At 41.5% G+C, this 144,179-nt stretch overlaps 3 protein-coding genes and 1 long non-coding RNA gene across 6 annotated transcripts in view; 3 read left to right on the top strand and 1 right to left on the bottom strand.

The window, feature by feature from the left end:
* Positions 1-2,031: 2,031 nt before the first annotated feature.
* On the top strand, positions 2,032-3,039 carry LOC147148375 (uncharacterized). The gene is made up of 3 exons (XR_015086586.1): positions 2,032-2,055; positions 2,694-2,855; positions 2,983-3,039. It is a non-coding gene; the product is annotated as an uncharacterized LOC147148375 (long non-coding RNA).
* A 42,818-nt stretch (positions 3,040-45,857) lies between these two features.
* Positions 45,858-91,138, top strand: znf469 (zinc finger protein 469). The gene is made up of 2 exons (XM_086029250.1): positions 45,858-46,030; positions 78,444-91,138. Exon 2 carries the CDS (start codon positions 78,633-78,635, stop codon positions 89,976-89,978), a length of 11,346 nt encoding a protein of 3,781 aa, XP_085885376.1. The 5' UTR covers positions 45,858-46,030; positions 78,444-78,632; the 3' UTR covers positions 89,979-91,138.
* A 24,245-nt stretch (positions 91,139-115,383) lies between these two features.
* kras (KRas proto-oncogene, GTPase) lies at positions 115,384-131,620 on the bottom strand. 2 transcript variants are annotated; one of them, XM_086027615.1, is made up of 6 exons: positions 131,030-131,620; positions 128,564-128,681; positions 125,187-125,365; positions 124,735-124,894; positions 123,124-123,248; positions 115,384-117,848 (listed from the first exon to the last, which is right to left on the bottom strand). In XM_086027615.1, the coding sequence occupies exons 2-5, from the start codon at positions 128,672-128,674 to the stop codon at positions 123,129-123,131; spliced, it is 570 nt and encodes a 189-aa protein (XP_085883741.1). In that variant the 5' UTR covers positions 128,675-128,681; positions 131,030-131,620; the 3' UTR covers positions 115,384-117,848; positions 123,124-123,128. The 2 variants fall into 2 exon arrangements, with proteins under 2 accessions (XP_085883741.1, XP_085883743.1); XM_086027617.1 differs by lacking the exon at positions 123,124-123,248.
* Positions 131,621-138,942: 7,322 nt separating this feature from the next.
* The window catches only part of rassf8a (Ras association domain family member 8a), a 23,635-nt gene continuing 18,398 nt past the window's right edge, over positions 138,943-144,179 (top strand). For both annotated transcript variants that reach the window (XM_086029400.1, XM_086029401.1), the window contains exon 1: positions 138,943-139,200. The gene's annotated coding sequence lies outside the window, so the exon portion shown is untranslated. The remainder of the gene's footprint in view (positions 139,201-144,179) is intronic.

Here is a 144,179-nt window from a genome sequence, read left to right as displayed (position 1 = left end):
CAAATGCGACTGAGTCGTTTTTAATAAAGTATGCTGCTTGTGTTCCATGTAATGGCAGCAAATATTTTTGGGAAAAATTGTCCTGTCTGGTTGTGGTGGGAAAGCGTCATGTTGGAATCATTAACGTGTGAAACATGAAATATAGATTTCTTATTGCTGCTGTAGATTTTAAGCCAAGACTGCCTGGCAGTGTATCCAAATCCAAATCGTTGCATTCAACTCACAGTGGAAAACACAAACATGTGTCGGAAAGCAGACTTTTCTTCTTGTTACTTCTTGTCCTGTGTGTTGAACCTGACCTTTTCGAGTCCTGTGGCCCACACATTGACTGATTGAGCAAAGCACTATTTGGCCTTCACAATGCGGCCGCACTCCAGCAGGGCTTTCCCCTGCCGAATCCATTAAGAAATGTTTATCCTCACACTCATGAGGTGGTCTCGGAGCACGAGGTTAATGGGCATATGATGCAAGAGCTCAGCTGCGCCGCTACTCACATGTAAACTCAAAACAATTATGACATCACATTCATATCCTGTACATTGTGCTCATGGGGGAAAAAACAAGGTTACTTACTGCAGCTGCATTTGACATTCTGGTCAGGCTATTGGTGTGCGCTGTTTACTTGCCACAGGTAAGATTAAAAAAGATGGAGCTGAAATAGCGGCATTTACAAGCATAGCTTGTGGAACCAAGACTATTTGGACTTTCATTCCATTTATTCATCCATCCATCCATGAGTCCATCTTCTGTACCTCACTAGGGTCTTAGGTGTGATGGAGCCTATCCCAGTTGACTGGGGTACACCCTGGACTTCGGCAGCCGGCGCGCATATAGACAACCATTCAAGTACAATTTAGAGTCAGCCCGACGACTGATGAGCCAACCACCTGTCCACTGTGCCACGGGCTTTTATTCCATAAAACACAATTGCTTCAATATTATTAACTCCTCCTTTTGTGTTTGAGATGAGTGCTTTGTTCCAACTTCATGATAAGTGATTGTTTGGAATTGAAGTGTTCTGCTTTACATTGAAGCCAGGATGTTTTTTCTTCAACGATTTAATAATGTAACTGTTAGTAGATAAGACATTCTAATTCTCACAGGGGGATGCTTGTCATTAGAACCAGCAGGGCGATGATATAGGTCTTATTTCACCTACATCTGCTCAGCACCGAAATGTGCATTATATTATCGTCACAAACATATGGAGTCACACATGGCTGGTAAAAAAATAAGCAGTCTTGGATGTTTGCAGACTCAACACACATCTTTAGATTAGTCATCTCCTCCACTGACTACTTTGTAATTCTCTTCAACTCTGGTCACATTGAGGCCACTTGTGCTCTGGTGGGCCTTCAAGTCTGTGTTAGATTAAGCATGTCTGACTGCTTGAATCCAACTAAAAATGAAATTTCACTTTGTTTACATTTGAATGATTTGTGTTGATGCAATTCCATTTTTAGTTCACTTGATTGGTCTTGGTACTTAGTTGGTTAATGGCAGAGAGCACTAGATTTGAGGTGTTTTCCAAATTCTGTCGCAAAAGCACATTGGTAATATTTAAAGTCACTGTCAATACACACTGCTTGATGATTCGCCTGAGTCAGTCATAATACTCATATATCTTAGAGTATGCTCATTCCATTTTACTGTTATTTGACCCTTTTGTAACATACAGACTCGGATATTACCTATAGCCACAAAACATGTCTTCAGCCATAGTTTGTGAAAGAAAACATAAAGCGACTCTCCACTTAGAGTTAGTTTTGAAGTGAACTCAAAGGGCAACAACTGCTTTCAAAAGCCATCTTTGACAGAAAGTGGAAAAGGATCTAACGCTGTCACAGTCCAATCAGAGGGAGGGCCTTACCCAAACAGGTGGTTAAACGAGGAACAAGAGCTAATCACTTGTATGCCATGTTACAATCTCCTTTGCGTTACTATCCGCACACTTGATTGACTGCAAACATTTTTTTATTTCATGTCATGTAATTATCTTAATCCGTCTTCTGTTTTGTTTCTAGGAGTAAAGGCTTACATGTGACTACATACTCGGTAAGTGCAAAATATACTTCATCTCAGTATGCATTTCAAGCCAAAATGACTCACACTGTCATACTGCACAATTTTTAAGTTAAAGTGTTTTCTTTTTGTTGAACGGGCATCCTTTGACTGGTAATAATGCAAGAAGGTGGCAAAATATTGTAAAATGTCAACACATTCTGATGAAAACGCTTTTTTTTTTCTTTAATAAAAATGACCTTGAGACAAAGACATTTTGGGAACCCTTCCGAAGGACGTTGAAATTTCCGTTACACCATCTCAATTGAGAGTATTATATTCAACTATACATTTAGAACAGATGAATACCTTTATATTTAACAAGTATGACAAAAAGTTTATTCAGCAAATAAAATCCACTTTTATGAATAGTTTAGGGATTAACTACACATGACAAGGGATGCCTCCGAATGAGAAAGCGTGTCTGACATTCATCCTTTTTTTTTATACTTCTTTTCTGGTCTTGACATTTTTGCATGTTTGACACAAATTGTCTCCCATGGGTACAAATCTGTCCCCATCTTGCGTCTACCTCTTTCATATGTAAACACCCATCCCTGGCCACAGCCAATGATGCTTTGCCCTATGAGATGTAACTTTTGTTTTTCTCTGCTGACCACCACACTCCCAAGAAAAGACAACAGTCTTCCAAATAACACGGTTGTAGGCTTCCAATTGCAGCCCTGTCACTAACTCCACCGACATGTAAACACATGATGGAGAGATGGACAAGGAGAAGGAGTTAAGACAGGAGTGCGTGGGCTTGTCTTTGCCACCAGACGTCAGGGCCGCTGGTTAGTATGGTCAATATAATACGGCGAAAATGACATCATGCTGTCGTTTGAGCTGTCTCATGAGGCTAATTGGACTTTACCTGTCAACACAATTCATCCTCGTGAGTTGATCAGTTTTGTTTTTCAGTTTAAATGCAGCAGTCAGAAGAACACAAGTGGATAGAATCTGTGAACTATTATGATTCCATGGTAAGCTCTGTCACATTTTCAATTTGTCAAATGATACGTTAGTCACATTTGGCCATGCAGATGACTATTACAATAGTTTGAGCCACTGCATCTCTGTGATCCTGTGGCCTGAGAGAAGACAGTCCAAGTGCTGGCTTCAACTTGGCCTCCTGACCAAAAGTGTGATAATTTTAGACTGAAGTCTCTCACATGGTCTGGAGCAAGGACAGACTTTGGAAATAAACTTGGAATTTAGCTTAATTGCAGTTTACAGATTTAGGAGGGGCACTGTTCTCTTCTTTATTTTCTTGCATAAATAGAGAGTGACTGGAGGCCAAAGATATGAGGTTTCGAAACCACAAAAGAGGTTCAAGAACGTCACAGGCAATAAGGCGACTTTCGAGCCCAGCTCTTTGCTCTGTCGCATGTCTGACCAAGCTCTTCCACTAATGGGAGATCCTTTTCTTCAATCACTAAATCCATCCATTTTACAATTCCACTAAAGCGTTCTGGTCTCCCCAATAAAATGTGAGTGTTGGTTTTTAACTGCTTTATGCGCAGCCAAGTTACAATGTTGGCCTTTTCAGATGCTAATTTCTGTAGGAGGTTGAATGAGTTGGTGAAGGATTGAGCTGGGAATTTTCCCTATTTCATTCAACTGGATCTCATGAATCTTCCTCAGAGGTCGCCAAACTTTGACAGCCTCTCTGCATACTCTGTTTGTTCCAGATACTTCCCATTACCTCATTGCCATTAATTGTAAATTGCTCCGAGTCCTTTCTTATTTTAAGGTATAATTTTATCTCATCCATTCCATTCCACCAAATTAATACAGTTCAGTCCCAGTACGAATGGTGTCAGAGTTTGGTCTGCTTGCCAAGCCAGATTTTTCCGCGAGGGTTGAACTCCACCAAGGCAGCCCATTGTCACAGATTCTTTTCAGAACCTTTATGGACAAAATCAGAAGGCGCCACTGATGCATTGACTGGGTCCAGTTTGGTGGCCTCAGTGAGATGATGTGGTTCTGTTGCCTTCATCAAGCCAGGATCTACAACTCTCGCTAGAGCGGTTAGGAATAGAGTGTGAAACAGTTGGGTTGAGAATCAACACCAACACCAAATCTGAGGCCATGATAGTCAGAAAAAGGTGGAGTGCCCTCTCGTGGATTGGGACAAAATCCGACCCCGAGTGAAGTAGATCAAGTATCTTCGAGTCTTGTTCACAAACGAGAGGAGAATGAGCAGGAGATCGACCGGCAGAACAGTGCAGCGTCTGCAGTGATTCAAACGCTGCATCTGTCTGCGGTGATGAAGAAGGAAGATTTACTCTTTGATCTGCTGTATCCATGATCTGACCCCAGATAAAAAGAAGAAGGATAGATAAACGAGAGTCTGTGAGACAAAAGCCATCCATTACCATACCATTTATTCCAGATTGTGTGAGAGTGCAGCGAGAGAATTGTTGTTGAGATTTATCAAAAAGGGAAGAAACATATTTCAGTTGAGGTATCAGGGGGACTGGACATAAAGTGTGTGTGCCCATCGCAAGTCTAACGCCAAGCATGGTCTAACTCTAGTCAAGGGTGGAGTTTGCTTTCTTTTGTTATTTTCGCAGTTACAAATGGGCAGTTTGCTCCGTTGTGGGCGTGCACACAACCGAATAGCTTCACAGCCAATGAAAGCAGCTCCTCTCATTCCCTTTAAAATTCAGAGTGCAAAAGGCACACTAGGTCCATGCAGAAGACAAAAGCAGGCACAGTAGGTTTATAAGGAACTGCAAGCAGACCTCCAAGGGCGGATGATGTCAGATTGGCCAGGGCGATCACAGATCACTGCTGTAAAGTGGACACTTGGAGACACCCCAATTGCCCGTGCCCGTGTAAGACAACCGCAATAGCTGTGCTGCGGCCCATTGAGTGAATTCAAAAATATAAGACAAGATATGAATATAAATATTAATAATGATTATTTCTACAATGACACACATTCACAGAGTTCTATGCACGCTGTTGTCAGAGAGAGTAGAGTGCAGAATCTGTCTGCCTGCACTTTCACCAAAATCGCGTTACACCACCTGCGCCACCACATACTGTAGACCTGATTCCAGCAGGCATAAAGTTTAGTCTATTTTCAGACACCAAATTGTCAGATGCGCCGTCTCGTGTAAAGAAAACACCGAGCATGGTGCATCGTGGTCTGCCAAACTCCCACACACACTAAGCGAGGCTTGCATCGGCATGAAAATCAAGATGCGCCAGTTTTTACGCCAATGCACATGTGGGCTATCTATGAATTTAGAGCCCTGAATGTGTTCCTCATCCTATTTGGTTGCCTAGTGCCAATCAATGATTATCAGAGCCTCCCTATTCTGGCTTCATGAAACTCATTCATCTTCTAAGATTAGATAAAGCAGTGACTTCACTCGACAGTATGAGAACATGCCAGCCAATGAATACAAACTTTTATACAGATAACAATCCACAGACATGCAACACTGGAGCAATGTCAGAGTAAAGGAGCAGCACAATTCCATTGTACCCTTGAGCAGGGGGCGTTTACTTTATTTGCCTGTTGCCTGGAGACCGATTTTTGAAAAGACCAAAACGTATGTGACGGGTCCTGCGCATTGACACATCGGCACGTGCGTCAAGTTAATAAGAATGAAGCCTCCGTGTCGGTGCACATATTGCTTGGAGAAAAAGTCACGTGACCGATACAGCCACTGTATTGCTTAATCGCTAGCTGTTCCTGAGGCACCGAACTTTATAAGGAAGCACATCTGTCACCCGGTCACATCGCACATCATTTGAAGCTCAATTCTTCCCTTCAAGTCAGTGTGATCGGGATCCTGAGAAAAGAAGAACGAAAGGATTACACCTTTTGGGGGGGTTAAGGACGATTACAGAGACGGACGAAAACACACATCTGTCCTTTTTAAACAAATTCTCGTCCTCCGAGCCCCAAAATGGACATCCGTCAGGGACGGACGGACGGACCTGGGATGGAATCTCTCACGCACCACTACGCTTAAAAAGACAACGTGAACGTGACAGCGACAACGATCCAAAAAAGACCAAAGGAAAACAGGGAACTAAATGCAAACAAACTGACAAGACAACGATAAGGAAACAATAATGAACCGGCAAAACATAACAAAAAATAACATGAAACAAAACCAAATACAGTCCAAACAAACACACGGATCTTGACACCTATTACATGTTTGGTTTACTGATGGCAATGTAGTGCTCTGAGCGCATGTGCTAGTGATTATGAAAATAAAACACAGTATGAAAGATCAGTGCAAGACTGTGTTTTATTGACAAATATTTATGTAATACCTACTGTGGGTCCAGCAACACAAACAATGAGCTTCAACATTTACAAATGAGGCACAGCAGGGTAGCATTGCTATATAAATCTAAAACATTTCAGGTTTGGTCAAGAGAGGCAGTTCAAGTGATTTTGTTTTTCTTGCCTTAAATTGTTTTGTATTACGGCCTCTATTAAATGTCAGATTAATGCGCATAACCATGCATGTGTGAGTGCATGCAGGGAAGAAGGCCTTTCGCAGCTATAAGATGAAAGACCAAATGTGTCTGAGTGATGAGGAAAAATATCGTCTAACAGTGTGCTCTGGTAGAGAGTATGTTGTCCAAATACTGTATGTCTACATTAGTACGAATCCATCCGTGCCTCAGACCTGGAAAAATAGTCACTTCAAAGACAGAGGTAGATCAAACACAAGCCTCCAAGACATTAAGATGGCATATAGTGTATATCATGCTGGAATTCCCTGCTCAGATTTGAGGCTATGGGGTAGATATTGTGGATGGAATGTGAGCAATGAAGGCCACGGTTTTCCAAGACTTTTGTCCACATAGTGTGTCATTAATTCGTATTGTGCCAGTGTTCGGTTCCACAATTTTTTGTCAAGGTGTCATATTAAGAATAACAGGGAAGTCACCGCCATTAAAGAGTGAACTTTAATCCAAGGGAGAGTGGCGCCGCCAGGGATTTGGGGCCATGTGAACAAATATCACTTTGCTGCAAATTGAAAATATTATTTTGGAGGGCCACTGACTTTGAAAGGCCCTTGGAATCATCATCACTTTCCCCCATTTTACGGCACCTACAAACAAATGCTCAGAAAAGCCTGGCACACAAATTCAACAGTATAACTGATTTTTTTTTTTATGTTAGAGAGCAGGAATATCAGCATGTGTGTTGTACACGCAAAATGACTGACGCAGCACACATCAGAAAAGCATAACTGTATCTTATTCGAAAATTAAGTCTCTTCCGTTACTCATCTATTTGTGAAGTCTGGTAGCAGCATGAGCCTCAGGTAGCTTCCTAATTGACTATCGTTCCGTTTCATGTCACTGTCGTGACGTGGCTTGGCTGACCTCTGCGTTGACCCCACACGTAAGGGTTTGAGAGCGGAAATATTGAGAATTTAACAGTTCCACTTGTTGGCTCTGTCTATTTTCCTCGTAAATCAGCTTGGAATAATCGCTCATATGCCCACCCCATACCACAGGATAATCTATAGCGTGTGTGCTGACTCCCATTTAACATAACTGACAGCCACGTCCCAATTTTAGAGAGTGTGCACACTTGTGCAACCACATTATTTCAGTCGTGTGTTTTTACTTCCTCTCTCAAAGAAAAACATTTTGATTTACCTTGGTCTCATTTCAATTATTTATTTCAGTGGCAGCGGAACAACACAAGGTTGGGGGGGTTGGAGTGATTGGGGGGGAGGGGGCAAAGTACTCAGGGGGCAGCACCAACAAAGATTTTTTTTTTTTAATCTACTGTATATCTTATTAACATGATGAATACCATTTACATGAGGAAAATACATTTTGACCACAAATAATAACATAAATATTTATGGGAGCTTAGTTGCATTATGTGGCCGCTGACCCCCGTTATTTCACACAGAATTCAAACCCTGATTAAAATTCCACAGAAGCAAGTTGCTGATGTAAAACTATTCCAAATGAGCAGAGCAGTGTAGGCTTAATGAAAGCAAGACAGCTACAGGATACTGCCATTGTAACCTCATTTGCTCATCCTTAACTGTTGTCTTTTTGACATACATAATGTGGTTGAAGCGTGACCTGTAGATCTAGTGTTTGTTTTGTTGAGGAGAATCATTGGTGTGGCATGTGTTTAACATGCCATGTGGAATGGATGATAACACCTCAAAGAAGGATTAGTATGAGTTTGGAGCTGTTTGTTCTTCCTTTACACTAACCCTCCCTTTCTTGAGAGCTTAGTGGGTGATTGACAGGCTGAAGTGATTCTGGGGGTCACAGGGCGTGCAGACCTGAGGGGTTGGACCTGCTTTCATGACCCAGCATGCAGGCTGACACTAGACTCCAGTTTTCTAGTGACAGACAAGTAGTTTATTAGTGGAAGAAGGGTGTGATTTTCTAACCTGGATCACATCATGGACACCATGAAAACTACTATCACAAATGTTCCTAACCGAGAAATGGAAATAAATTACTTCATCACCGTTCTTCAAAATATTGTATTATAAGTGTGTGCATCTGTTGGGGGATGATCAGTCTAGTATTAAATGAAGCTTACATTGCCCTCAGTCAGTCACTTCCAAAAATGTACTTCTCTCCTCGAAAGGAATCTGTTATCTACACAGTGTATCTTTACTTTGACCCTTCAGTTCCCTTTGCTGGAATCTTATGGCATTCAACCAGAGTGACAGTCTGCTGAGTAGTGTACTATAATTTTTGAGTGTTGTCGTTTATGTGTGTGTATATATATATGTGTGTGTGTTTTGGTATATCATACTCAAGCTCACCCTCAAGCTCACTATGACCACAACAATAGAGTGAATGTCGGATGACCCCTGAAAGCAATACAGTGAAAGGTGATGTGTTGAGGGGTCAAGGCCCCATTTTGATGCCCCCTATCCTACTTTGTAGCTGAATAATCAGTGGTCATCTGAACCAGTGTTTCCACACATTTATTGAGCCAAGGCGCATATTTCACATTGAAAAAACATCACGGCACACGACCAAACAAAAATGTGCCAAAAATATGAACACTAAAAGAATGACGGCCTGATGTAAATTTGCCTACAAATGTACTGTGAAATCTGATATATTCACAAAAAAATAAAAAAATAAAAAATACCGCAATCACAGTTTTTTGGTCCAATTAAGTGAAAATGGATGTGATAATCTGTTATGGCACATACGTGTGCTAAGGGTGACACAAGGGTTGGTAATAACTGATTGAAACTGATGCATTGTTTTTATTTTTAACATCAAATGCATATTCAGGCAAAAAAAATTAGTTCAAGTCATGTGAGCTCACCTGAATTTGTACGTAAATTGGAACACGCCATCGTCTCCCTATCCTCTGCTAGCAGGACAATTAAGTCATAATTATGGGTACGTTAATATGTTTGAAAAAATACAATCGTGGCCATAGATAGACAACAATCAAATGAAAAACATTAAATTGAGACATTGAACTTAGCATGCTTTTTTTTTTTGCTGCATGATGACACAAACTAGTGTTATGGCCTATGTTTTGAGTTTGGTTTTTGACTGTAGTTTCATGTTTTTCCTTGCGTTCCTTTCTCTGTCTCTCGTTAAGTTATTGAGTCCACCTGTGCTTGTTCACCTTGTGTTAGCCAACCAGCTTCCTCCTACCCTCTGTGTCTTGTCCAGGTGTTCCTCGTTGTATCGTCTACTTGTCTGTATTTAGTTGCCTGCTTTCTTTCCATCCTTGTTGGTTCGTTTTGGTTTGTCTTGTCAAAGTCAATTCAAAGTCAAGTCCCGTCTAGTCATAGTCATAGTGCTAATATTTGTTTAGTTTGTTTTGGTTTTCTTTGGTTTCGTCTTATCCCAGCACCTTGTTTGCCTTTTGTTTTAAATTAAATACTTTACATTGCACACCATTTTGCCTCCTGCGTTTGGGTCCTCCTCCACGAAAACCTGACAACTAGTTCATTCCCTGCTGTTCAGAACTTCAAAACCAAAGTGTGTTTGGAAAAATATTACGCTGTGTGTGTACGTGTGCGTGTTTGTGTGTGAGCTTGACGTCCCTGACTAAATGGTCTTCAGTAACACTGAGAATGTGCTCATGATGTAACACTCCAGTGTGTATTCTAACTACATCGTAAATCCACAAGTAATAGAGAGAGGTTTTAACTTTGGTTTTCTGTTTGTCTATAATCACAGTATGAATTACTGCATTTTGTAAGATGATATAATCTTCCCAGAAGTTCTGTCTGTCTCTTTCCTGTGTTTTAGAACGCTTCTATGTCCTGATAAATTACGCCACACTCTATCGATAGCGACCTAAATGACAGTAAACAATGCAAACATTGTTACTTTTTTGGAGTAATTACCCCTGGCCTCACACAACATTCATTTCGTGTTTTTCTAATGTGCAGAGCATCCACGTTCTGTAATGCAACAATTATAGCCCACCCAAATGATTGAATAAGCACTGCATATTGGGCAGTCTTGATCTGCGGCTGTTATGTAGCTCAAGCTAAATAAGCATACAATTTAAGACTTTTGTCAATCGTAAGTTGTTTTAAAAGCCACCAAGACAGCCATCCATTGCACCAACTTTGACAACATTCTTGTTCATACCAAATAGAAATTTGTCTACCCATGTTATTCAAGATGAGCAGATCTAATTCAACCATTTGTGACTGTAAATAATATAAGTATAACATTTAAATAGCTGGATAATGGCTTTATATGAAATATTATAAAACAGTGTAAAATCTCCTTCAAATCAGTGTAAAAGTCTCCTTTCCAATAGACTCGTTTTTCTTCATTTCTACCAGCCCTTTGCCAGGCATTTAATAATCCATCTAAGGCCAGGACAGCTTTGCAAATACAGTACTGTAAATCTAAAGTAATAACAAGGGTAATTTTAATTATACGTTTTTAAAAAGTAGAGGACATCTCCCATTTATTTGGTTTGAGAGTCCTATATTTAGTGTCATGGTTGAGAAGGTTAAAACATTAAGTTCCGTTGGCATCTTTGGAGCATGAACACATATAAAACAATTAAGATGAAGTGCTATTTTCTCTTTTTGTTTTACTCTTATGTCACCCAACAACGCTTCAAAAAATACACACAGACACACAATTTTGATGTCAAGCTTTGGCATTTGACTGAATAAATTCCATTATCGTTACCACAGGATGGGTTTATCTCCTGCATGCTGTAGTCTGCAAAATGCCAAATCTGTGGATCATGACAGACGGATGGATTTCTTGCTACAGCCGATGAAAAACTCCAAAGTTAACCAGTCAGCCCATTAAAACGGGCACAACCTAAGCGTATGGCCTCCTTGACTGAAAGGGCAATGCAATAAACTACGAGAATAATTATTGTGTACTGTTGAAAAATTATGAAAGTGAATAAATGCATATCTGATAAAATGCCACAAAGATTGTTGAGGCTCTTTGGAAGTTAGCAATTTGAATATGATTAAAAAAAAATGTTGGGGGGGCGGGGGTCACATCATTGCCACTATCAGCACTTTTGCAGTTGAATATATACAAAAAAATATGCTTTAGTTTTGTGTACAATTTATTGATCATCCAAACATTCTATGTAGGATGCGGATGTTGGAACATCCCCACTTGCTGAAGCACACGCTGATGAAAGGTTTCCACATATAACAAAAACATCCGATTACTTGATTATTCAATGGAATAATCGATAGCATATTGGATTCTCAAAAGATTTGATTGAGAAAGCGCTGCATGTAACAAATGAAATAAAGTGAACAATCTTGGACATGAATGAGTGGGTAGTAGTGAGTTCAGGCCAGAGGGGGATGGGAGATGCAGAGGCAAATCGTTAGGCAAGTCATTAATAAACATAACGTGTACAATAGTAAAGAAACACTGATCAACAACTGCAAGGATGCAAATTATGCCAGCTGACAGCTATAATGATGAAGACAGTTATAATGGCTGTAAAATAGATTAAATAGATACATCTATTATATAGATGTTATAGATTAGAACAGAAAAGCAACTCATGCTGAAAATGGTAGCAACATGACCCATTTAGCTTCAAACAATGCTTTAAAAAAACTGGTGTTTTTTTTACACATTTGCAACAGCATTTTTCATCTTAGCGATATGTTAAATATTCAAATTCAAATATTAAATATTACTCTTAAACATCCAATCTAAAATTCTAAATCATAAACCATTTCATCCGAGGAAGTGGAGTCTTCTACATAATGTAGTGTATAGCAATAATAACTCCCTAAAATAACAAACACGTTTGGAGAAACTTTGTTTGATAATTTCTTTGAGGTTTTAGTGTCGCATTTATGAAAGTCGTGAGATTTACGAGCACCACAGCAACCACAACACAACAGCCCACTACCACAACAGCCACATAGAGGCTCACTTGGGAGGATCTCTCATGATCGCTTGCTAACCCTAACCCTAGCCCTGAGCTTTTATTTTTGAATATGCATATGTAGTTTCACCCAAAATTTCACCCAAAACATTTAGATAGAACATTATGGAATCAGAAAGCAGAGATGGTCTATTTTTCAATAACAAGCTCAATTTCTGTATTTTTTTAAATCAGGAAAATGATATTAGCTTGCATTTGAACTTTTATCAATTTGTTTTGGAGAAATGAGTACAAAACTAATGTGTTCAGAAACGCCCACAAGAAATGTGAAATTTGACCACACCACTTCCCCTCCCTACATGCCTTGTGTGATGTTACGTCCGGAACTGATTCCATTTTGTCATTCAAAGTCATTGTAAATAAGGTCGCTAATATTTTCAAAATAACAGGGATCAATCGGCCCCAATACATGTGAACATCTCTACTTAAACCCAATTGAACCTCTGAAAACATGACAAAACGATTAGCCTTTCCATGCCTGACTAAAAAGAGCAAGAAGTGAGCAGCCTACATGCAGCTGAGGTGCACTTCATGTCTCGTACCTCGTTTCATGTCATAAGTCTCCAAGATACTCAAACACATTGCGTTTCAAGAAGCTTTTTCGTTAGCTGAATTGCTCATTGCTCAGGTTGTTATAGATTACATTGAAAGTGTTAGCTTGACTTCTCCGAGGTCCACCCCTGCGCCGCCTATCCGAAAATTAGGTGTATTAAATGGCCATACTCGGCTGAAGACATGGCCTCGCTGGAAGTCCAGTGCTCCTAATCTTTCCAAGTCCAACTTCGACATTTCGACAAGCCAACCTCCGGGACGCCCAAAATTGACGCACAAAGGCCAGCCCACTCGCACGGCGATGCCGCTGTATCTCTGGCTGGACAGAATTAAAAGCGCGCGCTGCAACGAAAGCTCCTCTGTCGCAAACATGGTGCTCCTGGCTGGCTGACCGGCCGTGGCAAGCACGCCTGAAGGTGCAGACGGAGCATCTTGACTGCCTAGAAGTCGGAGCTCTGTGAAACGCAGCCCCATGTATTTTCAAAGTTTATACCTCCATCCATTTTCTCGAATCAGCCACTTATTAGCGATCACACGCCGCAACGATGATGCCGAGCGGAATCTCGCAGAACATCGGCTACTGGCTGACCGGTGGCGGCGTGGAGCTAACTCTTACTCGAGCAGGCAGCTCGTGCAAGACACGAACCCTCATGTATAGATGGTAAGAAGAAGCTCTCCTTCTGCTAACTTTGACTGTTAGCAATTGAAGCTAATTCTGCCTCGACTAGCCGCGGGAGCTAGCGGGAGCCGACAGCCATGGCTGCTTGGCTGCCCATAGGAAAATAACAAAGCGTTTGAATCGGTAAATGTCCAAAAACTACTACTATTGTCCACTCTAACCGGTAATTAAAAAAAAAAAAAAAAGATAGAAAAAACGATCAGCACAATATGTTTGATTTTGCGGATGTGATAGTGTTTTTTCCTCATAGGAACTCACATTTGATGGAAATAAAAACTAAATATTGTGCCACCCACTTTTATATTTTTACAGTTTGAAATGGACAAGAGTAGGAATGTGCAAATGAATTTTAGTGGCAATTAATCACTCTCAGACACTAGGTGACAACAGAACATGACAAACCTAACCAAGGAACAATACGGATCAAGCCTCCCTGTGATAACGATGACAGCCTGAGATGGAAAAAAAAAAAATACCCCATAAGTGGGCGTGCCAATTTGTGGCTTTCGTCGACAAAAAAGCCCACAAATCACTACAGATTATTTTAGGGGGTGAATTGTGAGAACATTTTTTCATCCAGACCTATTATATAAGTGACAAATATGCACTAGAAAAGCTGTATAAAAATAGCATCTTATTGAGAAAATTAATAAGAATAAATCAATTATTAATTACAATCCAGTTTAATAAGCTTTAACTCTTATATGAATACAGGGAGTCCTCATTTTATGAACAAGTTCCGTTCCTACAATGGCGAATGTGGCGATGTCCCACGAATTTCCGCGTATGTCTGATTTTCACCATTAAAGTCTAAAGATTTATGTCATAATGCTTTGTATAAAAAAACAAAAATACATTAAATAAAAAGCATAAGATGCTGTACTTAGCATTACTGTTGAGAAGTGGATGGAGAAAGAAGACAGGAGGGTGAAAAGACAAAGATACTGCCGGCGCGCAAACAAACACGATCGAGACACTGCGTATGCTCATTGCTCAACCGCAAGGAATGCTGGTCTTTGTAGTACAGGAATTGCTTGTATGCGGAAGTGCCTTATTTGGGGCGAAACCGATTGCTTCATTCATGTGGTGAGTGACATGAATATCAAGTGTTTTATTGACAGTTAAAAGTAACAATCGGAAATGAAGTCCATTTGAGTCATGGGGCCGTGTGTCGCCGTACACAGTGGGTTATTCAAATGCTGGAGCAACTCTTTCCACTCAATCATGTAAACGGGATATTCAGAATGTTGCAGAAATCGAAATTTTGACTTTATCCCGAATATTGACACGCCCCGCGACCCTTGTGAGGATAAGCAGTATCGATAATGGATGGATGGATCCCGAATATTGATTGCATGTAAACGTAGTCATTATGGGGCTAGGGACAAACTGCAGGAGGAGGCACGGGCGTTGTAAAGTCGAAACGTCGTAGGTTGCGTACGTCATAATACGAGGACTGCTAGTATTTTAAATGTAGGTACATCAAAAAACAGTATTACTGTGGTATTTATTGACCATGATTTCTCAAAAATAATACTTTTTTTTTTTTTACTTTAACAAAAAAGCAAATTTTTGCTTTAACAAAAAAAAAAAAAATCATCCGAAATTGACCTTGACTATTATACACGATTATTCGGGAAATTGAGACACACACATTGTATTAATATTCACCAGTACCTAGGGGTGTGACAAAGGTGTGCTTTCATTCAATATTATATTTAATGTCTAGTGTTACAAATTCGTATAGAAAATGGTGCCAAAGAAAGGGATTTGGAATTACTGAAACTACACAAGGCTCAGAGGAACAACAACGAAGTCCCCAAAACACACATGTGGAACCCAATAATAGATCCTTCGTTCCATGGGGGAATTATGTCAAAAATACCCTCATTTTGGCTGCTCGCCAAGAATCATGACGGCGTCGCGAGTGTATTTGTGCCAAAACAGTTCGTGGAGAAGAACAAGGAAACGGCCGTCAATAAAAACAAACATGTCTGAGCCATGGTCGTGTTTAGTATAGAAGTGGGTTCCTTACATGTCAACACGTGTTTTCCAAAGCAAGTCTTTTTGCCCACAACGTTGACAGCCGAAACTATAAATAGGTAAGAGAACTTCTCTTTGTACAACGAAATACGTTTTCTGAATACCAGAAATCCTGATCCATCAAATTATCATGCCGATAATATAGCACATTTTTGAGCATGGATACCAGAAAATCGAGCGAGTGCACAATAGATGAGTAAACAGGAAAATCAGCTTCTGAAGGGTGTTTTTAGGAGGGGCCTAGAATTTATGAATGTGTGGTATTTTACAGAAATAACAGTATTTCATTAAACTTCTACTGTGTTTCTCTGCCCACCTGCTCAGGCTGTACCCCGCCTGCCGCGACCCTAGTGAGAATAACCCCATTTTGAAAATTCATGTGACTATCATGAGGCGCTTGCTGTTTTAGTTCAAATCTGACCTGGAGTGATGGCTGTGGATCTTAATTAGTTTATGGCGCTGAAACCCAATCATGATTTTACTGTATGTTATGTGATCTGTCTGCAGACATGCTAGTGAGTGATTCTCGAGACCTGAATATTGCTGGTCGATATTTGAGCCCAATTAAATGTTTATTTCTTCTTCCGTTCACCCACTGCGTTTTGCTAGTCTAATTGTCTTAAGTGTGTCTAACCTCTCCTTGAAGTGACTATAGGGAGACCATAAGCACTTATACAACTTACAGGCCCTTACACAATTTTTTTCCCCAACATACTAAAAAGAGGTTAACTTTGTCAGTGGTTGGGCAGGGCTTGATCATTTCGGTTGTGGTAGGTATCTGGAATTGTCCACTTTTATCCAGATCCTCACCAAAATTTTGTGGGGGTTTTCCTTTGACCCCTTTTGAAATTTGATTTCAGTTACGAAGCATATGCGCGTGAGAGTGGGATGTGTTGCTGACATTATGTTTACATAAACATCGTTTCCACCCCCTGCAACTATGTCCGTTACCATGGCACTACATAATGTCATCAACACCAAGCTCGGGCTTGTTGAAGCATCTCTGCAAAAAGCACATGGATATTAAACAAAGCTTTCCCTTGTCTCACTCTCACTAAAGCCTTTTTTGAATAGATACATAAACACTGAGGTGAGAAACCCAGAAGGAATATAATAAATGAAAGATGAAACGCACCACTGCGACCTCCCCTACTGAATCAATTCAAACTCCAATCCTTGATGCCATCACAAGAAGGCAAGACCAGATTCATTGAACCCAATAGTTTGCGCAGAGCCAGCATTGTGGTTGGTTACACCCAAGAATTGGTATCCGAGCGTAATCCTTTTTGTATAGTTTGCATTGTTCTGCTTCTGTAGACTCTCTGCAGGTTCATTGAAAACTCTAAATTCAATTGAATGATCTGTCTTGATATGTCAGCCTGTGATTGCCCGGTGATCAGTCCAGGGTGTACACTGCCTCGCTCCCTGAGTCAGCTGGCAAAGGCTCCAGCTTCCCGATGGCCCTGAACAAGGCAAGGAGGACATAAAACGGATGGGTGAATTCCTGCCATATACCGTGTAGCAAAATATTTGAGATTGTTGCAGTCTGGACTAACATGTTTCATGATCACTTAAAAAGCCAAACTGTTACTCGTCTTTGGCTCCTATTAAAACTCACTATACATGCATTTCGAAACAATGGAAAATGTTTTGTTCTTTTGTCGGTAGGCGAACATGAGGTTTTGAAATATTTTTTTTAACTCCTTTTTTTTAAACTCCTTCTCTGGAACCTCTGCTTATCTTTAACATGTTCATCGGCGCACATGCATGCGCGCGCACACACAAGCACACCAAAACTCCCCAGTGCACAGCGCCAAGATCTGAACTTTGATCTCTTTCCCTTTTGAACCCCTTAAATCAAGGTATCCAACTCAAGCAGCTTTGGTGAATCTTGCTGTATCTGCTGCATTTCCAATAAGTGCCGAAACAGCAATTATTCTCTGTGAATATACAAACTATGCACTGTATTATTACCCCAAGGGTGAAATGTTGCCTAGCATGCTGCTCATTCAAGTCATTTTCCCATCTGTCGACACCTCAAACTGAAGAATACCACAGGTGGAGACCTTTTCCTTGTCTGCTCCTAATTCACACTACAGATAAAGTCCACACAATGTCCCCAAAGTTGTGGAACGTGCAAGTTCAGATGTTTTCTAGCTGTTAAACTGAGGGAGGTCTCTATTACGGTTCATTTATGGAATGCATTTAGTTTTGATCATAAACGTGTACAACATGCGCTTGCCTCACATATGGAATGGATTATTGCTTGTAAATCTTTAATTTAAACGCAATATAATTCCACCCATAAACACAATCTTATTTTCATCCATAGAGCGCCATGCAAAAGCTCTCATGCAGTTTAAACTTGAATAGCGTTTTCTTTATCCTCTCATGTGATTATTTTTACCCAGTCAGCACCCATTGCGCCTCGCTCGCTTAAAATCCGGAAATGTATTTTTAGCGTGTGCGAAATTTTATGTGCATTTTGATTGGCTGTAATCTACAATGTTGCCACATTGTGCAACTGTGAGTCAAATTTGGAATATCCGCAAAACTAGTGGCCTAGTCTTGGCCGCTCATGACAAGTATTTGCCAAACACCACGCGAGAGGATTTAGCTGGGTTTGTCTGCATCGGTCAGTTGATGCTGGACCTTAGACAGTTGTGTTAGCCACTCATCCACCATGCTGCACTTAAAATAACATACAATGGGTATGAAATGTCTACACACCCCTTAATGTGAGCCTCTGATGAATCCGTCCATACCATCCATCCATTACCCGAACCACTTATCACAAATAAACGTGAGATGTATTTGTAGGCTTTTCCTCAATTACACTAACTTGCTTCTTCAAACTGTTCATAATTCCTATGCCACCGCCACACTTCGCTCAAGGTATCGTGTTCTTTTGATGATGAGTAGTGTTGTGCTAACCCAAAACATATCTTTCGGATCCACAGCCACGTACATTTTTCATAATATGTCATCTTTAAAAGAGGTTTTATGTTCAAAGTGAACAGCCAGGAAATCATAACATGATGTCATTTGCATCCACATCTTTATCCCGATCCTCTCTGTGGGTTTTCCTTTGGCCCATGTGCCACCCCTCCAAAAAGTTTTGTAGTAATTTGTGTGTGTGCGTGTGTCTATGTGTGTAATTCTGCTGTTATTCCAACTTAAAAAAAGTCACTTAAAACAAGAGCATTTTGCTCAATACTGCATCTCAGGTGCTTTCACCACTTTTCACATTAATGTTGGAAATGTTTTTACTTTGGCGGTCTTGCGCTTGGGTCCCTTCTTTTGAGCACCGTGATACCTCTTCTGTATAACTTTGTGTTAAGATTTTCTCAGATATCTGACTGTGATTCATGCGGAAAAAAGAATAGGAACATATTTAGTTGTTAGTTGTTGTGACATTCAGTGAGGAGGTTGGCTGACTCTCTTGTTTTGGATAATTGTATACTGCTGAGGATTGTGGTGCCTTTCTCTGTCTACCCGTGGCCTCGGCTGCAAGAACCATATTTAGTGTTATATGTCTTCCTCATCATAAACTGGATCATCTTCATGCTGTCTCACACCACCACAGTGTTGATGGTAGCAGAGAGTGCTACACCTAGGTTCCTTGAGACAATGTGCTACGCTTGACTCCTTAGTTACATTTTTATGGGAAAGGGTTTATCGTTTGATTAGTATTCGATTAGTATTTAAAAGAATTCATAAGGCCAGCAAACAAAACAAACAATGCAGTTTAGCTAGTCTTTAGCTCGTTGCAACGTAGGGTAGTCCTTTCCCATCCATCCATTCTCTTCTGCTTATCTGAGGTTGGGTCGCGCGAGCAGCAGTTCGAGCAGGGAATCCCTGACCTTCCTCTCCCTAGCCACTTCATCCAGCTCTTCCTGGGAATCCTAAGGCTTCGCAGGCCAGCCGGGAAGCATGAACTTTCCATGTCCTGGGTCGGCCTCCTGCCAGCGGGACGTGCCCGGAACACCTCACACCTTGGAGTCGTCCAGGAGACATCCTAATCAGATGCCCGAGCCACGTCGTCTGGCTCCTCTCAATGTGGAGCAACGTTGGTTTGACTCTGAGCCCATCCAGGATGACCGAGTTTCTCACCTTGTCACTAAGGGAGAGGCCGGACACCCTGCAGAGGAAACTCAGTTCAGCTGCTTCTGGATCTTGTCCTTTTGGTCAGGACCCACGGCTCGTGACCATAGGTGAGGTGCGGCACGTAGATAGTAAATCGAGAGTTCCACCTTTCGGCTCAGCTCCTTTCTTCCACCGCGACGGACCGATACAGAGTAGGGCTGGATGATATACATTATCTACTGAAATGAAGTTATGAATATTCCAAATATTAACATCAAAATGAGAACGATATCAGTCACATGACCTTGCCACGCCCACATTCCTCCTTTCAAGTTTGGCTTTGATCGACAGCTAAACCCAGACAATGGCAGTCATCTTCCGGATGATCTCTCCTCAACCGCTCTCTTCAAAAAAAAACAACCTCTCCTCAACATCTCTCTTCCCAACACGCTCTCTCTACTGAAAGACCCCTCAGTTCCTGACATTTTTTTATCTACTTTTTGATATTTTGCTTGGTTTTTGATTGCGCTCCCACAAGCGCCAATTTCTGCTGAAACACCCGGCGGTAGACTTTCACGACCTGGGTTCTCGATGCATCCACCATCACGCATGTGGCAGGTGAGCCGAGAAAATCCGTCTTTTGGTAGCAAAAGCTGAAGCAAGAAGCCAGCTTTGCTCCTTACTTGAAGGCCAGGAGAACCCCCGCAGGTGGTCCCGATGAAGCTCCGAGACCGCACAGGTCCGAGACCCACGAGAACCCAACCAAGCTTTTGGTTTTCTGTTTCCAGCTGCTTACTTTTTCTTTTAATTTTTTTCCTCTTTTTCTTCATCTGCAAACAAGTGAAGTTCCATCCACCCAGAGCTGGGCATTTTACTAAAATTTCAGAGGCCGTTTATCGCCTTCAGCCTGCAACCGGAGTACGCTTCTGCCGTCTGTCTATCCGCCTTTTTGTCCGGCTGGACCAAGTAGTAATCACCTATAGGCTTGTCTGCCTTTCATTTTAAATGGCCTTCCGTTAACGTTTCCATCTAGCAACTTCGACCAACTCCATATTTTTGATGTGGTGCCCCTCAAGGCGAGCAGGAGCAGGCATTTCTCCCGGTCACTATTAAATATTTACACTCTTACAGATGACTTTCACTACACAGCCTATTTAATTGGGAAATACCTAAATCAGCAGATGACATCAGCTGTAAATTTACATGGACAGTAATGTGGGCTTCCCATTTTAAGATTCATTTGGTGATTCAGGTAAATTACCACACTAGTCCCCAATAGTCAACATTGACTGCATGGTCAAAACAGGTCTGCGGCTGCCAAAAGCACACATTATTTAACAATCATGTTAGTAGATGTATGACATCATAAGGGGAAAAAAAAATCCTGATTGTATATAATCGTCGCTGTCCTGTGAAAAACATTTGTCAATTTGTTTTCAGTTTTCTTATTTTTACGCTAATGGTGTTTCCGCATTACAGACATCGCATTAACGTGAAAATAAATGTTTTTTCCAAAATTGGACATAAGCATTTTTCTCAGTACAGTGACGAATATAGAACGTGTGAAACATCAAAGGCCTTGAACAACCTTTAAATATTGATGATTGATTAATTGTTGCCCCAAACTTTTTTTAACTTATTCATACATGTACGTACATGAGGCGAAGGCATGAATTGTTAAGTTTAAAAATAAGGATCCGCCAATTGTGGAATTTTTTGATGGGGGCATTGGAATACTGTGATATTCACACAGTCTGGTGTTATTACAGCTCGTTCTGCTTTTGGTGATAAACCACCTAAAAAGTCACATTAGGCCTGTGTGTTTGTTAAAAACGCTCATCGTAAAGTATCATGAAATGTTAACTTGCAACTATTAGCATGGACTGCCGCTATTTACAGTGAAAATTTTAAATATTGGACCAGTTTATCATATCTCCTTCAATTTTAAGATCAACTGTTTTCCAAGTAGATCGGGAGGGAAAAAAAAAACACTCTTAACACAGCCCACAGCCCACACCGCAGGATAATTGCTTGCGACTTTGAACGGAAAGGAGGAAAAATCACATACTGAAAATTGGCCCAATTGCAGCAACCTGTAAATTGCTTTTATTTTCGACTCTTTTTTTTTTTTTTCATTTTAAGGGCGATTAATCTTTGTGACGGACTGTATTAAGTATAGTTTAAACTAGAACCCTTGTCTATAAGATCTATACATTCTTATGACATAGTGTGTTATCATTGCCTGCATCAACTTGTATGCTTGGCACCTGCGGCAAATGAATGAAGGATCAGGTGTTGGTGCAAATGTTAGACTGATGGGATAACTTGCGTTCCCTTCTCTCTCCTTTCTGTTCCATCCCCACTCCTTCACGCTTACATATTCACTTCGACATAAACCCTCCTTCGCCTTCAATTTTCTTTAGTCAAGCAGGAAAGAATCTGTCGCTGCTGGGTGTGGATTCCAATCATTATCTGATGAAATCACCCATACAATGCACATGCGTGTTTTACGCCTATAAGTTTATACTTAGTGTACTTGAAGAGGCCCACGACATGCACTATTTTGAAGCATTAGAACACAAGACATCAATGTTGCGCCTTCATTAAAACAAATTGCTGTGTGTCTTCTGTTGTGAGGTGCAGCATTATTACGTAATCATCATACTTTTCAATTATGAAAACACCTGCCAGTGAGCTGTGTTTTTTAGACTGCGAGAAATGACACGGGAGCTGTTCAACATTTGACAGGGAGGGATTATTTCTGGCAGGTATACATTTGCTTCTCTTTACGGTACAGCACACAATATAGACAGCCTCGCATATACGAAATGGCCACAGCGTGAAGCTCACTTGCACAATGTACTGCGATCCAGAAAGCAAAAGCTGTCTCATCAATTGCATCAATACAAAGATCATAATTCTTGATTTAATTCCATAAAATGGTGCCTCTCTCTCATGCAGCTATATTGAGCAACCAAAAACATTATGAAAACTTCAGTGGAAACCCAACCACAGCTATTAAGTGAATCTCTCACCATCAAAGCTACGATACTGTCTGTATAATTGTCATTGGGATGTAGAAATTTTAATGTCATCAGATCGATCAGCTGTAGCTTTTGTTGTGACTGGTCTATGAGGATCTACAGTATTCTGTGAGCTTGTAAGGATCTGTCTATGGGAAAACACCAAAAGTCCCTATCTGAGATGTGAAGCAGCTGGGGGCGATTTGGCTTCAATGCTACACGCGAATCCACTCGTTTTTTTGTTTTTTTCACAAATGTCGAGTGATTTTTTAGCTTTTGCAATGCGGTTAGCCACCAAGTATGACGTTCTCAAGGCACTTATATTTGTTGACGAATCAGTTTTGAAGGCTTCATTGACTCATTGGAGATGCGCTCGTCGCATATTGTGCAGAGCGGGCTTGGTGCATAGGAATCACCTGTCGCGATAAACAAATATTTCAAGTAAGTCACCGTGTATTAGTTGTGAAATGCACCTTTCTTTTTCTTCTTGGGCATAGGCTCTTGTGTTGAATCCTCAATGGGCCTTTTCCCCATTGCAAAGACACTTTCCACATACGTCTGCTTTTTAAGGCATTTTGCTAGCTTTTGGGTTTAATATTAGTGTGACGTGGCCGAGACAATTAGCGTCAACGGATGCAACGGAGAGAATCTGGCCACTTTTCAAAATCATATATTTTACAGCCTCGGATAATAAATAAACCAGAAGTGCTGTACATGTATTTCTTTCCTTTCATCTGTGCATCCCGGGGCTGGTTGGGGACCACTGCTTTACAAGTTTTAGATACATTTTACTGATGATGAATACCATTGCGAAAGTTTCTAACCCTCAAGTGGGTAATGAAAGCCGCAATTGTGTTGGTTTTCCAGCCGCCCCCAGCATCCTTCCTAACCCCTGTAGATGATGGTAATTCCTGCCCTTGACTGGAATTGGGATGAACACTTTCCAGTGACTGAGTGCGTTGCAACATTTCTCTATGCTTCGAGTCCTCTGCATCATCATAACCTATGCACTTGTAATTTGTATTTTGTTGTGGGTTTGCAAGTATGCTGCAAACACAAGCGGAGATCAAAATAAATAAATGAAGAAATAAAACACTCCAGGCATGCATGTGCGACTCAAACTGGAATCAGTCTTATCATCTTGAGCACATTAGTACTGTCTATGACAGAATTGCACCAAGGGTGTTTCAGACTACACAAAAAGGACTTGGGAAGATTCTGGGGGAGTGAGGCATGACCGCCCTTTTGAAAAAAGGAAGCTGTGCCAGATTCCCAAAGACTACATCATGACTCAGAGTTCAAGGCTCCATACTTGTAAACAGCATTGTTCACACGGCTTTTAGTCCAAAACATACATGTATGTTATTCATGAAGACCTTCTTATTCAACCAAATCTTAATTATTTTGATTCAAGAGGGTAATGGGGAAAATGTGGGCAGAAATAATACAGCGGGCTTATTTCATCAGAGTGCAAGATCCGATGAGCATGTTACTCCTCATCTTTGCACAATTCCACGGGTGTTGGTAAAGCTGCAGCCAATTCGTTGCTTCTTGATGGTAACTTGTATTTCCAGCATAAATCTGGGCTAATGGTGAGGGTTGGGGTTGTCAGCTCTGCATCAGGTCATTGCATCACCATAAATATGAACTGGATATAATCACTTCCTTATCACCCATCTCATCATCTTTCGATCCACAAGTGTTTTGCAATAATTGAAGTGCAACAGATCATACTCGGCGAAATTAATATACTTGTTGCACCGATATGATTTCCAGTGACTTGCCTCGGACTTCATATTCAGTGTTTTTTTTTTTGTTTTTTTTGGGATGTCACAACCTCATGGAGACTCGCAGCGAGTTAGCCTTCAAATGGACACATTTTCCTCTGACCTAACACTGTGCATTCCTGACATTCTGGACGCAAAGTGCCAGGTTCTTTTAAAGTTTAAGGTGTGGATTGTGTGTGAGAGCAAATTTCACCTGAGAGAACCATATTACAATGAAACGTTGATTGCAGACCGGTGCATTTCCGTGGATTGTCCATTATTCAGAGTCTAGTCCGGTCGACAGATTAAGGGAATGTTAGTGTGTTCAGTCAACCGCTATCTATATCTTTACAGTACATGCAGGACTGGGTTGTCCCTCTCTCCTTCGCAGACAGATCAGCACACATAGAGGCTCATACTGCAAGAATGCTATATGTTCATGTATGTGTGTGTGACTGCCCATTTAAATAAAACAGCTGCAGGGTGCCGAGCAGGAAAACATTTTTAAAGAGCGGAGGGGCAAGAAAACAGAACGTAGAATTTGAAAAATAAACCCAACAGAATTTGTGTAGCTATTTTTTTCAGAAGTAGTTTGAAGGACATTTTGGCAACAGAGTGAAAGCAACCAAAGAGGTAAGTGCCTATTAAAAATAAATGAATGTGCAGTGGCGAGAAGGTGAAGTTTTGTAGTTGTACTACTCTCTCTTTTTCTCCCGAGGGTGTTTTTGGATGCCTTTCTCATCAGTCTGGGCAGGACCTATTTGCACCCCCCCACCACCCCCTCCCTTTTCCCTGCCTCATTTCCCTGCAGTGGAACGTAACTAGAGCCACGCGTTGACTTCAGGTTGAGAAGTGAGTGAGGGAAAGAGAGGCAGAGATAAGGAGTGAAGAGACTCACAGGCACCTCACATGTTGGGAATTGGAGTCACTGTGAAGCCCACAGAGTTGAGGTGAGGGGTGAATATCGTAACACTTTATCAGCTTTCCTTGTGCATGAGGGGGTGCATCTGTGTGTTTGTTTGCAAACAAATCTTTTGCTGAGAGTCCAGCAAAGATTTTGTCCATATTGCTGCATTAACAAGGAAATGTCAGCCAGAGCAGAGCTTCCCTCGTACCCCAGGCGAAGTTATGTGTGTACTCCTCTTCAGGGCAGTGATCGGACTTTGGCGCACGTGTGACAAGTTTACCTTTCCAATATCCCAGTAGGGTGTGTGTGTGAATCACCCTGTGAAGTGGAGAAAAAGAGTCATTGTTAGTAGACTGCAGACACCATGCACCAATATTTACCAGCATGTGCATGTTGAGTCTCAGTGATTCATGGTTTGATTCAGCGTCTGCGATATTTGTAGAAAACAAGCTTTAGTTTCAGCTGTGGTCTGCAGTGGACACCAAATGAGGGGCAGACCTCGGAGAATCAAGACCTCATCTGGCCACAATATGGACTGCCTGCACATATTGCTGTCACGATAAAATGTTGGATTCTTTGAGTCCAAGATTTATGTTTGCAGCAGACCTCGAATGTTATAAAAGTGATGAGAAGCGGTAAGCAGATGTAGTGAGTTGCTCAGGATGCAAAAATGCAGGCAACTCGGAGGTGTGTGATAACATGTCTCCGCCGTTGCTGTTAAGATGAATCTTGCATCCAACTGCACTTATTAGCACATGAGGAAGGTTGCCATGTGCATGTGGTTATTCACCTTTGGTCCTTTCAGAGCTTGCAGGTGTTGTTTTGGGATGTCGGGGTGGGGCTAAGGTACAGAGCAGACCTCTGTGCCCCCACCACACCGCTGATGCCGGGTGAAACTTGCTCAGTCATGCCAGTCTGCCTCCGTGTGCCTGTCTAACCACCACACTTGTTTTAAAAGGTGGAAAATCTTCCTCAGCTTTGCCAGGGGTGGCATTCCCCATGTGAGTGTAATGTTGTAATTTGCAACATTATACACACGCACAGCTGGATGCCGTATGTCTGAGTTGATCAGATTAATTCCTCAACTTCTAGAGTGCTGTAACATTCACAAAACATAAGATTCGACCAAATATTGTCAGAAAATCACCAATTCTGTGACTACTCAATTCCTTACAAGCTAGTTTCTCATTTCAAATAATGGTTTGGTGATCATAGTCCACCTTGAGGCCAGCATACAACAAGATGGAAGTGACAAATGCTGTACTACAATACAATGAGCTGGTGACATTAGACAGACGTGACTGTTGACTGAAATTGCTGGAAAACAGAAAGCGCTGTCATCGAAAGCCAAGGAAGTACAACCTCTGCTTATAAGTAAAAGCGTTTGAACAGATGGAAAGCTGAGGGTGTGACAGAAAAGACGTACGGGAGAGGTAAGGGGGAGTGGATGACGACTGTCTCCTCCGTAAATGCTGCTGGAATGACACATTTTTACCTTATGTTAAACTCTCCTCCTCCTGATCCTCCCTCCTTTTTGGCCACTGGAGTCCCGTTTCATAATTCTGTAGTTCCCATTTGTCATTTACAACCTCTTCTGTTGAAACAGCTCATTGTGTGAGTGCTGAAATGAGTGGGGGAATTATGCTGTGTAAAGATATTTTTATTATTATTCATTTCATTCTAACACTCATTTAAACTGCCTTTAATTCATATGCACCGTATATACATGCATTCAGTTATTTACGACCATCGAGTCAGGAAATTTGATGTGATTTGCTGAAAGTCTGAGTTCATAGGTCAATGTTTCCGACTTCATTTCGGATCGTCACAAAAGGGTACATTTGCAAATGTTACTTTGTAGTGAGGAAGTCTCGGTCAGGAGCCTGTCAAGGGTGGGCAGGTCAGATAAACAGCAGACTTTGCCATGGGAGACCGCCGTTCAGTTCCTGTGTCCAACTGTGAGTCCCATATGTACAATTTAAGTCAAAAATAGCACATGTAGGCTGCACGGCAAAATCAAAAAAATGTAGGCAGAATGTTGGTAAGCAATGAAATATTATTTCATTTTGCACTGTGTTTATGGTTGGGAAAAAGTCATGAGTTACAAGGCCAGCAGTGTGCAACAGGCCAACTTTTGTATAGGCAGCTAAAGGCAGTTTGGTTGCTGGGTGGCAGTTTGCTGCTTCACTGGTGGCATCTCACGCTCAGACTGGGGTTTATACCGCCGTTTCACACTTCCTCCCCATTTTCCTATCAGATCACCAAGTTTAGTGGACTGAAGAGAGTGCAAGTTGAATACATTTCAGGAAGTCAACTCGCAGTTGAGCTCATAGCCCAAAACGCAGCTGCAGTGTTGCCAAATTGTCTGTAAACAGCACAGAATCGCACCCCAATCGCAGCTCATCATTTCCTATCAGAATAATGTTTGATAATGATTGATTTTGACAGCCTAAAACCATTATTTTTCTTTATGTCATTTAACGGCTGTTGATGCAAAGCTGCATTTGTCTATGGGGACACTATTGTTTGTGCAAGCTGCGTTTTATTGCACATCTATGTAGACGCTATTGTTTGTGTAATGTATCAATTTGAACCATTTTGAATCAAAACTGATTTTATTCTATAGATGACAGGTGAGAATTTTCCATCATATACCTAGTTTCATTATCTCCTTATTGCTCAAGTTACATTGGGTAGAATATAGAGTAATTTATAGCAGCATTAAAGTGGAAGTCAACTCAAACATATTTATTTCGAGAACATGTTCTATGCAAGGCCACTAGTTGAAACAAGGCATCCTGATAAATATTGCGTTTGTGGAATAAGAGTTAATCCACCAGTTTTTGTCGATCTCTGGGGGCGGCCATTTTGTCACTTCTGTCGACTGAAAATGACATCGCAACTGCTCTTTGCTCAGGTAACGGTCAATCACGGCTCACCTGTTTTCTGAAGCTGAGCCATGATTGGTTGTTACCTGAGCCCTGAGCAGTTGTTACCTGAGCCCTGAGCAGTTGTGATGTCATTTTCAGTCGAAAATTGTGACAAAATGGCCGCGCCCTGAGATGGCTAAAAAGGGGTTTGCTACTTAACTCATATTCCATAAACGCAATATTAATCAGAATGCCGTGTTTCAACTAGTGGGAACATAATCTTGAAAAAAATATGTGTGGGTTGATTCCCCCTTTGAGTCAACAAATGAAGTGCCGTATGTCCAGGTGAACACTGAGCACACCGTTGCGAGAATATGTACACATTTAGGCCATACAAATAATGTGTACGTGTAATTAAGACTTGTGAAAATATAGAACTATGTTATGACACATTTAGACACTTGAGATTTTAAGCAGCAGCCTGTAACCCGTCTCAGGATTTTCTCAGGGGTACGAGGAGAGAAGCAGGGATGGAGTGCGCGTTGACATAATTCGTTCCTAACAATTATCAAGACTTTGAACTCTGGTGTAGGAATGATAACTCGGTTAATGAACCAGAGTTTCCTGGCTGAAGCTTTGCGCCAATCCCCTTTGTAGTGTTTATTATTGTTGAATGTTCGAATATACAAAGTGGACCCAGTTTGGTGTGGTCTACGGACTCCACTACTGGCTACCCACCACCTCGACTGATTTCGATGCTGTCATTTTGAAGTCATGAAGTCTTCCCAGCTGGGACGGAGGGCAGAACGCCAGACTGGGATGGGGCCAGCGTAACCAAACACCAAAGTGTGGACACTATTTTACTGAGCACTCTATCTAGAACTTAACTAAAACTAATTTATCGCTCTGTGAAAAAAGCACCACTGTGAGTATTAACCACATAAGTCATGTTTTAAATTTTGGGCTGGGTGGCTTGTTACTTTGGCTGGGCTGCAGAGACTGCTAAGTCTCATGTTGAACTTTGAAGGATGCTGCAAAATGGCAAATCTGGTGAAAATATGTTGCGCCTGCATATGCCTAGTCAAAGGAAGTTAACAGCCCATCCATCCAAAATCCAATCGCGATTTTCATCAATGAGGTTGCGGGTGAACTGGATCTTACCCCAACTGACTTTGGGCGAGAGGCGGGTTACATCCTGGAGCGCCGTTCACAGGGAAGATCATTCTGTCGTTTTCAGAGTTTCACAACTTCACAATTTCGACGATTCATTCAACTCAGTATGCGTGACTTTGGAATGTGGGAGGAAGGCCGGAGTTGGATTCAAACGCAAACCTCAGAACTGTGAGGCAGGCAGGCTAACCACCATAACACGGTGCCGCAGAAGATAACAGCAATTAGAGAAATCTCTGTTGCCTTTTATGCTCAAGGACATTTTTGACCAGTATTGCCAGACTGATTAAGAATAGAGCAGATCAGTTAATAATACAAACATCCGATATGTTTTTTTCCCGCACTGAAATCAAATGGACTTTTCTGTTCTCATTTTCCAATAAAGGTGAGTGAGCAAACGGGCACACGTTAGCCTCCCCTGTGACTGATGTGACTGCAGTGACTGCACTTTCCTTCCGTGTGCATGTGTAAATGTGTGGGTGTTTGCATGTTTGGATTTGTGGTTGCAAGGCTCCGTCTGCGCGTCTGTGTATCAGTGCGTGCAGGCAAGTCTTTGACAAAAGAAGTGGTCGTTGCTCTGCGGTCGCGTGGACTAGATGAACTCAGAAGTCGCACACACACACACGCACGCACACCCCCCCACACACACACGCACACATACGCACCCCCCCCACACACACACACACAGACTTTCCTCAGAACACCTAGAGGTGACTCCCTGTGGCAGTGTTCCCAGTGTGTCGCTAAAACCACACGGCGATACATTCCCAGACTCTGAGAGTGAGACGAGATGAGCAAAGTGGAATAGACACATCAGTCGATGGTGGTTCCGTGTTTGTCTGATTGTGTTCGTGTGTTTATCTGTGTCTGTGCACAAACTTGATGGGAGAGAAGCAAGGTGGGGGTGGTGGGGATGGGGGGGCTCTCAGCTGTGGCTGCTTTTTATTAGATGGTGTGAGTGTTTGCTGGTGAGATCCCACGGGTTACCATTTTACGGCTGTGTAAATGACTCTGTGTGCCACATGGCCATAATTTGATGCCTTAACATTGACTGACTTTTTTGGGGGGGGGGATTGGCAGACAAGTCATACATGGCTCAAGGCTCCCCGCATTTGCCATGAAAATATGCCATTCAAATCTACAGGATTGAATCCATCACGGCATTGGTTTTAATTTCCTCTATTTTACACACTAGACAGACCTTTGGGCTCTGGCAACAGAATGGGGGCAAGGGGAAGTACAAAAAGTCAGGAGGTTTCCCTTTGTTCATCCTGCAACCTGCTGTTGATCAACGTGAGTCAAATGAGCTGATAGATGGTGTCAAAAGAAACCAAATCACAATGGCTGCCTTCCCATTTAAAGCCCTGTCAGCGGTATCTCCGCGCAGAATACGTTTTGACTGCAACTGACGATCCAATATCACGAAGCATGCAAAAAAGGGCACAACATGCGGTTAGGGTTTTGATGAGAATTAAAATTGTCGAGCACTTCCTCTTCATACACAGTTAAACAAAGGACTAGTCCGTTTAACTGTGCAGGCATTTTGGCAAGTTTCTACGAAGGTTTCACTACTTTATATCCATTGCAAAATTGCAACCGCAGCCTGCTTTGGTGTCTGCAGGAGGTGAGTTATGCTTTTCACATACTGTGGATTTTGGGCGAAGTATCAATTTAGGTTCACCATGGAAAACGAATAACAGGCTGCAATCTATTGCTCATTGTTTGAATAAATGTAGATCTCTGCATGTGTGCGCCAGTGAATATCAAACATTTTCGTTCAATGGTTTTCGTTGCCATAGCAGTGTGGTTATGAGCTATAAGATTATAGATAAGTCTGGAGTTGATAACCAAGTCAGCAATTGCAGCCGTACATAGCAGTGCTTCTCAAGCTTTATTGAGCCGAGGCACATATTTCACAACAGAAAAAATCTCACGGCACACCACTTAGCAAAACGATTCACAAAGAGCGGCTATACAGGGTCAGTATGTACTATGTACCTTCTGTCATCTAGTGGAAGAACATTTTATTGTTTTGCCTCTTACCATAAGTGGTTGGCAGAAATAAATGAACACAACTTTTTTTTTTAATTTGGAAAAAAAAAAAACTTGTCAAAATATCTGACTAGGCACACCAATGTGCCACGGCACACTGGATGAGGATCACTGTTATGCAGTGTATAATGTCGACTGGCGGCAAGTGGTTGAAGTTTTACTGAAAATGGTGCAGTAGATGGAGAATGGGTGCGGTGTTTGACTAAGAAGTGATGAGCCAAGTGAGAATAGACGAGCAGGATGCCACCATCTGTTAGCCACATGCATACCCCACAGCTGTCACATAAATCTCGGGCGAGCTCAGCACGGCTGCATTCCGCCAGGCAAAACATCCATTGGGTCTCTACCTCATCGGGCCCACCCCGTGAATTCAATCCATGTAAAAATTAATTGAGCTACAATCATATGCATCGGACTTATAAAGACCGGTTGATTTATGACATGTCACATGGTGAAGTGGAGACCATTTCGACAGTGGGGAATTGTGATATAGAAGAATGGTATTACCGGTGGTGTGGATGTTACATAATCACTGCTCTTTCACTTGAGCTCTGTGAATTACTGAGCCCAACTATTGGCAATAAATGATGTTAAAGTACTGCTGCTAGGCAACTGTGGATTTAAAAGTCTTGTTCTTCTGGTGTGGTCTTCTGGCTCTCCACTACATTAGGAACAGTGGATGTGAAAATAACCAACATGGACACAAACAAATACACACAGTTTCAGGTCAGTCGGGTCAAACTCCATCTCAAGGAGGCAAATGGGAGGCCTGTGGGTACAGATGTGCAAAGTCAATTTGTTTGTTCTTCGTTGCTGGTATGTGTTCCATTTGATGAGTGGGACATTTGCCTTGGCAATGTTAAATCCCATTGAATGACTTAATAGCAGTGCGATAAATATCTGAACTCACCAAGCACTTGAGTTCACTCAAATCAATCAGCTAAAATCAATTGAAGAATCGTTGATGCAGCTCTTGGTTGTCGGTAGATTGTGTAGGTGGAGCCAAAGAAGTGTCCACTATGTGTGTTCAATTGTGCCGTCCAACTTATTTGCTTTTACACATCAATCAAGGCCTTTTTCTCTTTGTCATTTCTTCTGTGTAAAAAAAATATCTGACAATCATATGAAATGTGTGTATTCTGTGAAAAATGGTGCAACTTTTCTGTGTCACAGCTATAAAGGTATTTTGGGATATCTTTGGTATGATTTTACTGGAACTTTCTATCGATTGAGATCATTGCTGTTCAAGACATAAAATACTAACATAGCGGTCATGGATGAGTCATCACTAATTTCAAGTTCTCTTTCAAACCATGTTCACGCACTGCGGGTGACCAGAGCAGCTCTGATGAGAAAGGCCAGTCATGAAATCACAGTCACGCAAGTGGGGCAGATGGATGGGGGTAAATGTTTTCCAGGCAAACCGTCAGAATAGGATTTAAACTAATGTAATGTTAAATTATTCTTACTGCACTGATCAGCAGAAATGGCTTGAGGAACGCATCGAGCCACAGGTCTGGCTTATGTGATGGGAACATTGGGACATTCTATGGTTGCTTTAGAACGTGGAAACCATAAAATGACTGCAAGTCTTAGACTGTCAAATAGTTGTGCTGTACATCCATCATCAATCCCTCATTCAGCATGCTTCCCCCATATGATGTTGCCTCATCAAACAATAAAAGGCGCTGTGAATGTTTAACCACAGAGTTCATACTATTGGTATGAATAAATGGCATGTTTGAGTGTTGACGGGCTGACTGCTCTCCTGGCTGCATCAGTTTCGTTGCATGACCACTTGTGTACGCCGCAGAGCTTTGCCTCATCTGGATGAACTGACTTGACTGCAGCCGGTCAAATCCTCGGTCCACAGCTGCACAGCAGGGACAGCTGTGACTCTGAATCCCATCTTCTGTAACTGTGGCCAAGTCCCACTAATCGCAACTGGATCGGTCGCTTTCCAATAAGATGCGTCTTAAATTATAAACACATTGTGTGATGACTGAAAAAGAAATGTGGTCAAGATTTTATTGAGTATGTTTGAACCAAATCTGCACAAATGCTTGCAACTTTTGGGGTATTTTTGAGGTTTATACGATATTACAAGTAGCATCATTGCTTTCCCAGGGAATTTTCTATCTCTAAAAGTATCTACCACATTATCACGGCCTCCCTCAAACTCACATATAGTCGAACCAAGCATAGAATCTGTGCATCTTGCTTCCTGTATTTTTCCTCTCCTTTTCTACATCTTCCTTTCATTCTCAGCCACATGTTTTGGACATGAAAAAAATGCAAGACAGAGAAGAAAAAAGAGAAAGAGACAGTTCCAAAGGAATATGGCTTGTATTAATCTGGAAACATTCATTTTCATCTGAATTAAATTATTGGTTTGAACTCAGTGTCCTGAGAAAGCAGGCAGTGCGTCACCAGCTTCCCAGATGGGCAAGGAGTGGTCATTAGGTCTGTCACTGTTACCGCTGTGAGCACATGAAGCCCAGTTTGGTTGAGCTTTCTTTTACTTTTTTCATACATCACATCAAAAGTACGCACTTGTTGTTGTTAGACCCTTAGTTTATACTTGCGCAGTAACATGAGATGGCAATCGAGATGTTTCTTTCAGTTGTTGTGGCTTTGTGCATCTGTATCGATAAAAGCGCAATACAGAAACACATTGGACAACGATGAGATATGCTCTGCACTGTAATAGCAGTAGGAAATTATATTGCGTTGGGCCTATTTTACAGAAGAAGAGAAACAGTCATCAATGCATGTTGCGGGCCTGTGTTTTCAAATGTTGACATAGAAAGACTTATTCCATAATGTATATGTGTAAGGGGTCCAACCGAGGACAAATCTACAAACATAATAATGGCTTTTCTATAAGAACATTAAGATTAAAGGCCCAATTTTGGTACAATAGCGCCTTTGCGCTCGGCATAGAAACCGGCGTTACTTCATTTCCAAGCCAGCCCAAATCTCATCTTGCATGTTTGGGTCCATGTTGCCGGCTCACAGAATTTCCTCGCCCCCGACTCATCTGACAATTTGGTAACAGAAAGTAGTCTGCATTCAAACGGATGCATCGTCATTTTTGTGCCAGGGCAACGGTCTAGTTCAGCGTGTTTGTGAATTTGGTAGACACGCTCCCCCTTCACAATAATGGTGAATGGTAAAATTGTAAAAATCATAATGGAAGTATTTCTGAATTGTTATGTAATGTGAAAGGTGAAGATTTGCTGTTATAAGAGTAAGTCAGTATCATATTTATTTTTCTCTCTCCTTTTCGTTCAAATTTTGCATTTTCATGTTAACATGTCTGCTTTTTCTTTTCATTTCTTGTAATGAAATCAATCTAACAAATAAAAACATATAGGCATTTCTGGTGGCTAATGGATGTGGTCTTATAAAACACAACTTTTTTAAAAATCATGTGGGTATACAGCAGGGGCGGAGCCAGAACGTGACTTGAACAGCTAATGGGTGGGCCTGGAAGAGTCAGGGTGGGCCTGGATATTTCACTCACTGAGCACAATCAAACTGTTTCGACGCATCGTATATTCAAATAAAATGACAAACTGAATATGAAGCTTAGATCTTCCTGAGACAACCACAATTATGCCATTATAAATATTCATCCATCCATCCATCCATTATCTATACCGCTTATCCTCACTAGGGTCGCGGGGCGTGCTGGAGCCTATCCCAGCTGTCTTCGGGCAGTGGGCGGGGGACACCGTGAATTGGTTGCCAGCCAATCGCAGGGCACACAAAGACAAACAACCGCACTTACAATCACACCTAGGAGCAATTTAGAGAGTCCAATCAACTTACCATGCATGTTTTTGGAATGTGGTACCCGGAGAAAACCCACGCAGGCACGGGGAGAACATGCAAACTCCACACAGGGAGGCCAGAGCCGGGATCGAACCCACAACCTCTGAACTATGAGGCGGACGTGCTAACCAGTCGACCATCGTGCCGCCCTCTGAATATTCAATAAAATTGAATTAAATTAAATAAAAAACACAACGAAACAAATTCAAACATAATTTAATAATAATAAATAATACAACAATTATAATAGTAACATTTTTGTAAATTTAGTAAATACAAATTTAAAAGTATATATTTTTTGATGAATCGCACTGGGTGGGCAGTCTGTCAATCTGGGTGGGCCTGTGCACATGGCTCCGCCCCTGGTTTTTGCTGGTCAATGACAGCATTTAGGATTGCATGTTTCTCTACATTGTCTGTTGTATTTTTAGATGAGAGATTTTTAGCGAAAAAGCCTTTGCTTGTGTTCTCCCCATTACCACTACCACTGTGTTTGGCACCCTACTGTAGGGTGCCAAAATGTGGTATACGCATGTGGAACATGTTTTTTTCGCCTTCCAATTTAAAAATGGAAACGCACAAAGAAATGTACCCTTCTGAAACAACTGTACTGAACGGTGGAAACAGGGGACAATTAACCTCCAAATTCTGCTCCAAAGACTTTAAAGGTGATGCCACAGACATTACATTCACGCTCATTTCAGTCCATCTGTGTTCACGCTCACTCATAACTGAGCATAACTGACATGCAAGCATTTTCTGGGAGTCCCTGAGACAAGACATATGACTATTGCATAATGTCAGTGGCCAGTGGCACAATGTCAGGCATATCTTGCTGCTTTAAGTGCTCCCAGTTCTACTCAGGAAAGGGGGCTCGCTCTTTTATTGGGTTTTTTTTTTTCACTGTGAAAAGGTGCTGATTAGATGAATAACTATACGGGCTTCCATATGCTTGCATATATATATGCTTTAATCACTAAATCCACAAGAGAGAGGAATACTATGATTTAGAATTTAACTTTGGTGAAAGAGAGATCATAAATTTCCTTTCAGATACCCTGTGGAAACCTTTTAACAAAAAAACAGCAGAGATGTTATAGACATGAGCAGCTTCAGTAGCTGCGACGCATCAGTCACGGTGATAACTACCAAACCAGCTCATAGCCTCTGAAATTTTCTGTACCTACAGGCGGCTTGAATAAATAAAGCTAAACATGCATGTATAAGCATTACTCTTAAAAAGTGCTGCGAAATTCATGAAGCGAGTTTTGAAGAGAGGATAAGCGTGTTTGTGTTTGATCTCATTGAAGAAGTCTATAAGATAACTGTTGAGGCCGTGATTGTCTAGTTTGTGGTGATAAATTGCTTTCAAAGCTTCTAAATGAGGGTACACAACTAGACACATATTGTCCTTTAACTGAGAGACCCCATACATGAAAAAAAAAATCACATTTATGTAATCAGAGAAAACAAAACAAAATGGCGTTTGCTTACTGGTCCTATAATGTGTGGCGTACTCGAGATGACCAACACCAGACACATAACAATATCTCCAACCACATGTCTGTTGTCATACCGAGGCAAATCTGTAAGCAGCAGCATGGTGCTAGAGGGCATCCGGACTATGGGGAAGTACATCCAAGAAGAGAAAGTAGTAGAAGAAGAAGAAGAAACAGAAGATGCTAGGATAACTGCCAACGTATTTGGTAAATACAATACATGGCGGTTGCAAAGTCTTCTCGTTGTCATTCTTATTGTGGTGAATGTCTTGGGAGACAAGGCACATTATGCAAGCGCTCAACCAGTTGCTCCTCAATTTTTGCCTGGCAACAGCATGAGCTTTACATGCATTCCCGATTGACTATCATTCCGTTTCACATTGATGAAGAGAAGTCCGTGGCTCGGACAAAATCGGTGGTGAGCGCACATATGCATTTACGATGGTATATGCTGAACAGGTTTAACAGCCCGACTGGTTGGATTGAGTCGGAAAAATCATTCCTAACACGCCATATACCAGAGGATAATTTGATAATTAGACCGTTGCTGACTTTGATCTAAGAGGGTGAATAGTCAAAATCAGCCTTATTTTCCATATGCGTGTACCCTGCTTAAATTCAAGCCAAAGACAGATGTATGCATTGACTCCGTTTCTGTATTAGACATTAGACGGCGTGAGGTAAATCATTATGGGTTCTTTTTCCACCTATTTCTGCTGGGTGGCACATGGACACCACATTACTGGAATACATCACTGTGATGCAATGTAAGCACCAGCAGACTGAAGTTTACCACATTATCCAAACTACGGTAATCATTGTGCAACAACAATAGGGGACACTCCTTGTTGACACATATACTTTTGCCAACATCATGCCACAACAAACCTGATTTATAATGCTAAAATGTGGCATGCCTCACCTTCACAGAGGAGAGTGACAGTGGTCGGTATCTCCCGTGGTTGTATATTTACCTGGCTTGCATCTGGATGACCTCTGACCACAAGGACTACATCCCCGTGGGAGAGGGAAATGTGCCTGTTAGAGGCCAACTCGTGGGCGGCAGAGCGGTTTTATACACAGACTGGCATTATCTGCAACTTTTGCTCCACTCAGGGCCACTAAATATACCCTCGGAGGCCTTCCCAGGCTCCTCCAGGCTGGGGAGAAGCGGCCACTGCTTGGGCCGTGGTCCAATGACATGGCTGCCGACCTCCACGGAAAGTATTTTTAAGGTCAATTACAGGGTATAGTCCTTTTTAAATGGCCGACTGGTGCTGAGGAGGCCTCACATTAAAGGTTTATGTGGCAAAGGACAGGGAGAAGTCTGCCGTCGCACACCCCAGTTCCTATTGTTACCATGGACCCGCTGAGACAGTGCGCTGTGTACATACGGATTAAAATCGAAATGCTAGCTCTGTGTAATATCAATCAAGACTGCACGGTAGAAGTACAGTATACATTTGGAATAGCAAGATGAATTGTAGATTATAGAGCAAAATAACGTCAAAATAGATCAAACAATTTATTAAGGACACCATGGTAGCCACGTGGTAAGCACATCTGCCACGCAGTTCTGATGTTTGGGGTTTCAATCTTGGCTTCATCCTTCCTGCGTCAAATTTGCATGTTCTCATCATGCATGCTCAGGTTTTCATTGGGTAGGCCGGCTTCCACCCACACTCCAAAAACGTGTTTGGTTAATTTAACACTAAACTGTCCATAGGTGTGATTGTGACTGAATAGTTGTTGTGCCCATCAATTGACTGGCAACCAGTACAGCGTGACCTGCACTTTGATCCATTTTTTTTTTTTTTTTTTTTAATGGATTTTTTAAAAATTACAATTATTGGTATTGCTGAAGGGGAACTTCAAGTCATACTCCGATGTGTACTTTTTTGTTGCACAGCACACACAGAGCAAGATCACACACATGCAGGCATGCAAGGAGAGATTCACAGTGAAAGAGTGAATGCACCACTTGAGCTGGGTTGGTAGGCGATGCCTTGCTCAAGGGCATCTCGACAGTAGCCAGCAAGCATATTAGCACCCCTCCAACAACTCGGTGCCATTTTGGGGAGATTTTTGTCCGTAGTTGGACTTGAACCCGTGACCGCCAACTCAAAAGCCTTTTTTGTCCTTAAAGACTGAAGGCCTAGATATACCAATCTTAGTCAGACGTCGGCAGCCAAAACATCACAAAATAGACAACTCATGTACACGGTGAGGTTTCTTCCCCCACACGTGGGAAGTTTTAATCATGCAAGGTGAAAGGGATCAACCATGCTGTAGCTGCGGCGGGGTTATCTTAGCGTTCGATGAATCCCCCGCCCTCCTCTGCTGTCAAAAATGTAATGACCATTTAAACCACAGCCTTCACTATTACAAAATCGCGTTTTCTCAAATCGCAATTATATTGCAAATGCAATGCATCGTTCAGCCCTAATGCTTATGTATCTTTACTGAGAAAATATGGATCAGTGCATTTCCTCGTGAGTGCCGGATGGGAATAGATTGTCGTTAAAAGGCAAATAATTGAAAACCCTGTCTTTGTAAGAAACTATGTGAGTGGGATAACAATACACCTAAGCTAGAATGTATTTCTTTTCTGTTAGAATGAATGCATGTGGATTGTGTGCACATCATACCCTTTGAAATCTCCCTGCGGTCATTCCATAGCAGACATGAATAAATGTCTAAATACATAATGAATATAGTTTAGCTGCTGTGGCAGACACATTTTGTCACCCCTTAAAGGGATTAGCAAAATTCCCAGCACTAATGCGGATGCTCGACATACACAACGGCCACACACGCAGATATTGGCACAGTTGCTCATTATAAAACATACAGCGAGATCATTCTGGTGTTTTTCATGATTCATTCCAACACGAATCCAGCTCACCATAAATACAGGCTTGTCAAACTGTTTCTACCCCACAGAGAGGGAGGTAGATGGTACAGTAGACACCATTCACCTCTGTGTATTTGGAGGGGGCAGAAGCAAGGTTGGATTTGGTGGCTTTGGTCTTGCTGAAGAGGGAGGTGTTGATGGGACAAAAGGGGTGGGGGGTCAGGAGGCTTGAAAGGCGTATTTGTGCAGATGAGGGCTGTGTTTGCTTTGCCGTGGTTTCACTGCAGTTCAATGGACGCTCTATCCATGCGTAGCTATTCCTTTCTTAACACTTTAGTAAAACAGGATTATTACAAAAGAAGATGGAATGTGGAGCGGTATGGCATTTTTGTTTGATTTTTTGGGGGGGAATCACCGTGTTTCGCACATGAACAACAAATGACTGAAATCTAGTGAGACAATGGGCATCTTTTTTTTTTCTACTATAGTACAAATGTGTCACCCATGTAGAATTTGAATTGATATATGTCTTATCAAGGTTTGTTGCATCTATGGCAGCCACCAACCAAGAGCACAATCAATTTTTTTTTGCTCAACAACTGTTCTGCGAAATGCAAAAAAAAGCAAAATGCCGTAAAATGCAAAGCAACAAAGTGAGTTAGTCACTGCCTCTGCATTCCTGCATTTATTGTACATTAGGAGCAGATGTTTTCTGCCAAAGGACTGACTGTCACAAGGATGAGTCCATTGGGTGCTTGTTTTTTTTTTGCATTACCCCCACCTATAGGACTGAAGTGGAACAGTGTTGCCTGGCAAATGTCTACATTTAAAGGAATCCAGCTAACTTTTTTTTTGTCCCCGGGGGAATATTCAATTAACTAAGTCAGGCGGACATTTTCACTGACATGTTTAAGAGCGAGTTCAGCCTTGAAGGATGTCTGTGCTCTAATGAGTGCCATTCTAGTGTCAAAGTCGGAAATGAAATGGTACGTGAGTGTGTTAGGTTCCTTTCAGAAGTGTGCTGAAACTGAACAAATTCATTTCACACATTCAAACAGCTTGATTTTCACTATAGGTGGTTAATTTCTTCAAATGACTGACTATCAACTGTGCAAATTATGAAATGTCTTCACAGTTCTATTTGATTGATCAGTTTTATTGATCAATTGAAACCTTGTGACAGCTCACTATTGATGTTTTAGTTTATCTCTGCTTACATAAATGGAATTTAACAATACTGCAACAGCAATGTGTTTCCAATTTCAACACTGAACGTAACGTTTTACTATGAACAGATATTCTTCATCCTTAAGAATGCTCTCCATTTTATTGATTGAAGTTGGCTCGACCTGTATTGGCATGAATGCTGAAGTTGCTGTGAATTAAGTAGTAATTCAGCATAACATTTAAAACTCAGTTGTTGTAAAACTTTTGAATTATTCTTTTTTTTTTAGGATTTCAATGAACTTTGCTTTTCACAGATGGATGCCATGTGTAGTACAACAGCAATCCCAAGTGTTTGAAATAGCATGAGAATTACCCCAATACATTCCAAGGGCTTTCCTGCATGCACCCATAGATTTAGTGGCATTCATACATTCGCAAGACTGTTCCACAAAGAAGTACATTTACTTTCCACCATTATAAGTGAACTCGCTTGTTACCCAGTGTTATTACCTGAGAGCTACTGGGATAACTTTGATGCTTGACATTGACAGGAACAACACTGCCCCTGGAAGTGGTATAAAAGGCCAACTTGGAATTCATCAATTAATCCTATGTTGGTATAGTTTTCACACCTATTTGCCAGTGTACATCAACATTTGATCTACCAAACCTTATCCCACCTTGTTTGTAATGTGTTTGACATTTTTGACAGCAACCATTTTTAGAACGACTACTGCCAGATCCCGGTGATAGAGACAGGGCCACCTCGCTTAACAGTCATTCTAAATTTTGTAACAAATATGTCAATTTTTAGTCTTCAAAGGACACAAAAAAGCTTGGTATGAATCTTTTGTTTTCTTCCGCCAAAACCTTTAATCCACACTACCTCCTCACCTAAAACCGCCAGACTCTGTCTTCCTGGGAACATCCTCACTCCTGGTCCACATGGTTGGGCGAGTACACATCGCCAGGCTGCTAAGTCCACACTGGCTGGGGTGCCCCGTGTTTGCCCAAGGAGGCAAGCATATGTTCGTGGCTGCTGGGCTCAGAAAGACACACCAGTGTGTGATTGGCCCATCACTGGTCAATTTGGGTGCGAAATTCCTAGATCTCAAGAGCAGTCATCTCGAATGGACAAACTGTTGAGTTTGAGTAAAGGAATTAATATGGTTGGCTGTATTGAACTTTAGCATTTCAATGCAAAAACAACATACAGTGACACAAAATCTAAAACATTCTCAGATCATTCAAGTGTAACAGCCAGTGAGTAGTAATGTGTTGTCACCGTATGTAGTTGCTCTCACCACTCCTAACTGGGAGTTCAACATGCTTTGGTGTTCGCAGCAAATGGGAAGCCTTTCATTTCATTGGTGCTTTGGGTTTGTCAGCAACTTGACCTGAAATGACCCCTGACACAGCTGTGCTCCTTACACAGAAAACTATTGCTAGTATTATTTTAAGATGCATCTCCTGGAAAAACACGCCACTGTATGTCAGACCGTTCTAATTGCTACATACGAGCCCCGCATTTGTCTTGATCTTTTCTTGAAAGTCGAAGATGCACTGTGAGGTCTCGTTAAAGTGGCGGCTCAGGTCACCACATATGAATAACTGTAAGCGTGCCAACTGTAATGGCACAGAGCCAAAGCACGTGATCCGGTTTTGAAAATACAGTTTATACCCTTCTTTTTTATCCGGCTGAAAAGAGTTATTACAGTGAACCTTGTTTATTGTGGGGGATACACTCCAGTCCCACTTGCAACAAGTGAAAATTTATGACACAGATCATATGAAAAGTAAACAAATTGTAGTACATTTTTTTATATAGTTTTACCCTTCCCGCATGCTTTGAAAAAGGATTGCTTGACAGTTGTTCTCACTCTCGTCAAGAAGGAGGAGACTATTTCCACTTTGAGCGTCAAACTATGCGCCCCCGCCTGTTCACTGGAAAACTGGTACGTACAGTAAAACAAAAGCCAATTAAATTATATATTATATATTTAAACAGCAAAATGTTTGCCAAGAGTTTACGGGTTTGAATCTTGACTCATTGCATTTGCATGTTCTTGCTGAAGCAAACTTAGTTGAATATCCATCAAGACTGCATCGTAAAAGTATGCATTTGGAATAGCAAGCTGCAATGTAGCTTACGCAGAAAAAAATAAAATACATGATAATTTACCATGGATAGCATGGTAGGCTAGTTGTAAGCACACCTGCTTCTTAGTTCTGAAGTTTGGGGTTTGAGTCTAGGCTCCTTACTGTGTAGAGTTTGCGTATTTTCCCCATTGCGTAGGGTTTCTCTAAGTACGCAAGCTTCCTCCCATGTAAAATAAAAAAAAAAAAAACATGTTAATTAAAATACTGAATTGTCCATAGGTGTGCATCCAAGTGTGACCGCTTGTTTGTCTTTGTATCTTATTGCCTGGCGACCATTCCAGGCTGCACCCCGCCTCTGACGCAAAGTCAACTATGGGATCGGCTCCAACATGCCTACGGCCCTAATGAGGTCGGGTGCTATAGAAAATGCATGGAGGATATATTTATTTTTCATTGTACACTCACTCTGTTTGGACTGAATTCAGTTGACTTTTTATGGATTTTTGAAATAGAGGCAGAATAACACAAATAATGAAAGCTGTCACCCTGAATACATGTTGCAGTAGTACAGTACAGTATGTGTTCTGCTCTAAACCAACTGCCTAAAATAAATTATGACTTGCTCTTTAAAAAGAAACTCTGCCACTCCTCCAATATAACTGAGTTACAGTAATCTTAGCTTAGAAAACAAAAGCACAAAGATTCATTATCCCCAAAACAGAACAGCCTCACCAAGCTGTTGCGTAAAAGGTTTGCTGCCAAACCTCTCCATCTGTATAAACCTACTGTATTGTGTACTGTACTTTACAGCTCATCCAAGCTCCTGGTGGCTGAGTGTGATATTACCCTCCTTCAACAAAGTCCACCTGAATCTAAAATGTCACTTAGAGATCTAAAAAAGAAAAGTGTAACTGACAGGTTGTCATTATTGCTCCAGTTTGTCTCATTATATGGCCCCGTTACAATTTGTATCTATTGACTACCGTTGCCGTAATGACCGTTACACGGTGGACTGTAAACATACAATGATTTAAAATGTTGGATTTGTCTTTTATGTGACTAAATCTCCAGATTGAACTAGTACAACATCACAGAGGACTCCCGACATGAGTATTTTTTCAAAATTGGTTTGTCAGCCCTTTTCTGTCATCCATACCGTGCACGTGTGTCAAACCCCTACCTCAGAACGGGCTTTTCACAACCGACAATGAAGGCAGCCCGTAACCTTAAGTACTGCTTTGTGGAACTGTGTAAATTTGACACCATTATGCCAGAGAGAGGGTCTGTGTAGGTGTTAATGTTTGAGTGGGAGAATGCCAAAGATCTGAAATCCTTCTATGCCTAATGTTTACCTAAGTTATAAGTTGTCTCTGGGGGATTTTGAATTGTTTTAAAATGTTACTGCAACCTTAATGGAGTGAGTATTATTGATATTATTCCTTATGCCAATATTTGAACAGTCATAAAAATATGTTATTTTTGAAGTAAGAATTCTCCAGAAAACCTACTTCAAGCAAGGACACTGGCATTACATCGGATGTAGTGATACACTGTGGTCTTGTTGCTTTCAAATTGTCTGTAAGATCAAGGCCTGTCCAGTCTCTGTTGTGCACTGGAGCGTGACCTAACTGCAAATGAGCGCCCATGGATTCTTTGGGCAATCTCTACTTAAGGCAAAAATGTTGTGTTTGTGGTCCAGATCCCGCTGAGCATTTCTCGGACTCACATCACTATGTTTTGGGTTTTTACTCTTTGAGGAGCCAACATCCTCTCATCTTTTCGGGCACCGTGGCCTGATTTCAACCCTCAGACATGATAGAGAATAGTTTGTGTGATGGGGGCAGGGTGCAGCGCTTGCCTCAGTTAAGTGTGCCCAACCCCTCATAATTATAGACAGTAAGCAGCTACAGTGTCTTTCAGGGAGAGAGAGTTCTCTTGGGTTTGAAGAAATGGGCAGAGGATGAGATGGAGGAGCAGTGCCTCGGTCCAAAGATGGACAAACACCAAATGTCACCCTCCATTTAAACATGAATGACACGATAACAGTTGAAGGGAAAGCAAGACGGGTTTATTGACATTAGCACACAGAAACAGACGTTGTCCCCGTTTGTGATCTTCCTTCGAGTCTTAATTGGCGAAGTCATAACAATCTTCGGTCCATAATGTGTCTTTGCTGGCCATGACTGTCAAACTGATCAACCATTTTGCTCCTTGTGTCCCAGTGAGCGTCTGTGCTTTTCTTTCCGTCTGCCCGTCTGTCTGTGTCGTTCGGCCGTCCTCCGCCCCCCCCCGCCCCCCGTGCTTAAGTGAATCCCCACTGCCTCGCAATCTTCACTTGATCCAAATTTAATTCTACTCCTTCTGTTTTTCTTCTTCGTACTCATTTAATAGCCCAACCGCACAGACACATGCACGCCATCCATGCTTATTTTCGAGCTCTTCAGCTACGAGCCTGCGACACTTCTGACGCAGTGCTCTCATGTAAACCTTCAAAACAAATAACAGTTTGTGGATTCTTGTAGTATGCCATCTTTCTGTCTTTCCGTCTCCCTCCTCATCTTTCTGTCCCCTCACTGTGCACGGCACAGTACTGGCTGGTGTCAGGCTGCGAGGTTTTCTTTGGCAGTCTGCTCCCCCCTTGGCTGGGACAGGCTGCTTGCTACTGGCTGCGAGTTGAGAAGGGAAGCGGGGAGGTAGCAGGGAGGGAGACTGGAGGGCTGGAGGCGTGGTCTCCAGCTGGTAATGAAGTCTTCTCTTTTCATCCTCAGAAGGCAGAGTGGTAGTGGACGGGCCTGGGATCTGCGCGGCTCCTCTGCTTTCTGCCGAGTGACATTCTGCTCAGCGCTGCCTGCGCGTCTCAGCGCCCGTCTCCACAGCTGAGAGGGATAAGCAGAGGCAGAGACTGCGCTAGTCATGAGGCTTTTCCTCATACTCACTCCACATCAGAACTCTTGAGGTAAGCATTGCGACCGCTCCTGCTCGCACCGCTCTCCCATACTGTCTGTCTGTGTTGATTGTTGTGGTGGGGGTTGGAGTATCAAGTGGGCTGTCCACGCAAGGTCCCTCCCACTTTTTTATGGGCATGCATGGGCGTGTGTTTATGATTCCACTCGGCGTGATAGAGCTTGATGCATCTTGCACGTGTTTACCTACGCACACCTTTTACCTGACAAGTAGGCCTGTTCATTGATATGCTAAGGACTCACATAATTGATACAAGGAAGCGCCCCATCTCGGGGTGTGGAATAGTTGAGGATTAATACTCACCGGACGTTGGTTGCTTTGTTTTCAGTAATGTATATCTTCAAATTTGGTGTTTGTGTTTGACAGTGCAGGTCAGGTCCATACAGTGATCACACAGTGCTGTGTCACAGCTTGTGTGTTAGTGTTTTATCTTAAGGCAGATAGATGCATCTGGCTTTGAGGCTCATCTCTATCAATAAAATATACAGGAGACAGTATGTACTCGTCTGCAGTTCTGCGACACCGGGCTTTGATGTGATTTCCGTGGATCTGTCCTCCTCCCCGCGGGCCAATTCAGATCCGGTCTGCGACAAACAGACTTTTATCCACAATCTCCAGGAAATCCGTCTGTATGCTTTCACTTGCCTCCTTTCTGCTCGTTTCGCACTGCGTGCCCCAACTCCCCAATCGCCCCTCGGTGAGGTATTGACCTTCCTATCAGCACCTCCTCTATTCTCACTGACAGTATTGCAGTTTCACCCTCCATGTGCACTGCTCTGAAACAACTTATAGGGAACGAGTCTTTCCGATACCTCTCCTGGAAAAAAGGAACTCTAAGTGACTTTCCATTAGTTTCTGCTGGGCCATGAGAATTATGGTTTCCCAAATGAATAGTGCACAGAAGCCCAGCTTAATTGAAAAAACACAAGCACGGTCTGCCATGGTGGAGACGGTCCTTGTGTCACTGCTGAACTGTGTGAATGTACTTTCCAGAACTGGCAAGGAGGAGTGAAAGAGAGAGGAAAGTACAGAGCATGAGATAAAGGCAAGGCAAAAGAGAAGGAAAATCAAAGTTAAAAGGGTTATTCATTCATTTTGCTACACTTCATTCCGGGTGTTGATATTGAACCCTGCGCTCTGACAGAGCGTGTAAAAGTTAGACTGAATGGCAGATAGAGACAATCATGGAACAGTTTCCTGATCATTAAGCCTCAAAGAACAACAGCATTACCCGGGGTAAAACCTACTTGATTACAGTCCAGTAAACAGCAGCTTTCTCTCTCATGCGCCTCCCAACAGGCAGTCATCATACTTAACCATCCTTGGAGTTGTAAGAAGTTATTTTAGTCGGACCACCAAGGAGTCTGCAGAAGAATCCTTTAGGTGTTACAGTATTAAACAAGACCAGGCTTTTTCCCATCAATCCTCAATCAATGCACATATGCGTCATTATCGCAGTTTTCTGTTTCGGCTCAGCCCCTGCGGGCTCTCTGCTCTGTATCTGTCCCAGCCTCATATGGTGATGATTGAGAGCCCGTCACTGGTTTCAAGTGGCACATTTGTCGCACACGTTTGCCAGCATCTTCTGTTGCCAGGGCTTTCTGGTCAGCAGGGGAAAGCATCTCTTGTTGACTTCCCAGCTGGGTGGCTCAGTTGTTTGTCAGTGCACCGTGACTTCTGACCCCGCTAGCACCTCTAGCTGTTTCACTGCCTGTTAATGTAACCTTAGACTCACTTACAGCCCCGCCATCTCCATTCTTCCACCGCTGCCAGTCTGCCAGACGTTTTGAGATCAACACTTGTGACTCTGAGATTTGGGGAAAGCCTATCGTCTATGATCTCTAGGAACATCCACAGGGGTTCTGGGATGGGAAGGCCTGTGGATCAAATGATTCACTGGATTCTAATACTATGTGTGGAGTCTGTAGTCAAAAGGAGACAGACAACCCCTGGAGGCTGTTCTGTTCTGTTTATTATTAATCCTCCTTCATATTTTAATTTCATGTATGCCGAAGTATATCAAATATAATACTTGAGCTGTGATTTTTTATTTTGTGTGTGTGTGTGTGTGGTGGTAGTGTGTGTGTGTGGGGAGGGGGGGGGGGGGTCATTGGCTTGTTTACTTTATCATCATCTCAACAGATAATGGCCAGACTGGTTGGTTACGCTACATAACAGCATGGGGGGTATTCCTCTCCTAATTTCCATGTGGAGTTACTAGGGTCAAGGGTTTCAACCTCTCTGACCCAATAACGACAGTGACAGTAGATTCCATATGTGACCTCATCCGAAGTTGTAACACCTAACCTAATATTTTTCACAGTAATAATCATTAGTCTCAAGTTGGATATAGAGAAATACTGTATTTGTGAGTATCACCATTAAAATGCTAATCTTGTTTATTGCATTGTGTCATGACTCGTGACTATGTTCTGCTTCTTTGCCCATTTTGATTGGTGACAACACAACAGTAGCAGTGTAGCCATCGATTTGCCTGTTTTAGTTTGTTATTGGGTGACTGAACTTGAAGAAAATGGTCTGCACTATTTTCATGAATATAGTAGACTTGACAGTAGACTTTTACAGATGCCTTGCACAGTTTTCCAAAAAGCAAAGCTGCTTTCAAAAGAGCTATCCACCTTGGGAAGCAGAATGCATTTATGAAATCTAAAGGGTTTGTGGGAACTTCTTCTGAGAAAACATTAATTAACCACATTAAATAATTTGATCCTCATGGTGTATGGGCATGTAATTATATATATATATATATATATATATATATATATATATATATATATATATATATATATATATATATATATATATATATATTAGGGATGGGACGAGACAAAAATCCCATGAGACAAGATGTCTCACGAGATTGAGTCCGCGAGGACGAGACGAGATTTTTGCTGAATTTCGAATATAAAATAATCCCTAATGTCATTTTTTCAGTTTTCCCAATGTATCGAACAGTGCAAATGCAAACAGGAGTCACTTTCGTTACATGCTCTCAAATATTGCTGCAATAACAGCTAAAGCTGAGATCTTTCCTCTTATTGAATACGTTGACAAAATAAAAATACTTTCTTTTTAAAGTGCTATTTTTCAAATGCTACTTCAATAACAGTTGCAGCTGAGATTGCCAGCAAACTGGCACCATCTAACAATTCTCTAAACTTTAAGGGTCATGCTCCTTTTCAGAAATACAAGCATGTTCAAATTGTCAGGGTCCAACTGTGCTCGTGGGGCAGCAACTATACTACCTGCTGTAGAAAAGACATGCTCGCTGGCCACTGATGTCGCACGGATGGAAAGGTACACTTTTGCAATAGCAAGTGAAGGATATTTGGATCGGTTTTGTCTCCACCATGTCAGTGGGCAGCAACTGATGGGAAGAGTGGTTTCGTCTGTAGAGTTCCACTTCTTTCTCAGTTGATTTTCAACAAGAGGAATGTCACTGCGTCTGTGTCAAGATTTCTGCAACTCGTCGCAGTTCTGGGCTCCTCAGAGCCGCAGATACGGCACCCCGTTGCTCTAGATCGCGAGCCATCATGTCCAAGGAGTTGTTCTAGCGTGTGATTACGTCCATAATTAGTTTGTGCGCGGGCAGTTCGAGCTGTCTTTTTTTAGACATCAAAAGTGCTGCTGCTGACCATCGGTGAAAAAAAAGAAACTATATACGCTTGACACGTTTAAACAAACATGATACGCGGCCAATTTTGGACCAGCCGCACTAGCGTTGCGTTCATTGCCTGCACGATAAGCACTTATTGTGTGGCTCAAAGCCAGCCTCACGTATCGCCACATCCATGTTGCGAGCGTTGTCGGTCACAACTGCGATTCCGTGATTTGTTCCCATTCGGTGACAGCGCCTTTTAGGACATCTGCTATATTCACCCAGACTCCAAAACACCGTCAAAAGAAAATAGATCTCGTGCTGTGCAGGGACGAGAAATCTTGAGGCGTTCTAATCCCGCAAGATCTCGTAGCACGAGATCTCGTCTCATCCCTAATATATGTACAGTATATATATATATATATATATATATATATATATAAGTATTGCATAGTGTATATATCCCAAACTTTATTACAGTTAGCATACATTTCCATATTAGACAGGTTGGAGGCACTATTATTGTTCTGACTCAAATCCAATTGCGAGTGTAGATCATCTGTTTTTAGTTACAAAAGCATTGGTCACCCTTTTCACAAATGTAATATTTTAGCTTGGTCTGTCTTTGACCTGCATTTTCTATTAATCTCCCAAAACTGGATTGTCACTTCTACTGATTACAGCACAGATAAAACATCTTTGTCTTTAGAAATATGATTTTTCAAAAACGTACCCGAAATGTCTCTTTACTCTACCTTTCCCTTTGGTGGTGGCCACCTGGTTGTCCTCACCTGGAATTGGGCCCACATACTATTGGAAGTTGATATTTTGTAAGCCGAGCACTGTGAACCTCATGCTGATATAAAACACATTACTTCGAGATGAGGAGAATCTATCAGCTTCCATCATTTTGTTCCCTTACCCAACCTCCTCCTACTCCTCCTCTTCTTCCCTATCTGTGTCTGTGTCTACCCTTTCAAACACATTCAGCATATTTTCCATCCGACCAAATATGACTCACACACCTCCAATCTAAATGGCCTCCTGAGACCTGCACACACATTCCGTCACTGAAGCAAACGGATGTGGAGGTGTACAAGTAGTATATGCTTGTATCTTTCTGTTTGTGGACCGCTTTGCATCCTTGACCGTAAATTCAATTATTGTATGCGTGTCCCAGCATGCGATAATCTGGCTGTCTGTTACAGCTGTCATGTGTTCATTAGATGCTTTACTCAAGGCAGAAAATTGGCCTGAATATTTGCCTTGCTCCTGTGCTCCTGCTGCTGCCTGACTGTAGACCGAGCAGCTCTGATTAATTCTGACAGTGACAACAAGAACAGGCTGCTTGCAAAGACTTTAGGAGGACCTCCCCCTGTAACCACACCGAAGTCAGACTTTAGCCAAATAAAACAATGGAACGCTTTACCCCCCCCTCAAAACTTCCTTGGAAATGTTCAAGCCTAGTGATACAGTGTTAGTGAAGCATTACCAGCACACACGCAGTCCCTTTTTTTTTAGTTTATTTTGCATTAAATTGTCTCGCTGGACTTGTGGACTAGACTAAATGGATTTGCCAAGCCACTGAAGCAGCCTCCGTGTATACACTGAGATGATCAGTCCTTTAGAGAGAGAGCGAGAGAGAGAGAGAGAGAGAGAGAGAGAGAGAGAGAGAGAGAGAGAGAGAGAGAGAGAGAGAGAGAGAGAGAGAGGCAGTGGGAGTCACCAGTACATTATAGGTCAGACTTGGCTTGGGTCCTGGAGCTAAAAGAGTTTAATCGCTGCTTTCCCTTTTTCAAGACTTCCGCATTCCTACTCTTCCCCTCTCACTCCTGCTGTTTCACTCCAGATGTGGCATTGTTAGGACACATTTGTTTTGGGCCCGTGGACCTGTGCAGAGTCTGACGTCATGCTTTATTTAAAGGGAAAGCCTTGAGAGTCGGCTGGGAAGGAGTGTGCTGTTGTCTCACTTCAAAGTTGGGTTCAGGGCTCCTGACGACTGTCATGCAGGCGGCAGCAATCGGTGTCATGGACACGTGATGACCAAAGGGTTGACAGACATGTCAAAGTTCAGTGTAGTCGCCCTGCTTTTCCTCATCCAAATTTACTATGCTTTAAGCATCAATGGAAAGAAACCTTGCACCAAAGTGAAGTCTATAGATTTATTTGCAAATGTATTTTGGGTGGGATAACTATAAGTGCCGGTATATACCTTGCATACCTGTTGCATTAAAAAAAAGACTTTGAAATGGCAGGTTCTTAAGGCCAGGTTGTACATGCCTCTGGTAATACTACTGCATGTATACACAATGCCATTTTATAAGTGGTTATAATTGATCTTTTCACATTATCAGGTATTCAGGTATACATCAAACCACATCAACACCTTATTGGGTGTGGGAGAGGATGGGAGGTCTCTGCAATGACTGCACTTATTGTCAGTATAGTGGATAGTCAGTAGCAGAAGACTATCAGGGTCTACTGTCAGATTCCCCATGGGAGCTCTGCCTTCAAGTCTGTTTGGCCTTTAAACACACATGTATTTGTCAGGTGGTCTTCAGCATCTTCGGTTCAAACAGCTCCGACACTGCGGAATATTTCCCGTTCAAATGGGCAAGTTTGTTTCAACACTCAATGCTCCCTCCATTTATTCAAGAAATTCAAATTGGCTTCTTGGACCTTTTTTGAGCTGACATTTGGAATGACAGCACTAGCAGATGACGGCCATATTTCCGTTAGTCATACATGCATTCATGCGCTGAGAAAGGGAAAGAACTATTGTGGATAATGCACTTATCAGACTGTCCGACTGTGTATATAACGTACAACCTCCTCGCACTGTTCTCCTCAGTATGACACCCTGACAAAAAACAACATGTCAAGCACCTTAAAAAAAAACAAAAAAAACATGCTGCAACAGCACTTTCAACAAGTGTTGTTTTTTCTTCTTTTTTTAGTTTTCTGTGTAAACTGGGTCTTGATTGTTTTTAAAGTGCTGCTTGCCTCACTTGTTCGGCATGACGGAGACTTGTTCATCTGTAATCTCAGGTGTGGTGCTTTCAATTCAACACAGATTACTACACATACTGAGAAAGCATATGTTTTGAATGTAGAAATGTGTGGTCTCTCTCACTAAACTGCAGTGTGTCAAACTGGTGTCCATATTGATGCACATACACTGTAAAAAATGGGGAGTGTATTTACATGGGAAAAAAACGTGTTTTTTCACTCGGAAATTCTTAGTAAATTTTACAATGAGTTTTGGTCCCCTTTTGGACAGATCAGCAATATACTAGCAAACAGTAGGAGTAGCATCGCTCAGGTGTAGAGCAGCTGTCTCTCAAATTGGCGGTTGTGGGTTCAATCCTTGACCACATTGAGTTTCCATGCGTATAAAATGTGCTATTTAAAAAAAGCTACCTTGACTGACTTTTATTTCCTATTTAATAAACTAGTCAAATTTACTCAAAAAACCTTCTTGTAAAACTTACTTAGAATTTCTGAGAGAAAAAAAACGTCCCTAGTTTTTTTTCCACGTAAATATCACTCACCATTTTTTACAGTGTACGCACAAAAATGCAAACAGAGCTCTGGATCATTTGGACTTGTTTTTTGCTTTCAAAGTCAGAAACTAAATCAAGAAAATGGTGTGGCATGTGCATCATTGCTCACACTCTGAGACACATGCGCACATACACAGTCTCTCTGGCTGTTGTCCTGAGTCTCACACAAAGTGAAAGTGCGAGAGTGCCAGAGGTAGAAGTCAAGCACATCTAGGTGATCTGTGCTTCCGGCCCATATTTTGTTTATGAGTATGTGTTTACACACCATGCACTCTTGTCCGACACTTGTATACACCCCACACCCAGCTTCAAGCACACACAGCTGGCACAACCAAACATACACAGTCTGTTTTAGGGGAGTTAGAGAGAGAGAGAGAGAGAGAGAGAGAGAGAGATAGAGAGAGATTGCGGGCGTGTGTGTGGCGGGGGAGGGGGGCATAATGGATCTTCACACGCTCTCAATACTTTGAAAAGGGAAGCATTCCAGAATCCTCAATCACAAACATGCAATGATTGGTGCACAATTGTGTGGAAATGTAAACGCAGTCCTAATTCTACAAACAAGTTTACCCTGCTGGAATTATTTGATGTGCACTTGGCAAAATCTTTGAGTGTGTTATGTTCCATCAGTTATTGCCTAAAGGTTTTAATAGAATTTTGCGGTCTCTTTCTCTTCAGCTCCAACAGCCTGCATCCCGTGTAATCTGCCAAAACCTTGACTCGTCCATTTCTATTCACGAGTCTGGTTAAATATGTATCCGTGCCGTTGCTGAAGGTTGCTCAAAACAAATGGAAGGCTTCATCTTGTACATGTGCAGGGTCAGTCCAAATGTTTGCGCACTAAACACTCACTTCACAGAGAATTTCTGTCACAGTTTTTCCGGCTAAAGCAGGTGGCTGTGCACTAGTAAAAATGGGATGTACAGGTCAGTCAAGTGGCGGGGAGGAGTAATGACAAACTTCAGTACAAAGTGAAATTCAAGCATTATAATTTGAGGGGAGTGTCAGTGTGGCTGTCAATTTTGCTTGTTTTTTTCCCTTTTTGTCCTGTTTCCCCAATCCTCGTTTTTCTTGTATGAACTTTGGAAAGTTGCACAACATAATGGATCAGGAAGGAAATCCCTGAATTGGATTATTCGTCTTAAATTTTCCAAATGTCAGTGGACGGCAACATTTGCCAAGCCATAAATAAATATTTCACTGATTGCAAAATCAGGATATCTATGTCTCTAAGAGGGGGAGAAAAAAGCCTCATTAAAACTTTGAATTAAAACTTAAAATGGCCCTGGGGCAAAGCTGGATTACACTGCTAAATTTTGTGAACTTTGTGTAAGAGTTTTTACTTACAGCAGAGCTTGAGTATTATGATCGTACAGCTATCAAACTGTATAGCTGTAGACTACAATACAAGTAAAGGTTGTTTATCTGTCAGTGTGTGCGGGGGCATGTTTTCACCTAAATCCACATGTGTTTTAGTTTGAAGGGCTCTTGTGTGTATGTGTGTGTGTGTTTGTGTGTCGGTGTGTGTGGGTGTGTGTGTGCGTGTGTGTGTGTGTGTTGTTTTTTTTGCATGGCTATGGTTGGTTATATCTCAGCAGTGCAAAGTTTGTGCTAACTACTCAAGTTTCAGCTTCAGCACAGTAGTGTAAGTCATTTCCGTGTTTGCCATAGAGAAGAAAGGGATTTGTTATGCGAACCATGTGTGACGGCTGACGCACGTAAGGTTGAATTAGTGGAGGCTGGGGGCTGCTGGGTGTCTTAAACGGTGGGGCTTCGTCTGCCAATCTGGTTCCTCTCCTATCTAATATCAGACATGAGATTGACAGTCTGTGAGTAGACATGACATAAGTTCCTTCACAACCACTGAGGCATAAAATGATCACTGATACTTGGATGGAAAGCCCTTGAGTCTCACCGTCAGCTCAAATTTGAATGTAGTCTTTAGGTTGTGTTATGAAAGTTGTACTCCCTGGTCTCCTCAAATGCAGTAGCTATTAGCAAAATTACACACAATAGGCAACAAACCAAAACAACTGTACAAATTGGTGAACAGTAGCATGGACCAAGGAGGAAGCGTGCTTTTTTTTTCCCGTGAGTTGAGAAAAGAAAGAAACTGCAAATTACTTTGTGGGCTTCCAGAACTGGAACTATGATTGTACTATAGTATATACGGGATACATATAAGCCCTCACCTTATTGAAAGTACAATAGAAAAAAAATAGAATAACAGTAAACATTTTATTCCTAGTTATTGTTGTCCTAATTCATTGCACACACATGCTGTTTTTAAGCTGTTTTCAAGATAGTTTATTCCTCTAAGATTAATTGTAATTGAAGTAATTTGTTACTAACTGGTCAGTCACTGTTTTCAACAACATTTTACTATAGAAATTAGCAAACCACTTTGGAATAAGACTAAAACTAAAATACAATAGAATTACTCACTGGAGTGAACACAAAGTGAGGAGGTGGAGGCTTACAAAAGGCAGATTCATGCATTGATTTTTATTCAACATTCTTAACTCTTAAAAATCACATAAGTTTCCAAATAAGTCACTTTACAAGCGGTAATGTGTGCAGCGAAGGATTGTGGAAAACATGCCGACTGAGCTGTAAATTCAATTCTTCTTTTACTATATTTGCTCCACCATACATTATTGTACTTAGGAACATAGAGGTGTGTATTGTTTTCTTACGTCGCAATAAGTTACATTTCTGGTCATTGTCATACCTTTCATCTTACTTTCACTAGTGCCCTTCTGTTCCAGGTTTGTGCTGTGTGATGTGGACATATTTTACATCCAGATATATGTCATTTTGTATCCTGACAACTTTATATATCTCAGTATAGTATTTTTCCTTGAAATTACATGGTATTAATGGGAATTTTGTCAGTTAATAATGCTTAATAAAGTAAATGCGTCATCTTTTCTCAGCTTTTAAGGAATATACTCTGTTGTTATGTACATTGTCATGTAGCGTAATGTACAATGTTGTTTACATCCATGCTCTTCTCGGAGTGCTGTAAAGAAGTATTATTGGGTGATCTTGCGTTGTTGCAGTTACATCGACCTTCATTCAGTTTTCATACAATGTTACCGTATCATCCAAGGAGTAGGGCAAGTCACTTTTTTTTCACACAAAAACCCACATAGTCTATATCATTCAATCTCGGAGTGCATGTTTGTCAGTAGTCTCCCAGTGCTTGCCCGAGCTTCAAACCTAAATGACTGCTAACCCACCGGCTGCCACTACTCTTAAGGCTCTCAAGGAGTGACATTTGCCTAACGTACTCTTGTACAGCGTGACCTGGCATCTGTTGATCATGCACACTGCACAGACTCCTTATTGAACTTCCATCCATCCATTATCGATACCGCTTATCCTCACAAGGGTCGCGGGGCGTGCTGGAGCCTATCCTAGCTGTCTTCGGGCTGTAGGCGGGTAACACCCTGAATTGGTTGCCAGCCAATCGCAGGGTACACAGAGACAAACATCCGCACTCACAATCACACCTAGGGGCAATTTAGAGAGTCCAATCAACTTACCATGCATGTTTTTGGAATGTGGGAGGAAACCGGAGTACCCGGAGAAAACCTACGCAGGCACGGGGAGAACATGCAAACTCCACACAGGGAGGTCGGAGCCGGGATCGAACCCACGACCTCTGAACTGTGAGGCGGACGTGCTAACCAGTCGACCACCCCTTATTGAACTTATCATTCTAAAAACAGTTGGGTTAAAAATAACACAATTTGGGGTCAAAAAAGGACAGATCCACTACTTGGGTCAATTTGACCCAACTTTCTGCATTGTTTTTGCAGAAAACAACCCGAAAAATTGGTAGTTTTTGCTACACAAGAAGGTTTGTGGATTGGTCCATTTTTGACCCCAAATTGTGTTATTTTGAATCCAATTGTTTTTAGAGTGTAGCTGACCAGCATGAGAGTAACAGTCACTGTGCGCCAACTCCAAGCATGACCAATCATCCAACACTTAATCCAACTGTTAGATTACTTTAACAGATGGATTGATCATAGATCTATTACTCAGGCCTGGAGTTTGTGGCACAATGATGATGAAAAGTAACGGTTGTTGTTTACCGTCTCAGGCGTTATATTCATGTAGCAACAGAGCAAAACCAATACCCCACACATCAAAATAAAGATATAAATTATAGAAGGTTATACCGTACAGTAGATATTTTTATATGGCACAAGCGTGTATTGTAATAACATAAATTCTCTTTAGACCCAGAGATGAGAGGTCTTTCCTGTTGCGTTTGTTAGATGGCAAACCTTTGGCCTCAGGATTGATTCTTACAATAGAAAAGCTCATATTCAAATCATCCCCTGGATCACAAATGGCCTTTACTCGTAGCTGGATTTTATTTGAGAAGCTTAAAGTCATCCAAGGAGCTTAGCTGTCTTGTAGATGGAGGTGTGCACCTGGTAGATGGATGAGGGAATCCCCCAGGCTCTCTCACATGAGACTAATATTATCTTCCATCTTTTTTCTTCTGAACAATTCTTACCGTATTCTGTCATCTTCCTACTTTCATCTGTAGATAATAAATACTGTACATGACCTTAGTCTCCGATGCTCAGAGAAAAGAACTACCAATCTTATTGGCTGAGGTGCTATGCGTTCTACACCCCCCCATTAAAATGACGGAGCAGTAAGGGAAACACAGGGTAGGCAGGGCAGAGGCATTACTATCAGGTTTCTCTCTAGCTACTGCCATCAATGGGTCTAAGCCAGTAAGTCGGCGAGGCCTGAGGGCTCTTCATCTTTGCAGGGACCTTTTGTTGATGAAATACTGTGATTGATCTCAATATGCTATAAAACATGAGAAAGTGGGAGCCAGAAAGTTGGATGCATCTACTGTACAGAATGAACAGCCGCTACTTTGTTGCAACATAAATTTCAGCTTAAGTAACATACAGGCTATTGGTGTGTGAGTGAAAATTGCTGTAGCTTAAATGTGGTCCCTTTTCTCTGTCATCAGCTCCCAAAGGATCAAACAAGTATGTTCATGAAGAGGCCTTTTGAAGTTGTTTCTTGGCATTTAACTCATATCTGGCTTTTGTGGTTGGAGGTCATTGTCTCATTTGGTTTGTATTTACAGACATTATTAAAGTCGAATTACACTTTGGTACTATATATTTTACTTTTCCGGAAAATGTACTCATGTCTCCTACAACAGTGTTTCCCAACCTTTGAGCCAAGGCACCCATTTTATATTAGAAAAATCACCTGGGGCACATTTAACTACTGTCATAAATAATACAAATATTGAAATAATGGCAATCGCATCTTAGTTTACACACAAAATGACTTACTTAGTGTGAAATATAGACCCTTTAAAAAATACATCTGATATGCTGGACTTGCAGGAAGTTATGATTTATACCGGGACTTGAAAGGTAACAGGTGCCTACGCAGGTTTTGTGTGCCTTCCACCATTTAATGGAAGAGCATTTAGTTGTTCTACCTGTCACTATACATTGCTGGCCTATATAGAAAAACGAAGTATTTGTTATAAATATATTTGGAACAAAATAAGTGAAACTGCTTCATTCCCCGCAGCACCAGTTGGGAATGTCTGCCCTAACAGTCTGTTGACCAGATTAAATGTGATCATAGTTGCTATCTGTATACACAGGTCATGTCACTGCTTTTCCTGTTGAGTAACTTCTTAAGGCATTAAAATTCAAATTTACTGACCTTTTTTTCTAAGATCATCTTTAACAGCAGTATGCTCACACTTTACCCCTCCTTTATTTTGATGACATCATTACGATGCCACACGTTTTCAGTCTTTCATCAAGCATGGGCTTGCAGGCTTCAAACACATAGCTGTCAGTGAAGTTCCAAATTTTAGTCATTATTCTCTGATTTATCACATCCGAATTCTGAGGACTGACAGAGAGCAATATGTAACAGTCTCGTTGAGCTTGTAATAAAGAGATTAAGATGACTGCCATCGCCAAGGCAACCTAGATCACCTACTTTAGTGATCTTTGATATAAATTATATACTGTATCACATACTGTAACCCTCATGTTAATGCTATAGCACTGATGTTAAACGTTCAGTTGGGTGCAATAATTCTAGTTTGTTTGAAGACAGGCCCTACTTTGGTGGATTGGCGCCAGTGCGCTCGGTGTAAAAACATACATAACTTCTTAATTTATAACTTGTGCCAGCGCAAGTGTAGCCTAGCTGCTCTGGGGCTGTATTGCGCCCATCTGGACACTTCAGCGCGCGGAGTTGCCTCGCCCCCGACTCATCTGACAATTTTGCAACATAAAGTAGTCTGCACTCTGTATAAAAACGTGCGCATCCTCATTTTCGTGCAGGGACAGTTCAGCATGTTTGTGAATTTGGTAGACGCGCTACACCTTGCTGGGTGTTTCTGCCTCGACCCCCAACACATCAGCAAATTTGGTTACAAAAAGTAGACTATATTTTAGATGGGCTGAAAGGAGGTCAATTCTGCAGCATAGGTGGTCTAATGCTATTTTGGTGTATTTGATTGAGGTGCATGCAGAAAAATTTGGCACTGCGCCGATGTGTGTGTGGAGGTCACGGTATTTCATAAGTATGACACCAAAATATTCAGTAGTCAGTAGTCTGAATCACTGTAGAAATCACTTGAACGGATTATAAACATCATCATCTTAAAACATATTTTAATAGCTCCCGCGTCACTGTAGCAGTGCGAGCAGAGGGTTGGGCCCGGGCATCCACTTGGGAAGGGGCTACCCGTCTTCCGCCCCCTCAGGGCAGTTATGAGGTGATCCAAATAGTGGGGGATGTATAACATCATAACAGGATGTGAGAAAAACAAGTGATGTGAGGAGACCTTCACTGTGTATTGAGGTATAGGCGTATTAAACAGATGTGTTTTCTCACAGCTTGTGTTATTTCAGATTTCTTTTGTCAGTATTGCAGACTCACCCATTTCTTGTTGGTCGGACGGAAGTGAGCAGCCCCCACAAGCAGAGGAAGGAGTTTGGTCTTTCGAATGATGTCAGTGTTTGGAAAGAATGACTGTTGGTGGTAGAGGCTGAGATTAGTCTAGCGAGCGGAGTAGATGAGAAGAGTGCTTGTGGGGGAGGTAACACGAGATCCCCCACAGAGATGCTGAACTCGACCTGAGAGAGTGGAGGAAGAAGACGCCTTACAAGAATGAAGAAAAACGTTCCGCTTTATATCCATGTGCAATCTAAAAATAACCTCACTTCTCTGCCTACTGCCCACTGGGCCAGGCTTATTAAAAGACTCTGTTTCAAAGAGCATGTCTGTCTGTGCTGGAGAGGTTGAAAAAATGAGGGTGGAAATGGGACAAGAAAAGAAGGAGGGATTAAAATGGAAAACTGAGTTCAAAGTGGCAAGGCTGAGCCAGTGTCAGAGTGAAAAGGGGAGTGATGCAAGGAAAGTTGGTGAATCTTTGAGACCGTGAGAATGACAGAGAAGACTGCTGAGTGGATTTTAACCATTCCCTCTTCCCATGCCAGTCAGCTAGTGGGGCTCTGTGCACCACTATTACATACCCATTTGGCCTAGAGATTTTTTGTGGGTCTACTCCGAGCAATAAAAACTCTTAAAAGCTTGGAAATGTAGAGTAACAGATGAGTCTTTATAGGGCCCGGTGGCATGCTCCTTTATGAGGTTCACCGCGTAAATAGTGAATCACACAGCCCATATCGTCACCCATTCTTTAAATGTTTCCTTGCTTCCAGCCTCTGAGCTTCCACTCTGAGTCACAGCTTGCTACTGTACCAGGTCAGACAGCCACCCAGTCTGATGTGTCATCTTTGTGTTCTTTTCCCCTGACTTTCAGGAAAATAAATGGAACAGGACAGTGATGGTTTGTTTTTAAGTTGACTGGGATTTGGTGAATCGTGATGAGAAACGTTTAATAAAGATGGCTCTGAGTTCTAAAAATACTGCACACTGTCTCTCAAACATTTAGATTTCCACTGGAAACTAAAACAGTCTTTGTCCTAGAGACCCATCTGCTCAAGGTTGGGACAATCCTCTAGACTGCACGCTTGTGGTTTTTCTGAACAATTTGGAGCAAATCTGGCAAAGACTCCCAACAGGTGGATTCACTGTGTTTAACATTAGGGTCAACCAACTTGACCGCCGTCCCTTTGACCTGTGGTTAAAAGCTGCTGATTCTAAGCTCGTTTCATTTCAAAATTCTTGCGAAAACGCTGGCTTAGTGAGGCCATCCCATCATTCACATGAATCCACAACCTCTCCGGTCTTTCTTCTTACGATCACTCTGTGATTGCCAGCAAATTACATATGCTGTGGATCTTCACTGATGATTTAAAGACCACTTGGCTGTAAAGTTCACATTTTCAGCATTGCAGTTGCCTGACATTGTTGATTAACAGTTCAAAGCAAGTTGAAGAGGTTTGTGCAGTCACTTTTTTGCAATAATTATTTTTATTGCAAAATAATGCAATAAAAAGTCAAAATTTATTGTGTTATAATGATAAATATTTTTCAATAAAACCCAACAATATCATGTAATAGCACAATCTTAAAAATTCTCATGATGTCCCTTGGGGGGCTCCGTAGTCACCGACGGTCATTGTGTTGGCAGCTTAATACTATCGTGGTTGACACTTAAACAGTTGTAAACAATTCAATTCACTCCCGATATTCCCAGCCGGTAAGTGGATGTGAATAGGAAATTAGACAGCTAATGATCTTGAAATAATGTTTATGAATTATGAAACCTTTGCTGTTTTCAAAACCCAATTGAAGACACATTTCTTTTCTCTGGCTTTTGATCAGTCCTGAATTTTTCGGCTCTTTTCCGGCGTCAATTGTATATAGTGTTTTATGTCAATTTATTGGCTTTATTTATTTATATTTTATTTATATTTTACATATTATTTATATTCGTGAAATGTAAGGACGGAAATGCTTTAAAAGGACGAGGATGGATGGGACAGAGGACGATTATTTTATGAATAAGGACGGAGGGACGATAACGGAAGGGTGCCCAGGTCACGGACGGAGGATGGACTCGCAAAATAGGGTAAAATGTCCATTTGGATTTGGATTTCACAAATACATATCTACATTCATGTACAGTAACTGGATATTTGAAATTCAGGTGAGAGCAGAGCCTTTGGTAGATATTCCATTAATTCCAGTTGTCTCAACTCTTCTGTTTGGGGGTTGGCTTTCTTTGGTTGGATAAAGCTTTTAACATTTGAAATGTTTCCCAAACTTTATGAGCTTATAAATCATTTGAATTACTTTCGGATCCTCTTTCTGCATGTGTGCATGATAGTTGAGGTAGATGAGGGTTACAGAGGATCTACGCTCTGAAGACAATATACCAATCAGATGGGAATATGTCCATGTGTTATTCTTTTCCAAGAATGGTTGCGTGCGTATACTCCCCCACATAAACTGTCAGTGCTTGAGCTTGATCCTTGATTTTGTGGAAACAAATTTGATGTACTGCATCTTAGTGTCTACATTTGTCACACATGAAGAGATGCAAGATGACACCCCTACGTATTGCTGTAATATATTTAATGATATATGCGATATGCTTGGACGCTCATGAAGCATTTTTAAAAATATGTGCACAAAACATTGACCAGAACAACGGTCTGAATGGCTGAATGAGACACCTAATTCAAATATCTCTGTCTATGTGTGTGTGTGTGTGTATATATATATATATATATATATATATATATATATATATATATATATATATATATATATATATATATATATATATATATATATATATATATATATATATATATATATATATATATATATATATACATATATATGTCCACATTTTACCAATATCTGGGCGTCACTAGGTCTTGCATCGTCATTAACTTTCCTGTAGGCTGAGGCTTTGTCATTAAAAATCAGGCATGTGATGCTGACATGGCGACTTGAATTTGATGAGTATAAATTAATTTGAAGCCTGTCTATGTATTGTAATGCTGTGCTGAGGGATCAAAACCATGGATGGGCTTTCAGACCCTATAGTGTGTCCCTCTTTCTCAGCCTTAATGGACTGTGACAGGACTTCCGATCCCAGCCAAATGTTTTCTTCATCAGAGCTGCTCATGACCATTATTGGTGCTGTTCAAAATTATATTTGATTATTCATATATAGTGGTCCCACACAATCTGTTCCAGGACACTGGCAGACCTGCCGTTTGATTGTATTTAGAATACATGTTTCCAATTTTAAAAAAGGAAATGTTTTATTAAAGTCAACTTGTTCTTTCCATATTTTAGCAACCAGCCAGAACACAGGTGTTTACTGCTTTTACAGTTGTACGTTCGTCATCGCACTTTTCTTCTTCACAATCAATGTTGTTGCCGACCAAAGTAAAAGCAAAACATGTTTGTAATGAATTCTTTAGCTGCTCACTGAGCTGAAGTCTCATGGTTCATGATAGATGTAATGGTTTTGTGGTATTTGCAGGCCTCACACGATATACAGAGGTCTAGTGTATATCATACATGATGACTTACTAGGCAAAGTTTTCCCAGAGAAAATGGTTGAACTCACTCAGGGGGGCTGGACTTTACAGATTAGCGTACGTACCGTAACTGGGGCGTCAGTAGTACACAGCAAATAACAGTAGTTAGGAATTGAACACTCTAAATTTTCCATAGGCGTGACTGTGAGTGTGAATAGTTGTTTGTTATGTGTGCCCTACGATTGGCTGACGATCAGTTCAGGATGTACCCCTCCTTCGGCCCAAAGATAGTTAGGATAGCCTCCTGCACGCCTGTGACCCTCTTCGTAAAATGGGTGGATGGATTTTTAATTTGTGTTGCCCATTGGAAGGGTCACAATCATACATGCCAATGTGACCGAGTCTTAGCCAATGGTTCGAGTCATACCCTTATCAAGTTATGAATTCTTCAACTTTATCACTAAATGGATGTTTAAAAGATCACCAACACTATTTGCACATACGTGTGTTTGAACAGTTAGTATTCATGTGAAGGTCAAGGGGGGATGATTAGTGATTGTTTATGCAGAAAGTGAGGAAGTCTTGAACATTGTGGATTTATTCCTCCGCCACAGAGGAGAAAAGCATTTGAGCAGCTCTATTTGACAAGCAGCTGCGAAAATAGGGAAGACGGAAGTAAAGTGTAATTGATGTGTTTTCGGATGGAATTGCTCCATCTTGTCCGCATTGTTGTGTTACATTCTGAAGGGGATCCAGTTGATGTGGATACACTAAATCTGATATTCAAGCTCGTGGCCGAGAGATGTGATATATTAAAGGAGTCAACTTTTACTCATTGCATATATATACGCCGCAGTTATTCATCCTGTATGCTGTCTGAGTGCATAAAATCCCTGGAGGGAAATGTTATCTCTGTAAGTTTGAAATTAGAATGTGGCTCTTGAATGGTTGTATTTTCCGTAAATAGTGCTTTTAGATAAATGATCCAAAATACACGACGTTCTCTTGGGGTCACTCTTTAGCTTGGCCCAGCTTCCCACCTCAGACACATGCACACACGTCTGCGAAGCCAAAGTGACGGGGCATGTTTACACACTATCTATACTGACCTCCAGCACGGGTCTCTCGTGAGCCTGAGTCTGTCTGAGTGGAAAAAAACGTGACCTCTGCTAGGGATTTTGGTCTATTCCTTCACCTTGTGTCAGCCGCTTGGCTATGGAAATATTTTTTTATTCTGCATGGCACCGGTAATGTGATGAAAATAATTCACACTACTCTTGCTTGGTGGAGTTTATTCATGACAGAAATTCTTCTGGTAATCAAGTCCTGTTTGCTACTAACTTACTTGTGTCTTGAGTTGTTCCATCTCATTGAGTTGACTGAGTCAGTGGAGAGGAGCCTTCAGAAGAATCTTTTGGCTGAATCAATGTCAGGGTTTTCTGCCTCGGTGAGACCAGGTGAATCAGTGGACATGTTGTCTCTATGGTGCTATCCTGTCCACTTGGGATTACATCAATACACGTGTTGTTTAGTGTTGGGACAGCAGGGACTGGATCAGTACTCGTTCTGTTCTAACCACTATTGGTCAGTGCTTCACACTCTCTCTGTGGCTGAGCCGGGGCAGCATGAATGACTTCTTGCAGTGGCCTTACAGAGCGTCATTCTTCATCCCCTCATCTAAGGCTGACATCCGACGGGGAAGCACAAGAAGCCGGCAGGCTAAATGTTTTTCTATCCCCCTGGTAGGCATGGACGTATCAGGTGCTGTTTTAATGCGTTTTAAGTAGAAAAACACGCAGTGTCCAACGGTCGAAGGTAGACACGACAAGGACAGTAGTGAAAACAGCCTGAAGCTCACACCGTTGGCCCTCCCCTTGCAGTATGTAAAGGGCAAAGCAATAACATCCAGGCCAGCGACAGACTCATCATTAATGTGCCGGCTATGTTTATTTAAAGTGTTATTTGCCCACTTTGCCATTTCCCCCGGAATCTTAAATGCCTCTGCCTTCTATGCCCTCATTGGGGTCTTTTACATGCAAAGGCCAGCTCAGCGGGATCCCACTGTCCCTTAACTGTGGCCCCTCCCACTGCCGCCTTGTATAGGTGGGACAAAGTGAGCATTCCAGGCATAGATGAGAAACACACAACTCCAAGCCTTCTCCTCCTCCTTTTTGTTTCGGCGATTAACTCTGCACCCAAATGTTCCGATATGCAAATGCTGCTTTCTCTAGAAGAAGCTACAGTTATCTACAACTTATAAAAATGTCTGTGTAAAACTATTGTAACTGGTCTCAAAATGTCCCTTAATGTATGACCTATGCTCCATGCTTTGCCTTGTTATGTAACAAGACCGATGCCAGAGCTGCGCCTTGATATGATGCGTAGGCAAATACCTGACACCAACTTGCTTTACCTCTTAAGTACCAAGGTGGCACGGACACAGTTGGCCTGTCAGGCACCAGTGAAAAGGGCAACGCGAGCAGAGTTTACTTCAATGCCTCAGAGAGGGGAATATTTGTGAATTTTAAAATAAAGCTATCCTCGGGCATGCCTAGGAGAGAAGCAGGGAGGAGCATTGGGGTAAAAATGAATAGAGTCCTGTGCTCAGCCCTTGAGTGGACTGAACCCCTCTGTTTGTGCTTTTTTCGGACTTGACACAGTGCTGCCTGTGAGGAGTGGTTCGGAAGCAGGAAGTGGTTGTGTAAGGCGATCTGCAGATGCTGCACAGAGCCCCTTTTCAAAAGCAGTCCTCTTAGTCCTATTATGCATGGGGACACTTCAGGTAGTCCTCCTGTAAGCGAAGAGAGCGCGTGAAAGATACCTAGCGAGTAGCGTGGATGACGCACAGTGGTGATGAGGCGCAAGACAAAGTACATATGTGGGCTGCAAGCACTCACAAGTATTCGGTAAAAGGGAAAACATTCGTACCAGATCCACAGGTGGGTTCTCTGCCAATATTAGTAACGACTGTAAGATGGCCCAAATTACTGCCTGTGAAGTTGATTGGTAGCTAAGCAATGATACTAAAAACAACTTGATTTATGGAATCAAAGATGGTGAATCATGCTACAGTTGTCCAAGTGAATTTTTCATAGCACTTAGAGGAAGATTTTGAAAAGTATCTGTTGATTGTAGATCTGAAATCTGTCCCCTTTCCTGTTTCTTGAACCCCAGCTCCCCCACAGCGACTTCTAGATTTCGCAAGCAACACAACTGCTGTAGGTGAAAAATTGAAATTTTAGAATCCTCTAATTGCCAAAGGTCACAACCCCTGCTCTGTATCATAGGTAGTTTTCACAGCTGCAAATCACCGCAAAGGTGGCCCACTGACAGAGCACTTAGCTTAAAGCAAGCAGGAATGTGAGACACTCTTTCATCACTTTCCCTTTATTTTGTTTTAATCTTCTTGACTATTTTCAAACCATTACCATAAAGTGGCTTTCAACAGGATGAGTACCACAGTAGCAACATATGTAAGTAACTGCCCCCCCCCCAAAAAAAGCAAACAGGTAAATTTAGAATCCAACTTCAATGTTTCATTGTATGAAACGACACCTTTGTTTGAACACATACAACGTCATTGTTGTGAAGAATTAATGGCCTGTGAAAGTGTTGGCGGTCAGAAATAGAACAATGTTATCGTGTTAATGAGGCAAGCTTTTATGCCCCTCGGTTCCTGAGTACAGGAGAGTTTGAAATGAAATTATGGAGATAAAAATAAATTATCCATTGCATGATCAACCTGTCACCATTAAAAAAAAAAAAAAAAAAAAACTTTAAAAAACTTTATTAACTGTTCGACAATGTTTTAAGCAAAAATTTCAACATTATGAGCTCAATCATACAGGTGTAAAAGATAAGTTGCCCACTGTTAATCATATGCACTTAAATCAATAAAATATGTAGTCACCCCAAATGAAATGTCTCTTGTGATGTCATGCATGGTGGCTTTAAAGTTTAACATTGAATTTGGGAGAATAGTTCCAATTCACAATCATACCACCTTAGCAATGTCCAACTGTCCTACTTCAGAGGAACAACAGTATCACAGTTTTTCTCTGTTGCTTTGGTATATTTCTCATATCAGAATTGAATTTCTCAAAATGACTTGTCCAATTTTCACATCATTGTGTCACTTGTGCACATCAAAACATCTATTTCTTATTTCTTTGAGCAAGTTGCAAAAGCTTTTGAATAATTATGTCAATTTCTTATATCATGTCGATCAAAATGTAGGACAACGGTTCCCTGTTGAATTGTCTCACGCTCCACAAACTTTTGGCATGAGGTCATCAAATAAGTCTGTACATTGCAAGAGGTTCTGAACAAGTTGATATATGTCAAGCATATTTCTATCCAATTTCCATTTGACTTTTTTCTCCTCTTAGCTTTTTCCAACAAAGGGAAATGTGTGCAGCAGTAGATCAGTCAATGATCAACCACTTTTCTGAAATAGCTCATAGCAAGTGAAGATTCTTGCCCAGTCTCTTGCAATCAATCATCCACATACACTTTCAACTTAGAATACTGAATTTGTTCTCCAAACTTAACCCTTTACAATTTAAATCGGCAATTTAAATCATAATTGTCAACCCGACAAGTGCTCAGGGCACCTGTGATGTCAAAACGGGTGAATTAACTCTGATTCCACAAACACAATATTTGTCAAAATGCCTTGTTTCAACTACCGGGCCTGCATAGAACATATTCTTGAAAAAATATGTTTGGGTTGACTTTCTTTTTAAGGGTACACTGTTGTACTGACAACATGAGTCCGAAATTTGACAATGATGTGTCATTCTCATGGCACTGACATGTTCAGTGACACCAATATTTATTTCAGAGAGATGGACTAAGAATTTTGAGAAAGAAAATGGCTTTTGCAGGGGAACCATAATGTTTTGCTATTTTGTACTAATTGTTTTGAGAAATTCACTTACTGTTTTGCAAATTGCAGTTCTGATCTGAGAAAGGTACCAAAGTGACAGAGAAAAACTGTCATGTGGCGTTATCCTGTGATTGTTTGCCAACTAGTCCAGGATGAAGTCCACCTGAAGTCAGGTGGGAAAGATTCCAGCTCTTTACAACCCTGAACGGGATAAGCAGTATGGAGAATGGATGGATGGATAGCTTGGCAATATTACCGTTTCAAATTGTGGTCAGATTTATGTTATTGCAACACACATTAACAGCAGGTGTGCTTGGATAAAATTAATGAGATTGTCCGGTTCAGGAAATTGCTCAGCACATCATAATGAAAACATGCTTTGTAGTTTAATTCCAACTATTTTGTCATCACCAACTTTATTGTCAAATAAATAAAAAGAGTAAATATTTATATCTTCATTTTATCCTGCTTTGTTGAATATAAGTGTGTGAAGATGTGATCTGTCTGGTTAAATACTCATAAGTTGTCTTCACGCAATGGAAAACGTTTGGAAAAAAGCTTGATGCAACAGAAAAAGTCATCTGGACAACTCTGAGTTCACTGTCCCAGATGAAGAAAAGTATGATTCACTGCCACTAAAGTAGCACTACTGTTTTGTGACTATGGCCATTTGAATATCTTGTCATTCATTGACACAGGCTACTTAGGAAACCCTGACTTGTAATTAGGTCATTTGGACATTTCCCCGGACTATTCGAAAGGAGTCCGTCAGAGTGAATATGGAAAATTCTTGTTCTGACTCATGCACGCTGTGCCTGGAATTCCCTCTTTACCATTGGTCAGCGGAGAGTTTTTGCTTTGGTGCAAATTGAATTGAATTAAAAAGCAAGAGAAAAGTATCAACTCAAGTTACCCCACACTGCTAACCTATCCACGATGCTCAACCCGCCCAAGCTGAAAGGGCTTCAGATATAAAACGTAAATTCCTTTCCTTGACTTTGCCAATGTGTGTTGTATAGCGCTGGTGTTTTTGTTCCCTGTGCCACGCTAACCCTACCTGCCTTTCCATTCTTGTCACGCAATGCCAAAGTGCTTTTCTTTGCTTTTCGCAAAAACTGACATTGCAAACATTGTAAAGTTTTATCAATGACACAAGGTTTGTACAAACACCCAGTCAAGTGCCGCTTTACCACATTTAGACTGTAACTTTTTTTTTTAAATGATATATCACCTCAGGTTAACTGGAGTCAATGTTATGCCTTCCATAAAACATATTACTGTGCAGCCCAGTCACTTCATCTCACGAGGTAAAGAAAAGCATCCCACTAAAAATCATATTGGTCACACATTCCAAACTGAAATTATACATGAAAGCCTTGGCAGACAAATTTACTGCAACCACACTTGCAGATATGTAGGCGCACATGTACTCAAATGTCTTCTTGTAGGGTGGGATTTTTCTCCCTATTGCTAACATGATTGTAGATGAAAGGTTCACTCGTAGATAGTACTGTTGGAAATTTGGGGGGAATGAGCATGCCTCATCCGGCACAACTGTGCGGCCCATATGTATTCTACTCCCTTACTCTGCCACATGTTGGAACTTGATTGTCCTGAGACATATCGACACCTTCCTAAAATAATGGTCCAAGTCTTTTTTTTTTTTTTTTTTTCAGAAAACGCACAAAAAAAAGAACCAAAAACTGTATTATATTTATGAATCATTTCATTTCTGGGGTAGTATTCAACTAAGAATGTAGCTGATTCTAGCAGAGTTGGCCAACATCAAGAGTAGATCTTTAATGCAAATCAATATCATCTTGGTCAAAATATGGCCTATTCCATTATTTTAGGAAGGTGACGGTACAAATGTCTCTTTCTACAAACTTACAAGCAGAGATGTGAAATCCAGGTCCAGAAAGTAAAAACCCTGCCAGAGTTTGGCTCTAGCCACAGGTGCTTCTTCTACTCAAGCGGCAGGTACTCATGCTTGTTTATCTGCCACTTTACCTGTAGCCACTATGGTGCTTCTATTCAATGAGCCTAGTTACATGTTCAATTTGTTTAAATGCAATTTTTGTGAACAAAGCCTGAGCCTGTTTTATTTATACTTTTCCTTTTTCCCCAGATATTGTATTTATTGCTCTTATTTCAATGCCAATGTTCAATATTCTTGAGAATTAAAAGTGAATTGCTCTTATAAAGGTTGTAATTGAATTATTAGACTCTAATATCATTATCAGTGGCATTAAAGAAAACGTTAATGATACTATTGTTAATTATGATAGTTTCAGAGAAAATATTTAATCCTAAAAAAATTGGTTATCATGACAGATCGACAGATGGTGAAATATTTGCATGAAAACATTTACTATTCACAACATGGACTGTGACTGCAAGAAATGGAAAAAAAAAGTCATTGAGATTTTGGACAGTTATGCTGGATCATTTGTGTTACTGAGAAGTGTTCATTCTATCATTGGATCACATATTACAGGATGATTTGACTTCTGTCAAACAGGTGTTATTAGTGACATGAGGATCCATTCCAGCCTGCCCGTGCACGTTTACCTTAGATGAGTTTGTTCATTGATTCATGGTAGGCTGACAGGTAATGCCTCTGCAGGCCCAATCCCATTTTTGGACTTTCACCTACATGCTGACACCTTTGGTTTTCTTGCACATCAAGAATATTTTCCTGTATAATACAGTATAGACTATACTATCTCTTATACAGAACTGGGCATTTTACTAAAAATTGAGCATCCGTTATTTGTCATCCGTCTGCAGCGTGGGTACCCTTCCGTTGTCCGTCATTCGCCTTCATATAGTACCCGTCTATAGGCCTATAGAATTGACGCCTATAGAATATATACATTTAAATGGCCGGTTGTCAGCGAGTCCGACTGAACTTTCACTCGCGCTAACACCCCCCGAGCCATCAATACCAATATCTGTACCTGTGCCGGTCTTGTTTGTCTGGCTCTTGTATAAATGCTCTGATATTACGACACTGACACCACTTCACCAGCCGGACATATACCGTCCGATCAAGTGGAGAAGGCTCCATGTCAGCCATCTGAAAATACATTAAGGTAAACACGGGAGGCAGTAGGGGTGTTAGGTTAAGGGGTTTGGAGTTAGACCGGCCCTGAAATGGACTGGCCGTTCGGGAATCTCCCAAAAATCCCAATGGCCACCACACCCCTGATTAGATAGATAGATAGATGGATGGATGGGTGGATGGATGGATGGATGGATGGATGGATGGATGGATGGATGGATGGATGGATAGATAGATAGATAGATAGATAGATAGATAGATAGATAGATAGATAGATAGATAGATAGATAGATAGATAGATAGATAGATAGATAGATAGATAGATAGATAGATAGATAGATGAGCATTCATGATTTTTCCCACTTTCTTGTTGCCCCTGTCCCATCTTTTTTGGATTGTGTTGCAGGAATCAACGTCAATATGAGTGAATATATGCAAAAAAACCAACAACAAAACACAAAAATACATCAAAGCCAATATAACAATTTGAAATCTTTGTTGAGCAGTAAAATGAACTCAGAAGTCTACAGAAACATTGGAAATACCAGGAAATAAGAAAAACTGTTGACATATTTGTGTTACAGTATTCATCCTTCAATGTCAGATGTTTTCAGCCTACAGGGAAAAGTAAATTGGCCTCACGCCAGTATTTTTGGACGGGAACGTGTGTTTGATATTCCTAAATTAGCTTGTTTGAAACCATCGAATGAAGTACAACTATACCAAAACTACATTTATCAAATGAAAAAAAACAAAGAATTTTTAATCTTTCATCTGTCTGGGATTTTATATCCGTTTGTTTTTCTATTCGTAACGGACGAAAAATTATGATTTATGACTTCTTTGCTATGTGTGGTTGAGACCCTTGAGCACTGCTTTACTTCCTCTCCTACTTTTTTGTTTGGATTTGTGGAGTCCATCTGCCACATTCAAATCCAGTAAAGACCACCCCAATGTCCCATTCTAGCTGTTTGGGTTGCCTAAACACTGGTGAGTTATGCGCCTATATTATTTGTTTCCATCTCCCCAGTGAGTTATAATTCTAAAAAGTAGCCTGGTTAATTCTTCAGCTATTAAAATTCAGGAGTGTTGCCCCAGACATACCTGTGATAATTAGGATAATCCTATACTTAGTTAACCTCAAAGTATCTCTTTCTTTTAATAAAATTTATTTTGAGAGGGAACCAAATACTTTTGCCCTGGCTAAAGAAGGGACAAGCAAATATTGATACACTAAAAGAAGGAAGGTGGAAGAAATAAAACCTGAATGAAGGAATTTGTCAATTAAACATAAGCTTGACTTGCTTAACAGAATGAGTCAGGCAAGATTTTCTCACTTGACCTTCCGCTGCAGTCCTGCTCCTTTCAATCTTTTGTATTATGTTCAGTCCTAATAGTAAACCTGTTTTTTGGAAGAGCAACACAAGTAATGTTCCATACGCATGCAGACACAAGGGAAATTATGTAAAAAAGAGGAAAGAAAATGACCTTTAAACACTAAAACAAAGATTCCATCATGTTTGTGGAATGTCGCGGTTAGTAATATGGAAACAGAATCCAGTGGTTAGAAAAAAATAAATAAATAAAAGAAAGCTCGTCTGCGAACAGGGGGGAAAACTAGGGAGGTGGTAAAGGGAGCCTCTGGAATTACACACCAAAGTCCCTTTGGACACACACACACACACACACACACACGTACACCGAGACACTCAGACTCACACACACGCACTTACGTCTTCCCTGCTGAGCAGCTAACCACACTGGGTTAAGGGTGGAGTTAGGGCTGGTGGAGGTACGAAGGCTCCACTATAGCAATTTCTCTTCACTACTGTACTGTGTCATTTGAACTGCAACTGCAGTGGGAGCTCTGGCATCCTTCTAATTTTTTTAAGTGTTCTGTCAAGCTATCAGCGGTATGGAGGAAGTTGAACTATGTCAAAGGTTTAGCCCATAAATCACAAGTAAGGAAGTAAGGTGTGTGATGGAATACTGACAGATCACTCCTGATCACACTTCCACTTTCAGGGTATTAATATCCGTGGCCGCATTGCTGTGAAAACACGCTGCACTGTCCTCACATCATTGACATTTTCTTCCCTCCCAGTCTTTGAATGCAGAGACCTTAAAGGCAAATTGCTTGCATAATGGATGTTTCCAAAAATACAGAGTAGGCAGGCACGCTGACCGAGGTTTTGGCAGCGTGCCCCAGTATGGGCTCTGGGCCAGCCCTTCTGACTGCACATTCCCTTCGCTGGACTAGTCATGCCGGCAGTGGCCTGATGAGAGCAGCAAGGCGGCCTTCATTCTGCCAGGCTCAGCTCACCTTGCTTCCAGCACCTCGCCATCCCCCTCATTATACAGCCTACTGAGCATCACCCTCACCTCAATGTGGGATTTTCCTGAAAGTGAATGAACTTCTCTGCTGTGTTTCCTTTTTCCCGAGCTGACCTCATTTCTCGTGTCTCAGACAAAAGTACAAGTGTCTAGTAAAGCTGATGCTTATACAAGTGATTGGTTTTCATTTCCATTACAAAAAAAAAAAACGCTGCCCGATGACTGTGTCGGGCCTCCCGAGGTTCACTCATGCTGGCCCAACAAGGCTACAAGTACAAATTTCATAAATAAATGTGATGAAATGAATATCTAATATCCAATCATTTGAGTTATCTCCACTTAAATTGATCACCATCTTTGCTGTTTTTACTTCAGCTGTGGACATTTGATCACCCCCATTCACTGACAAAGTATGAGTCACGGACTCATACGTACTGTGGCCACTGAGAATACTCGTTTCACTGTTACAGACAAAGGCAGGCCTTCATATATAGTTCTAAATATAGCAAGTATTGTTTTAAAACACTATGTATATATGGGTGGTATATTTTTTCAAGCGGATACCTTGATCGCCCACTGACGCTACGTACTTGCGTTCATTTTGCTCACTAAGACTACATGCTTCCTCCGCTTGTTAGGCTGACATATAGATGATCAATTTTGTTATGTGTTGTTTTAGATCCCATTATCTACTGTATCTACTGGGGAGTGGAGAGTGTGCACATCCTTTCAAGTGACTGCATTGATTGTCCGTTCTTACGTGCATCTATGACTCTACATGTAGGCCTGCATATGTAATTGTGAATTTCGTGAAGTATTGTTTTGAATCAGGGCCAGTGCATGGTTCTGACAGAGCAACCACAACTTGGCTGTCAGCATCCAAAAAGGCTTAATGTTGGAAGCTGGCACTAATCATGCTCAGCGTCTGTAGAGCGTGATTTACTCAAGGTTCGAAGTATTTGTATGTGTTATCTTGATACATTTTCAATTGCTATAAACTTAAGGTCACCTATCTTGGCAGTAATGTTGTGCACCTAAGGTTGATCTTGTGTTACAGAGAACACATCAACAAAGCCCAGAGATGCTGAGTCTGTAGTCCCTTAATCTTAGAGACTTTGAGAAATCTGCAGCATATTGGGAAGGAAAAAAAGGATTTGCGAATGCAATTATAACTCAAAACAGTGAAGTGATGAATCGACAAAGATTTCCACAGTGTTACCAGCATATTTTCACTCAAACAGACACCACATTTTTTTTTGCACAAAAATGACAGAAAGGACGTTCAGGAAATTTAGTTTTCACTCAACTACCCCTTACCCACTTCCTCACCTCAGTGAGAACGTGAATACTTTCCATACATGTGTAATGGAACACATCTCCATTTTCTCTCCTCGGTCAGCCCCTCCGCTCGCTTTGTACCGGCCGACAAGCGCGGGCCGCGGAAACTCTGGGAGTTCCCACGGATCTCCTCAGCGGCGGCGGCCACTGAGACACCGCGGTGGCAACAGTCGGCCTTCGCGGGGTCGGTGATCCTGCCCGGGCCGGCCCGGGCGGCTCATTCGGCCGACGCCTAGCCATAGAACTGACGCGATGCAGCTTATGACCCAAAAGTCAGAATCGGCTAAGCACGTCTAATGGCAACATTGAGCCAACAAGTTTAACATACAAATGCACATATCCAGCTAATATTTAGCTTATATCATACGGAGCTGCAGCATATACATAAATACTGTGCATACAGATACATCCTCCGGTTATTGGTGTTCGGTAGCATGCTTTCAGTAACAGCTACCTTATTGTATGGTCTTGAACTTCTCAAAAATAAAGCTCTAGTGAAAAATAATACGAAATAATAACACAAAATAAATATTAAAATAAATATACTGTTTAAAAACAGCCCTTTGAGTAATCCATGGTAAAGTTCACAAATAGTAAAAAGTTCACAAAATTGAAGAACAGAGAGGTTCATGTGATGAACAATAACTCTTTTTTTTTTTTTTAGAACCGGAACCGGAATCTTCCAAATTCAAACGATGCCCAACTCTACTTGAAAGGCTTGATAATGTGAAAGAAGAGTTACAGGAAGGAAGCCTACACGCACAACCTTGATTGACCCACGAAACCCCACTAAAACACTCTTATGGACCCAAATTTAGAGCAGCCATGCAAAATTTGATATCACCTTATGCCTTGCATGCTTGCAGTTTTGTAGCCACCAAGCACTCATTTGAGAGTCCAAGATCAATTTCTCCTTTTCAAGATAAAATCAGATAAGCTAGCCCAAAAAGGAGCGGTCTCTCAAAATGGGGAGACTGATACGCATGGCCTGTGTGTGAAGTAATTGAAGCCAATGATTAGCGCGGAATGTATTGAAACGCATAGTTCTAGAGGGAAGTGTATTCAGCATACATTGGAAAATGAATGAGCCTTCTTGGTAAACTGACAGCTGAGGCATTGGTGCTACTTTCTTCATACTGGTCTTTTTGTTGCCATAGCCATTCATCCACCGGCCCGAACCTCAACGGGCGGTCTGGGCAAATACAATTGAGGCTATGATGTATGATGCTAACTGTTGACTCTGAGGAGATGGATCAAGCACCGCCTGATGGAAATGCTGGCAGGGCCTTTCATGCCACTTTCCCCAACCTGTGGCAACGACAGCTGCAGACACTCTGGCTTTCAGAGTATGCGGAGCTGCAGAGAAGATGTGATTTTTCACAACCAGGCCTTAAACCCAGGCAGGTCGCAGCCTCAGGCCTCCCTTCTCATGTGCCAAATACTTTTGAGAGGTTTACCAAAGGCTGAGATGCGGAAACATATGCCAGACAATGACCTCCTTAAAGCATATGCCATTTTATCTTAGCTCCACTTCCCAATCTCCTGTCCCTGTCTGTGGCAGAACTTTCATCTGATACGCTGCAGCATGAGCGCTGCATGTTGAGTGTGCACATCCAGGGGCGTTGCTAGGCATAAAGCTCTACTGGGGCACAGGCCCCCTTCAACCACTGGCCCTTGGCTGGTTGGTTGCTTTTTTATATATATATATATATATATATATATATATATATATATATGGACTTGGTATAGGCCAAAATCAAATGACTCAACAGGAACTATGGTCCAAAATAAAACATTATTGGAACATTGCAAAAAATGTACAAATAAATCAAGGAGTTAATTTTTACGGAATGATGTTTGGCAAACACCTAACATCGTTTGGGAGAAAAACACTTTTTTTTTACTTTTGTGAAACTTGAAAATAAAGTGAAGCCAAAAGAGTCCATTAGATGTTGAAGACGTACCAAAAGATTTATTCCGACATTTATATTGGTAGTATTTCTTTGAAACAAGGACATTCATGAAACAAATCCAGAATATTTTCAGAATTGTAAACACTTAATGAAACCCTTTTACAAATGTCACCTTCTCCTGGATGTAGGTCTGGTTGCCTAAACCACAATATCATTAAAAATAAAAATACTATTTACTGTAAATGTAATTTCTACTCACTTGAAGGGGAAATGGGAAGGTTAAAATGTGCATAGACGAGTGAATTATTGTGGAAATCCTAATGATGATAATGGTTTCTTCTGTGGCTTCTGCATGTCATGGCCACGGAAAAAAGAAAAGTAGGTCAGATTTTAGTTCCCTATGAATGAGTTCTTGGTGCTAAACTGTAGCTTTCAACTGGTCTGGCCTCAAAAAGAAGCAGCAGAAGTTGCGGCCAAAGTAAACTAGGACCTGAGAGGCAGTGTCTGGGATGCCTGAGGAAAGGCAATAAGCGTCACTGTGCCCAATATTAAATATCTAACGACTGACCCACTATTCCTCCATGATCTAAGTCTTCTTTAGCAAAAGCATAAACACTGTAATGTTGTGTCATTGTACTAAAATAGTCTGTGAATCATTTACCGACTTTCAGCTCTTTAGAGATTGGCACTGCAGTTGTATCATCCTGTACTGTTGTCTGCATCGTCATTTTAAAACTGTGTGTGTGATGGAATGATTTATCTGAGGACTAGCACATGTATTGTAAATATAGTGTGTTTATTTTTGTTTTGTAATAATTACACATGTTCCGTTGGGTTACACTGTTAACAGAGTTTGGTAATTTGGTGAAGCAATTCTGTAGTTGGGCCTTGGAAGCAACGTTGTAACATAATGCAATAGTGCTCTCTGCTGGCTGAAATGGGGAGAAAAAATATATACTTGACTCGTGAAAATCATTTCAAAATGTTCATGTTCCTTGGTCGAGTTAATCCATAAGAGTTATTTTGTTTTTACTACAAGTTGGAGTAATTTTGGCGTAAGTCTTATATGTTCATAGACATTACAATATGGATGATGTGTGATGTTTTGCTGGTCTTTACTAATATGTTTGGAAACCATTTTGATAAAATAGCTAAAGCCTTTTAACTGATCCTTGTGTTCCGTGTCCCTCCAGGTCTGATTTGCTGGGCAGCCAGATCATCAGCTCAAAATGAAAGTAAAGCGATGATCCTGCAGCAAGCTGCCCTGTCCTTGCACTTCCTGCCAGTGGACCTATGCTGATTCATGCAATCCAGAAGACGATGCCTCTGTCACCCAGACACCTCATCTGAGAAGTGGACCTTCAACGCACTCATTGTGCACCATGGCAGGAGAGACTCAGCGAATGCATGCTGTCAAAGAGCTGGGCGCTGAGTCCAAACTGCAGGATGAGGAGACAGCGGTGCAACAGCAGAGTGTCAAAACCACAAAGGAGTCTTCAGAGCACTTTTCAAGCACAGACACTGATGCCAGAGCGGGCAACAGAGGCCCCAAGCTTGACAAAGTAAAAAAGGCGCGTGACGGTACTCAGCAGCGTGAGGCTGTAATACGGCCACAGCAAACAGGCAAGATTGACTTCAGATCACTGCAGAACAGATCAAAGTTTGCCATTGACAGAAGCTGGTCCAGTGGCAAAGGAAGTCCCCAATCACCTAGTGGAAAGGGACGCGGCAGAGAGAAGAACAAGCGGTCTGGAAAGTCAGAGCGCGGCAACCCACAGCACCTGTATAGTCTCAGCATTACCAACACCCGCTCCAACCTCAACATTGGGATTGCTTACCCGCAGCAGAAGGTTTCACCAGCAACAAAACTGGACACCGGCCGTGGCCCAGTCTCGCGCAGCTACAGATTCCACACTCCCAGCATACCAGAGAGAGAGGTTGAGGTACAGCAAGAAGAGCTCAACTTCAGCCGCTGTTTCCAAGAGGCCTCCTCGAACCTTACCTCTCCAAGCTATACCTCACAGGCACTGGGATCTTCGAGTGGGACATCATCCCACCAACATCTCCCCCTGTCGCAGAAACAGCAGCCTGCCACAATGGAGAACAACAATGCACAGTCGGGCGGCCAGCTGATCATGACTGACTTTCAGCTGAATGCCTCGAACACGTGGCAGTCTCCTGAAAGGACTTTTAATGGTGCTAACTATGCTTCATCGCAAAAATCCACTGCTCATACAGACAACAAGACAAATGCCCTTGTGCCTGGCTCATTTCAATATGGATATAATTTTCTGGAAGAGTCAACCTCTGACTCTTTTCCCTGTGAACAGAACCCACAATCGCAAGACTTTACAGACTCCTCCCTCGGTTCTGTTCATGGGACTCATAATTCATTTTCCTTTCTGCCTGTAGAGGGGCCAAACCTTGCTCCAAACAGCACTAAGTTCAGTAATGAACAGCAGCCTGAGCCCAGAAGCTCTTATCCTCACACCCAGCAGTCACAGTTTCTTCAAGGGGTTGGAGCCTCCATTCAGTGCCCCAGGAATCTGAGTGAGGACTCGACCAGCAGCGACAGCTCCGCTTCCCTCTCGCAACAGCCGGAGCAGGGGAAGAACGCCCTGCCAGAGAGCATAGACGGTCTTGGACAGGTCGATGGTAAAGATGCAACCACAGCCCCAGGGAGCACAAGGAACTCTCACCTGAAAGACACAACTGCCAACCAAAGAACACAAGCAAGTGTGCACCACACAAGAACTATTCCGCACACACAAATGCACTTTCTTAGCAAAACATTAAACAGTTCCACAGTCAATCGTATTCACACAGGCTCAGTGCAATTTGATAAAAACGGCAATAATACTATTTTAAATGGGTTGCCACACTCGTGGGAGGGGCCTAGTAAGACATTTTTACCAGTGGATCAAAACTCAATTCAGTACAGTGATGTGACTGACAAATTTCCGTTTCAGAACCAGTCTACACTTGACAAACGGTTAAGTGTATCTAAAGACAACAGAATGCAATGGCAGCAGCTACGGCCAGCAGCCGAATTGAGTTATCAGAGTAAAATAAGCAATCAGAAGGTTTCCTACATGGTTTCTCCATCTGAATGGCAGGATGAGAATAAATCACATAAAAATAGCTCACTGAAAATCCCCAGTTCATTTCAAAGCAGCAGAAATAACGAAGGTTTTCCGAACCAAAGGCAGGAGGCTGTCAAACAAGTCTCAACTTTCAAAGTCGAAATGAGTCATGCGCAACTATGTGAATCCAAAAATAAGTCGTTATATTTCGGGCTCAACCAAACTATTCCTGTATCATCGTCCAGAAACTACAGCTATTCACCATTACAAGTTGCACCCATGGGCCTTATGATGGTGTCGCCTTACGAATCCCCTTTGCCCTCGCCAGCTCATACGCCTGCATCTAGTAGTACCTGCTCTTCCCTCTCCCCAGCATCCACCAGTCCAGTCAACAACACCTCTGAGGAGAGTCAGATGTCAAAGTCAGGTGCGCCCGTCCCGTTTTATCACCAGCCCCAGTCCAAGGCCCAGTCGGCTCCCGATCACTTAAACACTCACCCCCATCACTTTCATGCCGAAGGTCAAAGAAATATTCCTTTTGCACCAGACAGAGACAAAGATGACATGATGGGCTACCTGCAGAGTAGCACACACGCCAAGACAACAATGGATGGGAGCAAAGGTTACATGGACAGTTATGGGATGGAGCACCACCAACCTCCTCCACCTTATTCCGCACATCAGCTGTTTGCCACCTCGTTAACCACTGCAAATCTTGACCAGTTGGATGTACTTCTGACTTGTAAGCAGTGCGATCAGAATTTCAATAATGTTGCTTCTTTTCTAGGACATAAACAATACTGCACACAGCCGAACATGCCAAAGATAGAAGACAATAGGAAGTTCCACACAGAACCACAGAAAGCATTGTCATCGCCGCCAAATACTTCGATGTCAAGATGCCCCTCTGACCTTCATCTTTCTCTTTTGGGCCTTAATAAGAATGGGGAACTGATATCAGACAATGAAACAAAAGCCGACAGCAAGGATGATCCAATGAAACTTAACTTGTTCTCTGGGTCTGGCAACCTCCCCGTTCCCCTCCCTGAACTGGAAATGGAGGATGCCAAATTAGACAGCTTGATTACAGAAGCTCTGAATGGACTTGGGTATCAGTCCGACAATGCAGAGATAGACAGTAGCTTTATTGATGCATTTGCTGATGATGACCTCAACACTGTCAAAGCGACATCAAACAAACCATGTGCGAAAACAAAAGAATGTGTCGTAATTGAGAACAAAGATAAACAAGCAGCCGTCGACAGCAGCTCTTCCAGACAGGAAACTTCTTTTTACGACTCAGATGTTGACAGCCCTATGAGAAATAAAACCTACAGTGACAAACCTGCAAAAACACCTCTTCATTTTGAGCTCGATCAGAAAAAACACAACACGAAAAAAGAAACCTCCCCTAAAATTCCCAAAACTGCCTCGAGGGAGAAGATGAAGGAGCATGAGAGTAAAGTGAAGGAGGCAAGAAAGCTGTGCAAAAGTGACGATGAAAGCACAAGTACCCCAAGAATTCTCTTATCCAGCAGGTTCTCTGAACGCTGTGCTTTTAAAAGCGTTCCGGAAAGATCTGCACCCGGAGCATCCATGCCCATCCAAACCTCCACATCTCCAACTACAAGGACAGCAGTGAAAGAGAGCAAGAGGAGAAGCACGGGGGGTGGCACCTGGAGCAAAGAACTCATCCATAAAATAGTTCAACAAAAAAATAAGCTCAATGTTAAAGGCAGCAAAAACCTCCAGTTTTCCTTAGTGATGGAAAGACTGACGCCCACTGTACAGAACCCTGCCTTCGGAGAGTACGACTATGTTTCAGACTCAGATGATGAATGTGAGCCAGTAAAGATAGCAAGCCAAGGCCGACTTAACCAAAGTAGTCGGTGTAAATACACATATACCAAAGAGTGTAAATGGCGAGCTCGGAGTGAGAGGGACCAAGCAGCGTGGAGGCATGACTCAAAAGAGTGCTTTGAGGTGAAGAAAAGTGAGGAGATTTCTCTTTCATCTGAGAAACACGGTTCCCCTCAGAGACTCAAAAGGAGGGGTAGCAGGTCCTCCACAAGCAGTGAACTCAGCACATCTGTAAGTGTGTCAAGCGACAGCATGAACAGCCCCAAAAGCATTGACCGCATTGAATCAGACTGTGAGAGGAAAGCCGACATTAAAAAGAAAGAATTTTCTGAGCTAAAAAGCAATGAAAGTCCCTCCCAACAGAAGTCGTGCAACGAGACCAGCCCACTTGCGCTAGAGTTCACCAAATCTTTGAAGAAGTGTAATGCTGACAAATCCAATCAGGTGATGCCATTGACAGAAGCTGGTCCAGTGAGTACAGCTGAGTCAACAAACTCAATTCCACGTGCAGAAATTGTTGACTCGTCGGTCACAGATTTTGAAAATATAACATATAGCAATATCCAATCAAGAGAGCTGCTCTCTAACAGAACAGAAAATATCCCAACAGTCAGTTTGTGCACGAACACACTGGTAAGCACTGACAATCTGTGCCCCAAAGAAGAACAGAGCCAGCATGGCAGTGCATATAACAAACCATTGCAGTTTACACACTCGCACTCTCCCACTAGCAACAAAGAAACAGATGCCAATGTTGCCAAAAGTAAAAAGGGCAAAAGAATGCAGAGGCCCCGCCCCAAGCAGGCAGAAGTGTCAGGCAACACTACGTTTGAAAAACAGAGTGACAGCGTGCACGTGGCAAAGGAGGCTAAGGCTATCGCTTTAGTAAACGAGCTAGACATGCACAAACCTGCTCCTCTTTGCACCTCCCTGATTGATGAAGTGTGCCTTTCACCCACCCAAAGCCAAGGTCCCTTGATACAAAAAGACTCACTCCCCCTCATGCCCTACACCATGGATCAGGATCAGGGGCTCATGAAGTCCCCTCTTACATTTGACACCTCATCAATGTTTGGCGACCTGGCAGCATTTGGCAGTGGCCTTTACTCCGACATGCCGATTCAGAAAGAGGCTTTCCATTCGTTAGAGAACACAGTTGACAAAAAAGAAGAATTTGTGCCATCGTTTTCTCCTTTTCTGGAACAAAGAGACTGGAACCTAATAGTAAGCCCAGTGCTACCGGATGAGATTTCTCCATATAAAGGCAATTTTGACAAATCCAACGAAAAGAAATCAGATTACAACGATGTGGCATTGTCTCTGCCAGAAAAACTAATTGACTACAGTGCAAATCTTAACAGCTGCGCCTCCGAGGATGAATTGGAAATAAAGCGAATCGTGAACGAGCTTGAAAACCAGCTGCAGACAACTAAGTTGGAAACTCCACTCAGCCAAGAGGACCCGAAGCAGCTGCAAATGAGTAAATTCTCACCTTTACGGCTGAGTGAAGAGTCTGAAAATGATACCATAGACGCTCCAGTGGCTTCAGAGCCCTTCAATGAACCAGAACTTCCATGGACTAGTCCATTCCACTTCGACCTGGTGAGTGGACACCACAGTCCCCACAATAGTATTCATAGTGAGCCGGACGCCCTTGAGCATTATGCCAAAAAGGAGAGTGATGCTTCAAATGTAATAATAATGCCCTCACAACTCCATAGTGAGCACAAGCCAGAGGAGAGAAATTTCCAAAAAGACATTGCTGTTGAAACAAAAGAAGAAGCTGTCTTAGAACAGAACCAATACACAGAAACCCTACTGAAAAGTATTGAGGTCATGTCTGACTCTCTATTCAAAAGCGAACCCATTATATCAGAACACAAGGAGCCAAATGCCACCTCCCTCACAAGTCCACAACAACAAAGTGAGTGTCATTCAGCTACGGGAGAGGATCACAGTCAAAAGGAGGCAATTACTGAGAAGCAGAATGTATTTTCACCTTTAAATATCAAGGAGCAGAAGGACGATATTGAATTCATTCTCAAAGAGTCGCAGTCATCTCTCTCTCACAGTGCTGACCACATAGTCTATGTAAACCAGCAGATTTCATCAGAGCCAAGTGAGCCCACCAAAAACAGCAATAGCAAGGCCGAGATGGAATTAATTTCAGATGGGCCTGTACCTGAGACGACGACGCTGATTGAATGTTCTCATCCCTCGGGTGAGGTGGACCCACATGCAGATGAGAACACTAACACAGACAAAAATGTGCATCAATCACCTCAGAATTGTGATGGCCCACCGCATTTGACAGGCAGTTATCAGGAAGCGGAGGCACACATTCCTTCATCAGAACCTCTGCTTAAATGTGTAGACATTCACAAGTCACCAAAAGATGTGATGAACAGTGGTGTTGAATTGAAATGTGAGCGCCCCGAAAGTATCATTGAGAACGGACATTGTTTAGTTGACATTCACAACCTTAGCCAAAATCCTGACTTATTGGTGGACATAATCACCACAGATAAGCCCTGCAGTCCAATTCTAGTGGAAAGCAACACAGAAAGTACCCAGAATGGCTTGACATTTCAAGACATCCAATCAATGGGACAGAACAGTCTGTTGGTCCTTAGCCAGCTGGAAAGCCTGCATAATATTGATGCTACTAGTTATCCCTGCAAGGCTCCTCAGGTTCATGACCCTCTGAAAAGTGAATCAAATCTGTCATTTGATGCAATTCGTAAAAAAGAGGATCTTTTAGATGTTCACGACATCAGAGAAGATCTACCTGTGGACTTCATGGCAAGCCACCTGAACTCACCATGCACAGATGGAGTAGAGGGAGATCAATGTACCTTTCTACACACCTCTTCATCAGTCAGCCCAATTTTAACACAACAGCAGGAAATGGACATACAAGAAGACACACATCAAAGTCAATCTAATGGCTCTGATGACCCAAGTCCAATTCAAGGAACAAGATTACCTGATGCCAAGCCTAAATGCCAAAAGGAGGTTATGGACTGTGATGTAGTCATGAAGACAACAGTCGACATGGACAGTTCTTTAACTAGTCCACCTCACCTTGAACTCCCTAACTTTGACACCAACATACATTTTCCAGCGCCTGTGCGCGGCAGCGTTGGGCATTCAAAAAGCTTCGACAAAAGCGATCCATCTCATGATTTCAACCTCAGTCCTCTGAATTACAAAAACAACTCAGATGAGCCTCCACAACTGACACAATATGACTACATACCAATCTCACCATCGAGCAAATTGGATGACAATCCCTACACAAAACCGGGTCACAGCGATGATCATGAGCAGTGCTTTACTCCAGCATTAATTTTTCACAAACCACCCACAGACACCACATTGTCGCTGAATCCAGCTAAAATAAATTCGTTAAATGAACCACTGGTCATACAAGACATATGTTTGGGTCTTCCATCTGAAATCCCAAGCACAGATTCCTCAGCTGGTAATGTAAATGAAGATGTGAAGATGAGGCCCGATCCCTGTGAATCTATGAAATTGCCTCTTGGAAAGGTTGAGCCATCATTAGCAGTGGCAGAGTGCAGTGTACTTCCCATTCAAGACATTTCAGGTTGTCTGCTCACCCCAAAGCCACTCATCCTCTGTGAAAGTGGACCATCATTGGAACCTGACCAGTGTTTGAAAAAAGAAACATCATCCAAAAAGGTTCAGAGCAACCATCAGCAGGGGAAAGTACTTTGTGAAATCTGCTTCCTGTGTTTCAGGACTGTGCCAGGGTTGAAGAGACATAAGGCCATGAAACATGCGGCCAGAAGTGAAAAGCCTATTGGCCCACCAAGCACAACATCAGGCAACCATGGGATGTCGCTTATTTATGAGGCATCACAAACTGGAGAGAAGAAACATAAAGATGACTCACAGCCCTCCCCAACCCAAATAGATAAGATGACAGAGACTAGTACTGCCTTAATATTGAAAGCTTCGACAAATGAGTCGGCCACGGATGAAATGGCAGCCGAGGCAAGTGCAGTGGCAGGGGATGAAATGGGCAATCAAAATTCTCTGCTGCCAACCAAAACAAAAAAGACCAGCAAAGCTCGGAAGAACAAAAATAACGAGGAAAACTCAAAGCTTGACCCGTTCTCGGATGAGCTTTTAAATATATTAAAAACAGACCTCCTCCAGGCTATAACTCCCGAGTTTAAAAGCAATGTGCTGCTAGAGCAAGAGCAGCCTGACAGACATGGAATTGGAACAGAGCAAGCACTTCTCAGTTTGACTTCAAACTCTGGCTCCGAGAATACATCCCAATCTCCAACTGAAGAGGCGAATGTTCTCTTTGAAACTGCAAGAGTCAATCGGGTCACAGACATGGACAAGAGTTTATGCACAGACCTGTGTGAGGACGTGAAAGGCAAAGTATGTACAAATGATAATCCATCGATAGAGGAGGCTAGGACCACAAACCACCACACATCCAGAAAGAGTCTTTGTGCTGGAACAGACGAGATCGATGAACGTGCACAATCGGATGAGAAACTTGCCCAAGAGATTCTTAGAAAAGTGTCAGTCGAGGTCAAGTGCGAGCTACACGACGTCTCGTCAGACAAGCTACATCCACTCGGTTGTTTGACTCCGTCTCCTCTCACTCCTCCCGGCATAAGTCCTGATCTGAAGGCCTTACTTGACGATGATACCATATTCTCGCAACTGTTTCCAAGAGACGAAGAGTCAAAAAGGAAAAAGTGCCCGCGAGTTTATGGGAAAAGAAATAAAAGACAGAAGCTTTCATCTGACTCAGATGTTACTCAGGGCTGCACCCCTCCACCAGAAACACACAATACAACCCCTCACTTGGAGAGCCAAACAGATAAGACACTCGGTGACAACCACACAACTCCCTGTGAATATGAGACTATATCTATTGATGATACCATCATGTTAAACATGTGTCATAACAGTGCGCTCACGGTCCCTGATGTAAAGACAGTGTCTGACGGTAAGCAAAATGATGAAGAAGACATCCAAAACAACCTTTTGAATCCATTTCAAAGCACTGTTGCTCAAGCTTCAGTTGAGTGGAGTAGCGCTCAGGATTTCAGTGTCCTTAATGCAGACTCCTCGGTGGCCTCTGAGCCAATCACCGGTAAAGCAGAGGCATCAAACCCAGCTTGCTCTCTGCCCCTGCAGGATGACTCCTACACTGTGGAGCAGTGTGTCACGGAGAGCGCTCATAACCTCCACATTGACATTCAAAACATCAACACCACCTTTCAACTACCTGAAATTCAGTTATTTGACTCCAGCAAAGATGTCTCTGTGGCTCCCCCCACCGCAAGTGGCGATGTGGAGAACAAGGAGGATGAAAAGTCTAAAAAGCTAGTGGAGCGGCGAGGTCGAAAGCGACAAGAAGGTGGAATAAAGGTTAAAGATAAGCAGTACAAGTGCAAAGTGTGCTTCACTTGGTTCCTCACGCTTGGCGAGCTCAACTTTCACAAGTTGTCCCACAACCCATCGCCTCCGCCCACCTGCTACATGTGCGTCCAACGCAAGTTCAGCTCCAGGGAGCAGTTGCGAGACCATCTGTGGGAGAAGCATGCAAAGAACAAAACTGGCATTTGGACCTGCGGAATGTGCTTGAAGGAGATCTCGGATGTGTGGATGTACAATGAGCATTTGCGAGAGCATGCCACTCAGTTTGCTCGTCGGGGTCAGACTCAGGGCTCCATGTTGACCATTCCAGGCTGCTTCATGCAGGAAACAGCCGTGAAGAACTTCATCACTTCCATCATGCAGCACCGGCCCAGCAAAGCCAGCAAAGAGACCAGCAAAGCCACTAAACAACAAGAAAAAACTGTTGCTGCGAACAGCAATTTGGAGGCAAGCAAAACCCCAGAAGGGGCTGAGCCAAAGCTCCACAAATCCAAAGGCAATGGTGGAGGAGGCGGCACCACCAAGAACACACTGACCCCACTTGAGGTCCTTCACAAAACCGAAGCCCCTAAAAATGTGGAGATGCATCCCAATTGCAAGGATCCCTCCAGAGACTGCCACCACTGTGGGAAGCGGTTCCCTAAACCCTTCAAACTTCAGCGACATCTGGTGGTTCACAATTTGGAGAAGATTTTCCTCTGTCACAAATGCCCCGTCTCGTATCAAGAGGCCCAGGACCTCAAGGAGCATCTGAAGATAACACACAAGGAAGCGGGCGAGCTGGACTCCAAACACACCACCCTCTACACCTGTGAACTGTGTGCTGATGTCATGCATGTGATTAAAAAGTCTTTCATCTGCAGCACCTGCAACTACACCTTCTCTAAGAAGGAGCAGTTTGATCGCCACATGGAAAAGCACCTGTCGGGGGGCAACAAAATCTTCAAATTCCGAGGCGTTCACAGGCCTGACAAAGCATCTCTGTGCAAAGAAGATAAATGTGATTCCCCTGCAAGTAAAAAGAGAAGGCTTCTCTCTGACAGTCTGCAGGAGAATAGCACAGACAGTGGCATTGCCAGTGTGGGCTCACTGCACCTCAATCAAGCCTTGGAAACGCAGACTCCTCAAGCTACTGTGCCCATGTTAGATGACTCTACACAGACCTCCACCAAAAGCTACCACAGTGACGCAACCGGCACAAACGTGAAGACTGAGGACATTGCTGAAGATTACTCCGATCTCCTGGTAGAGCTGGAGAAATGTATTTCTATGGGCTCCTCGTCTGCTACCCCCAAGGAAGAGGACATTGACGGAACTCCCGCAGCTAATCTCGACCAAGGAGGTGATGGAGAATCAACAACCGAACCGTGTGATGTGAAAGAGGAGAATGAGTCTGTGTGCATTAGAGTGGAGACCTCCCAGTGGTCAGCATGCCAAGAGAGAAGTAGTGAGAGGGAGGAGACAACTAAAGTGAGTGACATCCCATCTTATGGCGACACTGCAACAAGTGATTCACTTCCACCAAGTAAAGACTCTTTCAGCAGTCTGAGAGAACAGCAAGTCACCGCAAAGACACCCGAGTCACAGCTAGCAGCTGATGTGATGGCCGAGAATTCTACACACAGAGCTGTCAGCAAGCAACAAGCTTCACTTAACGGGGCAGAGCAGAAGGACAAAGTCAGAACAAGTGACAACGCTAAACCCAGCCCGAAGGCAACGGAATCAACGCAGGTCCGCCAATCCAAAGCTTCAGCCACATCGTCGGCATCAAATGAGGAGAAAGAAACCCAGCGAGCACAGAAGAAGAGGAAGGACGTCAGGTCCCCACACAGCCTGCAGAGAGTTTCCTTCCCAGCAACTCAGGAGAACTTTGGCGTGGAGTCAAAGGCCAAAAAGAAGTACCACCCCAGCAAGTGTTTGAATCCCTCCACGCAAAGAAAATTTGACGGCCCCAACGACTACCCCGTTCTAGCTTCAGTGCGCGATGATGTTGTGAGCAACAAAATAGTTCCCAAGTGCAAGACGTCAACCTTGGGCCTGCAGTTAAAACGAAGTTTGCTCGATAGCTGTACACCAAAGAAAGCTGACATTGCCGGTCCCCTTAATGGGGATTGCAAAAGCAAAAAAGGAGCTGTGGGGCGGCCCCTGCACACCTCCATTTCCAAAGTGTCTTCTGTCCCCATGAACAATTCCTTGAACAAGTCCAGGCCAAAGCAGGGGGTTAGGTCAGTGGAGAGCCACTCCTACAGGACGGCAGAGTCCCAAAACCACCTCCTAAGCCAGCTGTTTGGCCAGAAACTGACAAGCTTTAAGATTCCTTTAAGGAAGGACACGTCCGAATCTTTTAACTGAGCGGACATTGAGGGACCTGTGAATGAAAAACTTTACATTTCGCAGTTCATAAGATTTTATGCTTAATTCATTATGGTGAATGAGATTGCACAGCTCTTTTCTGTGAAATGCTATCTTTAAATACGTAGTCACTTTATGTCTTCTTTGTACATGCGCTTGTATCACACAAATGTGAGGACAAATGCCAAATATGTTTTTTTTCTAAAAATGAAAATGTTATTCAGAAAAAAACAAATGTTTCTGCTTTTGCTTTTTTATATATATATATATATATATATATATAAATACAAATATATATTATCTTTTCCAGAGATTATATTTCAGATGTCTATTAAAAAAAAGAAAAAGAATACTTGAAAAGACAGTCAAATACATCCTTTTAAGAAATGCATGTTCATTTTGCATTCATCACATGGTCTATCCCGTGTACGTCTTTCTTCGAAATGGACCAAATAATGTAATTGTTGACCTGGACTCTTTTGTACATGCTTCCAAAATATCAATGTGTATTATTGTAACATTACTGCACTGCATTCTATTAGCCTTTTGTATAAACGTTACATGGTGCTACGTTGTGTTTTATTGTAATGTGAATGCCAATGTCCTCAGAAGGGAACGTGAGACCTGTAGCAGTTATACAGCACATCGATCACATAGTGTGTGTTTACTGGTTCATTCAAGATACTGTGTAAACTCTCCAAGGGCTCCATCTGTAGGCTGCTCCAATACTACATTAGGAAAGATTCCATTGTATAAACTCAGGTGCATACAAGGGCTTCGCCGTCCTTCCACCTGTAATCGGAGTTCTTCCCATGCACTGATAATACCAAACCCTCCCACACACACACAAACACACACACCATACGCACCACAAACAAAATCATCTGTGTCAGCAACACCAAACTGTTTAATACTGAAGAGTATTTCCTTGGACAACAAAAGGTGCTTTATTTTGTTTATAATGTATGTATCTTGTTTTGTATAGTATTGTAGTTAGGTAATTGTCTGTGTAATGCTTCATGTCAAAGTTTTATTTTAATAATGTGCAAAAGAATGACAAGAAAGGGAAGTGCATAAGTGCAGTCGGTGCCTCGCGCAAGCTGTAAAGTGGATCACCAAGTGCCTATTTTATAGTTGTTATTAAAGATCTGTATCGATCCCTCCTGGCTCTTTTTCTTCCGTTGTACATCACTTTGTCGTCCCTGCAGATCTGCTGTCACGCCGTGAGTCAAACACAAAGCAGCACTGGTGCCAGCAGGCAAAAACAGATGCACACACATCAGTGACACACTTCATATTATTGCACACAGCTCAGAATGATGGTCACAAACACATTTTTACTGCGGGGAGCTCCTATTTATCAAGCCACGTGCTCTTCTGCAGCAGGCGCACGTCATGTTGTCCTCACACCGTGTGTAAAGTGGCTTCTATTCCTACACGAGTATTTGCTATCATCACATAGGAATAAAAAGCCATAGTACACACTGGCTTGCATCTGGCGGCACAGAAGACAGATGATCGCTGAAGAACGATGAAACCTTGAAAAAAAAAAAAAAAAGCAGGGGGAAGGGACTGATATTATGTTTTATGTTAAGGAAGTGAATCAAGTAACATAATATTCTAGTGAAAATATGTCACCTGCCTGGGAAATGCCAATATATTTATTGATCAATGAGGTCGCATGTTCCTGGATGAATCTATATAAAAAGCTTATGTGCAAAATATCAAGTAAGCAACACACTACACACAAATGCATCTAGAGAATCCCTAATGAATTATCAATACAGTAAGCACACCCTCCTTTACAAGATCCAGATCACCCCCACAATAACTGAAATCCGCGATATAATTTAAATATTAGATACGCTAAGCATGGTTTTTATAATAGTAATAACAGCATTTTAATATTTTTAGGTCTTTAAAGAGGGAAATCAACCCAAACATATATTTTTCAAGAATATGTTCCCAGCAGGCCCACTAGTTGAAACATGGCATTCTGATTAATATTGTGTTTGTGGAATATGAGTTAAGCAGCAAAATCCACCCGTTTTTAGCCATTTTAGGGGGCAGCCATTTTGTCATTTCTCTTGACTGAAAATGATATCACAACTGCTCAGGGCTCAGGTCACGACCAATCACAGCTCAGTCTCAGAAAACAGGTCAGCCATGATTGGTCGTTACCTGAACCCTGAGCAACTTCGATGTCATTTTCAGTCGACAGAAGTGACAAAATGGCCGCCCCCGGAGTTGGCTAAAAACGAGTGGATTAACTCTTATTCCACAAACGCAATATTTATCAGAATGCCTTGTTTCAACCAGTGGGCTTGAATAGAACATATTCTTGAAAAAATATGTTTGGGTTGACTTCCCCTTTAAACACACTTTCCAAAAAGTAGAAACCGTGTGATAAAAATGTGTGAACTGCGATATAGTGGGAGATATTGAAACCCTATTTTTCCAGTTAAAGTTCTGTTCTGTTTTTTTTTCAGCATATAACTATGTAAACTAAAAATATTCTAAAACGTAATAAAAAAAAAAAGAAGAAGAAACGATCAAAAAATAAGTAAATATTAAATATGTCTATTCTCTTTGAAAGTGTTTATGTTGTTGGGCTATCAATCAATTGAGTAAAACAACACTGTATAAAAAGAGTGTGAAATGGTTATGAACCAAAGTTGCAAATTCATTTCATTTAGTTATTACATCTCGTTCTGTGTTGTGCTAAGCTCAATATACATTTGTGTTGCCTCTCAATTTGATGTGACGCATGGTGCGGCATGCAGTGACGCCTTCCACATCCTCCGGTCAGCTCGGTGCTAAAAGAAGGAGAGAGAGCCGAGTATATTTTGCTCAGGTTTGAGCCACTGTGCCACATAAAGTAGGAGACAGCCCCCGCCCCCAAATACACACACTCCCACACCCCACTGGCAAACCCCCCTTTATCATGTGATCTATGGGGAAATTCTCCAGAGGCCCAGTCGTGCAGGAGCATGACAGGAACGCTTTGCGCTTTGAAGTGGAGCGACATTATCAGGAAGTATCGTCTTGAAATAGAATCTCTTCTCTCCATTTGCGAGTCTGCTTCCCTGTCGCTTCTCATCTTGAGCTCTCTACCCTCCGTCTGCTGACGGCCTCTATTTCTTCTCCTACTACCAACTCAGCAACTCTCTTTTGTCTCCTTTTCACTTCTCTTCTCCCTTTCTTGTCTAACTGTTTACCTCATTTCTGACAATTCCATCCATTTTTGGCCTTTCCGTTCTATTCTCATCTCACCTCCTGGTCGCCTCTCGGGGAGGATGGATGGGGCCGCCGGAGACGAGCCGCTGGTCAGCGGTAATGACACTCGGGCCGAGGGTGGCGCAGGTCGCCTCTGCTGGGAATGTGAGGGGAGCCGGAGATGGATGGAAAGAAGGAAAGGGATGACTGAACACGCAGACTGTATTGTAATGAAATTCCTTTGGGGTTTTGTGATGCGCAAGCTGCGTTCTACAGTGCGAATGTGTATGAATAATTCAATATAAACACATTTCCCTGGCGAGAATGAAGATGACACCGAAATCAAGACATCAAACCAATGTTGCCCGACAACAATCGCAACCTTGCCTCCACTCCAACATAAAGAGGTATCTACACCCTGTCGCCGCCGTAAGACTGGATAGCACCTGACAGAAGTAGTTTAGTTTAGAAGTTGGAGCATGAAAAGGAATGGCGAAACAAATGAGAGGATAAAAATACAGAGCGCATAAAATGGACGAGGAAACATGAAAGTAAAGTCAAGCACGCTTTAATTAGGGGCTTCTCAGCAGGAAGTCACAACTCAAAGAGTTTTTATTGACTCAAGCATTTGTTACCTCACTTGAGTCTGCGTGTAAGAATGAGACAATGAGACGAAAAGCACGACCTGTTTGCTTATTGTGCCAATTAATGGTGCCGGAGCGGCAAGGCCAGCCAAACAAATCAAATGCTGGCGGTGAGTGTAACCCAGCTCCCCGCAGCGGTGTCATGGCAAATTGCTCAATTTTGAGGAGAAGACCACAATATGGAGGCATGCCTGCGAACTCTAATGTGGAATGCGGTCACATGTTCAAGGTGTTGTCAGGGACACTGCTAAATGGATCCCAGTGGGGAAGAAAAGGTCACTGCTGATAACCTGTCAAATCAGTTTTTTCGCTGCATCGACGACTCAAGCAAAGCAAACGTCCACTTCATACCTGTTGTTCGTTCCGCTATAACATATTCAGTGATCTAAAAACACAACAGTATTTTTTAGAATAATAATAAAAAGGGTACAAATGAATTCTGATGAGTGACATTTAAAAATGGGCTTTTCTTGCAAGCGTATTATTTTACTATATTCATTAAATGGGAATTATATCTTAACCCTCATCAAGACTTCTTGGCAAATAGAGTTTTTATGGCAGCATATCCAAGTATGTTAAGGATTTTTCCGGCATGCTTTACTGGTCACTTGCCTTAATGCCAATGCAAAACTCATGAAATGCCTGACGAGCATTTGTGCGTGCATGCACAAATCTGAAAACAAAGACGCTTTGTCATTTGTCATAATCCTGGCTATTATTCAAGACGTCTTTTTTTTTTCCTGTTCTGCAATTCATCATGACACGCAGCGTGAAGTAGTCAGCATGTACAGTGGAGGCCTGCTTTAGTTACATTATCTTTCTCAAACGAAATCACAAAGAGCAATCAGTTATCCCACATTGAAAGTGATTCTGTTTGCATTACACCTGTTGGCCTGCCGACTTGCCTCTGCCTCAGTGGCATCCTTCGCAGAGAACTCAATGCAAGCGCCTGCAATGTGACGGACCAAAACATTGAATTTGATCGGTCACGGCTCCGTGTAATCCGCGCAGTGACTAAGCGAGCGGCGTTCCTACAGCCTGAGGGTTTAAATCCACCACAATTGCCATTGAAAAGTGGCCGTGTGTGACCCGCTCTCCTCCGCGGCTCACAGCGTGGAAGCCGATGACACACAAAGGGGCAGACGGCACACAGTGAGTCCAATATCACTCACTTCACGTTTTTGTCAGTGTCGCCGCCTGTTGAACGTGACCTCGCACACACTGCCATCAATCCATTCTCCCTCCTATCTCGCTGTATTAGTGCGTGTGACTTTGAGCATCACATTGCCCTTTTGAGATAACAGATAACACGACCTACAGTGTATTCTCAACGCAGTTGCAGGATGACTCACCCCGGATACACAGTGAAGCCACATGATTGAAAATGTTGCCTTGGAAAGATAGTAATGTTTGCTTTTGATTGATTTTGTTGAAGAGGTATTGATTATCATTGGGGTTGCAGGTTGCGGTGGTGTAGAACTGCACTGCATCGTACTGAAAGCTGTTTTGGTTACCTCAAATAGGTACATGGGAGTTAAGGGACAGTATTAGCTCTCAGTATGATGCGGTTTTACAAACTCCAATGACTCAATAATGGAATATTTCACCTGTGCTAGTCAAAACTGAACATGCAACAATATAATATCAATAGTAATAATAATGATAACAAAAAGAAGAATGTAGGAGAAATAATTGCGACATCTCTTGAACTGGATCTTATCATATTGCCATAATGTTGTGGCTGGTCGGTCACCTGACTCTATCCCAGAGGGCATTGCTGTCGTGTCCGTCATGTACAGCATGTGAATAATAATGATCAACACTACATTACACGCAGTGCTAAATCCTGAGAACAAATGTGTCTGCTAAACTAAAGGCTAGTGGCAAGCAGCACACACAACAAAAGGCACTAATGAATGAACTCACAGATGCACGATAATGTGACATACGTACCTGCAGCTCTTTGTTAATTCAGCAGACCCTCCCTCATCCCATCTTTCTTCTTCTCTTTCTTGCTCTTCTTCTGCTTCTCCTTGGTTTGTCTGGCACCCTCCCGTCTGCCTAAGAGATTGTGCTCACCCCATCGAATTGGGGACCGGGGCTCAGCTGCAGAGACTGACATCATCCTTTCACAGAGGAGGTTTTCCCCACCCGCTATCTGCACTCTCACTCTCTTGCTCTCGCTCTCTCTCTCTCTCTCTCTCTCTCTCACTCTCCCCCCAACTCTCTCCATATAGTAGCAGTCTCTTGTCTCTCACCCCCCCCCTTTTTTTTTTATCTTCAGTCTCTTGTCCTCTCTTGCATTTGCTTCCAACTGCTCTCTTAAGCATCACATGGGAGCTGAGCTCAAGTTTTAAATCAGGACTTTCCAGGGCTTCCCGCTGTTGTGTTTTAGCCCTCAATGGGCTGTGTGAACCTGTCATCATCAGAAAGCGTTTTCTAGGAGGGCTTCTCTCTTCGAGTTTATATTAATAGATGTGGCTGCCTGCAGCTCTCTCGCATCTAGCTTCTGTGTCTGCTTTCCGTCAGTGATGAAGATCAGGGAATGCGGGAGTGAAATGAATGAGTGAAGCGTAATGGGCAGCTTTTCCAATTCTTTTAGATCAGCACAATGAAAGTGGAGAAAAACGAACAGCGGGAGACTCTGATTGGAGGGAGATGAATGTCTGCTGAGGTGTTTGTGGGGAGGAAATTGGTGCCGCTGTCCATGGTGCTGATTACCACACAAGGAGACATCACCAAGGACACCAGTGACCTTCCAGCTAGGAGGGGGAAACCTGTTAGCGCCGCAGCAGAAGCATGGATAAACACGTGTGCACACACACTCAAATGCGAATGCAAACACACACACACACACGCGCGCGCGCGCTGCCCCCCGCTTGTCTCCCGTGGGCATTTCTCCGTGTCTTGACTCATTTAGGATTACATTCATCATTGTAAAATAACACTGGCAGGTGGGATTAAAATAGATTAGCCCTATTAAAGGGATTCATATTACACACAAAAAAATACACATATACACACACCGAGAGAGATACAGATGTCCACTGGGTGATACACACCGCTCAACAAGACCAACTAAAATGCAGCAGAATGTCTGAAAATGGATCTAAATGTGAGCACACACATTCTGGGATGGATTCCGCAAGAGACTCGACTTGTATGTACTGCTGCTGTGTAGTCCTAAATCTCTTCTCAAAAGGTAGCTTTTAGAATCGTGCCTCCTTGTTCCCATAGTGACACTCCACCGCCCCTTGCCACCCCCACCCCCCCCCCCACCCCCTACTCACCCCCAGCCCCTTCTTCCCATTTCATGTGTGTAAGAGACTGTGTGCATTACAGAGGCTAAACGGGGGTGGGAATACAACCACAAGGTCTTCTTATCGTTACCAATCATTTAGTAAATAAATACATTTGAATAAATACATACGTGACATCACTCTGCAAATATAAACATTGTAATGCTCTTTCCTTTTGTTTCCCGATGAATTAAAGACATTTCAAACAATCTTTGACTCTCTACCAATATAATGAGATTGTTCAGAGCAAAAAATCCAGTCTAGATTGATTCCCACAAAGTTGATTTGAACACTTTTTCAGAGTTTATATACTGTAGCCCCACACTCTCCAGAGTAAAATCAACACTTTTAAAATTGTTAAATAGCAAGAGAGAGTACATTTTTAACTCACTAAAGAGAGTTAAATTAACAGTACAGAAGGAGACATGTAACTCTACTCAGCCACATTTGTTTTCCCTCTCAGTCAGTGTTAGTTTGGCTCAGGCACCATTCCAGAATTTTTTTTCTCCAGGGTCTAAGAAGGGGCTTAACCCATATGTGGGGGTGGTGGTGGTGGGGGCGGGGACTAAGGGAAAAAAAAAACTTTTCATGACTTCACTGAATTGAGAGGTACTCTCGTTTGTGTTTACAAGCATGTTCCTGCTGAAGCGTGGACCTGCCACTGTGGAGTTAAAGGGATACATTACTAATTCTGCAATTTTCAGCAGTAAAAAGCTAATATTTTGTCCATACTAAATTTGATAACTTCATTATTTACCAATCACGGCTCACGTTCACAGGCTGAGACATGATTGGTTGTTACCAGAGTCCTCAACACGTGATGTCATTTTCAGTCGAGAGCAAGTGGCAAAATGCATTTTTAAAGGCGTTAATTGTACATGAAAAATAATGAAATCAAATTCATTATAGACAAAATATAGAACATTTTTGGAGTGGCAACCTTGTTTGAACGTATTTTCAAAGTATGTTCGAATGTACTGATAAAAATTTAGGCTAAAGGCTAAAAACATAGCATTTTCCCTTCATAACTCAGGGTATTGAATTGTGCATGCGCAACTGAAAAAAAATGCTTTGAGCATTGGGTCTACATTTTACCAATACATTTGAAAAATTAAGCAAGTAAACATTGCTGATTAGTTTGTTTTATGTTTTTATTCTTATTTCTGCAGTGCATGTCTTCTGTTTGGATTTTTTTTCCCATAATTCCACAACATGCGCAAGTCAATACCCCGTGGAATTATGGGAAAAATGCAATGTTTGTAGTATTTAGCCTGTTTTGTCAATATGTTCGAACGTACTTTGCAAATATGTTTGGCTACCTATGGACAGCTGCAGCTGTAACGAAGCACTTTACATAACATGAAACAGCAATAATACAACAACTTAGACAGTGAACGCAGTAAATTAAATACAGTAGAAGTAATAATATTAATAATAATAATAATAATAAGTAAATGAAAACATAAATTAATGATACTAACACATATACAATAGACACCAAAGGCAGAGTTAATCTAACGCTACGATCTGTGAAATAACACATACTCTGGATGCCATTTGACTATGCAAATGTTAAAATGATCATTTTGCCAGTTAAAATCAATGTGAGTAGTATGTGAGTACCACTGCGAGTGTAGTCCTTCACATAGCTGACTTGACTGTGCAACTGCTCCATTTACAAATTACTCTTTGAGTGACTGCACCTTGTCCGTCTTTCACCCTAAAATCAGACGGGATGGATGGATACACCTAAGTAATTAGTAATTACAAGAGTATTCTCGGGTGTTAATGAACATTTACACGGACCTTGAAGGCTTGAATTATAGAAAACTCTGATGTATTTATTTGTCTTATACTTAATATGCCATGTGTACTAAATAATTCATTAGCATTGAATTAAAGTCTGTTTGTCACTTTCATAACAACTCGGTTGATGTAGCAGATTAGGAGATTGATGGTGTGTGAGCGTGTGCGTGTGTGTGGTCCCAGCCGGAAACAAGGCACAGGAGCAAATCCCTTCTCCTCACCTAAGCCCCGCACGTTCCACATCAGTGAGAGGGAATGAGCAGCGAGGACACTGGAGGCCTGTCTGCGATAGGATTATCTCAACTAAGATTTCCGCCATCTTGAGCTGTCACAACTCTTGACAATAAACAAGGAGACGTGTGACAAACTTAATGACATGACGGATGAGGAGGGCCTTTAGCTCCGTCTACTTAATCATTCGCCATCTAGATAATGCAATTCATTAGCACCTGAGACCGGAATAGAAAACTTGTGTTGATTCATTCAGCCTGTCTCCAGGTTTAACTCATCTTGCTCCTTCCTGCGGTTTGGATAAGCCTAACAATGCCGAACATGACAGAAGACACAATGGGAGTGCAGTGGCAGGCTGGTATTAAATAAATCGAAGCAGTTCCCCATGAGTGCTTCGAGGTAAGTGGTGCTTCTTGACATCCGTTCTATGGGAAAAGGACCTTTCTTCACTGGGAGAGCACAAGCAGCAGCTAGGGGAATGCAGAAGGCTTTCAAATGAGGATGTTCATGTCAACTGGTGTCACCCAAACGACCCCCCGCCCCCGGCCGTCACCCATCCCCCACCCCCGGGCCCGGTGCAGTTCAGCCGTTTCACCATCTCCCAGTTATCTTCACCAAACTCTCATCTATCACTCAGTAAGTCAGCCAGCCAGACTTGGAAGCGCTCCACTACATCCTGGATTTTAGTTTTGGCCAAGATTGGAGTTACTCGGCCGTGTGATTCCAAACGTGTTTGACTCGGAGCCAGAGGCCATAGAAGACTGTACTGTCCTCGTCGCTGTTCTTTTAGGTCTTGAATCAATCCCCAGTGCGCGACAAAGCCTATTCTTCTCTGTATAATTGTACTGGATGACAGCCCATCTCGAGTCAGCCCATGAAAGCCTCAAGTGACAATGGGGTGTCTGACCTGTCGCATGACTTGAATGAGGCTGAGATAACGCTGACACACACACACAAACATGCACACACGCACGTACAGACCCCTTCACATGCGCGCACACACACAGCGTTCTTGTCCTTCATGTCAAAGTGCATTGATTTACATTAAATTCCTAGAGACAAACCCAACTACTATTTTGGCTAACGTTTCAAAATGAGTGAATAAACTTATTTGATTAACCCCACTAGCAAAATTAGCTGGCACATATGTGCAAACTGGATGAAAAAAATAATAATCAGCATTTTTATCCTAGCTGACTTCAGCTTTTGGCCAGATACAGAATATCAATGTTTTATGTGTGCGTGTATAATATATATATGTATTTGCCATGGAAACCTTAATCACACGATCCAAAAAATTGACGGCGTCAAAATGGGGTTGGATTAATGCCAAAAATTATGCGCTAAACTGACAGCCCTAATATATATATATATATATATATATATATATATATATATATATATATATATATATATATATATATATATATATATATATATACATATATATACATATATATATAGAGAGAGAGAGAGAGATTATGCTGCTGCATGTTCTCTACCTGGATCATTCAGAATGATACAAAAGAAAATACAGTAGTATTCCAAAAATGATCATGAAGCTATTGTTTATTATCCAAATCATGTGGTAATGTCTTTGCAATTACCATGTAATGTTTTCTTATGAAGTAGGTTCTAAGAAAACTGAAGGTGTTAAGTATACATTATGTACACATACGCGCACATTAATCAGAAGCGCAACTCTGCACGGCAACAGGTTTGAAGATAAATACATTCAATTTTTATGATTATCTATTTACAATAGGAATTCATTAAGAGCAAGAACAACTTTGCTGTCAGTGTTCTGCATGAAGCTGGTGTAACTGTGACAGAGTGTACATTTGAATAGCTGCCAGCGAGGTACATTATTATTCAGTCCCCCCACTATTCTGGCTCAACCTATTTTTATCTGCATGTGAGGGTGTGAATATAAACTCCCAAACCCTGTTGCATATAAAACCTCAAATATGCTCACACGCAAACAGATTGTGGAGCAAACACTGTGAGTGTGTCTTAATACAGTTTTCAAGGTGCTATTTGTTAAAGCAGAGTCCCAACTTGTGCTCCCAAAAGCACACACTGAGTCTCTGTCTCGCTCAGTGTATTTGCTGTTCGCTTTGTCACCACAGAAACCACCATTACCCAAGCATCCCCATGCTGTCGGACACTTAAAGTGGCTTCCCCTTGCTCTGGCTCACCATTAAGCCTCTTCTCCCATCTCTCCCCCTAGTCAACACTTACTGTGCATGTGTGAAGCCTAGTCGGTAAACATCGGCGACAAACACTGACACTCAGCTGCTAGTGGTTAAAAATGGTTTGGTATTTTAACGAAAATACCTCAGTTGTATTCAATATTTGGAACACAGTGTGATGCCTCAGTCAAGACCTTGACAAGGCCCTTCGAGTTAAAAGCTCCCCTCCACACCTTATTGATTTAGCTCACCGAATGCATTCTGTCCTTTCTCTCTATTGACACATTTTGTACAAAATGACAGCGTATGCGTCACGGATGTATTGAATAGCTAGGGGGTGTTTTGTGGCTATCAGCCATTCTTTATAACAGCAGGAACAAAAAAAATGGGAATTTATTAAAACAATTATTTGATTCGAAAGGAAAGCCTGCAGCCAGTAAGCCACACACCACAACAGGGAAAATCATCTTCTTTGTCGTTTTCTTAGTCAGGGACGGATGTGCTTGTTCGAATGTTCCTGCTCCTTTTGTCGACTCGTTTGGCCCTCCGGTTGTTTTCGGCCTATTTCCATGTAAGTTGTGGCATTGGTTTAATGGACGGATGCCCTTCTGACCCTCCCACTTTATCCGAGCTATTGAACAACACTGAGATGGGCTACCTTGCCAACCAAAGAATTAATTAAATCATTGCTGTTATCATATTTAGTATTAATGAGGAGCGATGAAGTATTCATCTTTGAGACATAACCTTAAAAAGAAAAAACAAACAAACAAAACATTTGTGTTGTGTGTAGTTCTTAAAATTGTCAGTATGACCTGAAAGTATGACCTGTGAATAAAAATCAGCCAGTTCTGTCGCCCCATCGTGTGCCTCCACGTTGATTTGCAATGAGCCACCGCGTCCCAAGAAAAGCAACCAATCAGAAGGTTTAACTGACAATGTGTTCCAACTCTTGCGCTGACCACCACATGGGGCCAGAGAGGGCGGGTTTTGTTCACAGATAGTTGTAATCATGTACCACTGTCAGGTCTGCAGACAGTTTCAACAAATATAACAGTGTTGTTGTTTGTTCGATAGCAAAGTCCCCTTTTAAACAATTGCTAATAGCCTACATTTAAGGGGAAGTTAACGCCAAAAAATTTTTTTCAAGAATATGTTCTTTGGAAGCCCACTAGTTGAAACAGGGCATCCTGATAAATATTGCGTTTGTGGAATAAGTGTTAATCCACTCGTTTTTAGCCATCTCTGGGGCGACCATTTTGTCTTCTGTCGACTGAAAATGACATCACAACTGCTCACAACGACCAATCACGGCTCAGATTCAGAAAACAGGTCAGCCGTGATTAGTCGTTGTGTGCAGTTGTGATGTCATTTTCAGTCGACAGAAGACAAAATGGCCGCCCCCAGAGATGGCTAAAAACAAGTGCGTTTTGCTGCTTAATTCATATTCCACAAACGCAAAATTAATCAGAATGCCGTGTTTCAAGTGGGCCTGCTGTGAAAATATTCTTGAAAAAAAAATGTTGGGTTGACTTCCGCTTTTACTTTTTTGTTAAATGATACATATATAGAATATTTTTCCATAAAATTTTAATCAACTGTCTCATTTTCTGTGCCGCTTTGGTATGGTGCGCCAGGTTGCTTGCTTCTTGCTAACGCAGAACACAGCGTGTGGAAAAAGAACACACTATACTGTATGTATGACACTGTTAGCTCTCACATAACTGTTTAAACACTGCAGCTCTGCTTACCTTTTGGCTTTGACATGGTAGTGCTTCACCTGCCAGTTTATCTGTCATATCATTGGTGGAGAATCTCAGTGTGGGCGTGGTTATTATGTTAACTAGCCCCATTGTAATGTATCGGTGTAGCAGAAGTGCAGAACGGATTACGTAGTCATTTAATTTGACATGGCGGGTGGGCAGCCATTCCAAAGCATCAAATATTTATGCACAAACAAGCCATTTTTCCATATGAAGCACATTTAATGTCCTATTGTTTTCCGCACAGGACATTAATAATTGATACTTAGCAGAATTAAATAGTTAGTGGTTATAGTAACTAGATTTCTTTGTCTTTTGGTGATGTGCTTAGTTGTGCTACAATGAAGCATCAGCACTACATTTCACAAACACTTTTCTTGAAATTACATGAGATGGATTATAGATATATTCCTTTGTTCGGTGCTTGGATTGTGGTGGTAGTGAGCTCTGACATTGTGATGAGACGTAACACGTAAAAATCATGATTACACAGACTTTCAGACTGCTCGGCTTTTACAGTGGTGCAAGCAATGGAACAGATTTAATGATTTCTCCCTCTGGTCACTGTATCCATCATAATATGGCTGCTGCCATTTTGGTCAGCAGCAGCAGGTGGTATCAGGTGGTTTGATGTGACGGAAGTGTAAGTGGCTTTCAGATTGCAGCATTGCCTGTCAGCCAGCAGGCCTTGAGGGTGCTGTGTGTGCGTGTGTGTGTGTGTGTGTGTGTGTGTGTGTGTGTTAAAGTGAGAGAGGATGTGATGGTGGTAGAGGATGGGTGTAAATCTCTGGATGGGCGTTTGGGGACTGTTTGGGAAGCTGGCTCACAGCAGCTTAGATTGATGAAGTGATGGTGATGGATGGAGGCAATAAAGGTCTGGATGTCCCGTCTGTTGCCAGCGATGAGGTCGCTATGAATCACTCGTTTGGGGATACTGAACATGACCATGCTCAATAACCGGCCATTCCTTCCACCATTTCTTTCACCATCAGTAGGATGAAATTGCTTTCTGAATGAACAATATGGAAGCTCGTTGTGCATCAACATCAACATCATTTTATGAGATCAAATACAAGAGCTGTATCAGTAGTTCTGCTTTTAGATACAATATGTTGTAATGCTCACTTGCAATTGACACTGTTTGCGTGCTAGTCAATTTAGAATGTAGAACTGCACTGCATCTTAACGGGAGCTGTTTCTAATATTTTTGGTTTACCTCACTTAGTGAAATAAGAGTCAAAATAGACACAGTTTTCAGTATGAAAATTACAGTTCTGCACCACTGCAAACTGTGAATTCAGTTAAACCTTGGAGTGGACCCTCCAAGGACCAACATAATTGCTCTGTTTTGATTTTGAATGAAATGCAGTTACAATAACATAAATCATCTGTTCCTGGGTCTCACTGTCCCCATCACAAAACCTCTCAGACCTGTACAGGCAATTTTTAGTAATATCAGCTTTAAAGGGTAAATCAACCCAAAAAATGCTTTGTCATAATATGTTCTATGCACATTCACTTGTCTAAACATGGCATTCTCATTAATATTGCGTTTGTGGAATATAAGCTAAGCAGCAAAGTCCTCAGATAAGGACCAATCACAGCTGACCTGTTTTCTGAAACTGAGCCGTGATTGGTCGTTACCTGAGCCCTGAGTAGTTGTGATGTCATTTTCAGTTGACGGAAATGACAAAATGGCCGACCCCTGAGATGGCAAAAAAGTGGTGGATTTTTCTGCTTAACTCACATTCCACAAACGCAATATTAATCAGAATGCCATGTTTCAACTAGTGGGCCTGCTGGGAACATGTTCTTGAAAAAAATATGTTAAGCAACAGGCTTAAATAATGGGAATCGAGATTTAGCACCGCAGGTCACCAGATTGACCAACGATGCTCAAACTTTATTTCTTCTTTTCTGTCGGAGGACGAGGAGCCGATCCTCCACTCCTCAAGAAGCAACTCCACTGTATTCACCGCCCCGAACAAACACATGCGAGACACGCAGCTCGTGTTTCCGTCAGTCATCAGCAAAATGGCGGACTGAGGAGGTCCATCAGTACCGACCCGGTTAGTGATATTTCCGGTGACGAACGAAAACCTAACCCTTCCGTCAGTGCTTAGTCAGCCAGTTTTTCCAAGTTGCATGTCATTCACCATTTGCCAGCAAACCATGTGCTCGGTGTAAAAATGGGCACAACTTCATTTTGGTGCCAGGGCAAGTCTAGTTGAGCATGTTTGTGAATTTGGGAGACATGTTTGGGACTGTGGGGCAGCTCACTGGGCTTTGCGGCGCACGGAGTTGCCACACCCTGACGCACCTGATAATTTGGTACGAGAAAGTAGACTGCGCTCGGCGTAAAAACGGACGCATCTGAATTTTCGTGCCAGGGCAAGTCTTGTTTAGCGTGTTTGTGAATTTGACAGAGGTGTCAAATCTCAACTGGCAGGTAAATTAGTTCCCTGGACACGTGATCTCAAGGTGGTCTCCAATTGCCCACGTCAGATGCGCGGCCAACAATATCATCCGCCTGTCATGCACGGACCCCAGTGACCACCCTGATAGTAACGCATCAGAGGGATGCCGCTATGATTGGCTGGGACTCGGCAAGGTTTCATCCCACGATGGCGCCAACGCCCCAACGGCCAATTCTACCTGTGAAAAATCTAGGAAAATACCAAAAGAAAGGAAACTCCTCCCTTGCACACATTTAGACTGCACTCTGTGCTGTACTTGCGCTGGGCACCCAAATAGGACCCTTGGTGTGACTGTGAGTGTGAATGATTGTCTGTCTGTAGGACAGGCTACAGCTCACCTCGACCCTAATGAGGATAAGAAAAGAGGAAATAAATGGATGTCGTTTGAGTTGTGATGGAACCCCACAAATCCGAAACCTGCACCCCTGATTAAAAAATGGTGGCGTGCCGTTCTATTTCCATCATCGCAGGTGCGTACTTGCTTATGAAAAGCACGCTGTTAACGTACTGTACAAACATACACCTTGCCATGTAACAAAGTGTTTTACCCCTCTCAAAACCCTCGACACGTTTAAAGAATTGAACACCGTTCATCATTGTTTGCGTGAAAACATTTCTTGAGTGATTGCGAGGCACACAAAAAGAAATCCAATCAACACAGTCAGCCGCAATTCCCGAAGAGGGTCATTTGAATAAACGACTATGGCAAATTGCATTGTTTGTGTCTACATAACAAGTTAATGATCGCAGATGATAATTGGCAGTTGGAAGCGGGGCCTGTATGCTGTGGCCCATGAATGTTCGGTGGCAAAGAGCTTGTGTGATGCAAGAAGCGGCATAAGTGATTTTAAAGTGGTAACACAATTCATCAGCGCGCCATGAATATTCACCCGGCTCTCTGGCTCCTCCAGGGCAGCTCACAACACGGCTGTACCACGTCATCCTTTCGTGTTGTTGGCTTCAAGACACACGAACTCTGAGATTTCTCATTAGCAGAGCAAGAACACACTCAGCTGCCTGCCGAAGAAGGATGTGTCACTTCGTTCATTTCGAATACTAAGAAGACCGACTCTGGGTTTCACAGCAACGGAGTTCGTTTAGTGCACAGCACATGGAAAACAGGAAGGTGCGTTAAGTGTCCTGCACTGGTGCTTTTATGTGGAGCTAATCTGTGGTTGTTGTCTGCAATTTAAGAACATTCACGACGTCTTCTCCTTCATGACAGGAGCCAGAAGGTCCACGGATTGGATTCGGAGGCATCGTTTCCTCACGTTATCATACCTGCAGGCCCCTTTGGCGCATTCTCCAGATTCTAGCTTGTAGCCAGTGGCTAGTAGGGCTGCTTGACTGACAGGCCTTGGTCCCTGGGGTCCTGAGCGATGGAGGATGGATGGGAAAGGGGCGGCAGTGAAGGCTACACTTGGCTTGTACTTCTCCAATTTTCTTCACACTGGTTTCAGACTGTCAGCCTGAGAGAAAAGCCTCACTGCATAATTCATTAGATCAACTCACTTTTTCACTACTGCATGTTTAGTGGCGGCCACCTTAGACTCACTGTTTAAAAAAGAAGGCGTAATGGACCTTGTCAAAATATGTTAGCCTTGTTGACTGTTCACAGCAACAGTTTGGCATCAACGTGCATTGTATAAGGTACATCCCATTCTGTTTCAGCATGACTGTTCCCCAGTACAAAAAGTACGGTTGAAAGAGTTTGGTGTGGGAAAAAAAAGGCAATGTAGAACATACGCATTCGTAGTCCATTTTGGGGGCTGTTGAAGCACCCCTAAAGTGAATCCATTCACTGACAAAGTTTGAAAGATCTTTAGATTTTTTTTTTTAATGTGTCCTTTTTTAACAAGCTATATTATAAAGTACTTGGTTGTATTTTAACAAAAAAAAAAAATACAGTTCAGTGTTCAATATTTGTTCAGCATACCTGTTTTATAATGCTTCATATGCGTGTGTGACCGCATGTGCATTTTTGTTGTGAAGTGCCCCGCAGTGGCCGAATGCCTCTATACTGTATTGACTGTGCTCTGGTGCAGAAACGGTTAGGACCACTGAAATTCTGATCCTACAATCTCTCCTGGTGTGGAAGCACTAAACAAAATCACCAATAGCCATTTGAGGATATATTATAACTAACAAGGTCCTCAAAGGATTAAAAAATATATAGAAAGCATAAGATATCATTAACCAATTAAATGATTAATTATGCTTTCATTGACATTTTTAAAGAATGAAACAAAGATTTCCTATAAAATCCCTGTAATAGCAAAGTCAGTGCACACGTCTGGCAATAATAACGTTGGACAAGTTGCTTCGAGACCAAATCTTTTCTGTCAACCAAATTACAGCAACTCTGTGAGGATATAGACGCACGAGCAGGTATGTGTGTTTGAAGCGTGTTCACTGTCTCTGCTCACAATCTGCTTGGCATTTACTTCTTAGGAATGTGTCAGAAAAAAGATCTCATCTTTGATGCAACATGACATTCCCCTTCATCAAATGTGACTTCAAAAAAAGCTGATCCTTTGAACACTTTGTTGGAGGGTGTGATTGCAGCAAGAGTACAAAGATGATCACGTGACAACGACACTCTTTATGTTGTTTTTAATTTGTGGAAATCATCCCAGCAAATTGAAACTATGGATTCAATGAAAAAGGTAAACTGTAGATACAATTACATTTGATCCCATTGATTTGCCCAATGCTGATGCATTGTTTTACTAATATGGACCAACAAATTGGCGGACAAGGTACCACCAAACTTTAATTGATAGTTTACACATTATTTTACTTCTTCAACCATTTAAACCAAATAGGACATTTGCTTGAATTGGCTACAAATTCTTTAACTGCTTTTAGTGATGTGCATGAGGGCTTTAGACCAAACACGTATATTCAATAACATGCATAAGTGTGTCCAAACGTTTGACTTTATTTCAATATGGAAGATTTTCCTCTTTTAAGGGTTACACTACCAACACGTACGTCACGGCTATCACTGGGGCAGGGGGACTCCGCCGTGTGTCAGCCGAACAATTCATCCTCATCATCAATATTTTGAAGCAGATGTAAAGCCTCCTCCACTCTAAAGCTTTTTTTTTAATATACATGTATAGATCGCGGTGACCAGCAGCCTTTATCAATGCAGCTGCTGGCTATGGAAACCTTAATCACACGATAAAACAATTGACGGGGGGATTTTATGTATATATATATATATATATATATATATATATATATATATATATATATATATATATATACATATATATAGGCTGACCAATAGATTTGTATAGAAATATGAATTGACAGTTGTCTATGTGCATTTGTTAACTGACAGAGACATGGTTTGAAGCCAAGCCAATAAATGTGAGCTAAATACTAGTGCTAAAATAGAATGGATAGAGTGGTCTGAGATGACCATGGCAACACTCTTCACCTTGGTACTTGGATATGTTTATAATCCACATCAAAAAAACATCTGAAGGTGCATCTTGAATTCTTGGTCCTTCGGACATGGGGACTCTGCCAGTCATTCCCAGCAGAGCAGACCCCCGCAATATGGGTGGTGGCTGTCACTGACTTTGAAGCCCCCCGGGAGAACGAGAGTCCCTGGGGGGAAGGTGTTCTCCAACAACCACTCCAAGGTTTTTTTTTAAATAGGTGGCAGGCTACTATGGAAACCTTTTTGAGTATTTAATCAATATGGTTGATATTCATTCTTAGGGGAGGAAGTCAAGCCAAACATATTGATTTCAAGAACATGTTCTATGCAAGCCCACTAGTTGAAACAAGGCATTCTGATAAATATTGCATTTGTGGAATAAAAGTTAGTCCACCCGTTTTCAGCCATCTCAGGGGGCGGCCATTTTGTCACTTCTGTCGACTGAAAATGACATCACAATTGCTCAATCACGGACTGGGTTCATGTATGGTGAAGTTAATGTACAAAGTACAAGTACGCTGTGTTTGTCCTTGCTGGTGAGAGAATTCAATCCAAACTGTCATAGAAGTGGACTCACGTGGACATTTACATTGTAAACAAAATGTACACACAAAAAAATCCAACCCAAAGTCAAAGGCCAATGGAACGCATGTCTATTTCCCTTTTACATGGTGCGGCATTTGTAAGAAACACACATTTGTTGGGTGAGCAGCAGCAACGGTGAGTCCAGATTCATCTTAGTGCAGTTGGATGATTGGGTCAAATTGAAGATGCGCAGAACACTACGCTGATGTTTTGGTGGAGGCAAATGTGATGGGAAAGGTTGGAATCTCTCTCACTGGAAAAATGATGCTTGTCATCATTGGAGGAAACATCAATGTAGAGAGACATCAGAATGCGATCCTTCAACAAGTGTCAATCTAATATCTCCAGCCTGGCAATCAACTCCTTTATCCTTTAAAACAGGAGTCCGGTTCTCAAGAGCCCCTATCCAACCTACTTTAGATTTCTTCCTCATCCAAAACACCTGATCCAAAAGATCAGCTCATCAGCAAGCTTTGAAGAATTCTGATAACAATCCTGATTATTTGAATCGTGTGTTGGAGGTGGGAGACATGCAAAACAGGCTATAGGGGCTCTCAAGGACCGGACTTGGGCATCCCTGCTGTAAAATGACCATTGTTAACAGAGATTGCATTCAGAATTTGGGGAAAGGAGCGGAATGTTCTGACCTCAATCCCTTTGAGCATCTGTATTATCATCTTAAAATTGCTGTTCACAAAAATGGTTGGTTGACGAATGTGATGCCATCCCGGAGCAGTGTGTGACAAGCATGAGGAGGAGGTGCCAGGCTGCTGTGACTGTGTATGGTTCCACACACGCTATTTAAGCCGCTGATTGTTAAATGAATACATTGTTAAAATGACAACATGTGCTGTTTCTTCAATCTTCAATCATCCAATCCATCAAAGACCGAACACGTTGATGACAACAGCAAAATAAGATGTTTGGTATTGGCAGTGATGATGTAGCAAATGTGTCATTTCAACATCCACATATTCAGTTCTGCAGTTCATCCCACAAATGCATGTTCGTTTCAAATGTGGCACCATTTAAAAGGGAAATGTACAGGCTTTTTCATTGGGTAAAATGTATTGTCGCTGAGGATTATTACAACAAAGAAAATAATCTAGCAAACACATATTCCTTCACTATCTGTTCGACATTTCAGTTAACATTAGTATTTCACTACTGCGTGGGTGGCAACTAGCTAGCAAATCAGCGCTCGGAGCACGAACAGGAAGTGACAAATGCGGATAAACAATGAGCACGCATTTGCTTCTTACAAGTACAAGAGCGAGGGTTGACAATGTAAGTATTTCACGATACCGTGTCAGGAACGTGAGGGTTTACGTCGCGTAGGAGTTCATCGTGTGCAAAGAATATAGCTGAATGCATTGTTTACGTTTTTATAATCCGCCCCCGGCCAGTAGCTTTCCGGTTGGATTTTTCTAACCATGAGAAATAGTGACTGCCGCCACCCATGGTATTGAAGGGTATTACATCTCACGCATGCGTATAAGGTACTTTAATGGCCAGCGTCGCTGTCTGTCTTTGCCGTGTATTCCTCCAGCGTGACGTGCCGACAGCCGCCCCGACGCCACAGGGGGTAAGTGTCTATCACAGTTGGTTCAATTTGTAATATGGCTAGTGGCTACACATAGCTACTTTGCAAACTCATAATATATCTGCTTGTTTCTGTACACCAATTGACAATTATGGCAAAAAGTTCCCAAAAATCTAACTGCCACTTACAAAAAGTGCCAAACTGCCTCCCGAATGGAGTAGTAAGTGACATTTGACAACACTTTAATAGGAATCACATTCAGTTTTCCCAAACACACCTATGTGGAACTAATAATTCAAAAGTAATAAAATACATAATATGCCAATAAAAGATAAAAGTCACACCGCAAACAACTCTACACTATATAACAGAAAGAAAGAGGAAGGACAATGTTCACATCTTGCAGTGAAGCATTCTGGGACATCATAATTCCCGTCTGGCGGAGTGACGCCACCTATGCGCAGTGTCACGAAAGATTTTAATTTTGTTGTCACGTATGCTTTCTAGGCAACTGTACTAGAGTAGGCCTCTTGTTTCATCACTATTTCTCGAAGTGGGAAAACTAGGACGGGAATAGCATAGCAATGCTGCCTCACCGCAAGACGATTTGGGTGGGATGATTGTTCGGGTCACAGCACAGGTCTTTATGTGCGGGGTTTTCTTCCTCCCACAGTCGGTCGCTGTGTCAGTCTTGATTGACTGATGACATGGAGCTGGGCATGACAGTTCGTCTATAACACGTGCACTTTGACTTTGAATTTAAAGGGACACTTGATTGGGCTGAACATCAACACTTACATAATAGGTCTGTATGAAAAAATTATGTCGGCACTAAAATTCACCGACCTAAAAGAATCTGTAGTTATTTATTGGCTTTTTTGTGATCACTAAAGCCGCAAATTGTCCCGCCCACTTTTGGGGGGTGTTTTTTTTTTCCTCCATCTCAGGCTGTCAACGTCATCAGAGGGAGCCTTGATCCGTGTTGTTCCTTGTTTAGGTTTGTCACGTTCTGTTGTCATCTAGCGTCTGAAAGTGATTAATCCATCCATTATCTATACCGCTTCTCCTCACAAGGGTCGCGGGCGTGCTGGAGCCTATCCCAGCAGTCTTCGGGCGGTAGGCGGGGGACACCCTGAATTGGTTGCCAGCCAATCGCTGGGCACACAGAGACAAACAAACTGAAAGTAATTAATTGCCACTAAAATTAATTTGCACATTCCTACTCTTGTCCATTTCAAACTGTGAAAATATAAAAGCGGGCAGCACAATATAAAGTTTTTATTTACATCAAATGTGAGCTTCAATGAGGAAAAAACACTATCACCTCCACAAAATCAAATATATTGTGTCATATTTTTTTTCTATCATTTTTTTCGTTTAATTACTGTTTAGAGTTGACAATAACAAGAATGCGCATATGAATTTTAGTGACAATTGATCGTAGTTTTCGGACATTTAGTGATGCAAACACTTTGTTATTTTCTCATAAGCGCCATGGCTGTTGGCTCCCGCTAGCTCCCGCGGCTAGTCGAGACAGAATTAGCTTTCGATTGCTAACAGTCAAAGTTAGCAGAAGGAGTCCATATATGAGGGTTCGTGTCTCAGAGGAGCTGTCCGCTCATGCACGCGAGTAGAAATTCCACACCGCCACCGGTCAGCCGGTACCCAGTGTTCTGTTGTCCGCTCGGCATCACTGGTGCGGCGTGTGATCGCTAATTAGTGGTCGATTAGAGAAAATGGATGGAGGTATAAACTTTGAAAAGACATCTAGGCTGCCAAGAAGCTCCGTGTCCACCTTTAGCCGTGTTTGCCACGGCCGGTCAGCCAGCCAGGAGCATCGTGTTTGCTACAGAGGAGGTTTCGTTGCGGCAAATGCTTGAATTCTGTCCAGAGATACAGCGGCATTGCCGTGCGAGTGGGCCGGTTAGTGTGCGTCAATTTTGGATAAATATTAGGTCCGTAGGTCGGCTTGTCGAAATGTCAAAGTTGGACTTGGAAAGATTAAAAGACTTCCAGCAAGGCCGTCTCTTCAGCCGAGTATGGCCATTCAACGCACCTCATTTTCGGATAGACGGCGCTGGGGTGGACCTCGGAGAAAAAGTCAGTCAAGCTAACACTTTAAATGTAATCTATGACAACCTGAGCAATGAGCAATTCAGCTAACGAAAAAGCTTCTTGGAACGCAATGGGTTTGAGTATCTTGGTGACTTATGACATGAAACGACGTATGTGACAATTAAGTGCACCTCAGCTGCATGTAGACTGCTCTTTTCTTGCTCTTTTGCTCTTGGTCAGATATGGAAAAACTAATCTTTTTATGATGTTTTCACAGGTTAAAGTGGGCCTAAGAGATGTTCACATGGTTGATCGCCATTATATTGACAATATTAGCGACGTTATGCACAATGACTGAATAACAAAATGTAATCAGTCCCTATCGCAACGTCACACAAAGCATGGAGGGAGGGGAGAGGGTGTGGTCAATTTTTATTAATTTTTTTTACACTTTGAATAATACACTTAAGATAAAATGGCTAAAACATTTTTTTACAAATCCCACCTCCATATGGAATATCATACCTCAGCATTCTTTCTAGTATGGGCAGGTTAAAAAAAATTCTAGTGTGTGATTATGATATTGACAAGGTACCCATAAAGATGGCTTATTTTCATCGCCAATCCATTTCAGCTTGGTCCCTCATTTACAAGCACAATTTTTCGCCCCATATTTACTATTTATGGAATAACAAGGACATTCTCTATAAACATAAGACTCTCTTCATGGAAACTTGGTTTAATAATAATATTATATGGGGGATCAGTTATTTAATAAGAATGGTACTGTTTTTTCATATGATAGTTTTTTTGTCTGAATATTTTTTATATTTAATATATTTTTCCAAACCTGACAAAAACAAAATAAGAGTACTCTTTCAGAAAAATGTTACCTCAGTCCCTCATGCGATCACATTCTGGTCTGGCTTTGTGGATGATATAGGTTGGAAGAATGTCTGGCTCTTACCTAATCGTTATCTAATTACAAATAAGATTAAAGAAGTGTCATTTAATTCATCGGATTTATCCAAATAAAGACTAGATTCAAAAAAAGAAAGACATCGATATAAATTGTAACTTCTGTTCTGACTCTCCTGAAACTGTGATTCACTTGTTTTGGCAATGTTCTTCAGTACAAACTTTATGGTGTAACCTAAGTATCTTTACAACAAATTATATTGAAAAAAGTTTTGTGTTATTTTGGAAGAATGTGCTTTTTGGTTTTGGTGGAAAAAATGTGAGAAAATCTAAATTGTATTTCATTAATTTACTTTTAATAATGGCAAAATTTCATACTCATAAATGTAAGGTCATGGGAAGGATTCCTAGCTTCACTGTTTTCAACGAATTCAAACATTATATCTTTTCAATTAGATACTCTCTGAAACAGAAAGCAATAAAAACTATTTCTGCTTGTGTTGAATCTAATATTTTTATTTAAATAACAATTTTTTCTTCTTGTATGGTATTTTATGTTTACCCCCTAGCGTTGTTTTCTTTTTGTATATGTGTGTTAAAATGCAAATTATGTTCAATTTGTTATTATATTCGGCATTTATTAAAATAGTTAAAAAAAAATTTAAAGGGTGTGGTCAAATTGCTCATTGCTTGTAGGCGTTCCTGAATAAGTTAGTTTTTCACTGATTTCTCCAAAACAAATTGATAAAGTTCAGATGAGAGCTAACATGATTTCCCTGATTAAAAAAAAAAAAAAACACGTAAATTGAGCTTGTTATTGTAACCGTGTCGGCTCTCTGATCCCTTTAACTATAATTTTTGTTTTCACTTGTGTATAAACCTGCATAAACATTGCCCCCTGCTGGCCAGGCGTGATAGTACAAAATATGTTTCGCATTGCATTTGGTAATTAGTAGTCCAGTACTGTACTCCCAAGTACATATATTTTTAAATACGTTATTCAGTTACAGGCTAGAAAATATGACGCAATGGCAAACTGAATTACCTTTTTAAAAGAAATTTCTGGCGAAAATGAGTTCATTTCATTTTAGAGTTGAATTGTGGCTTGAACACTTGCCACAAACGTTTATTTCCTCTTCATTTCTAGCAAAGCAGGTCTAATGCCTACAGGTAATTAATTCTACTGTATAATTCAAACCCTTAAAAAAGATACTGAGTCAGCTTCCTTTTGATGTTCTTTAATACACATTAAATAGGAGTGGTGAGATTCATGGCAAAAAATAGACGCATTTGAGATCAGATCACCACTCGACATGTTGCAAAGTGGCCATTCATTCACTCCCCTAACCCTAGACACAGACACACTAGTCACACACCGTGCGCAGACAAAGTCCATTAAAGCAACATTCTGCAAGACACACACCAATTTACAAAATATGCACCTTTCAGTATCACAAATATACAAAGGTTGTTAAATGATCAAGGTTTAAGTGATTCATGTGAGCAATAAAATCAGCTGTTGGCACGCAATCGGGGATCAAAACAAAACACTTAAACAGGTTTGGTAAAAAGACAACTTTGAACACCCTATAAGATGCCTAGACTGACCCCCAGTGGTCAGAACTTTTCACTGGTGCAACGACACTCCGAGTGGCCTGTGCCATTTTGGTAAACATAATGGGCCACTAAATTTTAACCAGCAGAACACTGATTGTGAAAGTCTTTAAACGTCATTCAAACTCCTCTCTGTGAATAATCAAAACAACCGAAAGAAAATATGTCTCATTGAAATTCTGAAACGCTCTAACAGTATCCTACGCATGTTCTGAGCACATGCAGACAATCGGATCATGTCTTGGCTCTCCCTGCCATCTTCAGAGCATCTGATGCAAACATGGGAGGCAGACTCATCTCCTTAAGGGAATCAGCTTAAAAATAAAACCAAAACAAAAAAGCATGGAAAGGCAAAATAAAAGCTGACCCACAAGAGAAGCATGGATTTCTGTTTCATTTTTAAACAATATTGCCCAGGAGAGGTTCATTTTATGGCAATTTGTGCCTCATTTATATCAAGACATTACACAACTTTGTCAGAGAAAGTGAACAATTAGTTTCCTGGACGACTCATGTCCAAATAATCTGAAATCATTGCAAACACTTGAGCGGGTTAAATCCTTAAAAGGAAAACCTGAAAACAAAATCTATTAAACAAAATCAATTTGGATACTCCTTGAACAAGCAGCATGTTGGAAAGCTGCATCATCCTGCCCGCAACCTGAACACTCCATGGCCGCTTTGAATGTCACTTCTAAGCTTTGGGTCTTTGAGGAGGTTATACTGTACTGGGGAATGCAAAATCTCATTTTACCTAAAAAATAATGAGGGCATCATGTTAAAAAATGTGACACTGCACATTATCAATGTCTGCCTTTCACTACTTTAAAAATTTAAAGCGGAAGTCAACCCCCACGTTTTCTTGACAATATGTTCTATGTGCCTCCACTAGTCTAAACACGGCATTCTGATTAATATTGCACGTGTAGAATTTGTGTTAAACAGCAAAATCCACTTTTTTTTTTTTTTTTACCATCTCAGGGGGCGGCCATTTTGTCAGTTTCTGTCGACTGAAAATGACATCACAGTCGCTCAGGGCTCAGGCAACAACCAATCACGGGTCACCTGTTTTCTGAAGCTGAGTATTCCACAAACGTATTATTAATCAGAATGCTGTGTTTAGGCTAGTGGGGCTAAATAAAACATATCGTCAAGAACATTTTGGGGTTGACTTCCCCTTTTAAAAAGGGAAATAATCCTACAGTCAGACCTTTACAGTATAAACAATAACAGCACATAACGAAATAAGGTGTTACTTTTGTGGATGTGCAAAACCCAGCAAATAAAGCTCAGGTCTATAGAGGATCGTATAATTAGTCATGTACAAACAACTCAAACATTACTGAAGACTTGATCAACGAAACTCATGTTGAATCGGGTCCGCAGTCAATGCTGCCCACTCAATCAGCCTTAAACGCATGTCAGAGACAAAATGCATGCAAAAAACAAACAAACAAACAAACAAACGTAGGTGAAGAGGTCACTCCCCACAAGATACAAACAAATCGATAATAGCTATTTTAAGTTGTTAGAACATTTGACGACTAGTAAAGGATTTCATGCATACATATCAGTGACATTAGCACATTTGCGGGATGAATAGTTCTTTGGCATGCCAGGACACAAACCTTTGCCGAAAGACCTAAATAATCATGGAAAAGGTTGACAGGCATGTGCTGTGACAGTTTACCAACATCTTAAGGGGGGAGGGGAAAAAAAAAAAAAAAAAAAAATCAAACCATTGTGTGTGAGTAACTGGCACTAAACAGGAAATAAAACTTATTGGAGTCCAAGTAGCAAAGAAGAAGGCAGAAAAAGTGGGTCAGCTTTAGTATTAGTTACAGTGGGTATTGAGAAAGAGGCTAATAATTTAGTGTGATGTACAAAATGTATTACTTTTCCTGTTCAACATAGTTTCTTTTTTTTTTTTAGTCTATCTGCAAAAGGACTTTTTATTCACATGAGTGTGCACTTTGTCTTGGACTTCTTTTTCTTCTTTTTGCCCTCCTTGCTCATCTTCTCCTTATGCTTGCGGATTTCTCGTACTAACGTGTAAAAGGCATCGTCGACTCCCTGTAAGAACAATGAAAAGAAGGTTACAACTGCGCCAGGAGACGCAGAGACACAATTCAAAGGTAAATCCATTATTGCTAATGGTCAGATGCGAAGGTCAACCATTTCCTCTCCAATATCGCATAAAGTAGCTGCAGTTACTTGCAAGAAATAAAATGTGAATGCGCGTTAATGGATGGCAACTCTTCTGGATGTGCGGTTTCTGTGGGAACAGCATAAGATGCTATCTGTCCAATTCAGTCCCTGATACAAGACTCGGAAAAGTACGGGAGGAGAAATCTGAAAGGGGACTGAAGCATCTTCCTTGGGTTAAAACATTTGGCATGGAGCTAGTTAAACTTGTGTTGGAACGTTACAAACATACACTATCCATCTATTACGTAGGGAAAAAAAATGAGGGATATTCAACTTTTGGTGAATGTCAGGATCCCTTTAGTAGTTAAAGTAATTTGACCTCTGAACTTTTGAATATAGACGTCCACCTTTTCAATGTTTCAGTACTCTTTGAATTGAACTTGAACTTTGAACTTGCTGTTCTTTATCAAGGAGATGAACAGCAAAAATCACAAGAGGGGTGTGTGACCCATGAATCGACCAATAAACATCCAAGGGTATCTATCCACTTCCATTCTTTTCTGTGACGCTTCCAGTCTTTGCATATCTCTGTGGCAACCTGCTGATGACACCGATACGCTATGTTGAGTGGCCACTTCCCTCTGAGAACATCCACTTTGGGGAGGTATTGTTGTTAATCAATCATTAGGTGCCGTCTTGGTTCCATGTCAACATATGAACCGCATGGTAAAGAGCACAAATTCCAAATGAACCGGGAAATGTATTGGTCAATTCATGGCTCAAACACCTGTTCCTGCTCCTTGTCAGAGAAGATTATCTTGTTCAAAAATACTGAAACAGAGCAGATGGACGTGCATTCAAAAGTTTAGAGAAGGTCAAATTAAGATCAAGTGTCAAGACAGTGAATTTTAGCTTCATCCTGAAAGCCGAATATACCTAACTTGTTGTGATATAGCTTTTATCCTACAGGCTGTACTATGACTATAAGGGAATAAACTAATTTAAAGTAAAAGTAAATGCAGCTACTTTTCAGTGAGAACAGTGTAAATAATGTCATAGCTGTGTGGTGACTTCAAGTTGAGAGGAGGGGGGAAAAAAAGGGGCAATTGCCAAGAGGAATTTCTGTCAGCAAGGAAAAGTAACAAAAAAACAAACACACGCTTTAACCTCCATTCACAAGACGTGTGCCAACTTCTGATCACAGCCGCGACCCCACCCCCCCCCTCACAGAAAGATCTCAGCCAACGATTGAGTCCCAAATTCAGCGTGATCTCCATTAATCACCCAAGTTGGCTTATGAGCCCAGACACTTTTCAGTGTGTTGATTTCAGCACATTGGCATACTTTGACACTAGTAGCTTGGCCAGAAGCTGGGGATGGTGATGGGGGCAGCCATGTGCTCTGCAATAGAACCAACTTTGGCTTTCTCCTAACTTCACTTAAAAATATCATATTATTCTTGGAATGTAATTTTTTGCTCAAGTAGTATTTCTTTTGTATATTAGCTGGCGCTCAACAACGAATCAATAAAAGTGATGGGGCCACGCATGCAGATAACTTCATGACATGAAAGACCAATTTAAGAAAGTCGCAACTGAACTCGTGTTTCACAGTTTAGGAAGAATATGTCAGTGAGTATTGTTTCATAATCTGTTTGTGTATGTTGCCACAGTGTTTGTGTGTGAATATTTGTTATTTGGAGCTACTGTATACAAGTACCTTTGTATACCCAAGGCACTGTTTCTGTTTTGCAATGAGTCCATTAGCAATGCTAGCGATGTTCATAAAACAAATAATCTCCGTCCATCCGTTCTGTGTACAGCTGTCCTCGCTGCCTATCCCAGCTGACTTTGGGCGAGAATCAGGGTACACCCTGAACTGGTCGCCAGCCAACCACAGGGAACATTTAGTCTCATATTCACACCTACAAACAATTTAGAGCAGGGGTATCAAACTTATGTCGTGGGCCACATTGTAGTTATGACTTAGAGTCTTCAAGAATCCCCGCTGTACACAGACGACTGTAGGTCGCCTCAACCAAACAGTTACTGTATTTTCCGGACTATAAGATGCACCTTTATATAAGTTGCACCCACTCTATTTAAAAAAAAAAAACGGGGAAAAAAAAAAAAACATAAGCCGCACCTATCTATGTTGAAAAATGTGATATTTACTGCCTTAACAGGATGATTTTGAATTGCAAATTCACATGTACCTGAACAGATTCTTTCCTAACATTGCCTTTTAACACGGTAGCAATTTTGGTGATTAAGACAGAACAGAACCAAGAGCAAATAATCTGTACTTATCTTCATTTCAATGCCTGCTGCCAGTCCAGTTTGTCAGTTAACGTCCTTTTATTGCTCTACTTCTGCATACCAGCCAATACAACGCCTAGTGCTTAACCTAATGCATAGCTCCCTCGCCTGTTCAACTCCTCCACCTGCAGTCACATCCTGTTATTAGCTATTGTATTGTATTGTAATTCCAGTTACACCATCCCTAGCTGTGGGAGAAAAATCCACAGAATAGCTGTACCGGTATATAAGCCGCATGGTTCAAAACCTAGGAAAAAATGAGCCGCTACGGCTTATAGTCCGGAAAATACGGGAGTTGGTTCAGTCTGCTGATGACTCTGTCCTCTACTTTCCCTGCATTTTTGGCTAGATTCACACCGCAGGCAAATGCGACCCAGATTGGCTTTTTTTGCCCATATGCGACCTGTATCAGATCTGAATGGCTCAATTCCGAAATTTTTCAAATCCGACCAGGGTCACTTTCATATGTTGTCCTAAATCGGATACTTACTTTTCCAATTTTTTTTTCAATGCGGTTGTGGTCTAAAGGCCAAAATGCGCTCCTTGCAGGCAGAGGGTAAGTGCTGGCAGCAGGGGGATCAAATCTGCAAAGTTGTTTTGAGTAACAACATTGACTTTATATTTTACTTTAATTTAATCCCACTTGAAGCATGAAGTGCACATTTATGGTGATAGTAGTAATTCAGCCACGGCTCAGATCGATTCATTTTTTACGCACGGTTACGACATGACGTCATCGTTTGTGATTTCTCCATGAAATGAGATATTAAAGCCTCGCCTCATAATTTCCCCCAAATACTGTATTTACTTCTAAATACAATCGCTTCGCTAAATGCCCCGATATGCTGGACAATATTTACTTCCGCAAACACGTCTCTTCTTCTGCGCATGCGACTTTGGTGACGCATGTGTTCATACAGCAGACAAGGCCGAGGTCGCAATTATAATGTAATATGAACCCTTCCAAAAAAAAAAAAAAAAATCCAAATTGCGCATTAAGACCCGCGGTGTGAACCTAGCCTTTGGGTCATGGTCCTGCAGGAGTTCACATTGTGGTGAGAGGACTCCTGCTTAGAGCTCAATATGAATACAACAACTAAGGACATGACTGTGACTTTTCTGGACAAACAGAGGAAACTTGCAGAGGTGGTATCTTCTACCATCCAGCGCAAGTCTGTGGGCTTGAGTATAAATATCTGGGAACCATCTTTGATGAACTGCTTGAATTTACAAATAACACTTAAGAGCTCTTGGTAAATGCCATTAAAAGGCAATAACTTAATTAAGGACATTTGAGTTCAGTAAAAACATCATGACAGTTAATTATGCCTTTGAGAGTATTCTTTGTTGGTTATACTCTTTTCTCTGTAGAAAACCACTCACAGTTGAGCAGAGTAACAACTGTGTTATTTTCTAAAATGATTGGCCAGACAGTGAAATCTCTTCCTGCTTTGTGCAATCGGTCATGAAAAGTTGCCTACGAGATTCTTAGAGAACAGGCTCATTTTCTGGTCCCGGAGTTTGAGTGGCTGTCCTCGGGGCGCAGGCTGTGGTGAGACTCAAAGAAGGAAGTCCACATTAGTTCCATCAGTGACCCCTCTGCTAAACTCCAATCCCTCCCTTATCCAGCATGTTGTCATCCCAGCGCTTCAAACATGAGTTAGGCTTGGATTTTTGCTGTGTGCTTTATGGGTTATTTATTTGACACTGTAACTCTGCTACTCTCCGTGCCTTTTAATTGACCTCTGGAGATAAATAAAGTGATTGATTGATTGACTGTCTGTCTGTCTTTGCTGCACATGCATAGTCGTGGTAATCCTGGTCATCAGCGATCTAAATAGAACTACGGTATCATGAATAAATCGGTAGGGGTGTAACAAAAAAAATGTTATATCTAAAACTATTCATAATGTATTACTTTACATTTTCTAGGATTTTCATGCAGAAACCTGTTCGTGCGCTGCTAATTTGAAAGGTGCTGTTTTTCAATCAAGTAATAACGTTTTTTTTTCCAGATTTTTAAATTAATCGAAAAAACAACTGACAGATTATTCGATAACTAAAAATAATCATGAGTTTGCAACCCTAATTACCGTCATGTCACCAGCCACAAAATTAGGTACTTCTGTACAACCTAAGAGACTAAAAACAAGAACAATATTCTGCCTTTATAAAAGCTCACTTTTGATCCATCAGTGCATCTTTTATTTTATGCATGTGGCGAGCACATATGGGTTACAGGAGGTTCTCGGTTCGAATCCTTGCTCTGCCCTTTTGCATGCGTTTCCATCATTGTATCCAATTTTCAGGGTCTGCCAGCTTCCTCCATTCCTAAGACATTATAACATGAAGACTTCAAATTGCCAATAAGCATGAATGTGAGAATGAGTGGTTTCTTCCGCTAGACGTATCCTATCTTGTGATTAGCCAGTCCTGTGAGTATCCCTCCTCTCGCAAAAAGTTACCCGTGACAATAAACAAAATAAGCAGTCGAACATGGATACATGTATTGCGGTGTGATATTTCATTAGATTGTGCACATCTGCCTAATGTCATGGGCCATGGCCAGAGAGTGTGTGGAATTAATTGAAAAAACCCCAGATTGGACCAAGAGTATACAAGCATGGAAAGAAGAAAATTCAACGATACCAAGTCAAAGTGACACCAATTTAAGATTACATTAAGCCATGACACAGAGATACAGACGCAGACAGAAATCATCCGCCGGCGCCTGTTAGCACCTCACCACAGCCCCAGCAGAAATCTGCACCTTAGCATGGAGAATACAACACCACTGCGCCTTAGTCTCCACAATCCAGTTTGAACGTACAAACACAGAAGAGCTGGCGGCAGAGGGGGGGGGCGAGGCTGCTGACACTTACCCCATTCACATCACAACACACTTTTTAAGCTTGACACAGCGCGGCGTCTTTTCTTCCTTGCTGAGCTTATTGAGGCGATACTGCCTGATCTCCCGTACCAGAGTGTAAAAGGCATCTTCCACTCTCTGCAGCATGAGACACAACTTCCCTCAGTAGTGACCAATACAAAGGGGGAGGGGGGGGGCACGTTGTACAGCTTCATACAGCGTATAGACACAGAAGGTGCAGGCAACTCATGGTCTATGTGAGTTACTGTACAAACTTACCTCCTTCTGGTTGTGGTTACCTTCCATTTTAGCATCTATAACGCATTAAAACCTTTGGCACTACAATACTTCATTTATTAAGTGAATACACACAAAATATTTGTATCATGCCGTGATGCCTAACATTTGTATCACACTGCGTATCGAGGTATTTATCATTCAAGTTTAGAACTTAGTTCAAAGGCAGAACATAGTTCGTTATGGTCTTTAAGTCTGTCTGCTCACAACATAGCTAAATGGCTACTTTTAATCATCTACAAGGGACATTCGCTGTCGCCGTTTTCTCCACAGGGAAAACAACTCAATGAAAAGCAGGCGTTGGAAGTCAGAGGCATCAAAAGTTGAGTGAAACAGCATCACCTTGTGGAGGAAAAAATACTGGCGGGATGGGTGGGTAGTAGAAGGAGCCTGATGTGAGAATGAAATCATTGTGCTGATTTCACCATAACAGAACAAATCAGAGTGACCAAGCAAGTAAGTGTCTCACTGCTTCAGCCACCAATCACAACACAAACGTATTCAGATTAAACTAATGAGACTGTGGGAAATATTCCAACACCGAGTCGCTGTAACCACAATCAATTACCCTGATCCTCAAAGACGAATTACTGACATTGATCAGTTACAGTTGTTGATTATTTATGAAACAGGCCACTTTACATGTGGCCCTGAAGTAATCTCACGTATACATCACACAGTAGCATGGCATTAGTACGCCCAGACAAATGAACTTTTAACTCAGCCAGAACACTGATATCTTTTCATTCACAATGCAATGAAAAAGTAATCACTTTTCTTGATTTTTCACACTTGTTTCAGATCCTCAAGCCAATATTATCATCGCACAAAGACAACCCAAGTGACAGCAATTTTTTTTCTTTTTATTAAGAGGGGGGGGGAAGGCCCTGAGAAAAAGTAAAGCCATCATTTTTACATCTGGTTTAAAACTAACAACATTTAAAAAAAATAAATTAAAAAATTAAAAAAACTATGCCAACATGGTAGTAGCAGCATGGCGGTCTGGCATGACTTTACTACTCCAGGAACTGGACGACTTGCTGTAATTTAATGTAACAATGAAAGATACTGCACTTTATCGTTGCTTGAGTTGTCTTTGTGAAAAATTTGAAAATGGTACATAATCAAACATTTTAAGTGTGACAAATGTGGGAAAAAAAAAAATACTTTTTCACAGCACTGTAAAAAAATGTTGCCATTAAAACAACACAAACTTGCAAAATAAATCTAAATGAGCAGGACCATTTACGAGAAAACTACAATAGGTTAGGATAAAATGCACCGAAAAGGTTTTTGTATGTACATGTGCAAGCGCCTGGACTCATACCTGTCTAGTTTTGGCTGAGGTCTCAATGAAGGGAATGCCGTAGCTCCGTGCCAAGTCCTGAGCCTGTTTAGTGTCCACAGTCCGGGACGGGAGGTCACACTTGTTGCCCACCAGAACCATGGGGACATCCTCGGAGTCCTTCACCCGCTTTATTTGTTCTCTGGACATTGACAGTAACAGATTTTAATACAGTCATAGCTTTGCACACTAACGATCCGCTAACAAATCTCTGCCCCCACCTCCCGTGCTAAAAACGCTGTAAACAAGGAGAGGGTTTGATGTAAGAAAACTAACGCTATTTTTACACTACGCTGCCGGCTTCCTGAAATGTGGGCAGCCATGAACAAAATGGGATGACTGGGACAACGCGGAATATGTTAGGTGAAGTCAGTTTACCTTAACATGTCCACTTTAAAGGATGACATTTCAATTAAGGCCACCACTTCACTCACCTGTAGTGGTGAATGTCCTCAAAGGACTTGGTGTTGTTGATGGCAAAGACACAGAGGAATCCCTCCCCGGTCCTCATATACTGATCTCTCATGGCGCTGTACTCCTCCTGACCTGCAGTGTCCAGGATGTCCAGTAGACACGTCTCCCCATCAATCACCACTTGCTTTCTGTAAGAGTCCTGAAAGAGAAGGCCACCAAACGGATTAGTTTAAGCTTGCTGAGACAGAATTGTGCGTCACTACTTATTTCTATCACCCGCTGACAACTCGTGTCGTCGCATTATGGCAAAAAACATAATACAATAGTCAGCAAAAGAAAAGACGACGTAATCAATCCGTCTTACTTGAGGCATGACCACTCAAACCAAGAATAAACAAAAGTTTACATTAGCGTAACAGTTATCACCTGAGGTTCTCCCAGAAATTCAACACCTACGAAATAATTGATGTCAGCGGCCCTACATATTCGTACCATATTCACTAATGTTTCTATAAAAGATAATACAGTTTTGCTGCTATGTTTAAATTTAGGTAAAAAACAATGTTGATTATCCAAAAAGGAAAACCAGTTGGTCATTAATTATTAAATTAAATGCTTTATTTTCCCTTCTGTATTCATAATTGTTCTTTAACCAAGCAAAAACAAAAGCGTTTTTTTTTTCTATCCAAACACGATTATTCGATAGAATTAAAATGGATCAACGCCGATTCTGAAAATGCATCTTAGACGAATATAATAATTTCATTTGCTAGTAAGAAATGAGATCAGAAAGATAGAAGCTGCAAAATAACATTCATATAGCCTAAACAATTCAAAAAATAATTTGAGTCATTTCTCAAAGTCAGTTAACAGAATCGTTAAGAGTGGAGCTTATAGATACTCCAGTTTTTAATAATTCTGCCCAACAGTAAGTTTAGCACGGGGACTCGGTACCAATGATGCAATTACATAAATGAGACTTTGGACCTTCTCCGAGCAATGAGTGACCATACCCTCAGAACTTTCTCGCGCGAACATGAGGATTCCGTGTGACATGACATTCTGGCAGCATTCAGGACTCAGAGAACCATAGTTACATAATTGCACATATGCGAAAGGACTATTCCATGCTGGAGGGATTTCCCTTTTAATTAATTTATCCATCCATCCATCCATCCAGGGGTGGGGTGGCCATCGGGAATGTTGGGAAAATATTAGAATTTCCCTAAACGCCCAGTGTATTTCTGTATTTTAAATATTGCATGAATTACGTTCCACTTCACGATTGTGTCCCACTTGGTGTTCATTATGTTTGAAGCCTGAAATGTGGCAAAAGGCCAAAATGTTCAAGGGGGCTGAATATTTTCGCAAGCCACTCCAAGTAGATTGAGGCCCTTTGTTTGTTATATATTATATTATATTAAGATTGATTGTTTAGGTTCCTGTAATGCCAATAACTTTGGCTACTATGTGGCAAGACAATTTGACGTGAAAAGAAAATATTACATTGTGAAGAACTAAAAAAAAAAACGGGAAACAAACGTTGAGTCATTTATGTCACAAGTAACAAAGGTAAACTGTGCAATACAATCTTGTAAAAAGTAGAAAATAATGAGAATATTTAAAACAGCTCTATTTAGTTTCACAAATGCATAAATCTATATTGTTTTGACAGAAAGTCAAGATAAAGCACTCAAAGTTGATGTTGACCACAAGCACAAACCCTCACAAAAACACTGAGAATTATTTGATGAATGGATCTGAGCCAGCAGTGATCATATTAAACATGCAGAGCTAATCTTTACATATCAATAACTGGCATCATGAGAGCAACCTACTTAAATAGACTCAGCCTTTAAGAAAGCTAGCAAGCAGTCACGTGGACATTAAAAACCTGTTTGGTGTCTTTAACACTTAAAAACTCGAAGAACGTGTTAGAAATACCGGTACTTTTACAGAGGAGTTTATCATTGCTCTTTCCCCCAACAAAATACAAACAATGGGGTGAAAACAAACAGGGATGCAACAAAAATGCATATCGTCGCTGTACTGTGAAAAACATTTATGTCCAATTTTGTCTTTTTTTTTTTTGTTTGGTTTTTTTTTTTTTGTTTGGTTTTTTGTTTTTTTTGTTTTTTACACGTTCAAGTAGGGCTGCTCGATTATGAAAAAAAATATGAATGAAGACATAATTCTTTGAAGCGCTATAATAATTTAAGTTAGTTTTGGACCCAACAATATTTATTAAATTATTTAAAAAAAGATTTAAAGTGCAAATGTATAAATTAAAGTATGGTTTCCTGTATAAACAAACAAGTTAATTTGCTATGCACTTATAAATTGCCAAAGTAGTAAACTGCTTGGAGTAAAATGCCAATTTTGACAGAATAACAGATGTGCTATTCATCTATACATTTAGACCTTTGTCTGGAGCCTTTTTTGTTTTGTTTATAAAGTCATATTTACACATAGTAAACAAAGTTAAAGTAATTTGCTTCTGATCAATTATACATTTAATATGCTGATTGGGTCAAACTAATTTAAATGTTGACTGTTACATACTAGTATGTAATCTATACAATACTTCTAAATTACAGTAGGCCATATATAAACTGTATTACAATATGTAACCATAACCAATATATTTGCAAATTGCATTTGAAACAAAAATGAACACAAAATTTGACTTAACATTATAGACTACACAAGAAATGTAATAAGTCACAGTAATAATGTTTAGCATGGTTTCTATTTTTGGTTTCAACGACTGAGATTTACGTTGCAGATGACGCCAAATCTAACTCGGGTGTTTTTTTGATTTGGTGTATCATAACTTCATCGTAAACCAAACGATGGTTGAATAGATTTGTTGTGTTGCCGGTGGATGCAGAGACAATTTGCACTTTATACGTCTTTGCTCGCCGTCCTCTACGGCAAACCCAAAATGTAACCAAATAAGCGATTTCAACTTGCCTTGCTTGTTTACAAGTCGTTCCTGTGGCGGGTCTTGGGCCACTTTTAGGTCTGTTAATCTGTTAAAACGTTTAGTAGGAGCGTGTGCAGTGTGACCCGGGGGTGCGGGCTAGCTGGTTTAGAGAGGGCGGCGCGGCGGAGTAACTCGTGTGCGCATGCCTCAAAACAACTCAAAATTAGTATTAATAATCGTTTTTTTACGTTTATGACAATTTTGTAATCGTGGAGCGTAATCGAAATCGTAATTGAATTTCGATTAACTGAACAGCCCTATGTTCAAGTTAATGGGATAGCTAGAACCTAGAAACCCCATCAAGATAAAAAAGGAAAAAAAAACAGACAAAAGAGCGACACGTTTTTCACAGGACAGCGACGATATATTAACACACTGAACATGCATATCCATGCGTGTACACATACTTACCTCAATGGTGGGGTCATATTCATCGACAAAGTGATTCTGGATGAGCTGAATCGTAAGTGCGCTCTTGCCAACGCCACCAGCTCCCACCACAACCAGCTTATATTCTGTCATGATTCACCTGGAGCACCAAAGAAAAGTATAGGCCTATCATCAAAAACTTAAGTTATTTTAACGAGCCGCCTGCATAGTTAATGAAATTGTTTGACGTTTCCTGAATTCCAACAATAATATTGGTCAATGTGCTGATATTTGTGCACTGCATTGAAGCTAAGGATGTCACGATATCCAAATGTCACAATACAATAATATGACAATACGAATTTCACGATACGATAATTATCAGGATATTGTGGAGAGGTTGGCAGTATATAAAAAGCTCACAATACTATAAAAACGCTCACAATATTGTTTAAAAAAAAAAAAAAAAAAACATTAAAAAAAAAATCGCAATATTCTGTTCTTGTACATAACAGCATTCACAAAGAAATCGGCTTGGCCAGTTATGCGCTGGCTTAGCAGTGCCAAGTATCATGGTCTAAGTAGTTCACAATGCTGTGTTCGGCTGAAGCGGGCCAACGGAGATGTTGAAAAATATTTGCTGGTATGAAGGATTTATGGAACCTTTTATTGATTCGAACATAGTTTTGTTCATGTGAGCAATCTTTTTAATTTCTGTTTACTTTGGTTGTGTGGGTGTGTGTATGGTTTCTGTAGAACACGAAACAAATACAATAAACATGAGCATCTGCATGTAAATGTCTCTACACAATGCTAATTAGCTGTGGTCCTAATTATACATATAGTTCAAATAGTACAGTTAACATTAAGCTCATTGTATATAAATGACCTACAAAGACACAATGATCCACAATATTGAGGCACTTAATAGCTAATGCATGCACACAGTGTGAATCGGGTCGATTTGTGGAGGAACTCAAATGTATTATGTTCTCCTTTCATCTAGCGATTAGCCTGGGTCTTAAACGTCACATCAAGTTAAACCGCACTAATAAACTAACCACCAGATGGTGCTGGAACTGCACAAATGGAAAACAATTTGGGTTTTTAAACAAATTTGCTGCTATTAATATCGTGACACGACGATGACGATATGGTGGCAATTTTAATATCGCAATATCACAATACAGTATTGCCGATATTGTGACATCCCTAATTGAAGCTATACGTTTTCTCGAAAGGATCAGGCTGGATAATCAAGAAGGCACGTCATTATTTTCAGGAAATTATTTCCCGTAAGCATAACGTAATACCATGCTATTTGCTCTTTATAGAGAACAGTCTTTGTCAAATTTGCTAGAGTGAAGTCATCATTTTAGCAGACACACACCTACTTGACAAGGTGCTTTTTCATTACAGTTTAATATAATGAAGTCGTTACTATTGTGTACTCTATGATCTCTCTATCTATGAGTCAGCATGATGGCGATGCGTTTTTGTCTTTCTAAACTACACCTTGAGGAAAAACCCCAACAAGTTTACATTTCATGGCTAAACAAAATCATCAACTACAACCATCATTCGAGATGTATTGATTAAGAAGTAAAAAGTAAATTCATTGCATTGTATAGTACACCAATGTAGTATATACCCTTACCAGCCTATAGTGACAGCCGGTGTACAGAGGTAAAAACGCAACACAAAGTACTGTTGTTTGTTGCGATGCACCCTGAGCGTAAGTGTAACTATACGTAAAAATACCAATTGGCATCAATCACTCCAGCTACCAAATGTAATACTTAACATTCAGGACTCAGTGACATATGGCATTGTACACACGTGTGGGCATATTGTTAAATTAACGGCACGCCCCTCTGACAATTTTATCAATTGTCTCTACGTTTTTTATTTACATTGGTCTGACTAATAATAACTAACAGGTCTTGGCTCTTTGAGTATAACCGGGGTGCCGCGTCGAAGCTCAAACTTGCAACCCAAATCGGATTTCGAACGCCCAAATGAATTCGACTTAACGTACACTGGGAGCCTGCAAGGTTGCCAGGTTGGTGGGCTGAAAACCTCCGAACCCGGCTAACAACCAGGCGACAGTGTGCTAAAAGCTAGGCTAGCTTTGGAGCTAACCCGCGACCTTAAAACTACATTGAAACTCGTTTGTAGAGCCATTGCCGAAAACAAGTCGTAAAAGCAACAGTCTAGGCCTGGTATGCCCGGAAATCAATATCATTCATTGAGTTTAAAGTGGGGGAATTGTAAAAAGTTTGAAGCCGCCATTGACAAGCTAGCCTAAAGGGCTGCATTGCAGGGCCGACATTCGGTTCACAACTGGGCGTAGTTTGCGTTTACAATAAAAAGAGATCCACATTCACTAACAACACCGCACGAATAGAACATTATTCAGGCATTTAACGACCGGTTATGATTATTGGCATCATGTGTCAATAAAGCGTAAAAGAAGCTAACTCCGTGTCTCGTCCCCATTTGTGTTACCTTTAAACGAACGGAGTTCCGCGTCTGAAGTGGCGACAAAATGAGTCAAGCTGATCGTCCTCTCGTTTCACAAGATGTCTGCATTGCCCGGTCCACGAAAAAAGGCCCGCATGAAACCTGTCTACTTAGTGTCAAAAGCACGTAGGGACAGGCAAAAACAAGTGAGCAAACTAATCGATTGAACTTTCCATTTGTTCCAGCGTCGACCGGCCTAGCTGCTCAGGTTGGCCTCCTTTTGGCGAATATGGGCGGATACCGGGACGCACTTTACCCACAAAGCATCGCTGGTGACAAGTCCACTTTAGCCCACACGTCCCACAGCACTTCAGCACACTTCTACCGCGACTAAAACGACTATAATGCCATTGAAATTCAAATCGTGTGTATTTTGTTGCGTTTAATGTATAAAAATAATCAATAGAGACATCATATCGTTTACTACCCCTCCCGTGAAATGATTATTCGGTTGTTTGAAATATTTTCCTGCTTATTTTAGAGTAGACGTATATTTGTCTATTTATTTAAGTGAAAGAAGAAAATAAATATGTTGGTCACGTGGTGTGCGTTTCAGAACAAGCTGCCGTGCTGCTGTCCTGCTGCAGAGTCAACAACGTCTAGGGGGCGACTCCACTATATATAGGCTCTAAATATAACTGCAAAGTCCCGGTTGGACGTCATTCCAAAGCAGGGAAGTGATTTGGCAAGCCCTAGTCAGTTTTCCTACGCAATCACTCGGATCCCTCCTGCGCGCTAGATTTGCATGCACGCAGCCACAATTTACACAACGCACGCAAGTAAAACATGGGCTTCAAATAGAGCATATTTACTCCTGAAAACTGCTGTTTTTCATCCATTATTTTAACAAAAGAACATAAGTACAACGTTGAATTTTTGGCAATCGGACAATTTGGCAGCCCAAGCAGCCAATGGCACGCCAGTATGTCTTGAGCCTACACATTGTGGTTGACTTTTTTCCGTATCAAAATCCCAAATCAAAATGTTATAGTTCTGTAGTAACTCTGGTTTATATGCAGATCCATATATTCATCAATCAATACATTTTATATACAGGCTTTTTGATATCAAGTAAGACCTCCAAAAAATACTTAATTCTCAGGAAAAGTACAGCCATCAGGACAACATTAAAATACAGTAGCATAGTACACGTAGGTGTTCATAAAGTACGATACAGGTTTTAGTCCTAAAAAGTCAATGCAACAGTATACACAGTTTGAATATTATCATTGTGTTAAATTCATCCATCCATTCTCTGTTCCACTTATTGCTATTGCTTTAAGGGTCACAAGTGTGTTGGAGCGTATCCCATCTTACTCTGGGTGAGAGGTGGAGTACATGCCGAACTAGTAGCCAGCCAATTGATGGGCACAAAGAGACAAACAACCATCGATACTCGCATTCACACCCATGGACAATTTAGAGTCTTCAATTAGCCTATCATTTGTGGACTGTGGGAGGACACCGGACTACTCAGAGAAAACCCACACAGTCACGGGGAAAACATAAAAACCAAGACAAGGAGGACAGAGCCCGGATTTGAACTCACAACCGCTGAATTGTGAGCGGGATGTGCGAGGTGCGCTTAAATATAGGCATATGGGCTGTACTTCAATAATGACCTAACTAAAATGCATATAAAAATGGTACGTAAAACTGTTAAATGGAAAATAAACAATTCTTAAATATCAAAAATGCAAATGTACTGAACTTACTTAGGCAATTATTTTTTCACATACCATTAGAGAGACTTTGTGTTACCACAATTCTGAGAGTCACCATCTGTAGCCGGTAAAACACGTCTTGAGCCTAAGTTTATAAGAAATACTGTTCTCATCACGTTTTATACAAAACTGTTTAAACATGTTGACTATTTTAACAAAATCCTCCATAGTTAAAGGGAAAGTCTATTCTTTTCAAGAATATTATGTTCTATGCAGACCCAATAGTTCAAACAAAGGCATCCTGATTACCGGTAATACTGCGTTTGTGGCGGCACGGTGGAAACAACCAATCACAGCTCACCTGTTTGCTGAAGCTGAGCTGTGATTGGTCGTTATCTGAGCCCTGAGCATCTGTGATGTCATTTTCACTTGACAAAAGTAACAAAATGGCTACCCCCTGAGATGGCTAAAAACGGGTGGATTTTGCTGAATGCTGTGTTTAGGCTAGCGGGGCTACATAGAACATAATATTGTCACAAACATTTTTGGGTTGGCTTCTTTAAAAAGGGAAATAATCCTACAGTCAGACCTTGAAAGTAAAAACAATAACATCACATCACGACATAAGCAGAGCTGCGCATTATACTACAAATTGAGCATCCGTTATTTGTTATCCGTCTGCAGCGTGGGTACCCTTCTGTTGTCCGTCATCCACCTTTTTTTCAGGGGTTTAAAAGATATATATACTGTAGGCCGGTACGCCTCTAATTTTAAACGGGCCTCCCTCCATCTGCGATTCCGACTAAACTTTCATTATCACCCCACGCCCCACTGGATGATATTTGAACAGAAATAGTGACACACAGCGCTTTGGAAGCCTGTTCACAGCCTGGTCCCTCACTCAAATCTGTCGCCCAAGCAACAACAGCTCACTATTTTCCTCGCCGTGACCTTTGAAGCCTCGCCGCGAAAAATAAACTAATGATGGACTACTGACGAATGGCAGACTAAATAAAGGGGCTACCGTCTATGGTTAGTCCGTCTATTTTAAAATTTTTCCCGTCATTCATCAATCGTCAGCAAAACGGGCATCCGTCTCACATAGGCAGAGCGCCCAGCTCTGAAAATAAAGTGTTAATTTTGTAGATGTGTAAAACCCAGTAAATAAAGCGCAGGTCCACAAAACAAAAAGTAATATTAATCAGAATGCTGTGTATCCACTGGTGGGCCTGCATAGAACATATTCTTGAAAAAATTATGTTTGGGTTGACTTCCACATTAACTATAGAGATTCATTTCAATTTTATAAAGCGTTGAAAAGAAACTCAGTTAACTCGGTTTTATTTACCCCCTGTGACATCTGCTCTTTTTGCAACCAATATTAGAGGAGAGTCACGGTCGCAAAGACAGAATTTTACGTAATTTTACTTTAAAAAGTTGCTTGATGGCTCATTGGAGAATCCAAAATAATGTGCGCACTTTGCAAATACCATATTAGTTGTACGTCTTTGCTGTATCGTTCAACAGTTGAATTTTACAGGAAAATAATCGGATTCAAGGATCAAAGAAAGCTATTACAACAATTTGAATCAAAATATATATTTTTTTCCCACATTAATTCAAGCTTGGCGGCACGGTGGTCGACTGGTTAGCACGTCCGCCTCACAGTTCAGAGGTCGTGGGTTCGATCCCGGCTCCGGCCTCCCTGTGTGGAGTTTGCATGTTCTCCCCGTGCCTGCGTGGGTTTCCTCCGGGTACTCCGGTCTCCTCCCACATTCCAAAAACATGCATGGTATGTTGATTGGACTGTCTAAATTGCCCCTAGGTGTGATTGTGAGTGCGGATGTTTGTCTCTGTGTGCACTGCGATTGGCTGGCAACCAATTCAGGGTGTCCCCCGCCTACTGCCCGAAGACAGCTGGGATAGGCTCCAGCACGCCCGCGACCCTTGTGAGGATAAGCGGTATGGATAATGAATGAATGAATGAATAATTCAAGCTTTGTAGAAAATTGTAAATGAAACATGTGATTTTATATATATATATATATACATATATATATATATAGACACACACACACACACATAATGATGTCAAAATATCAATCCATCCTGTCTGCTTTCATCTTCTGGCGCACTAGAACAGGGGTCAGCTGGAGCCTGTCAAAGGTGACTTTGGAAGAGAGGCGGGATTGACTCCGCTGCTTGCCAGACAGTCACGGGGCGGCATTAAATCATACATATCGCTGGCGTTGGACCACAATTTGGTGAGTTTTCATATTTAAAAAACAACAACAACTAATGGTCAGTCCACACGCATGGGAGTTATTTTTACACATTATTGACCATCGATCTAAAGTGTTTAAAATTGCTTGTTCTCTTTCACGATGCAATACTAATGGATGAACGAATTTGCCATTCTTGGGGTATCCTGAAAATGGACTATTTTGGAGGTACAAGGTTTTGGCTCGACGCCAGCAATATATGAAATATGATATCACGATTAAATTAGTTGTGTTCCGCTAAAATTGCTTTTTTTTAATGAAACATAAAAATATTTGTGAATCAAGCCATTTTCCGGGTCACTGATAGTGTAGTGGTAAACACGCCTCAGTTGTGTGCGGGCAGCGTGGGATCGTACCCGATCATTGACGGTGTCTGTGTGTGCCCTGCGACTGGCTGACGACCAGTTCGGGTGGGCGGCTCCAGGATGGGATAGGCTCCAGCACCTCCCCGCGACCCTGTATAGGGTAAGCGGTTTGGAAGATGACATGATGACAATTTTCATATATATCTGTGGCATTACCTACTAAGACTGTGACGCTAATGTATACATTCAAACTTGAAATCACAGCACGTGAAGTTTTATGCCGAACTACTAAATTGAATTTAAACTCAGGAACTGTATATTTCTGAGTCATTGATGTTTTCCCCTTTGTGCAGCTTGTGAAGTAAGCAAGCATTGTTATGTTTAGCCAGGGACAAAAACGGTATTTAGTGGCTTAGTTTGACAATAGTTTCCAGAAGTTCAGTCTTCTCAATTCAAATAAACAACCCATTCTCAGGGCATTCTTATTTTGACACAACATTCCATAGATATTCAAACTTGCCACTGGGGGGCAGTAAATGTATATTTTATAAGGTTTTCAAAGGCATCCCTTGCCAATTGCCAATGTCCATCTTTATAATTATTGATCATGTATTCATAATGGCTTTAACAGTCTGTATAAGTTTGTTTGAATGATTTATTTAATGGTGTACCTACAGATTTTAATATGTGGTGCTACTGAATTCTGGGTAGCCATCCAACATTGCTCATAGAGTACAAACAACAAGGTATGTTGTAACTCTTCAGTTTCAAATTATTTGTACAATATTGTGTTGTTTATTATGAATCGTATCAATTCTGCATGGCCATCTGGGTAAATACTCTGTTGAGTTGAAGAGAATCCGTTAGGGATAGTCATGACATTTCCACATGCATCGTATAAAAAAAAATGAAGCAGGTCATTTTTGACTGCACTGCCACTTTGTCATACAAGCTAGGCTGTTTTGGTGTAAAAATGTGACAAAAGACATACATCGAGTGTCGCAAAAGCATGTGGGTACTTGTGTGTGCCTTTTCAGGGGAATTACAAATATTTCTTCATTTTATGCTACCTTTAACTCATTCACTGCCTGACATTTTCAGACCCTCTTTTATCCTAACGTTTAATTTTTAAAAAATTAAAATTTGCAAAAATATAAATAAGATCCCAGGATTGAATGGCTGGACTGTGAAAAGACAAATAATTACTGTATGTCATTGGCAGTGAATGAGTTTTTAACCCGTAAAGTGTCTCCTGTGAAGGTGAAAAAGAAAGAAAATATATTTCGCCTTTCAGTACGAATCATCATGTGAATAATATATATTTAAAAAAAAAAAAAAAAAGAAAAAACATGGGCTGGCAACCAGTTCTCCCTCCCTCCCAGTCGTCTGGGATAGGCTCCAGCTCATCCGTGACCCTAGTGAGGACAAGCAATATATAAAATGGGTAGATGGGATCTATACAAGAAAATACCATTTTTGGACGGGCACAGTCAGAGCCCAGTAGCGAGTAACAATCTGGGCTCAGTGGAAGCTTGTGACAATGGCTTTCCATTAAAGAGTGTTATGTCAAGTAAAAGGCAATTCTCTCATGACAGTGAGGCAGCTGTACTGTACAATACAGCAAAAGGTGCTCTGCCAGATTGTTAGTGTGCGGATGTGTACAAACATCCTAAAATACATTTTGTTTTATTAATATTTTTCCCCTCAGCAGTTTTGTGTGCATGCCAGTTGCACAGGTTATAATCCACACATCACGGGTAGAAAAAAAATCCTGCTAGTGTTCCTGATTTTGTGTGTTTACTTTCAAAATCCATCCTTCCTTCCGCTTTGAAAGGTTCTGGGGAAACATTTGCCTGGTTGTTTATCTTTAATGCTCATTATGATTATAGTATCTACCAGAAGACTTCATATTCTCAGTTGAACTATTTAATGGATGCCAGAAAGATCAAGACACAGCTGTGAAGCCTTCTCTGAAAGATTGCGGAAGAAGGTCTAACCTCCTCCCCTATTATTCCTACTCTTATATTCTTGGCCTCACACCCACAAGTGAGCGACTCTGCACACTCATAAAAAGCAACATGGATGTCTGTTTTATCAACTAAATTGTGACATAATTTATTCATGTTTAGTGCTTGAACATGTTTCTATCAGTTTTAACCTGACAGGCAAAATTCTTAAAACTACATGATTGTTTTATGTCAACACAACCCAATGGGTTTAGATAGGGATCCCATAAGCAATGCCACTCCAGAGCAGAAGGTGGCAGTAACGTGCGACAGGATTATGTGTGTCATGTGTCATCTTTCAAACCGCTTATCCTGTACAGGGTCGCGGGGAGGTGCTGGAGCCTATCCCAGCTGACAATAAGGGAAAAGGCAGACTACATCCCGAACTGGTTGCCAGCCAGCCACAGGTTACACACACAGACACCGTCACTGAGCGGGAACCGATCCCACACTGCCCGCACACAACTCAGGCGTGTACCACTACACCATCAGTAACTGCGATGGAATTATTTTTGTGTATTTACATTTAACTTTTGTTTCATTGTATTTTTTAAGTCAGCATTAGTGTTATTTTACCATTTAAGAATGTAGTTGTACCTACTCTGCCTCCCTCATATAGCTAATATATCAAAATAAGATACCTGTACTCTTATTATAGAAATTAATCTGACCTAAGGGAAAAAAGTAATCTTCTACCATAGTAACAACCTGAACAAAACGAAGTTGGAATCAAACATTGAAAATATTTATAAACAACACAAATACTTTATGTCCACTCAACACATTTACGACTAAGTGGTTCAACAAAATTGTATCTCGCTAAATGACAGCATTTTATTTAGGTGGAAATTCTTTCCATAATTTTATTACGTTAACCCAACAAATTATTTTTTGGAGTGTGCCTAGCCCTTGTGACTATGTGTGACTGACTCTATGGCCTTAACTGAAATCAACTAAAAAGTGTGCCAAGGGTGTCATAGAAAAGGGAAGCCGAGTGAAAGCAAGAGAAAGGTCACAGCAAGATAAAGGCCTGGCTCGAGTCACCTATCTAATCATATACAGTACTGTATGCCAAAGAGGCCTAATCTAACAGGCCAACTACTCCAAACGCCAGTTGCCCATCCCTGCCCTAAAGTGTATATTCTTTATAGTTTTACCCTTCAGGAGTTGTCCTTTCATGCCAGTTGTCCGTCACAAAAATATGGTATTGTTTATTGTACACCATCATGCAGAGATGTAGTTATAACCATTTTATGGACAACTATTTATAGTCGTGGCGCAGATCTGGGGGCGCTAAATGTTTTCCTTCTTCCTTGGGAGTAAAGGGGAGTAATGGAAAATAATTGAGAAAGTGAGACAGACACACAGTCACTGGTTTGTGTGTGTGTTTGGGGTACTATTCAGAAGATTTGCGGGTATCGTGTCTTTAGGTGAGGTGAGCAGATTTGAAGGTCAGTTCGTGTGGATGTTCAGGACGCCTCCAGACCAGATGTCCTGGATGCGGGAGTTGTGGCTCAGGGTGGCCTCTCCCTTTAAACGGTCCACAATGCCTTGCGGTGCCCCACTTCCAATGCGATGTGTGCGCCTGCAGGAGGAGAGAGGAGACAAGTGTGGGGAGAGGGGCTTCCCCCCAGCCCAACCCCCCACCCCCGCCGTTCACTGGCGAGAGAGCAAAACACGAGCACACTCCGAGTGGACCGACTCAAACTTTGGGGCAGGGATCTCAAACGTCCTTGTCGATTTTTGTCGCCGAAACGACCAACACCACTTTGTCGCTGGTCGTTAGGGGGCAATGGTGAAGAAGGACACAATCTGTGCTATTCTCGCCTCTACGAATGTTTCATCTGCAAACTTCTTCGCAAAACGAGCAGTGAGCCGAGTCCTCTCTGCGCCATAAAGGTAAGAACAGTACACGGCGCTATAGTAGAATTCTTGTCTACTGCTGTTGTGTTGATTAAGGCTTCCCCTGGTAGTTTCTCCTGCCTTCAGCCTCCAATAATGACAGATTGTTAAGGCACGAGCAACTATTCCAACTTTACTACAAATAATGTCAAGCGAATACCGTTACATGCTTGGTCAGCTGAGATGACTTTCATCTATTTTCAACGAACTTGGTGCTAGCTGCCATTGGCGTTGCTTCATTATTTCTTTCTATCCATGTTTACTCATGAGAAGAGAATCGCTTCATCGTACACTAAAAAGATCAAACAGGAGTAGCAGAATCTACCTGTGTTGTTGTGGTCTTCCCATTTGTCCATCAGTTCATAGCTGTACTTATGTAGAAAAATTAAATAAATTTAGAATTCAGCCGAGGTGTCAAAAGTATTGGCCAGAGCTGGGCATTCCGTCCCGGGTGCGGAACGGTCCGTCCCTCCGTCCTGGACGGACGCCCATTTTTGGGACGGAGGACAGGGGACACAAAAAAAAGGGACGGACTAAGCATGAGCGAGGTGGATTTTACTACTGAGCATTTAATGTGTGTTTCGTGGAGCTCAAGATAGGATGACTACCGGTAGTTGAGTTTTGTAATGGTGCAAAAAGTCCAACCTTAATGCTGTGTCATCAGTTGTCTGAGGGCCACAGATCAAAGATGACAAAACCGGTCAAAAATAATTAGTGTTACTTAGAAATATTGCATACAGCAATAATATAACTAAATAATAATAACAAGTATCTATACATTCAGGTTTTGGTTAAAGTCGAATTTCAGATGTTACACACAGCCCACCAAACGAGCTTGCAACATTGCTTGCAAGCAGTATATGCAATATATTTTGCATAGAAGAGTGTGCTTCGCCATCAGATGGCATATCACAAACTACAGTACTGTAACATTTAAAGCCTGCCTGTCCATCGGCCTCATGCTGCCCTGCTGTGTCCCTGCTTCCTCTTCAAAGCTGGCTCGTGAGCGATGCATATGGCATGGAAACAAAAGCAGCATTATTGCCTGGCCAAATGTGCCATCCAGATGTTCAAGTCGCTGGCAGCGTTGACATCTTAAGTGGAGGAGGCTGCTTCAGGGCCTAATAATTTTTAATACCAGCCAACTCGAAAGGCAGAGGGACATTTAGGGTTTACGCTCAAAGACCTAAATTTAAATATTGGAACAACACACAAAATCTAGTTTAAATACACAAGTAAAATACTTATCAAATTATACTTATTGCTCATTTGGCTGATGCATGTATAGACTACAGTTACAGCCAGCCTTCCATCCCTTTTCTACACCGCTTATCCTGTTCAGGGAGCTGGAGCCAAACCCAGCTGACCTCAGGCGAAAGACAGACAACACCCTTGCCTAGGCGGCAGTAGGTTGTAAGAGTACATACAGAGACACACAACCATTAGCTCTCATATTCACACCGTCACTGTGACCGACAGTTACATTTACAAGAAAAAAACAAAAAACATTTTGAAGTCTTTAGTAGCTTCGTGTACAGGAGGCAACACTGTCAAAACAACCCCCAATCAAACACAATATACATGCCAAGCCGGTGGTTGACGATGATAGGTGAACATCTCCGCCTTGTCCTCTTGGGTGTCATCCAGGACCATCTGTTCAATACACTTTGTCTGCTTGTGTAGGGTTTAGAATTATATAATATACAGTATGTAATGCCAGTATGTTGACACTTTTGTGGTGCGGTAATTAGGAAGTAGACTTTGCAGGAGAAGCTTTATCAGCTCAAGCACTACATGAGCCCTGTGAGGCGCCATTGTTGTTTTGGTTGTGACACACTCGTGCATGCCCAAATTGAATATTACAAACACATGGGCTTTTGTGTGTTCCATTTGGTTTTAAGTGTTAAAATGGAGACGTAATCTTTCAGACCCATTTTCAAGTCTTTGTGCTTCACCGCTCACATGTAAACAAACGACCGAAATGACACTATGTATATATATGTATTAGTATAAGGTATACTGTATGTACAGTCAGGTCCATAAATATTTGGACATTCACACAATTTTCAGCATCCCAGCTCTGTACAACAACAGTTTTTACAAGTTTAATAAATGCAAATAAAAAAGAAAATATTTGTTGTTCCATACCTCAGGGATGGGCAACTTAAATGATGGAAGAGGCCACATTTTTTCATCAACATTACTGGGGGAGCCACATAGGACCACACACTTACTAACCAAATGTATGAGAAAAATTTAAACAGAGGTTTTTTCGATAAACTGTATGCGGGCTTTCATGTGTCTTGCACTGAGGAGAGCCTTCCGTTGAATCACTCTGCCATAAAGCCTCGACTGGTGGAGGGTGGAGGTGGAGGTGCAGTGATAGTTGACTTTGTGGAACGTTCTCCCATCTCCCAACAGCATCTCTGGAGCTCAGCCACAGTGATCTTTGGGTTCTTCTTGACCTCTCTCACCAAGGCTCTTCTTCCACGATTGCTCAGTTTGGCTGGACGGCCAGGTCTAGGAAGAGTTGTGGCCATCCCAAACTTCTTCTATTTGAGGATTATGGAGGCCACTGTGCTCTTAGGAACCTTGAGTGCTGCAGAAATGGAAAAGCGCTTTACAAGTGAAAGGTCATTGACCATTGTAACCTTGGCCAGATCTGTGCCTTCCCACAATTCTGTCTCTTGGACAGTTCCTTGGACCTCATTATTCTTATTTGCTCTGACGTGCACTGTGAGCTGTAAGGTCTTATAGAGACAGGTGTGTGCCTTTCCTAATCAATCCCAATCAGTTTGATTGAACACTGCTGGACTCCAATAAGGGAGCAGAACCATCTCAAGGAGGATCAGAAGAAATGGCCAGCATGAGTTAAATATGAACGTTGCTGCAAAGGGTCTGAATACTTATGACTAGGGCTGCCACAAGCGATTATTTTGCTAGTCGACTTATCACTAACAGTAGTCGCTATTAGTCGACTAATTGGATTATATATAAAACGCGGCAAATCGCAACAGCAAGCCGCTGATCTTATAATAACCATCATTCGCTTGCAGCTTGAATTCTTGATGTATAAACTAATCATGAAGACAATTAAGACAATAGTACATTCAACTTGTATTAAACTTTGCAACTCAAGCCATCATTCCTGACATGTTTATAAATAAGGGAGCGACTTAAATAGATGGCGATACTCCTTGAAATTTTTAGCTGTAATTCTTTAGTGCATTTTAAAATGGAACCAAAACTATACACTATGCAGAGTTGCACTAATACAGTGAAATTATCTCTAAATACAAAAAGAATTACTTGTGTACATATTCCACTCTTCTTGGGCACCAATACTTTTTTTTAATGAAAGGTAGTGAAATCAGAGGAGTAAATTGGGAAAATGCTCTGTGCTAAAGAAAACTAAAATAAACATTTGTATTGGTTTTTAAATGTGTCTTAATTTAAACTTTATCGAAAAGGTTTTGTTTTTCTTCACTAGTATGCATAATTTAAAAGTAGTAAATTGATCTACAATATCAAAATGTGGTACGCACCTGTAACAAAAAAAGGAAGGATATGAAATCAGGCATAAGGAAGGACCTTTTTTTTTGCACTATAACTATTATATAATTAATTATGGGTTTTATTGTCATGTGATGCCGATGACTGGCACATATGTTGTTTTTGTGTTGAGTGCTGATATTTCCCAGTTCATGAACGCATCACTCCGTTCGCGAGTGAGAGAGAAAGAGAGAGAGCAAGCGTACACTTCCTGCTTCGATGTCCACCACGGGCATAAACACACAGAGTTTTGGTTGTTTACTAAACGCGAGTTTACTGAATAATGGCTGTTTAATTCATAGAAGATGCTACGATGTGTTAGCGTACCAAATAGTACATTGTGTTACAGCGTTACATCAAGCTAGGGTTGCCAACTCCCGAAAAAATAAATAAGGGACACCTCATTGGCAGGGATGGCCGACCTGACTGCCTTCAACTAGGGATGGGCAGATCGATATCAAAATATCGATATTACGATCCAGAGCGCTCAATTTTAAGTATGGATCCTAGTAGTATTTATAGTAGTATTGCTATCTGCAATTAATTCATATATACTGTATAATATATTTATTAATCCATAATTTAGAAGGGCGTATTGTCATCCAATCAGAATTTTTGCTATGTGTTGCCAAGGGCAAAGAGCTTTCTGCCTTGGCGGTCCCGCCCACCAGAACTTTGTAAACAAATTTGATTGGATGAAGAACGATCATAAAAGAGAAAAATAAAACATTTTTTTTAACTGTTTTTCTATTATATCTATAATTAAAGTGTAGTGTATCGACTGCCTGTAGAATAAAAATTATGCATATCTGTTTGAACTTGTAATTAATGTAAGGCTGTGTGCGTGTGTGTGTGGGGGGGGAGTGTGTGTGTGTGTGTGTGTGTATTCTTTAGCACTTATGTTTATTTTTTCGTCTGTACTATGTACAGGCTATAGGAGTGTTTTTATACTGTGTATGTAGCTGGATGCAAGAGTGTATATACATGGGTAATTATGTATACACATATGATGTCTGCACATAGTTACATAGGTTTGTTTCCGAATGTTTATAATGTTATACATTAACGGCTACATTATGCCGGCGTCTCTGTGTGACCTATATCTTTGCTGCTGTAACACCGAGAATTTCCCCACTGCGGGACTAATAAAGGCCATCTTATCTTATCTTATATTTCAAGGAGTCTGAATACTTTCCGTAACCATTGTAAGTCCGTCAATTAGTCCGTTGGTCCGTCAGTTGCCCTTCCGCCACCACACCCCCCACACCCCAAAAAAGTCAGAAAAACAGGCTTCTCTCAGTGACGGACTGACCGACCAAATAGCGAAAATCCACGTGTAATTGACGGCATCGCTATGCATTGTAAGTTTTTATTGTAAACCCCCAAAAATTCTTCCAAAAAAGCATAATGAACCTGTAATATAC

The sequence above is a fragment of the Filicampus tigris genome, chromosome 4 (genome assembly GCF_054856515.1).
Source record: "Filicampus tigris isolate MCC_2025a chromosome 4, RoL_Ftig_1.0, whole genome shotgun sequence".
In the NCBI taxonomy this organism is placed as follows: domain Eukaryota; kingdom Metazoa; phylum Chordata; class Actinopteri; order Syngnathiformes; family Syngnathidae; genus Filicampus; species Filicampus tigris.
Note: the sequence above shows the minus strand (reverse complement) of the source record. Positions and strands in the feature narration are given on the sequence as shown.

What these genes read in the sequence shown, in the direction of transcription:
- znf469 (XM_086029250.1), top strand. Translation starts at nt 78,633, where the DNA reads ATGGCAGGAGAGACTCAGCGAATGCATGCTGTCAAAGAGCTGGGCGCT.
- kras (XM_086027615.1), bottom strand. Translation starts at nt 128,674, where the DNA reads ATGACAGAATATAAGCTGGTTGTGGTGGGAGCTGGTGGCGTTGGCAAG. An exon ending in GAGGACATTCACCACTACAG is followed by an intron (nt 124,895 to 125,186) that starts GTGAGTGAAGTG and finishes GTCAATGTCCAG; the next exon opens with AGAACAAATAAAGCGGGTGA. An exon ending in CCTCAGCCAAAACTAGACAG is followed by an intron (nt 123,249 to 124,734) that starts GTATGAGTCCAG and finishes CTCATGCTGCAG; the next exon opens with AGAGTGGAAGATGCCTTTTA.